Raw genomic sequence first — 143,253 nt, forward strand, 5'->3', positions numbered from 1 at the left:
GACTTATCCATAAAAAAGTTATGTCTCAGAAGCTAGAAAATTCAATGTAAAATAAGAATTGTTAAAATCAATTTGAAGTAGTCTTAATGGAAATATTAAAACACAGAGCAAAAGGTTCTGAATGCGTGTTCAAAAAGACAAGGAAAGCAGCAAGACCTCTGTACTGTTAAGCTGGGATAACGATTAAAAACAACAGACGGATGATGATTTTGGCCACGATGGTAAAGGCAGTACATCTTGCTACATTACTGCAGTGTCTGTCTCCATTTTTAAACAAGAAAAATTAACCACAGTGAATCTACTTAGACTTTCATGCAGCTTTTGATGTGATGTTATGTGGAAAAGTATGAACTAAGCTGGAGATGATGGAATTGGCAGAGGAAACATGAGGTGAACAAGAAACTGAATAAACGTTAGATACTCATTCATTATACTGAAAAGGAATAGTATCAGGTTAAAAGTAAGTCACTAATGGTGACTTCCTGAAAGATCAGTCTTGGGGCTGATTGTACTTAGTGTTTTTATCAGTACCCTTGACATTGCTCTGATGACAACATGAAGTGAGGAGACATCACGCAGGGGGAACAACATGACCAGAACATGAGCAACAGGCATGAAAAGCGGACTAGTGAAAACAATAAAACACTATAGAATTCTCACTTTATAGTCAGTTATTCAGAAACCATTGAGGAAAAATTGAAGAAAAACAGCTGATCACAAAATGGTAAGAAACCACTTTTGCGACGAAAAGGCAAACATGATCCTGGGATGTACCAGTGAAGTTCCAGGAGAGATAATGAAGCCAGTGAATTCTGCAAAGCATCAGTAAGGCGTCACCTGGAGTATTTAGTACAAGTCACATTCAGGGTGAAGTCAGACTTGAATCCATACGCGGAAAGTCTAAAAGAGTGGTAAGAGAAAGGAAAAGAATGTCTTATGACAGGAAACTTTTAAAGGCACGTCCTATTTAGTCAGGCAAAACAAAGGCTGATGAGAACCTTCCCTTGTCTACAAATCCATCAAGCAAAAACTATGAAAAGAACTGCCTAAGCTCAAATATTTGCCAGAAAAATAAGTGAGTAAAAAACCTATCACCGCTGCATTTAGGCTGCGAATTACAAGGTTTCTAATCATTAGAGTACTAAGTGTTATAATAGCTTTTCATTAGAAATACTGATGGCAAGAAACCTAGTTACTTTTAGGAAGATACTTGCTCAGTTTAAGAAAGAGATTATATGATGAGGGTGCCCATTGGACTACATAGGTAAAGAGGTTTTTTCCAGACCTCTCTTAGAAGTTCTGTTCTTGCAGTGATCCTGGTGGCTCCACTTCCTCAGATGCACCGCAACGGGAGTATTCACGGGTCCAGCACAGGCCTATGTCTCTTCCAGGATGCGGAGGGCCAGAGACAGACATGAAATGTTTGAGAAGTTTACGGTGGAGACCTTTGAGGGCTGACAGGCAGCTAGGAAGTTATGGGTTAAGCATTGCTGTATGAGAGGAACGGCACTTAATTCCAAATGGGATAGAGCCATACAGCTTAGTTAGTGTAAACAAATGGTTATGATTCCTGTCAAGAACAATTTTTCATCTCCATAAAGCCCAGTTTAATAATATGGCACAGGCACCACTGAAAACAGGAATATTAGCTTTCCAACAATTTCCCAAAATTGAAATAGAATCTGTTTTGGCAAAAACAGTACAGTTGTCTACCAAGAAAAACATTTTAGGTAGTTATATAAGCAATAAAAATAAATGTTTTATAAAATTCACCCAGAAGGACTTATAAGTATTAAAAAAACAATAATAATTAACCAGATTTCATGAAGTATGAAACAGCCAAAAATAACAACCAGTACAGCTGAAGATGATGAAGTCATTTCTTCTACTGCACTGCAAAGCCTGACCACCTGTAGAGATTAAAAAAATATATCCAAAGAATTAATTTTCCTAATATGGACACAGTGCAAAATTCTGTCTCTTAACATGACTTCATTTTGCCAAAGTAATGGAATTTTATACAAACTTAATATGTTTTACAAGTACTTGTTTCTCTGGCACAGAAGCAAATCATCGGGAAGATGGATGAAATGAAGGAGTATCTACTGGGTTTCGTTTTGCAGGAAAAAAAATGGTATTGTCTCCAGCTAGGCTCCTGCTCACTACTGCCCCCTGTAGCAGCCTATCTTGCTCCACTGCTGATGGAGGTAATTTAGGGAGAGCATTGTTAACCTCTGTCAGAACCCACCATTCTGACACAAAAGTGATAACCCTACTCTGCATCAGCCACGGGATTTCCAGTAAAGGAACCTTCTCACAGGCTAAGATCTTGTTTAGACCGTATGCAGACACAGTGTTGAAAGACGGAATAACTCCTATCAGAACAGGTTCAGGAAAGAGCATGATAAAGACAGAAATTTGGAGGCAACAATGGTTAATTTTGTTGGCGAAATGAAGGCTGAGATGAGTTATGACAACACTTCATATGGGGGAATAAATTAAAAGAAAATATAACTTTTTAAACTAAAAGGTAACATGCTAGACAGTGGACCAAGGAAAGTAAACTTTCCCTTGTTTTAAGATAAAGCTTGATGGTTTCATTTCTGTGATCCTTGAGTTAAAATCTCCTCTTTGGATCTCCGATTATCAATCTCTAGATATCTGATTACATTGACTTACCCCAAAAGTTTGGACATAAAGGACACTTGCTTACTACTGGCTGATCAAAATTCTTTGCATGTATTTCTGGTATATTAATTATGATTCTCTGTCATTTCTGTTGGCTACTTGAAAAGGTATTGGCTTTGAGGCTGAAGAGTAGCACGTTGATTTTACTTGAAAATGTTGAAGGTAGGCCATGGCTAAAGGCAGCTGTAAGGCACGATGCAAAAATACTGAATTTCCAGCTAAGTTTTCCAGATACCTGGCTGGTGAGCTGGTGTCCAGCACTTGGGTCAGGTAACACCAGTCACCACATCTGCAGTGAGAACAGTTTTCCCCTGCTCTAACAGTCACAGAGGTTCAGCATTTGCTCATCTTCTTTTGTCTCCAGCACGCAGGCATAGTCCTTTCTCTTAGAATTTACCCAAATTTCTTGTTACTGAAAGGACTAAGTATATTGATGACATCTTTTTCTCCTCGCGTGTGTATGTGGAATAGATGTTCTATGAACTTTTATGACAAAGTATCTACTTCACAGTTCTTTGCAATGGAAGGTAAAGGGTGAAACCCCCCCTTCTGAAGCAGGATCTCCCTCTCTGTGCTTTCCTATATTCCTATGCAAAGCTGGCCTATGGTGGATACAGAAATAAACAGACTAAACCTAGCCTCAAAATGAGTTAGCTGCATTTATGAACTATGAGCTGCTCAAAAATAAAGCTGTTCTTCTGTAGGAACAGAAGATACCCTCTGTTTTACAGAGGCCATTTACAGTTGCAAGTGAAAAATGGAAATTGGTTATCTGGTCTAGTGAAGGGTGTCCCTGGTCATGGCAGGGGGGTGCAATTAAATGATCTTTGAGATCCCTTCCAACCTAAACTATCCTGTGCTTCTATGATCCTATGATCTTTCCCTAATTCCAGAGTCAAAAATGAAGGCTAGCAAACAAGACACACTTCAACCGTTAAATGTACTTAAGGCAAGAAAGATTAATTCACTGGATTAGTCATGGGGTTTTTTTTCTCCTTTTCCCAAAACTGACGATTTTTGAAATGATTATAATGTTTTTAAGATCCTGGTCTGTTTATTATCATCACCCTTTTCCTTCACGGATGCAGACATTTATCTCATTCTCAGAATTTCAGTGTTCAGTGCATTAATAATTGAACACAGATATTTCATGGGAATTAGAGCTCATACCCCTCTCTCTCCTGCTTTTGATCAGAATTTGTTTCCTCATTTCTGTTTTGTTCTGCACAGATTATTAGTCTGGTCTTCCCTCTGTAATTTTCCAATTCTCAGTTTTGCAGAGCCTCATTTTTATTTGCATTTGAGAGTTCACAGGGCTGGACCTACAGATGCTATGAAGTATTGCCTGACAGAATGACAGAAACATATTCCTCAATAAATAGAGAAAAAAGAGCTTCAAGTCCTTCCCCTGTGCACTTTGCTGTAGAATTGCCACATGACAACTTCCTCAGCCCCTCTTTTGTCTGGCTTCCTGCTAACTAGCCGTGCAAAGGTGGTACTTCTCATGATGGAAAAATAATTAATTTGGGAAGCTAGCACAAAAATAATTAGCAAGAGTAGCAGGCCCCTTTCACATCAATTCTCAAGGATGGCCACGTCACCTACTGTGGGGATCGCTATGCTCACCTCAGCCGACCTTTCCTGAGTAGCTTAGATTTGTAACGTCGATCAGTTAAATCAGCATGATGAAACCTGACGCTGGAATTTCACTGAAAACGTCAGTTTTCACTGGAAGTTAACGCTGCAACTTCACCGACACCAACGACGCCGCCGCGCGCCCAGCAGCGGTTACACTCGCGCTAGGGGCGGGGCCAAGCCAGCGCCCTCCCATTGGCGGTGTCGGTGTCGCGCGTGCCCCAGCGCGCCCCCGCCTCCCCCCCCCTCGTGGCGCCAGCGCGCCGCGCAGAGCCCTTGGCCCCGCCCCTTCCCCTGCCGCGTCGGCCAGGACGGATGGGCGTGTCCGCGCATGCGCATCGGGGGGAGGGGATGGCGGCGCCCACGCTCCCTACGCCGCGGTACGACCACGTGGGGCCGCACGGGCCGTTCCGGGATGTGTACGAGCCGGCCGAGGACACCTTCCTGCTGCTGGATGCTCTGGAGCAGGACGCGGCCCGCCTGAGGGAGGCTCGGTAGGTGGGGAAGGGCCCGGCAGCGGCCCTCGGGAACGGACCAATTGGGGGGGAGGGGGCGGGGTCAGCACGTGCCGGCAGGGGCGGGGGGGCGGTGCTAACGGCTGCCCGCGCGGGGAGGGGGGAAGGAGGCGGGAGCTGCCCCGTCCCTCGGGCCCGGGGCTTCTGAACGCGGCGGAGGGCGCGTCGAGCCCCGCGGCCCCTCGTCGCTGGGGTGTGAGGCCCCCAGCTGCTAGCTGGGTCTCGGGCTCTGACGGGCGGGGGGAGGCGGTGCTCTCCCCTCCAGCTGCCCCCCGGGCCGGTCGGTCGGTCGGCTGGGGGGAGCGCGGCAGTGCAGGGCCCGCTGCTCCCCTCGGGGTGGCTTCGGCCCCCGCTAGTTGGCTGCGGGGTGGCAGGTTGGAGGGAGCTGTGCAAGGAGCAGCTGTGCAGGGGCTGATAGTGACGTTGTTGGCAGCAGCAGGCGTTTCAGTGTGGTAAAATGCCCGTGTCTCTGCCCTGAGTGAGCTACAGGAGTTGCACAGCTGCTTGGGTCACTGCCCAGTGGCAGTGGCTGTCATCTCCGCAGCTGTTGACATAGTTGTAAACGCTATAGAAATCGCCCAAGGAGTTAACCTTACGCGTGATTATTCTGAAATTGCCTGCCGGTGCTGTTTGTCCAGAGCTAGCTGAAACTCTGAGGCATCCTGCTTTTGTTGTGTGGCTTCATGGTCATCTTCCAGTTCAATCTTGCTGCAATAAATGGATAATAAATGCTGTAGAAATGTGGCCTGTACTGTTGATGCTGTGTAGTTAATGGAAAACTACTTGTGTGTTAGGCACAGGGGAAACATACGTGTTTCCCAAAACGGCTCGTGATAACCAGGAATTGTCTGTATGGGCACGAGTGGACCTGGCAGCTGTTATGAAACAGGTGACCTGATGTGGGCTTTGAGGGCTGTGTGATCATCCAGTATTTCGGCCTGTTTGGGAGAAGGGCACTTTGGCAGCAGGTTTATAGCACGTGTCTTGACTAATTCTGCATCTGCGGCAGGTGCTCTTATATGTTACAAATAAAAGTCATCCAGAGTTTTCTCTCTTAATTTAGAGTTGAGATCTGCCTTGAAATAGGATCTGGATCTGGTGTGGTTTCAACGTTTCTAGCTTCTTCCGTTATCGGATCCAGTGCACTGTACATGTAAGTATAATAGCACTTACTTCAACTGTTGCACACTATAATTAAGACTACTTAGCCCTCACATACATACTTTTCATTTCCACATTTAAAAAAAATTCTTTTCACAAAGAAACAGTAGCTCAATTCTATAGATATGGAAATCAAAGAGACCCTAAACTATTTACTTCAGCTTCTGAAAAAATTCAGTAGTCATGCGACTAAATTACATTTTCCCCACTTCTTAGACAAATTACTAAGCTTACACTTATGTTTGCTGGGTTGAATCCTAAATCGTAGCCACTGACTAGCCTTACTGAGGTCCGATGACATAACATTAGTTACCTGGTTGTTGGCAGTAACTGAATTTTATTAACGACTTCTATGCATACATATTTATGCAGATGTAGCACTGGAAAGGAAAACCTATACTTGCCAGTGCAGTGTGGAGTAGTTTAGCTGCTGAGACATTGTGTGTATTTTGCTGGCTATTTTTTGCTATTGACTTGCAAAGTAAAGGATGCTGGAAAGGATATTTTGGTTCAGAGTACAGAAATGAGCATGTGGTCCATAGGTTTAAACTTCCAGATACAGTACCCAGTAACTTACACTTTGTAATATTTTGCTTTTATTTTTTATATTTATGTAATATTTTAGTTGTACAGATATCAATCCTATGGCAGCTTACTGTACACTGGAGACAGCTCTGCTTAACAATGTTCACCTTCAGCCAGTCATTACTGACTTGGTAAGACAGATGTTTCAATAATATTTTCTTTATAGTTTTTGTAATTTTTTAATACTTACTAGAGGTACTGAAAAGTAACCATCAAGTCTAGAACAAACATTCTCTTAATCAGGATGGATAAAAAAACCCAACAAAATGCCAAAGTGTTTCTGAAAGAAGGGAAAATCAAACTACTCAAGCTCTAAAATTCAGATTTAAGCTTTAAAATTTAATTGAATGAATTTAAAAAATAAATTATATAGATATAGTTTGGAAAATGCTGCACAAGGAACTCTGCAGCTATGCAGTTCTTGGTTCTCAACTCTGATTTAATTAGGAACCGTGTGTGTTGTTACTTTTTGTTTCTTACAAAATCTGATATGGAGAAAAGCTTAAGTTTCTCATCTCTTTAGCAAGATACTTGTTTAAAATACCCTTAGTATATATGTTTATAAAAGATGATGAAGATAGGCAACAGTAAATGTGATCTAAAATAGATTAATTGCTGCTTACGCTTGAGAACCGAACTGTGTTAGTCACAGATTGGTCATTTTGGGTAACAAATGTTAACCGATGATAAATTCAAAATTCTTTTATATCTAACTTAAATTCTGAACTGACAAAGAATAAAGTACTACTATTTTGTCTACATATGTGTCTCTTGCTCCTCTACATCCCATAGATAACATAGTTTTAACACTATTGAAATTGTTCTTGATGCTTCTTTTGCATAGAAAGTATAGTGTTCTGAGTCAGGCTGAAATGCTCAGAATATCCAGCACTATGTAACTGTATTTTTACAAAATGTTTGCATTCTTTATGTTTCCAAAAAAATACCCCAAAAGAATCATCAACTTCATCTATAGGTGAAAGGACTGTCTCCAAGATTAAATGGGCAGGTTGATCTGCTGCTATTTAATCCACCGTACGTGGTAACACCTTCTGAAGAGGTAGGAAAAATTTGAAATACAGAATAAAAATGGTATTTCTGCTGTCAGAGGAGAGGTAGCAAATCAAATAAGCTCTGGTATGAAAACTGCAGGGGTTTTTTTTGAAATAGTAAAGGATGTTATAGGACTAGCACTGTTTTAGTGAAAATTATTTACTAGAGTTGCTTCTAAAGACTACATGGGAATAAGGATGGGTAGCTGCTGTTTTTCAATACCTAATTTCTCCATCAAGTATAAACCACGTAAGACTTCTGTTAGTCATGCTAAGGTATTCTTATAGAAGACTTTCAATGGAAAATGCTTTTGTTCCCTGCAAAATAAATATGCTCTGCTTCTGCAGACTCCGACTCTCAGAATTGGACCCAGGAACACTTAAAGGGTTTACTGGCCACCTTCTATTTGGCAAACAAGCTCATAAAACATTACAAGAAAATACATACAAAGCATGTGATAAAATGTAGCTCTTTTAATCACGTTTAAGAATAGAACTTGAAACAAAAGTAGTATGTTCATTGTTTTGAAGGAATTTTTCTGCATAAATTAATCTGCTGAATCAAAGTTGTCCAATTTCTAATGGCAGACACCTAAAGGTAGACATTATGGTGATTGTTTCTCTTAGAAGTACCACTGACACTTCTATCATTCTGTGTTAAGACAATCTTTGCTTTCATTCTTCCTAGGTGGAAAGCCACGGAATAGAGGCATCCTGGGCTGGTGGCAAAAAGGGCAGAGAAGTCATGGATAGAGTTTTTCCATTAGTACCAGACCTACTTTCACCAGGAGGATTATTCTACTTGGTCACAATTAAAGAAAATAATCCAGGTGATCACTTTCCTTGGACCCTTAAATGTGCCAAACCAGATTTAACACTATATTAATCAAAATGTTGATGATCACAGCAGTGTTCTGTGGGTTTTTAGACTTCAGTAAACAAGAAGAGTAGTACATAACATCAGTTGAATCTAATGTGTGGTGATAGCAACTAATTGAAGATTGACAGCATATATTGAAATTCATATAGGTGTTCTAGGTCATTTGTAGAAATGGTAGACAGCTAGAGTGTATCTGCATGCTTCATACAAACCATGGCATCTCTGTGGGCTCTTGTGCTTCTCAAGTTTGTGGGGGTGTCTCATCTACAGAGGGACTTTTACATAACCTGATGCCTCTTGGAATCCTTTGTCTGAATTCGTGCCTTGTGTTATCCATTATATGGTGAGCTAGACCAAAAATTTACCAAAACTAGGCTAGTTTGGAAAATGGCAATATGTAGGCCCTGAGCCCAGCAGCTCTGCAAGACTTCATACCCAAGCCTAAACTGTGACTCTAAATCTTCTGAACTCAGTAACGAAGCCAGGCCAACGCTTTCTCGTGAAAGAGAATGGCATTGTAAACGTAAAAGGCAAAAGCTTTTCATTGGAAATGCGAGGTCTTTCATTTTGGCATATGTAGAGCAAAGATTCAGACTTGCTTCTTCCGATCTAATGCTTAATGGCTATACATGATCACGTAATTTTAAGAAGAAAGATTATTCTTTCACACCTGATTGATCAGGCAGCTTTTGGGAGAAGGTGCTACAAATTTCAGTTTCTCCTACAAATAATTGAATTGTTCATTGCTACTAATAATACCAAAATACGGAACTGCAGTTAGTAAATTGTAAACTTTGTTCTTGGTGGAAGACTACTTTGCATTAAAATTATTGTACAAAAGAGGACACAGTTTATAATCTTGGCTTTACAGCTTATGTTTGGTAGATACTTGAGCACCGCCTCTTACAGCTGATTTCTAGATAAACTCGGTTGTAACACTGCACTTTCAATTACAGATGAAATTCTGGAAACAATGAAGAAACATGGCTTAGAAGGCACACAAGTACTTTCCAGACAAGCAGGACAAGAAATGCTTACTGTCCTCAAATTTAGGAAGTCTTGATAACTGCTCTTAACCTTCCAGATACGAAGCACGCAGAAAGTTGAAAACAGAGAACTGAAGTTGTCAAATCAGTTTTTGAGCCAAGATTTTCACCCTCTTAAGGTGTATCCTCACTTCTGGATTACTGCAGTGAAACTGATCAAGACTCTGTATTTATTCTGGATGTTAACTGGCTGTTATCTCATCGGAGGTACAATTGTCCTCTGGCTACCCGCAGGACAGTGGTGGGGAACTGTGAAATACCCTGCCTTGGTGCATTTGCACTTAAACACTGAAGACTTTTTTCTCTATAAATAGGTGTTTGTATATTTGTCATTGTAGCTTATTAAAATAATGTACTCGATATAATTCTTCCTGTTTTAATAGCTAGTCTATACCTATGCTGGGTTTAAATGAATATTTGGAATCAGTGTTACTCTTTTTGAGGTAGTATCCAGCGCTGTTACAGGTCTAAGGCACAATTACTGAGTTTATTTCTGTAGTAAGGAAACAGTGTACTTCTGAACAGAAAGATGCAGTAAGCGTATCTCAAGAGCTGGGGCAAGGGCAAAATATTGTGTTTGTGCTCCCTTGTGTGCCATTTTACAAGGAAGGTACTACTATGGAGGTGTAGATTAGATGAAGAGTTCTCATCCATGAAAGGTATTAAGGGCAGGGAAAAAAGCATATGAGATGCTATTAAAAACACGAGGTAGCTGAAAACAATAACTGTAAGTAGAGAAGTGGAACAAAAGTCCTCTCTCAAAATCATTATCCAAAACAGGAAGCTATTTCCTGACCACCAGACCCTGAAGAAGAGCTCTTCTCTGCAGCCTCCTCCCTGTCCCAGCGCCCACAGAAGGTTCTCGTACAGCATTGCTCCAGCAGCACAAGGAGACGCGTGCCGTGCGGCGGGCATAGGCTGGAGAGGAAGATGTTTCGCTCATGTGCAGCACAAAGGTAGAGACTGCTGAGGTATGCAGCACCACTAGCGCTGTCTGGGAGAATGAAACTGACCTTTAAGGGTTTGTGTCCATAGAAACTGTAAGTGATGTTAGGATAAACCATTAGCTAGCTCTTTCATGGGAACTAAGGTTCAAAGGGGTTTTGGTAAGATGCTGAGGCACTGAAAAGATTATTCCATTTAAGACTTTAGAACTAAGCTTATGACTCTACTTACCCAGCTTGTACAGATGCTAAAAGTTCTTCCATGTTTTGAACTGACTGCCCAAAAAACTTCTCTAGGAGGTTTTGGACAGGCAGAATTAACACGTAAGACAGGTAGGTACTCTTAACATTTGCAGAAACGTGACTGCAAACCTAGCTAGACCATTTGAGGTGTTCTACCACAATGGAATGTGAGAAGCTGCTTTGACTGATATAGGTAAAGTCAGCTTGCACTGGCCTGGCATAAAAGTTGTTCCTTACACCATCCTGAAGAAAACAGAAGGACTGGATAGCAGGAAGTGCGCAGCGGTGATTGTTTTACATCCTGAGAGCCGCCATTCCCCAGCTTAGATGACCACTGGAGAGCCACACTGCCAGTCAATTCAACAATTCACACACAGCTAATGCATCCCCTTCAGTAACTTTTCTGTCAATTTGGTTTTACACAGATAAACATGGATGTGAACAGAAACACACAGTAGGAGGGTTTAGAGGGAAGACTCATGCTAGTGATGTTGCTCAACATTTATGCTATGTACAAGAAATTCTAGTACTTGAAACTACTGAGCCTAAAAAAATGTGTTTCATTGACCAAAGTGAGGCTAGACTCCGGACTTTGTTGATTCTTACCTTCTGAATAACTTGTCTAAGTAGCGTCAAAGTTGAGAGACTGAGAGGAAACTCTGTGGCCATACATGAAATAACGTGTTTCCACAGTTTTCCGTTGAAGAATTTAAGCAAAGCTTTGTTCTTGCAGCTTACCAGCTAGTCAGTTCTGAGAAGTCATATTTCAATTCAACTACTTCCTACTTCTAGAACTTTTGGACTTGATGGTGACCCTTTGCTAAGCCACACTTTTTTTGTTCTGTTTTCCCTTACAAAACTGTAAGGAGAGGAGGTTTTATGCTTAGCAATTTGGCTTTTAGGTAGAGTTGTAGGTTTTGAGTTTATAATTACAGCCGTAGGGCTGTTTGAGTGAACCACAATGCTGTCATACTCTAGGAGTTTTGTGTTGTTAACCACTTTCGCTAACAAAGTTAGGTTGCTGAACAAGAATCACAACATCAAAAGATGATTTTAAGATGTTGTCAAAACACAGAATTAAACTACAAGTTTAACAAAAGGAAGTTTCAGTTAATCTGTCTAGCTTTTAGTTACAACTGAAGAATTAGTTTTCAAAGAGGTAATCAAAGATAAAAAAGGGCAGTCATCTGACACAATAGATCACAATGCTCAACAGTGTATGCAGTTTTAAATTATAAAGCACAGAAGAATGACAATTAGAAGATCAGAATGGAAAGTGTAATAAAACATGACGTGCTTTCAACAAAAATTGATTGCACTGGACTATCTAGTGGCTGGATATTTGACAAGGAACTATATGCGTCCACTTTAATAAATCATGAGTCGACTGTCCTGGCCCCACTGTACTGCTGTCTGCTGCAGCTTTACTGGAAGCACTTGTTGAAATGCAGTCCAAGTAACAACACAAGTGAGTTCTGCAAGAACAGAGTCCTATTACACTGCCACTGTGATGGTGAAGACTGGGAACTAGTGACAGGCCACGTAACTTTTTTGTTTGGTTGGTTTTGGTTTTTGAGATTTTGAAACTTGAAACACAGTGGCCTGCATGTACATTTAGCATTTGCTAGGGCACACCTGTTCCCTTCTACACCAAAGAACACAACATTATTCCTGAAGAGTTTTGAGAGGCACGCTCCTGTGTTCAGTGCACATGAGGACAAGCTGCATGGCAGATAACAGACTTTCTATGCAGTGTCAAACCAAGCAATAAGAAAGGAACAATTCTGCTCCCCTCGAGCTCTAGGAACAGCTCTGTCAGCAGGTACCTGTGTCAAAAGACGCACTGCTTTGTTCTAGCAGACCCAAGATAAAAGCTGTCCTCAAGGCTCTTCCTAGTAGACAATTTGCAAGTTAGTGTCTGCCTGAAGAGTTTAAGATGGCTCTTTTCAAGCAATACCCAGTTAACCACAACTGGCCTTCAAATCAGTTACTGATTTTGCAAACAAGTCATTTAGAATAACCAGTTTTGTCTGAAACAAAGTGATATGACAGAGACAATCCTGGAGTTTTAGTATCAGTAATTAGGAATATAATACAGCTTGCTCCTTAACCTGTGTTTGCAGTTAGACCTTGTCAATACCAGTTTTACATCCCTTCCATTCTCTCTTTCTCAAAAAAATGTCAAGAAACGTCTCCTCTGGAAGCGCAGTGTTCCCTGTTAAAGATACAGACTTAGGTTATCAACAGCTAAAAATCATTTCCAGAGCTGTCACCTCAAAAGGGACCAGCTTTAGGAAAACATACAGAATCTAAAAAAAGAGCTGTTCAGTTACAACCACTTGAGTGTCCTATAAACTGGGCATCATGATTCTGTGGATTTCTGAAAAGTTTATCACACAGAGGAATAGACAGCAATCCAGAGACTACACAGATTGAGAAAATTCATTTATTCTCCCCCTTTTCCTCACTTTTCAAAGAAATCCACCACAAATACCATCCAAGTTAGAATATATTAGTATGCTACTGCTTTTTTAAAAAAGCATGACAAAATGTATAGTTGAAGACAATATTAATTGACAGATCTGTCATGTTCACTTAGGATCCTTATGATTATGGGACAGTGATAGTTAATTTGCCGGCTAATGAAGGTATTAACTGAAATAATGAAAACAAGAACTGATCAGTGCGTATGCCTTCTCTTTAAAAGCCAGTTGTCAATAAATAGGTAGTGTTCTTCATTGTCATGTGGGAATGACTCTACTCTCTACTTACTTGGGCTTCCGAGTTTTCATGATTTTAGGGTGCTGGATGGCTGAGATTTTTTTGGGAAAACAAGACTGTTAAAGGTGAGAGCTTAGTTTACAAACATGTTAATTTAGAGCATGCTATGTTTCAATTTTATGCTTTAACAGGTTGTCACCCCAGTTGCATGCCTTAATGTCTAACATTCTTTTTTCCCCATAAGAGGAACTATTAATGAACACACTATAATCAAAAATCAAGTCTTTATACCACCTATATTAAATCACCTGTTACATTAAAAGGCATGATCTGGGTTAAGTACATAACACCATGTTAGAACATACCTAAAATAAGAGGTTTTAATCAACTATGCTGTTGCTTAAATACCACTTTTCCGACGTAACTCTGCATTGGATTTTTTTAACATATCTCGGTATCTTAAAAATATAGAAATTAAAATAAATTATTCTTATATATTTCTTTATATCAAAGAAGATTCTTCAAACTTACAAAAAACAGTCCAGAGGTAAATACGTGTCATATCCCACTAGTCAAGAATTTAAAGTAACTGACATTATTTCCAAGTAGTTAGCTTCTTTGAACATACAGTTTATTGCCGCCTCTTCATTCATTACTTAGCTCACAGAAAGAGGAAAGACCATTTTATTTCAGAAAAATGTCTCTCGACAGAGTGGACAGGTGGATTTGTTGCTGGATGTGAACCATTTGTACTGAAAAAGAAATACAGCTGTTTAATACACGAATGCAAGCAGAACATCAGGAACACTGTTTTATCACCAATAACAGCCATTATTTGCCAATGAATATAACTATCAAAAACATTAACTAGACTTCACAAAACCCAACAAGAAGCAGTAAAAAAAAAGCTTCCACTTGTATATGTATGCATGTATTTATATAGGTACATATTTGTATATGTATATACACATACTACACACACGCGCAATACTAAAGTTTTATTCTAAAAAAACCTGACATCAAGGAATTTTCACCCAGTCTCATTTTAGAATCAAAAGCATTTTTAAAGCAGCACTAACTCCTCCGTTGTATGGCCAACACAGATGACAACCTGTTCCAGTATATTCTGTAACCATACAACCAGTGCCTGGGATGACCTGGATATAGTTAAATGTTCATTATCCCGACCAGCACGGTTTACTAAACAGCATGCTGCATAAATTAAATGGAACCTCTTCTCCTCCCGTATCTGAGCTGATACCAACATGATGCCGTTGCTAGACCCTAGATGTAATGGCTTATGTCTTAGTGAACACAGAAAGTACAGTTCTTATCTGTGAAGTGTAGCAACCCCTCTCTCATTACATGCCCTTACAGCTTAGTATAAAATCCATACAAATAATTTATGAGTTCACTTAATCCCAAAGACATAACGGTATTACAACAGAAGTTCCTGGTTCAAACTAGAAATGGGTATTTTGCCCATTTAAAAAGATTTAGTCTAGGTACTTACCAAGCAAGCTGAATGAAACTTTTTCCTGCATGTTCTGCAAGTTCTTTTGGGAAGAGAATAGTTGGAACCATGAATGACCGAGAAACAGATCATGCAATCTTCAACACCCTCAAAACATTTATCCACATTATTTTTCCACAAAGACAAGCCTTCCATAATACTTCCATTCTAGCAGAGGGAAAAGTGCTGTTAATAATGTAGAATTCTTTCAGAACATTCTTACTGTTATTCATAAGCATGTGAAGGAAACAAACCCTGAAGACTTTATAATCTGAAATTATATGCAATATATGCAGTGAATAATTTATAAAGCCAAGACATGAAATACAGATTACAGTCTAATCTACAGCAATGCAAGCATTCATCACAATGAAAAGAATGCACTTAGGAGCACTTATAAGGAGATGTTAAAATTTTCAATCACTGCCTTGTTTTGTTCTAACCACAGATGATGCAACTTCAGCAACCACCAATCTTTTAGAGAATTCACGTACTGGGTTTTTGGTTTTGTTTTCTTTTTCAAATTGTAGTTGAGATAGCATTGCCACATGGGGTGAACACTGGCCCACATCTTAAGAGATCTAAATTCTGAACTTTGGCTATGAATTTAACAGAACTTATTAAGCAGATAATTTTACCTCTCTGTTTCAGCATCTGGAGAAAAGCAGATGGCAAGAATGACCAATTTTATGAAGTCCTTTGAGATCTACTGATGAAATCTATTATACAGAGCTAAATAACACTGCATTACTAGGAATACAACTTAGCGTTGTGATAAGTGGTGCAGAGTCTAGTTGGAGGCCTGTAGCTAGTGGTGTGCCCCAGGGGTCAGTGCTGGGTCCAGTCTTGTTCAACATACTCATCAATGACCTGGATGAAGGGACAGAGTGTACCCTCAGCAAGTTTGCTGACGATACAGAACTGGGAGGAGTGGCCGATGCACCAGAAGGCTGTGCTGTCATTCAGCGAGACCTGGGCAGGCTAGAGAGTTGTGTGGAGAGGAACCTAATGAAATTCAACAAGGGCAAGTGTAGGGTCCTGCACCGAGGGATGAATAACCCCAAGCACCAGTACAGGTTAGGGGTTCACCTGCTGGGAAGCAGCTCTGCAGAGAAGCACCTGAGAGTCCTGGTGGACAACAAGCTCTCCACGAGCCAGCAGTGTGCCCTTGTAGCCAAGGCGGCCAGTGGTATCCTGGGGGGCATTCAGAAGAGTGTGGCCAGCAGGTTGAGGAAGGTGACCCTCCTCCTCTGCTCTGCCCTGGTGAGACCACACCTGGAGTCCTGTGTCCAGTTCTGGGCTCCCCAGTTCAAGAAAGACAGGGAACTACTGGAGACAGTCCAGTGGAGGACTACAAGGATGATGAGGGGACCAGAGCATTTCTCTTACGAGGAAAGGCTGAGAGCGCTGGGTCTCTTTGCCTGCAGAAGGGAAGACTGAGAAGGGATCTCATCAATGCTCACAAATATCTAAAGGGCCAACGTCAAGAGGATGGGGCCAGACTCTTTTCAGTAGTGCCCAGCGGCAGGACAAGGGGCAACGGGCACAAACTGGAACACAGCAAGTTCCACCTGAGTACGAGGAAAAACTTCTTTACTCTGAGGGTGACCGAGCAGTGGGACAGGCTGCCCAGAGAGGTTGTGGAGTCTCCTCTGGAGATATTCAAAACCCACCTGGACGCAATCCTGTGCAACCTGCTCTAGGTGATCCTGCTCTAGTGGGGAGTTGGACTAGATGATCTCCAGAGGTCCCTTCCAACCCCTACCATTCTGTGATTCTGTAATACTTTTCTATTATGAGGAGTTTTCAAAACTATGGGCTTTCTCTAAACTCACCTGATGTGTAAGGTATGTGCTTAACTGTAGCATCCAATTGCGCCATTGCTGTACAGCCACACCAACTCTCTTTCCACTCTCAACTGTTATGGATCCCAGTGGGTAATTTGATGGAAGCTGTATTATTAGTTCAATAAATATATCATCAACTGAATAGGTAGCAATGACTTCCCGTGCCGCAGACCGAGCTTTTACCTATGAAAAAAATGCACATACTAAAAAACTCCACAGAGAGATATGCACCATCTTTAGTCTTTTTATATATATATATAAAAATACTTCACTATGTGTGCATAATTAAATAATTATGCATAATGTGCATAATAAAATAATTAAATAATTTTCCTAAACCAGGAAAACACTTTTCTCAAAGAAAATAAAAATCCATACATATCTTGGCAAACCAAAAAGAAATTACCAGCCATTTTTCAATCTACTGATTAATTACATTTTTTAATAAACCAGAAAGAAGTATATTGATAGCAGTATCTTCCACTTACCTCCTCCACGTCTCCAACATCATAAACCCCATTCTTTTCTATTTCTTTTTCCAAACAGAATACTAATAAACATCAATTTAATATATCGATACCAAGCTAATTATGTTTTCATCAGGCATTTAGAACAACAAAAATGCAATCATATAAAACACTGTAATACAATCTGGTTCTGAGAAGTAACATTTCTTAAAAAACTAAAGTAAATTAAAAAAAAGGGCAGCAAGTCTTACTAACCGTCATGCCATTAAATAACTGTGTGCTAGTCTGAACAGAAGATATTTCCTGTGAAGAAAGCACGCTGCTGACATATTTGCTTGTAAATTTATCTACAACATTGAAGACACGTTTCTCACAGCTGTTCCACCAAAGCCTGACCATGGCCGGCAAGTCTTTCAGCGTTATACGGTACACAGAGCAGGCCAAGTGTGGAATCTGGGATGACAGGACTCCTGTCCCTGGGAGGGAAAGAAAGGATGTTGAAATGCTCTAACACATTAGTCACCAATGTTGGTTCCTCCACACCACATAAAAAAATTTTGATACCAACATAACTGTGATAATTGGAATTTCATGTACATGCTCCTATATTTGCTACTACAAGTGCTTGCTTGACTCTGCCTTCCTCCATCAATCTGGTTTCATTTGTTCTTAGACTAACACTTCACAACTGGAAATACATCTTCTAATTTAGAGATGAAGTCTAGGTGGATTACTAGAAATCAACAATAATTTTATATTCTAGAAGTTACAAACTGCTCACTTTGAAGTGAACAAACAGTAAGATACTTGGAGCATGTTTGAAGTTTGCAGTGTTCTACAGAAATGCATAAAGAAATAAAGGAAATCTTCCTCTTGGGATGTTATGTTAGTAATTCTTTCTGTCACCCAGATAAATTGTTCTGCAGCATACAGTGATGTTCAAGCAAAAAATTAAGAAATGGAAACTCAGTCTCTTTGCTTATGTATATACAGGTACCTAAAATAACAATTTCAATGAAATAACTTTAAAAACTAATTGTCTTTTTCATGTTTCTCAGCTAAAAAAACCCCCAATGTATCTGGTTTGTAATGGTTGCTTAACTGGGTCTTCTGAAGAGCATGATGAAAACAACATGCAATTTAATGTCTCAAACATTTAAAAAAATATATATGAAAAAATATTTTATTTGGTTTTATTTATCTATTAAAATAGAAGAAAAAAATTAGGAATTCCATTTACCATTAAAAAATATCTAGAAGCAGCGGAGAAGTCCCAGAATAGATCACACATTTTTAGTATCTTGGACCTTTGCATACATTCAGGATTGAGATAGGACAGAAATAATGCATTGCAACTAAGTGAATAATCTAAGCATTTCCTGGTTTGTTTGGGGTTTTTTCCCCCCTTAATTTTTCTAATAAACATTTCAAGTTTGGTTAAGCTTCAAATAAGGAGTGTTAGCCAAAGGTTTTTAGACATATGTATGTATTTGTATGTGTGTATCTATTTTATAGATAAGATTTTCTAAATATGTACTTTTAAGCAGAAAAGCATATTTAAACTTCAACAATATCAAAACTCTCTCAAATGCACAAATACAATTTTTACTAACCTTTCACATCTAAATGAAGCTCTTCAGTAAAGAAGGTTTTTGTGTCCTTATTTGGAACTTCTGAAGTTGGCCCAGAAAAGACAGGGTTTTCAGGCATAAGCCGGAACAAGTGATAAAGCAGTTTATTCAAGCTTTTAGTTCTTCTAAGGTATTGTGAGTAAAGAACTCGTAGCTGATAGCGTTAAAAAAAAAAAAACAAACCACAAACACAAAATACAGATGAGATTTAACAAATATAGCTTACTCTGTAAATAATACAGATATGTTCCTGTAGGGAGCAAAAGCAAGACTGTGATTCAGAACAAGTGTTTATAAGAGTGATTTAGTTCTCTGCACTATTTTGAATGATTAGAACATCATAAAATGTAGCAAGCTTGTTTGAAAATGCAAGAAAGAATCATCTATTAATGAATCTTAATTCTTTATTACTCTAATATTACCACCCTTAACTACTGCAGTGCAGAAATCTAAGTCAATGGATACTTTCAGAATTCCACTAATTCCACAAAAACAAGAGGTAGGAAGATATATAATTAAAGGAATAAAAAAGGCTGGATGAAACTTCAAGATTCAAACCAAGTAAGTATGTTAAGAAATGTAGTTAAAAGGAGAAGACTCTGAACATATACCTGAGAAGAAGCTGCTTTGAAGAAAGCCAATGTTAACTTCCAAGTGAGAAGATATCCTAGAACAAGGCAGAACTCATCGCTTAGGGGCTGAATAACTGCAAATTCTCCAACCGGAATGCATTCCAGAATGTTTTCTAGCAAGAACTCTTGAGTGGCCAGGACAGACATAAGTGCCGCTGGAGGTGATCTATGGAAAAATGTTATCTGGCATAGTAAACTCAAACCTTGAGCAGAGCATTAACTGAATTTATATTCACAGCTTCCCTAGAAAAGTCATGTTAGTAAAGCCATGTATGTAGAACATAAAAGGGGCCTTTTATCACAGGAAAATTTACTTTCAGATTCACACATTAGGGCTAGATTTTAAGATTTTTTTTTCTGTCCTGAAAGGTACAGAATGCTGATCACTTAGTCTGAAAGTGGTCTATGGCTGAGCTGATTTAACCTACATCAAGGACAGCTGGTTTGCTTGCTTTCTTTGTCAAGTCACACCAACAAAGGAGCAACTGAACAATGGATCTCTTAATCATTGAATGTGTTTGGTTTGGATTAAAAGCCTTTTGCAGCTCCATAGTAAGGAAAGGTATCCATCATTGGGCTGAGGTAAAAAAAAAATATTTTTTTTTTAAAAATCTGCTACCGTATTTCCTCTTCAAACTGTTGACGTTATCAGATTCAAGCTGTATAAAACACCCAGGTCAATTTTGGAGGTTCAAGAAACTGAAGTTACCTGTGCAGCTGGACACATTCTGAATACAGCAGTCCAGTAAAAATCTTTCAAGATTTTACAATATAAAGCATATATGTTGCACTTCCTCTAGTAACTGTACCTAGAAAACAACTGCAAATATTGTTTCCAGTTTTAGCGCAAAGGCAGATTTAACCAATTATATTGAATATTTTCAATATTTATGACCCTATTGTCATAGCCATGTCATTTTTTTTCTTTTAACATCTCCTGACAGACAACTACTTTGCTGCAAATCTCAACTCTTAAAATGCTTTTTAAAAATGTGGAAAACAATTGTAAAAAACCACAAGGAAAAAAATACCCACAATGCCGATTCCTCCTCTTCGTCACCATAAGATTTGAGATCTTCATCATCAAATTTAGGCAATTCAGGCATTAATCTATAGAAATATGGAAAGGAAGTCACACTGAATTTTTACTATTTTAATATATGTGATGTTCTTTGCTTATCAACAACAATATTAATAATAAGCCATAACATAATGGCAGTTATTCCTTAAAAACAACACAGAATCTTTAAGAGACATGTCACCACTGCAGAGATGGTTCCTGAATGACAGCCAACAAGCATGGAGCCTTGCTCAGTTTTTTTCCAGACCCAAATCATGCTGAAATAAACTTCTCTATCAGAATAAAGCTATCGCAGCTTTATGCCTCAGTATAAGTGAAAGATAATAGTAGCTTCTTATGCTTAAGTCAGCTGCCTCGCAATCTGCGTTTTGAGCAGTCAAATGCACATACTATTTTTCAGATTCTGTATTCTCTCTTTTGCTGTTAGTGATATCCAAAAAGTTCACGAGAATACTACACATTTTTATTCACTTTCTTAACTTCTTATCTAAATTAGTGAAAATAAAAAGGTCATACTATTTACTGATACTGTCAGACCCGTATCAAACCCGGAATATTTCAGTTAATAGTTTAGGATTCTACAAGTGTTAAAATAGGGGCTAAAAATAAATAGCTTTATAGTTATGATACTGATATCTATGTAACTATGGTACAGAAAATAAAATTGTATCTTCATGTACTGCAGTAAAATTTATCAGTATATATTTAGTCTACTTTTACAATTAAATTTAGCGTTTATAGATTTACATAACGTCCTCCAATACAGAACACAAATTGCCCAGTTAATGATTTTCTCCCATAGCGGAACATGACTTTGCTAAACCTACATCTATAAACGCATCTCCTACAGCACATTAAAAAAAAAAAAAGCTGGGGGGGAGCAGGAGGTGAGGGAAGCAAGAAATTTGTTGATTCTTACTTATACAACATATGGTAGACAGAAATCTGTACAGGTCTAGCCCGGAAAAGCAACAATGGAGATAACGTATTTAGGAGAGTCTGGAGTTTATCTGGAAGATTTGTTTTCTGTCCTGCAACAAACTTTGCTGGCAATTTATGGTTTAACAACTGGTCCTTCGAGATGTAAGTTAGAGCTTCACCCAAAGACGTTAACACAGAGTTCTGAAAAGAGCCTTCAGATGCATTTTTGGTTTCTCCTATTTAAAATAGAGAAAGACAAGCTGTGATACAGAATGTATGGATGCTAACATAAACAAGCATTCCTAGAAACAACCCAGACTGTGCTTATCAGAATCTTAAGAATCACAATGTTAAGTGCAATTACTTTACTAATTAGCATGTAAGTGTTCAAAAAAGTTATTTTTTATAAACTCCGTTGACATAACATTCCTATAAATTTAAAAATCCGGCCCGTCAAGTTCTATTTCCAACTAGCCTAACAGGTACCACTATAACTCTCCTTGCCATATACGTGCCTGTGACTTTCGCCAACAAAGGTAACAGCAAATTGTGAATTCCCTCAGAAAAGAATTCTTTCCATTCACTGATCAAGTTCACAGGAAGGTTTTCAGTAGTTTCAGGAGCTGCAGCTTCAAAGTAAGCGCTAAGTGCAGATGCCAAGTCACAACTGACACAAGCAAAAATCTGCACAAGCGGGACATGATAAAGGGAATGGTTTTCACTTGTTGTCTAGGAGAAAGGAAAAAAAGAGGAAGATTTCTTAACCATAAATTTGCTTTAGAATATCTGTTTCACATTCCCTGTCTATACCAGAATTTGTAATTTCAAACACTCAATTGCAAAACTTAGTCAGACTTACTGAAATTAATTTCCAAGCCACATTTAGAATCCTGGATTGCTTCCCTTATACGACCTGCTTTATAATGACAGAAAGAAACTACCACCAAGTGGATTCAAACAGAAATGTACGCAGCTGTAGCTTATCTGTAGCACTTGTGCAGCCAAGTGAGCCAAAACTGATATGTGAAGTGCTCTCACTTTTCTCTCCCAAACATAAAAGCTGTACCAATATCATACTTGTATTTCCAACTTGCAATAGGAAATTGACAATACACTATTGTAAACTGGAAATTACTGAAGTGGCTATCAGAGTATGTCCTCTCCCCCAACACAACTCCTTTTTATTTTTATTCTGACTAGTTTCCCCCAAAAAAGAGTATCACTAAACATTAAAAATATTCCCAGGCACTTAATCTACGTAACAAGTTTTTCATACAAGTTTGTTGTTTGGTTGGGTTTTTTTAAATAAATTAAAAAAAATAGTTTTGAGGCACATACAGCATAGGTAAGAAGATTAATCCTCAGATTAAGAAAGGGCATGTGGAAGATTCTGGCCTGCCCTTCCAGGTGTTCACTCAGACCTGTTTTCTAACAGTGTTAGAATATAATTTTGATGTTTTACATGATCAGTTAGATGTTGAAATGCAAATACTGCTATTCATTCAGTTAATTTTTATATGTCATGTTAGACTTTGGTCTTAAAGGGTTACTTTTTTTTCAACAGAGACTTACAGCAGACATATTTCAAAATTATTCTCCAATTACCAATGCCATTACTAAACATCATATTACTTCAAGAGTGAGGTAATTTCATCTCTATATAGAAAAACAAACAGAAGATGTAGTATTGCTTGTGCTGTTAAGCCACACGACCTCTGTCAAAGTTCAATGACAAAAGGATTTTGTGCAAATTTTTTTAACATTGTGTCAAATATTTGCTAAGCTGAGATGACCATGTCCCTGCCATATGCAGGGAATAATCTAAAAAGGTAAGTACATCAAAAGTGAAGATGCAACATTAGCACTCATGTGGTAGGTAAAATTTACTTTCATGGTTCTGTATTTTGATGGAGATGCTTTTTAAAAGAAGTTATCTTTGAAATGCTGAGTACCCAGCTATTAATATTAATCATTATTCTAAAGTACTAGAAAGTTAACACATACATGAGATAAAATAAGCTAAAACTGTTAAGACCACTGTGTTCTAAAATCTAAGAAAGAATTGTTAGGAACAATCTGATTTCCATTCCTCTTGGCAATCCTCATGCATCTTTGTTCAAATTTAATTTCTATGCGGCATAGCTTCTACAACGTTTTACTGTATCATCCAGATACCCAACTTTCCACTTCATAAACAGATAGGTGAACTTTTAACATAAAGCTTTCAAAGATTTAGGATTAAATGTCAATCAGACAGCCCAATAAGTTTATAAAAATTTAGTTATTTCCCAAACTACTGTTTTAGCTCCCCCTCCCCTGCATCAGTCCGGTAGGTTCAGAGGGCATCAGGAGGATCCTCTTAAAAGCTGCAATGCAATTGTTGGTAAGAGTCTCTTTCATATTACCTCTAACCAAGCCAGCATGGAGCACATGATAAAGTCCCATTCATTATCGGCCAAAGGAGCTGTGGAATACTTCAGCAACAAGGGAAGGTAACGGATCATCTCTATGTTGAAACCGAGCAACTGAGCACTTGTTTCTTTCAGATTGCTGTAATAAAAATACAACTAAAGCTTACATATCTTCATGTTGTAGACACGAGTATTTATATTCTTGCCTTCACTCCTCTTAGGACAAATTAGTCTTGCACCAGGCTCTGCCCAATGTGCTTTTGACGCTCTGTCTTTCAAAGTTAGAATGCTACATTAACTGCCAAGTCTAAATAAGTCAGTCAACAGGTACAAAACAGACTATCAGAGTTACTTGCTCATTTGCATGTTATAGATTCCTGAAGTTGTACAATTTACATATTCACTCAAGTAATAGATAAACTATGAAATTTAGCAATTTTAACTGAATCAATGCAAGAAAAATAATCATTTAAGTTACAAATTTTAAAAATAAAATATAAGCCCTCAAGTGTCCAAATAGTGTAAATTATTTCGAGACTTTGTTGCCTGGATTCTTCTTACTATACTCAAGATAAATGAATCTCAGTAAATTTTCAGTCCTTGCTGGAAGCTCTCCAAGTTACATTTTCAGGTCCAGAATTTTAAAACACAGACACCTAAGTTTGGAAAACTTGGAATCCAAGTTTTCTTTCTGCTACCTAAATAAGCAATCAGAATTTGGAACTGAGTATCCAGCAATACCTACAAAAGTTGGTCAGTTCTGAATGTTTTTGAAAACAGTTGACATCTAGGTGCATTAAAAATAACTCCTAGTTTCCCAGCCTCCAACTGCTCGGGTAATTTTCTTCAGTATGAGTTATAATATACCTGCCTTTAAGTATCTAAAACCGAGGGATGCAGTTCTACAAAAGCTTAAAAACATAATATTAGAGCAGTAGATTGTGGTTATAACTTACAAATTGATTTTGTTGATACTGTTTGAGTTAATAACAACTCTGTATTTTTAAACTCTTGTTCTCTTGTCTTAGAAATTAAAAAAAAAAAGGTCAAATTATCTCAAAGTTGCACCCACCAGCTAAAGAGAAAGCTGTCCTCATTATCGTTTTTCCAAGATATTATGATTTTTAGTATTCCAGGTAGTAGATGATCACAATCAATACTTCTGTCATTCAAGCAGGAGTTCAAAATGGAAAGACACCCAAATGCTCCTATAACATAAGAAAAATATCATACTCAATAGGTCTTAATTATCAAGACAAAACAAACATTAGAATTTGTGTCAATTGACTGGATCATTTTATTTGAACTTAACATTAATATCATAAGACAGTTTGGATAATACCTAAGCTTTCTTCTTTGAACACTTAATTCAGAGATGCCATTGTTAAATCAAAAATACTATATCCAACCCAAACACAAAAAACCCTCCAAAAACAAAACAAAAAAAACCCCTCAAACCAACAAAAACTCCTATAAGACTAATTGTTGGTTTATACAATTACCAAAAAGGAAAAATACCTGCTTAGATTTACATCTATTCGTTCTACTAAAAATGTAGTATGCTAAGCAATAATTTGGACAGATAATTCAGTAAATGTAACTGCGAGTTGTGAATTCCAATATTATTATAAGAGTGTTAACTTTTACTTTCAGAGTGAAGTACTACTGTTGCATTAGTACTGTCTTCCATTTTTAAGGAAAAGCGCACGTATCTAGATTTCTTGGAGAACATTTCTTACAAGCACAATGACAAAGAGCTGAGTTAAAGTACCATATATGCATAGCAAAAACAAACAAAAAACCTACTTCACTTAAGCAGCAGTGCCATGATTTACAAGAACTTTATCAGTACCTTCCTGATCTGAAACAAAAATTAAACCATGAATGGTAAGCCTACAATCTATGTCACACTTAATGGGAAAATTTGGGTATATATTGTCTGCTCTGGAATTCCTGGGAAAATGAGAAGCAGCAGAAAGGAAAATGCAGATCAGCGTTACAAACAAGAGCACTCCACAGCAGGGGAGGAGTGAGGATTCTTTTTCCCATTTTCTGTTTAAAGTTTTAGACACATTTGGTTGGTTCACCAGTTCACTCTGAAAGCCAGGAAGGCTCAAGCAAGTCCAAAAACTAAGAGTTAGGGAAGCTACCACAGTAAAAAGATTCAAGATTCCTCGCAAGTGCTGCATGACACTAACACTGACAATTTTCACACTTTGAGGGCACCAGTTTGAAGAACTCATCTGAAAACCGGAGGACAATGCCAAGGGACAGATGTCCACAGTTTAAAGTCACCAAATATAGTTTTTTCTATTTAAGTAAACACAGTCCTGTTAAAAAACACAAAAATCAACTCTGAAGTTTTTATATAGCTGATTAATAAAAGTATGTGCAAGAAAGCACAAAAGTAGTACTCAGAAAAAAGTTCTTTCTTTTAAACGACACCTAATTCAAACACGTAGAAAGACTGTGTGAGCATTTCCAAAGAATTTTCTTGTAAAGCAACAAGTTTGTGAAAATAAAAAGGTTTTCTAGAGGATATTCAAAGCAATATAATAATGCATCTCAATCACCTCTAAGTAATTTTTCAAAAGCTGCTGAAAGCGTACGTACAGCAGTTCTGACTCAGCACACTCTGTCCCAGCCACTGGAAGAACTACTCAAAAATTATACATAAACTGTGAAAGAGTTCTTGCTAAAGCATCTAAAGACAATCGTGACACTACTGGTTGACAACAGTAATATTTTTGCATCCTCTGTATAGCCTAAATGATTAATTTAAAACTTTGGTACTTACAAATGTGTTTAAATCAGACAGACCAAACAAGAAGTATGGCAATATCAAAATTCTGTTAACAATACCAGCCTAAATCCTTTAGTTCTAATTTTGTACCAGGCAGTATAGCTTCCGCTTCCTTAACAAGGCAGAAAACTACTACGCCAAACAGTCTAGAAGAAATACGCCAACTAGGAAGACATTTCTTTTGAGGAAAAACAATACTATTATAGTCAACAAGTTTTATCTAAAAGCAAACATTATTATAAAATAACATTCTTAAATTCTAACGAAGTGGGCTGAGGTAAGAATATACTCACCATCAGTGCTGGAAAGCTCTTTCTGTGTGCATGTCATAAGCTTGGCCACACAGTGGAAGACAAGTTCTTTCTTTTCTTCCTCAATTAAAAAAGGTGATAGACACTGAAGTGTATGCAATCTGCCCTCTGTTAATGGTAGAAACCTATTCATACAGGCAAAACATCAAGAATGAAACAACCCCAAAATTTTAACTAGTAAACAAAATGTCAATTGGTTCACAATGATCTCATATCCTATGATGTAGCTAATCCCCCACACTAAACTGAGTCTCACTTTCACATACCATACATATATATTACCAAATTTTCAGTCTTCATTCATCAGAATCAGTATCATTTAACATTATCAACAACATTTGCAACAAACTAAAAGTTTATAGGCAGCAGCATTAAGATACCCTTCTGTTGTCTTAAAAAGTTGTTTCTTCTCACAGGACACAGGGTTTTCCACACAAATTACTTTAGCCATGGTTAAGGACCAGAGTCTTCCATGTTCCTCTGATCTTCAAAGAAGAAGAAAGACCCTGGTTAATATGTACGGATGCACAGTTCACAACAAAAGCATTTGGATGAAGTTTGAATCAATATACGTAAGGAAATATGGTGGCACTTAACACTCTATATAATGCAAAATATGAAGACAGAGTGAAGAGTTGTTTTACTTGTTCTTACCTGTCAAATATTGTTTCCTGAAGACTAGCTGTATTACTAAGGGTACTGAACTTTTCGTATGTGATGTGCATTTCTTCTAACATACGAAGATATTCCAGAAGCAGATAAGGAGGATTCTCCAATTCTTCAATCCATTGTAATGAATACAACAGTTCTGCAACTAATTAAACAACAAAAGTTGTTGTTTACAAACAACTGTTGACCATATTCAGTGCATAACCAAGAAGTTTCAAGTCAAGATTTTGTTGGGTTCTGTTGTTTTTTAAAAATGTTTTTCATGCATTAAAAAGATTATATTTACATGCAATCTCAGGTGCTTCAGAGCATGAACTGGATATTTGCCATTGCATCATAAAATGTAAGAGAAGAAAAAGCTACAGTAATCTATCCTAGATGTTCAGGAACATTTAAAGCAAATCAAGCATGACAAGAACCCTAACTCCTCTCTATTCTCTCTTTTCTTTTTTTTTTTTTTTAATATGTATATTTCTTGCAGACAAGACAATCAAGATCTAAACCCAGAAAAACAAACAAACAAACAAATTTGATGCTAATAGTTAGCATGTGGTTTCTTCATTAGCTTACAAAGATCTACGGTGAACAATTACACTTCTCATCACAGTGAGACTTTTGGAGATAGAATTATTAATTTGTTAATGCTGGCTCTAATTTGAGCATTCTATAAACAAAATAAACAAGATTCCATCTGGTGGAATTAAGAAAAATTGCTGCCTCAAAATATCTTTACATTATGGCTAAACACCGAAGACATTTATTTGATGGCATGGACATCGTTCCTATTACCCACTCGTGCCAATGCACCACATGTTTTGGCAATGAACAACTTTGACTGTAAATTCAAACTTCTCCAAATTCAAAGTTCTGCTCAGATAGCACGTATATAATCACAAAAGGTCCTAGAAATATAAACACTATACTTGTGCTTACTTTTAAAGGAGAATTGAACTAAAAAACCCCCCAAAAAAACAACCCAAAAGGTAAAAGGATGATTTCTCATACCTATGTGCCAAACTTTAACTATTCATTTCTAATTATCAATTCAAGTTAATTTACAAGTACTATAAAATTAAATTCTTTTAAGTTTCACCATTGTAACTTACTGATATTGTCAATTTTTTTTCTTTCAGCATCATCATTTCCATGGACTATATCATTTTCCAATACAAGTAGCACCATTTTACTTAATAAGGCTGAAGTACACAGATGGCCCGGGAGTTTAGTTGTGCCACACAGCTTAACACATAATCCCAAGGGTTCACAATTCATACTAAGCCTTCCTTCCAAAAGAGGTTTATGCATCCACTGTAAAATATGCACAAAAACAGTATGAAAAATAATGGACATTTTAATGATGCATAGAAGAGCTATGATTGTTTAAGCTTGAAGAGTCAGAATTACTAAAAAATACCCAAGAAAGATACAAATTAACACCAAAAGCACAATGGTGTGAGGATGAACCACTACAGCATATTAAAAAAAACAACAATGTAAATGGACAGCAGTAACTTGAAACTGCACTGCTGTCTCAGAAATAAAAATGTATCTTTAGAACTCTATGCATTTTAAATGAAATACAGGAAGTTTATGTCCTTCCCCATTCTCCATTCTATATATGTCAGCATTTTGTTGATAGGCAGTATATCATGTTCCTCTGCACATATTGGTGTCTTTGACAAAATGAATCTTATAGAAGAATTAACTTAAAGATAAGAACACCTTCATGATGTATATTCCGTTCAGACAAAATTCCTGAATTGTAAAGTAAGTTGGTGGTGTTCTGCGCAGAAAAAGGTAATTTCATGGGTCTTTATTTTCTCCAATAGTACTGGATGGGGCCATAAATACGTATTTTGTCCTCTGTCATGGACAGAGGCTGAAAACAACCTTTGTACAGACATATGTGTATTCGTAACTGCAGTGTCACATCAAAATAAGGAATGCTTATCACCCTAAAGGGCAGAGACTTGAGGTAAGATTGACTACCATGTGCAAGTCCATTATCATTTCCATACCTCAGTGGATAGAGACTCGTGCAATTTCGCCCACTCAGCTTTGTTTGGCGTGACATGCTCAACATAAGTTCCCACAAGACATCCAGACTGTCCATCAGCTTCCATAAGCTTAGACAACAAATCACTAACTGCAGAGATCAAAATCTGAAGGCTGAGAAAAGGAGAAAACACTGCAAACAAGCCTGGCACTATCCAGTAAAAGCAAGACGCTTTATTTTACACTGATACAATGCTATACACATGCTATACCAATGACGTTTTAAGTTACGCTCTACTCACAGTTCTCACCACTGACAGGCTGAAAAACCTCTCAGTAATACAGATGCCAAATAAATAAAGAATAGTATATCACTGATCTTAGTTTGTTTTGGAGAACAACATATTACGAAATGGACATATACATCACAATTACCTTTTAACATCCAAAGAGGAAGACTGAATTTGATTCTTGACCCACAGTGCAGATTTATGCAAAAAAGTACTCTGTTTCTGCTTACTCCGAAGTTGACGCACAAGTGAATTTACACCAGACATCCAAGTGTGTTTTAATTTACATACAAGTAAATCTATTGTAGGGGGAAAAAAAAAAAAAAAACAACAACAACAAAATCCAGACAAGCAAAACCACCACAAACAGGTAAACTCAAATTACAACCTACAGCATACAGCAACAATCACATATTAAAGGTCCTAGAGCAGGAAAAGAATTCTCTTTTCTATGTGGTTACATGCAATAACTATCAAGGGCAAAAACAGAGTTTTGTTATTGTAGAGCAACTTTTAATTAACTCTGACACAGAGGTAATATTTATTTGAGGGTAGGAGTGATGTTCCTGTTGTCTACATATGTCCATATGGTCTTCAAAACCACTGATCTTTTTAAAATAGTGAAATACTGAACATTCACAACATCAATAGTCATTTGAAAAGCAGCAGTGGTTTTCCAGCTAGTGTTGTCCTACTTCACTTCTATGACAACACTGCAACTCTTTGTCCTTCGTATCTATGTCAGTAAATGCATATACCCATTTATCACTCTCTAATTCTGCATTCAAAGAATATAAATCAGGATCTCAGTCTGCAAACGAGACACTGGTGGGGAGAGGAACGGGTCACAATTTCTCAGAGCAACTTGACCAATAAATGGTTTCAGAATAATACGTGTATCTTTAATGAAGACATTTTTTCATACAATGCCCACACTGCAGAATGAATTAAAAAAAAAAAACGCTCATTCTTTGTACTTCATAAACCTTAAACAACTGATGTAACACTCCAGGAAGTGTGGAATATCACAGCCCCAAAGATAGCTGAAGCACAGGGATACTGACATTAAAAAAGTTTAAAAACCTTGTAAAGACATACAGGACTTGATGTTTAGTAGTAACTACTGGCACTGTAAATTAAAAGCATGAATTTTCACGGCAGTTACAGCTGCTAGTGCTCAACATTTGTGAACTCAATATTCTATTATATACTTTAATCTGTTTAATGAAAGAGAAGACTTTAGATGTAATCATAAACTACAAACAGGTTTGGTTGAAGTTCTTTTTCCAAATTACCTGTTAAGTGCGTAGCACCCTGCCTTTGAGCACACAGTTGGAATATGGTAAGCAGCAAGTCTTCCGAGGATGGCATCAGTAAACACTCTTTAACTGAGCTGAAAAAGCTTGAGGCTACATCGCAAATGAAAGATACTGATGGTTCAGTATTTCCAGCTTCAGAAAGATCCTTAGCTTTAGACAGAGCTGCTTGAAGTTTATCAATAATCCTCTCAACAAAAGTTTCACCAATCAAAGATTCTGTTGGGGAGAGGACAAAGACAGCATGCTTTGATTACTTGATAAACATGATCATTCAAAGATGTCATATTAGTATGTACTGATTTGTTTTTTATTTACTAATTTTGAATGCAAAATAAAGTGCAATGTAGTTTCAGTCTAATGTCTAAATGCTTTCTTTTCATTCTAAACACTCTTATTCCACAGTCACCTAGGATCACCTAGCCAAAGTTTCACTTTGCCAAACATCCTTTCTCTAAAACAGCTTAGACAAAAGTACATAAAACAGAGCAAGTGCAGAGTGATCCCTTCCACTGTTATGCCTTCCTAGCTTCTGGCAATCAACTGTGCTGGACCATTACATATAATTAACCCAATCAGACCGATCTTCCATGAATATGCTTAGTCCCTTTCTCACTGGATTTAAGTAGGGTAATACCATTTATTCTCAAACTCCACAGCATCCAGTGGCAGTAAGTTCCATTATTTAATTATGAACTGTATGAAGAAGTATACTTTTCTCTTTCCTCAAGCCTTCTATCTAAACATCTGTAAGCAACCTCCGGCTCTTCCGTTTAAAGAAACAACGAACAATTTCTTCCTATTTTTTTCCACACAAATTATGATATTATGGCTCTTTACCACAACCCCATCCCAAATCACTGTCATTGCAAGCTGAAAAATTCTAGTCTGTTTTATTGCCTCTACAAGCAGAAGTCACTGCATTTGCCTAACCATCCCCGCGATCCTTCTTTGGGCAAATTCTAATTCTATCACACATTTTTTCAAAAGCATATAGGTGAACAAGAATATGGTAGTGACCAAAACTAGAGGCAGTATTCAAGATATTGACACACCGTTATAATAATTTTCACTTGTCCTCTGTTCCTTTGACAGCAGCTCCTAATAACCTGTATCCCTTTTTCATTGCTGAGCACCAACCTGCCACTTACAGGGAGCCATTACAATGACTGAAGATCTCTTTTCTAACAGCTCAGAGCCTATCAGTTACAATTGTGTTCTGCTCCTGTATACTTTTGATATTTATTGGTTTGAATTTTGTTTGTAATTTTATCAGTTAATCATTCAGTACCACAAGACACTGCTATGGCTCTGTGAAGTTGCAGTCTTGATTACTCTGAATAATTTATCAGAAACAATTATCATCCTTTCAGTACTGAAAAGAGTAAAACCAAACGACCTTAACCTTTGAAACTTGAAAGCATCACAAATGTGCCCAGCATTCAGATAAACTGAAGTATGTTACCTCAGGGATTAAAGCAAATGCCGAGCTTAACAAAACATAAATGACAAGGTTACATGGAAAACATCAAGAACATTGAACTCCGCTGGAAGTCTGGATCACAGATACCACACACTACAAGGAAGAACTGAAATAGGATGTTATTAATAAAAAATAGAATACATATACAGCAAAAGTACACACACATAGTTTTTAAAATACATGAATCTAACTGAAAACGGCTCAAAGCAATTCATAGGTCTTGTAACAAGGCGTTACCAATGCACACATGGGTTCATTATCATTGATTTTTTATATTCCAGTTTTGAAGGTAAATTTCAGATGGTATGGTTAAAAAATTAATAATATTTTACAGAACACCAGCTAATAAATCAAACTTAACTTTTCCTCAAGTTTGCCAGACTCGCAAATCTGATTCTGTTCTTTAAACACTGACTTTTGTTTAGTAACGCAGACCAAAAAAATTTGCAATTTCGCTGCTGCAAGTTAGTGTTTACAAAATTAAACTGGACACCATTAAATGCCTGGGGTAAAAAAACCAAACAAACAAAAGAAAAAAACAAAAACACCTCACCAAACAACAACAACAAATCTCGAAAAAAAACCAGAAGAAAGCCTAGATGTTACAAATTAAGTATTCTGGAAGATCTCAAATTCCTTTCAACCTTCTACAAAGCATAAGAGCAGTATTCACACTTCACAAACTCCAAGGAATAAATATGCTTACCATTTTTAATGTGTTGCGACAACACCAAGCTCAGGAGAGTCCACCTTTCTGAAGAGGATGATTCTGCTGAGGCTGCTATAGGTTTTAAACCCAGGTGACACAGATCATCTGCCAGCATTACAAGTCTTTCTCCAAGTGTATCTCCTTTCAGCCAGTCAGAGACTAAGGAAAGTTTTGTTGTGCTCGAGCATGCCTGAATCAGAAGAAAATAATTCTCATAACCTTTTGAGGGTATTAACTTTTATTACTAACTAAGCATAAGATTGGTATGTCAAACCTGCACACACCAAGTGGAAATCATATCATCTGTCATAAATAGTAAGTCTCTAGGCGTTTACATCTCAACAATCCCCCCAACTTTCTTTTTGGTCAGAGACAGCAACTTATGGCTAGGTCAGTCCTCTAGAGTGAAACAAGTCACCTTCTGAAAGCTCTTCTTTTTCCTTTTCTCCAACTATAGAGCCCAGGGAATGCCTACACTGGAGTTAGAAAGATAACTTTTGGATGACCGGGTTGGCTGAAATAAAATCTATTTACAGCATCTGAACTTCTCTAAAAAGAAATGGAAGGTCACAAATCAGGAAAATATTATTTTGGTGATAAGCCATTACAAGTTACAAAATCATAAAAACTGAGGATTCCTAAAATACACAGTATCTGTGAGGAAAGATATTGTGGTCAACGCACTGGATTGTAAATCAAGTGCTATGAGTTCTTGTCCAAAAATTTGTAATACACTTCATATTTCATCCCAGGCAATCACTTAAATGTCAGTCTCTCAAAATCCTGTGTGAAAAAAATGGTATACTATCTTTTTCTTGTAAGCATAATGTAAGGGTGATGATATAAACAATCATTTAAATTATTGGTCTAATACCCAACTCCACTCTCTCTAGGTTAGAAGGGATGACCAGAAATAAATCAGGAATCCCCCTGGCTCACAGAGCAAACTAATCAAAAATAGAAGGGACAAAGATGCTTTTGTTTTAGTATCATCATTTCATTTCTAAGACTGTCCTCATATTTAAATGCAGTTAAAACAAACACCATTCTGAAACTATTGCTAAAAGATTTTCAAACTACGGAAATTATCACTACTTAAAGAAATAATAATAATAAAAACAGTCATTCAAACCATGTAACTCTCAAAGCTAACACCAGGGCAATATTCACAACTGCAAAATAAGAACAAAAAAAATCTTAAGAGGTACCTTTTGAATTATCTGGAGAAAAATAACCCATTTCAGATCCATCTGAAAAGAAAAACAAAATTCCACAATATTTAACAAATTCTTTTCTGAATAGGAAGCATTTAATACCATTTTAACTGCTTCTTCTACAACTTTATTTTCTGCAGGGATAAGCAGAAGTTGCGAAGTTTCTGTAACAAAGTTATTGATCGTATTATTTTTGGCATCCAAGTCTTTCTCTACCACACAGATCAATAAGGGACTGCGTTTATAAGAAAGGCCCACCGATGACTAGTATAAAAGCACATTGTATAAAGAAGCAAGAACAGAGAAATTTTTTTTTTTAATGATTTATACCATATAGAAAGGGACATAATGTCATAACCTTTCACACCAATACTGTCATGTCAACCTTTTCTAAATCTCCCTTCCTTATGCTGAACTTATCCAAGTTCATGTAGAATATGTTCCATTCCACAGCCCTAAAATAAAATGATTAACCAACCACAGCCCACAAAAAGAGCAGTCACTTTTATAAAAACTAATAACAAAACGTACAAGAGTCATACCTTCGTTAAATCATCAAGAATGATTTTCCTTTCATCATTACTGTTGCAACAATTAAGCACGCTGTACAAAATATCAACCAGAAAATGGGTGTCTTTCCTCCAGTCTTCTTTCAGCCAAGTTATTAAATTCATGTACAGAAATTGTACAGAGGGACTTTCATGATGTGCTTTAATTTCGTTTTGGGATTCAGCTTGAGCAGAGCTTGCATCATTTCCCTGCTCTAAAAGTACTCGAAAAACTCTGTTTGAAGAAAAAGAGTTGAGCAGGGCAGAGAGAAATTTCAAATGCTGTTCCGACTTCTGTTCATTGACATACACAATACTCAGTTCAGCAAGGTTGCAGACTAAATTCTCTAAAGGTTCTTTCCTTAGAAGTGATCTATGCTGCGAGTCAGCCTGTATTTCAGAGTCACTATTTCTCACTTCTGTGAACTTTCCATTCTCTGTGTTTCTTTCAGATTCATCCTCATCTGTAAATCTGATTTTTAGAGATTTTACGGTTTTTGGGTTTGTAGCAGTCTTTGGATTCTGAAGAATTTCTAGCATACCAGATATGGCAAACAATGATTTCTCATCAGCATCCAATGTATCAACATGAAGTACACACATTTTTAAAAGATGGTCCCAAAAATTTGACAACAGTTTCTGGAAAACTTCCTGTGTGCCATCATCATTGGAGAGTTCTGCTTTAGCTTCCCAGGAGCTCAGCATTTCTGCTATTTGGTAAAATAACGGTCCATTTTGTAACCTGGACTCCTGAAGTACAGCATCGGTAAGAGGAATTAGCTAGAAAGACCAAAAAAAAATTATTAAAGAACAGTGATCCAACTAGATGATCATTTTATTCTTTATAATATCAGGAAATTCTATAATTTTGAAAAATATTCCGGAAACAATTCTGAAAACATCATAATTACTCCTGCTTGAACACTTAATAAAAATGTACAGGGTGAGATGCTTTTTTTTTTTCTTTTAATATTATTTAAACTGCACAGTAAAAGGGATGACTTTATAGGAAGGAAAAAATTGACTAAATTCAGTAAGATTGGTTTTTCCATAAAATCTAGTGACCCTTTAAACAGAGAAGTAAATCCTCACAGAAATTTATGTTTTTCTTTAACTTTACACATAACAATATTAAGTATTTCTAATAAATACCTGGTCGTATATAAGCATCTGATGAATTTGTCTTCGGTCATCATCTTCGTCTATTTTCTGTAGTATGGCAAAGCGCAGACATTCCATAAATGCAGTTATAATTGCGGAACTTTCTGAAGGGCTGGCTATTGCTCGCTCACTTGACAACCTATTGAAAGGCAACACCAGAGGGAGGGCACACTCAGTCATCTATGCTTCTGAGAAACCCAGTATGGATGTAACGAGTCTAAGTGTGGTTATGTTGTTCTTATCCAGACAACACCAACATGAGAATATAGAATTGTAGAATCGTTGATAGGAGTCAGATCAAAACAAATTCAGAGTCAAAACAATAAATCCAGGCACTTAATATAACTTATATTAAAATACTTTTTTCGTCTAGTTTTAGCATTCATTTAAAAAATATCTATATAAATAAAGGAAACACATCCAGTCAAGCATACTGACTACTGTTTCAATTGTTTGTCAAAACTCATTTGGAATTTTCTACACCACAGAGGTTTAGAAGGTGTTGCTTTCTGTCATTACAGTAGAAAGAAGAAAAAAAAATAACCCTAAAAAAAAGCGCCACCATAGCCAGTTTGAATCTGAACAACTGTGATTTGTTTGCTTTTCCCTGAAAATTAGACCATAGAAATTACCATACAAATATTGCAACCATTTTACTACTTATAATAAAATTCTATTCACTTTTCAATATCAACCCATATATAACTCTCTTCCCCAAGAGCTCTGCTAATGGTTGTGCCAACATCAATTGAGAATCGATTTTTGTTTAAGTAAGTCACATTTTAGTCTCATCAAATAATTTACGTATGCTTTTGAGTACATAATACACACGCATCTATTTAGATTTGATAGAAAGTTGGTTTTGATGTATTTTAAAGGCAAAAGATGATAGCAGTTTCAAACCTTTAAAAATCAGTATCATGAGAATTAAAGTTTCAGCATACAGGAAGTTTCACAACCACAATGCTCATCCCCAACAAGCTCTGTAATAATTACACACTGGTGAGAAGAACCTGCTATCTTCAAAGTCACGCTTAACTTTAAATTCATTTCTCACTTTAAAACTTATCACAGAATAAACATGAAGATTTGACAAGGAAAGATAAGAATGCTTTAGGCAAGGAAGACATAAGAAAAACAAAAAAGAAGGTTGAAGGTTTAAGAAGACAGGGACAGCTGCAAAGGACTGAATCTAGTTTTGGATAGTTAAAATGGTTTAAAAATACGATTTTTCAAATATCATTTTCTCACATAAACAATCAATGCATATTTAAATACTCTCAAGCCAAGTGAGATGTTACTTATCTTTAAATGCTTAAAGACGATTAATCATCCTGTTTCCAAATGTAAAAGAGATTTATTTCAAATAAATACATAAAGAAATAAATTTGTGATTCATACCCTTTAATTATAGAGCTGAAAAAAGTTCTGAAATATTCCAGCTTTGGTTCTGCAATACCAGGAGGTACCTTGCTAATGAACGGCAAGAGATTTGGGTATATAACAGTAGCTAGTCCTCGTCCACCCTCTCGAAGCACTGTCCATAGCTTTGGCAGAACTCCCTTTTTGGCATTTACATGACTCCAACAGTCCTGCAGAAAGAAATGCACTTACTGTGAATTAAATGAGAATATGTTGCCTTGGAAGAACTCCCAAGATAAGACATTTAATTTACTTCCCTATATTGTAGCTGAAGCAAGTTATTGTAAAATCTAAATTCACTTGCCAGTATTTTTAAAAATCACTTTCTCCCTCTTTTGGCTTGTGAATTTATGAAGTTAACGTGATAAAACTGTGTCTGTATTGTTTAAAATCAATGGACCTACTTTATTAGCAAACTGCAATTAAAGGCTTCTCTTTAATAATGCTTTAAGGATGCTTCATAAAAATCATTATTGTAACTGGTCCTGTATTTAGTTCTGCGTTCTTATTAGCAAGAATAAACAACAATTTCAAAATCCTAACTTTAGAAGGATCACTAACTGCAAAACTCCCCTCAAAAATCTTCTGATGGTTCCAAAATGCCTCGGCAATTTCCCTACACAACCCAAAGATTTTTCTCATCTGATCTGATTTATCATAGTTCCAGATACCTGTATTTATAGCAAACTGAACAAAGATTTTTTTTTTCCCTATAAATTGTTATAGTTTATACCAGCAGTTACAAAAGAGATCTGCAACATCAAAGCCTCAAAACATCCCAGTCTATGGACACACCACTTGTTCCACAAATAAACTCATCAAAGCTGGTAATTCACTTAAAATTTAAAATAAACAAAAAAAAAAGTTATAGAACCAAGCATTAAATTAGAAGGGGAAACAAACAAACCAAAAATGCACTGCAGGTCATTTTTCTAACTGTCTTTAACCAAGAAAAAGGCTTGAAGTATTATTTTACTTATTAGTAACTATTTTTAATCAAAAGAATTCAGGTTAATTTAATTAAACTTATAAAACAATCCTGATTTTCAGACATGCTGGGCACAATGTCATGTTACACTGAAATCCTAAGGAGGAGGAAGTGGCACGTAGCATTGATAAGTTCATGGTATTAATCACATAGAAAACCCAGTCAAGCTGTTCTTCCTACTTCTACACAGAGAACAATGGCACTTGATAGAAAGTTAAATTCAGGTAAAATATCAGCCGCTTAGGCTTCCCACATTACCTCAATAGTGGTGATAGTATAAAGCACAGCTTCCCAAAGAGCAGGACACACCACTGCATCGCTGTCGTCAATGCTGAGAAGAACAGCAGGACAAATTCTTGCTGCTTCAGCTTTCACCAGCTCAGGCAAGTGCTGGCAAAAAGCAGAAGCCAGCTCAAAGAAAGCTAAGCGAACCTAACATAAGCCACAGAAAAAACAAAATTTTAGTCACATGACAACACTTTGTCACTACACATAGTTTATAACATTCCTTTTAAAGTCACAGTAACTTACAACACATGATCCCTGTATTTTATCACATCAGCAAAGGTTTAAACACTATTAAAACTAAAGAAAAATAAAGACATTCTTTGATAAGCCTGTTTAATATTTTAAAGTAATTTTTTCAGTGATAAAATGCTTATGAAAAATTTTATTTTAATATACTTCTCGAAAAGCAGGTTTTCCCAAAAGCATCTTAAAACTTTTTAAGAAACTACTGCTAGAATCAATTCATCATTCTATGCACTATTGGTCTTAGCAGACCAAAGACCAATAAAATGGTTTAAAAAATGTAAATCCAAAAGCACCGAGAACATATGCAGTAAGCTGACACAGTTTGTATCTTGTACATGAATTTGAAATGATGGCAGATTGCCAATAAGTAGATGATGGTGACATGGAAATAACAAATTAGCCTACTGGGCAAATTTTAGAGCAATGTTGTCTATTTAAAGCCTAGAAATCTGAAGGCTGTTTCAAACATAATTCAGCAAAGTATATTCTTGCAGAATAGAAGTAATTAACACTTGCTTAGGTTCAGTATATCATCTTTACCAAAAAAACAACTAAAATAAAGAAGAAATAAAAACTCACCTGTGGTATGCTGTGTTTGCTGTATTTCCAAAATTTGTTTTGGGACAGAAGCGACATTAACTTTTCCTCCAGTGACTGCATCTCTTTCTTTGGCAACATGCTAAGCAATTTTTTTAAAGCTAACAATGAACAGGTCAGAATCCGGAAAAATTTGGCTTCCCTTTCTTCCTCTGGTACAGTTCTCAGAAAGCAAAACAAAACAAAATTGAAGTGAACCAGAAATAAATCAATAGGCTTCTCAAGCTCTTCTAAACTGTCTCAATTAAACTGTCTTCAGCTTTTCTGTGTTCTTCTTTTGATTTCAGATGCCAGCAATATAAACATGTAAACTTTCCATAGGTTCTAATGCTACCAAATTACATTATAAAGTATTAGAAAAAAGAGAGAGTTTCAAGTCATCTGATCTTCCAGCTAATCATAAATGCTACTTCTAACAGAGCTGAAACAAAAATTAGACAACTGATAACATTTTCAAAAATATTTATACTTTAGTCCTGAAGAAAGCCAACAAGTTCTGGACTCAAATTCTGTCAAAATTCTGTCTCTTGAAACAAAACTAAATCCACTACCTCCAGGTACAGAGAACCCAGTACAGACCAAAACTTAACCATATACATTAAAGCAGGCTAACATACTGGGGGTCACTGAGTGTATTAGGTGTTTCTTTCAGAAGGTGATCTTGAAGTACCTAGAGAAAAAAAAAATACATGTATATGCATGAGAATTTAACATTTATATGTGAATAATATAGTCTATATATTCAGAAACAGCTCTACAGTAAAACTTCACAACCTTTGAGTCAAGTCTCTTCAACACATTTTAGACATGCTAGTGAACATGGATGTAATTTAATTGACTCCTGCTGTGGTACTGTTTAAATCAAGACTTCATAATACTTTGTAAGTCCTACACCAACATGCTTCTGGCAGAAAGAAGCTAAACTGTGACAAAACAAAACGGTTAAGTTTGCATGATAGGCCAGCAATGCCAACTTTCATCTTTTTTAATTCAGTCAATTCAGTTTTACATATGACTGGCAGAAGAGCATTAACCTGGGTCAGAACTAAACTTGCAGAGGCTCTCTGAAATGCTGCTCAGCATTCTTCAGTCCTCCACTACTGCAGTTAAACTACTCTGGTATCATTATTCTATCTGTCAGCAACATTACATGGAAATGCATACAAGAAAATTCACTTCATATTCATTCCTCTGGTTCCAGTCATTCTAACTGCAAGTCAAAAAAATAGAGGATGTATCTTTGTTTCAGTGTTCTCTTCACATTAGCAACAGCAAAGTTTCAGGTGAGAAAGAAATTTAAGCATGAAGAATAGATGGGGGCAGGATGAGTTTTAAACCTGTAATAGAAGTTGACATATACTCAACACAAAGACTTAAAGAAATAAAAAACTACAAACTCACATTAAGAATTTCATCTTTACAGAATGCTAAGGCTTCAGGCTGTTTGCTTGAAGGAAAAGCTTTTTCAAAAGCTACTTTTGCAGCAGAAGCAGCAGGGGAGTAAGTGTCACACTGAGCAATCAGCCAGTATCCCATGATACTTTTTAAGTAAGGAGCCAAATGTTTCTTCACTTTAAGAATCAGTTGCTCAAAAGATTGTTGAGTTGCTTCTCGAACACGGCGATCATGATCCTGTTAAAGAAAAGGATTTATTGGTTTTAGAAATGTATTTTTGATCCAGGTACTTCAAAGCAGAAGTGATGATAAAAAAGCTGTCTCTCTGTTCAGCCATTTTAGCAATGAATTGGGCTATAGAGATTTGAAAATATGCAACAAAACAACAACAAAGTCTTGCTATCCCTAGATAAGGCGAGAGTCTTAGCTTAGCAGCATCATATTCCCAATGTGTTGTACATTCAAAATTGTAACCTTTCCCTGATATCCCGAACTACAGTTTCTATTTACCTTTTACACAAACATTTAACAGAAAGACAAGAGGCAAGAGAAACAGGAAGTCCTAAAGACACTTTTTAGATTAAAATGACCATAGGTCTACACAAACTGTGCATCATTATCCATTGTTTGTGTATGAATTTACAGCATCATGACTTTCTATGCTCTTGACTGCTGAAAAGAATACTAGGAATTGCTCTAATGGATCAGAATAGTGATTCATTTTGTCCAATATCACATTTCCAACAGTAGCCAGTCCAGGTAGTTTGGACATGTATTCAATATATCAGAAAATTATGGATTAGCTGGCTATGTATGGTCTTTTCATGTTTGGGGGTTCTTTTGTTCGGCTTTTGTAGTGGTTTGGGGTTTTTTTTGGGGGGGGGGGGGGGGAGGAAGATTTTTTTTTTTTAATATTGTCTAGTCACAAATTAGTCTTAGATCAGAAAGATTTATAATTTTGTTAACTGAAGAGTACATTCTCTTTATTCATTCTGGAATCTACATAAAAGAATTTTTCACGAGGAGTATCTTTTTTAACATAAAGGTCTAACAAACAGCTATCTCCATCCAGCAAGTACAGCCCTGGCATCAACAGTTCAAGATTCCACCTACTGCCAATACTGAAACATCTCCACAATAAAGAACACTACTTTTCTTCAGCTTCATGTTTTTCCTAGAAAAAGTCAGCAATTCCAACAAAGTTAGATATATCAATAAAGACTGCCTTAGAGGTTTTCACAGGAAGTATCCAGAGAAGTTTTTAATTTAGATACTTTAATACTTACTAGTGAGATTTTACAATAAATTCTTGGCCAGTAAGGAAGAACACCTTTAACAACTTCCGCTTCTCTTTCCTTGCACATTGTCCCAAACTCTTGCATAGCCTAAAATCAAGATATCAAGAGCATGATTTAAGAAGTCAGATAGATATGTTCTGTAATTTACCAGCTTCTACCAGAGACTGCAACTCTTTTTCAAAAATCAATTATTTTCTTGCAATTGAGCATCTATAGAGTCAATTTCATGAATGCTCCATCAGCACTGCGTGATGGACCTTTTTCTAAATCCTCCAAGATACCTTCTGGATTGCAATTCTAGCAAATTTACCAATATGAACATAGTACTACCTTGATACATTCCTCTCTCATCCTTAAGAACAATGTGTTGTTTTCCAATAAAAAAATGTAATGAGGGACAGAAGATACACCTACTTTTAATTTTGTTGTGATATCCCTTTTAGAAAGTTTTCGCAACACCATTCGAAAATCAGCATCCACAAGGCTGTCTATTTCCTCTGCTCCTTGAACTGCAGGAACATATCCTAGATCACTCTCAGATGTTCCAAAGCCAATAAACCCAGGCACTGTTCCACGTTCTTTGGCGAGGAGCTCTGCAGCTCGGCCACTGCTAGAAGGCTGACAAAAAACAGGGACAGAAATCAGTCACCTATTTCAGTCATTTTTATTTTATTTTGCACGCATCACGTATTTGAAATAATGTTCCTATTCACATTGCATGATTAACCTTCTATTTAAAACAAAGTTTCACCAAAAAAAGGCCACCTATGCTCTAAACATAGAAATTTGACCTAGAAAATTATTCTTCTCTTTGGAATCAGCGTTCCCTTCTCTCATAATCCATGAATACTTACAGAAATTGTTATTGGTTTTATACACATACAAAAAATTATAACAGAAAAGTCCTTCTGTAAGTGAACAATTTATTAAGAAACCATTTACCCTCCTTCACTACTTCTGCTTTTACTAGTTCTTCTCATGTTATTGCATATAGACCAATACAGCTCCCAAGGAATACTCTTGATGCCATTAGGAGAACACACATGAATCAAAAGATGCTACTAGCAACAAAGTAAAGGGCCAAGGATTTTGAAGAATGGAGCAAAAGAGTACATATGTAACACAATATAATACTATCCCTTTAATATTACAGTGAGTGTTTTGGAGTTCAGCATCTCTTCTAGTTTGTCCCAGTTAAGTCAACACCTTGCTCACCATTTCAGTGGCCCCACATTTATTTCAAGCACACTCTTTTGAAAAAAAACGTTCCAAAACTGACTAATGCTTTAAGGTTGTCTGTAATACCTTACAGTCAAAATACCTTTTACCTCCTAATGACAGTTGCAGTTTTGTGTTTGTTATTTGGGGTTTTTTTAAGTAATGACAATTCGCTGAAGTTCGTAGTTCATTGTACTTTTCTGATTTTCTTGAGGTATGTAAGCCACATTTTACCTGGCTACGATAGCTGCAGATTAAGTGATTTTTTCTGCATGTGAAACCTCAACTATATGGACATGCTTTTTTGTGTTCCCTAGTCTTCTCTCAATACACAAGACAGAGAAGATTTTAGGAGTTACATAACCTGAACACAACGCTTCACCTACAATTCTCCCATCCTGAGCGAGTGCCACATATGACGGATGTCACACCACTTCAGGCCCGGTGGCAAGATGAAGACACCATGACAGGTGTAGTCTAAGACTCTCCACAGAAAAATACACTAACTGTATCCACCAGTACCTTGCTGAACTTACACCCATAGTGATTTTGCAGTTACACTCTCCTGTCCTTGCCCCTCTCTGGAAAACACGTACAAACACCACAGGAAGTTGCAGTCGCTCTCCCCTAAAGCATGGGCACAGGCCAAGAATCACCCCTGAAGACCAGTGTATTAGTTTTGTGTGGCAAGGTTCTGGTAGCAGGGGGGATACAGGGGTGGCTTCTGTGAGAAGCTGCCAGAAGCTTCCCCCATGTCTGACAGAGCCAATGCCAGCTGGTTCCAAGACAGACCCGCCAATGGCCAAGGCCAAGCCCATCAGCAACAGCTGCAGCACCTCTGGAATAACATAGTTAAGAAGGGAAAATAAAAAACAAAAACCAACCAACCAAACAAAACCCACCAAAACACCAAGAGCAACTGCAGTCAGAGACAGGAGTGAGAAGATGTGAGAGGAACAGCTCTGCAGACACCAAGGTCAGTGCAGAAGGAAGGGGAGGAGGTGCTCCAGGCACGGGAACAGATTCCCCTGCAGCCCCTGGAGAAGACCCTGGCGAGGCAGGCTGTCCCCCTGCAGCCCATGGAGGATGATGGTGGAGCAGATATCCACCTGCAGCCCGTGGAGGTGAAGTGTTTTTAAAACTTGGGGGGGGAAGTGGTTTTAAGACTTCGTCTTATTTCTCATTACTCTGATTTGTTGGCAATAAATTAATTTTTCCAAGTCGAGTCTATTCTGCCCATGACGGTAATTGGTGAGTGATCTCTCCGTGCCCTTATCTCGACCCACGAGCCTTTCGTTATATTTTCTCTCCCCTGCCCAGCTGAGGAGGGCAGTGACAGAGCGGCTTTGGGGGGCACCCGGCCTCCAGTCAGGGTCAACCCACCACACGCGGCAGCCCCAGCCCCAGCCCTGCAACCGGGCCCGAAGGCGGCACCGCCTCCCATGGGGGGACGGGCTTCAGTGCCCTACAGCCCCCTTCCCAAGGCACCGAGAAGGGAAGGGCGGCCTTAACCCGCCCGCCGGTGCCGGAAGCCCCCGCCCCCAGGCCCAGGCCCGGGTCTGGGCCCCACCGCGCAGGCAGCCTGCCAGAGCTACCGGCGGAAGCCCCGCGGGACCCGAGGCCCACAGGCTCGGCAGTCTCCCGCCCCGCGGGACGCGCTCACCCGCAGGTTGCCCTTGGTTCGCTGCTTGTTCTTGCCCCCCATGGCGGCAGCGGCGGCGCTGGGCACCGGCCGGGAGAGAGGAGTCGCGCGGGCGGGGCGGAGGAGCGCGGCACTTCCGGGGGGCGGGGCCAGGCGCGCGGCGCCCACTTCAACCCACGGAGGTCGGTGGGGTCCTCCGGTGTTGCCCGGCCTGCTGGTAGTGCCGGGACCCGGGGCGCCGCGGAGAACCGGCCCCTCTTCCTCGGAAGGCGTCGGTGAAAGATGACCCGGTGCTGACAGGAAAATCGTCAACAGTTTCACTAATCGCCAGCGCGTTGTTATGAAATAGAACGTTGAGGTAATCCGGTTAAAATAGCCTTAAAACTTGGTACCCGTCAACAGATCTTAAAAGTGCGGAGACCTCCAACGTATCGCGGGTCCTTCATTAAGCTGCGGTACTCTTGTGCGCTTACAAGGAGTTGCTAGGATTGGGCACAGTTTCAAACAGAGGCAAATCGGCACTTGGCAGGTGAAACCGCTGCGAAGGATCACTGCAAAAGGTGTCCGAGTACCCGCCCGCGGCCTGACTGTTAGGAATTGTACCGGATCTGTGCAGAAATAATTAAATATTAACATCAGGAGCAACCAATGTCTGCTTTTTATGACATGTATGCGATTTAGATACATAATCCGTACGCAAAGAAACAAACTAGCATTCATTGATACAACTCTGTTGAAAATAGGCCCAAAAGCGTACGCAGTGTTAATGAACTTTAAATTAGTGGACTGCAAACGGGTGACCTCAGCAGAGTAAGGATGGCTTTACTGGAGCTGCAAGGAGCTCAATCCTTGGTAAACAACTGCTTTTACGTGAGTAAACAGACTAGTCTCCTCGGCTACAGATGTGGTGGAACCACCACAGCATCTCTCTCACCTGCACACGCGCTTTTACCCACAGAAAATTTGCATGTCTTAGAGTAGGCATCCTACCTCATCCTCTTTGCATCAAAAAGACTTTTGTGAACTTGCTTGCTTGTTTTTTTTTAAAAAAACAACATATTAATCTCACGGCTTAATATACTTTCAGGTAGAAAGCAGAAGAAAAGATTGTTACAAAAAAGTCTTCCTGTAGTGTGTGTAAACAGTAACAAATATTGTAAACATTACGTTTCCTCTCCTGAGATATCCACAGTTCATTTTCGTCTCTTCTCATTCATATATTCATTCACCGTAATTCCATCTATTCATTCATCTGTCATTCTGTAACTGCCCAGTAGGTTATCAAATATATTTTCTTTCATTGTAATCAGGTACGTACCCTAAATGTCCTTAAAACCAGAAAATGTAATAAAACATTCATTTAGCCATTTTCATTATTCAGGATTTCACTGGATGTTTGTTTTCATTGAAAACTGGATTCATCATATAAGCCAGGAATTATGAATTCCCTCTCTGATCATCTGTTGCAGAACAGCTAAGGAATCTGTTACGAGGATTAACTTACAAATTGAGACGCTTGGGCCTGTGGTGACCCCTTCAATGCCCTTCAACCCCAAAGTACATTTGAAAAATGTCAGCACATCCTTTTTCTTCTAAAAAACGATACAGCTGCCCCAAATCCATATGATTTCCTCTAGCACCATGTGCATCAAAACATTTTTCTTCCAAAGTGGAGAACTTTCTTTGTTTCTCAATCTCAGCATGTCCTCCACCTTCCAAAGAAACATCTTCTCTGTGCCGAATGAGAATTCTTTTCCATGTTAATCTTCTTACTCTGAAAGCAATTGGAGAAATATGAATCTATCTATAAAATAAAGACTGTTTTAGAAAATACTATGAAATAGCTCTTATCACAGAAGTCAATAAATTCCATTTGTACGTACATCTTGATAGAGATAATGGTTCCCTAGCTGGCCACAGAAATACTACTCACATGCAAACACTCCTATAAGAAGGAGGTTGTTTCTTTATATCTCCTCAGGATTCAAAAACCTTAATGTTATGCCTCACAAAATAATAGATGAAGATGTGGTTTCAATTTCAGTGCTCACTTCTGCCTTGCCTGTGCTAAGAATTCTCATACTCTCTTAGCTGTTATAATCAAATGACAACGTTCATTTAGTCTGCGCCACCCACAAGTATAAATGACGGGAGCAGAATAAAACATGAATGTAAAGCGATATAACAGCATACATATCTGTATTGCAGTCTACTATAAAAGTGAAATACAGAGGAAGATAAAATAGAAATAAATGTGCACTGTGTGGTACCAGTAGCTTTGATTGCTGCAACCAACTATCCAGTGCATATTCAGAGTTGTAAATACATGATGATAAACCCAAACACTTTGTAGACCTTTACAGGTTGAAAGGTGGTTGGATTTCCCACCTTCTGGCCATGTATACAACATGAAAAATGTGATATTCTAACTAGTAATGGCATTTAAGTACAAATGAAAACTAACCTTGACCAGAACTCTTCACAGCTACTTTGTAGACCTTCTACACAAACAACACCGGGTTTCCCTGGCATGCAAAACCCTGACAGAGCGAGCTCCTTGGCCCAGTCAATAATATTCTTTCTTTTTTGCTTGTTGTAAATGTGATGGCTATAGATCCACAATCGAGTGAACGTAATGACTTCTGACTGCATGGCACTAGATGTTGTCACTGAGGAAGATGAAAGCTCTTTGTCAACATAAGCAGCTGCATGGTCTTTAACCCATTCCCTTGCACTCAACATGCAGGGCTCTCCACTGCAGTTTTGCATCAAATACGTTTTTAGATCAGAGTTCAGGTGAATCTGCTGAGAGCGGCTTAACAATGATGACCTAAAGAAAAATATAAATGCAGTTGTAATACACTTACAATTTAGCATGTTTTTCAAACAGTTTTACTTTAAGCTGCCAAAAAAATCAGGCCATATTTAGATGGTATGCACTTGCTATTAATACTAGCATATTAGCTATGAAAAGGTCTTAATTAGTATTTAATTGGTGTGCTAAATCTTGAGTTCGCATACAGTACTACCAATCTGTAAACAAAAATCAAGGAAAACGTACTTGAAAATAAGTATGGTGGCTGAACTAATTTCCTGTAACATGCAAGGCTACTTCTTTAAACAGAAAAGTTCCAATAAAAAATAATAGAAGCCTGGGAGTAACAGCCTTTTGACAAGGGAAGATTAAGATCATCGACTAACTTTTCACTCCTTTACTGAGTGTTAAGCCTTGTCAAAATAGACAACAGTCTCTCTTCTTGAGCATCAGACATATGAACAGTATCTACATGTAACCTCTCTGTACAGAAGATGGCACTCCTCGACGCTTTTCTCATTTTTCTCACCTGCTGAGGACACCTGAGAAATCATAACCTCATAGATTTGTTTTTCAACATTGTTGTCCATCTGGCTTAATTTGACAGTAAATTATCAGAAAAGGACTGCTTTTTCCTATTATAATTGTATTTATGTAGTACAACATAGCTTCTAGATGTTTTTATTGGCTGTACTTTTAATGCCATACCTCACAGTAATTTCTGGTAGAACAGTTGGATATTTAAATGGTAAAGCACAGGCCATAGAGAATTCCACCTAAAAACAAATGAGCAAATGTTCAGTTCGAGTAAGCCCTAAAATCTCACAAAATAAAAATTTAAAAAAAAAAAAGAAGAAAGGTCTTTATGGTACCATAGAGGCATTAGAGATCTCTGGCTTTACGTTCAGTATAAACTGAACTTTTGAAGATGGCATCTCTGCAGACTCATTTTCAACATAGTGTTTCAGTTCTGCTACAGCCAGCTGGTCAGTCACAGTGAACTCTTCCTCATAAGGAAACATGCTAGAGAGTAAATCTAATTCTGAAATTTGTATCTCGGCTTCTTCTCGGTTAGTCATGTCTGTTGTTTCCTAAGCAAATAAGAAATTAGGGAAGAAAAACATGGTTTGAACATGGGACAAAGTTGATTACCCCCCACATAAAGCATGTTAATCCCGATAACCACGCCCATCAAAACGAGCTCATATACGTCGGGCAGTGAGGAGCATGAAGGTACTCTGTGACAGTCCAGGAGGTTTCCATTGCCCTAAGATGGGACAGGGTGTGGCGGCGAGTCACCAAATAACTGTCTCTCTCACAGAGCCGCGCTGCCGCAGAGGGGGCCGTTACCGCGCCTGCGGGGCCTCCACTCCCCCGCCGAGAAGGCCCGGCCTCGCGCGCCCCGCCCCGCCCCGCCCCGCCCCGCCCCGCCCCGCCGGCAGGCAGCTCCCCGCACCGCGCGCCCCGCACGGCAGGCGCCAGGTGCCCGCGCATGCGCTGACACGTCCCCATCCCCGCTCCCCTCAGCGCCCCCCACCCGCCGTGTACCTCACCGCCCCACAATGCAACGCGCCGGAAGCGCGCATGGCAGCCGGTGACTGTCGTCCGACCGTCGCCCAACAGCCCGGGGATGAGGTGAAGTTGCCGTGGTGCCCCGAGACGGAGCCATGCGCCGCCGAGCTGTTCGCCCTGCGGCACCGGCAGGTGAGGGACGGAAAGCCCCCGGTCCCGCCATCACGCTCCCACCACCGCGGCCACCCTCCGTCCCCCGCCCCGGCACTCACTCCTCCGACGCTCCGCAGCCTCCGCTCCGGTCGAGGCACTCGGCTTTTCCTATTGGCTGCGGCGCCTGTCAGTGAAGGCGCTGGAGGCGTACGCGGGCCAATCGGAAGCAGGCGGGGCGGTGCAGCACGGAGGGTTGCGCGGCGGCGGGGCGAGTGTGCGCGGAGGGGTTGGGGAGCACGTGGGCGGCGCGGCGTGGCCCGGCCCGGCCCGGCCCGCGGGACGCGGTGAGTGGGGCGGCCCGGGGGGGCGGCTGGGGGACGAGCCGAACGCCCAGCCGGTCTGTGCCGAGTCCCGGGCAGCACCTGCTCCCCGCCGCGGAGGATCGTCGCTGCTACCCTCGGGACAGGGAGTGTCGGTTCCCCGCTGGCGGCAGGTGTCCGGCGGAGCCTCCGGGGCCCGGCCTGCTGCCTAGGGCAGGCCCCCGCCGCGCCCCGGTGGTTTCCCACGCGTGCCTCTGTGGGCGTTTTTCCCGGGTCTCCGCGCGACGCCGGTGCGCTTTTGCTCGCTCTTATTAAAAAATAAAAATAAAACGAAGCGGGTTTGTATGGCTTTAGCTGTTGGGCTCCTGCAGCGCTTTTCCTCGCGTGGGCTGTTCCGTGGAAAAGGCCGGTGAAGGGCGTGTCGGACGAGTCTGTCCGGGCACAGCGTGGGTTAAATTAGCAGCCGCATGTGTTCATGCGGCCCTGCCTTCCTGGCAGGGGTAAAGTAAATTGGGAAAGGATTTTAACGGTTTAGGGTTCTTCATGTAAGTTCGAATGTAGCTTTTTTTTTAGCGAAAAATGCGCTGTAGAAGGAGTTCGTTGTATGAAGTGACGTTTCTTTTTTCTGATCAAACTGAATGCTGAGTTGCAAAAGGCGATAGACAATTCTACCCTTGATGAAGTGGCTGCCTGCCTGTCATTGAACAGCTGGGTAATCTGTCCCAAAAGCATGCTTTGGGAAGATTTTTCATACAAAAAGTCCTCTGTGGGTATCACGCCTAAACTCTTCCCAGCTTAGTTAGCCCCACGCAGGCAGCTCCTCTCTGCGTGCTGCCGAGTACGAGCTAAGAAATGGTTTAGGAAGGACGGCTGTTACAAGTGGGGTCTAGTGCCGCGCTAACGCCTGTACGTGAAGGGTGGAGAGCGGGGCTAGGCCGGCCTGCAAAGACTGCGTGAGACTGCAGAGACTTGATTTTGAACCTTTTTAGCTTATATGCTTTCATTGTAGAGCAGTATGTCGATTTTTAAGTTTACCTGATCTCTTTGAATGACCTTTTGTGAGAGAAGGCACAGGGGCCTTGCAGGGGCTATGGACTACAAGTTAAAAATGTCCTACCATGCGTGCAGTAGCCAGCTTGACTTAGGACTCTGTAGTGGTAGCTCACCCCTTGTCTAGAAGGGTTTACAGGCGCCCCAAATAGCAGACCTCATCTGAATTATTTGCTTGCTGTGATGAGAATGCGATGATAAATCTCACCCGGTTAAGAAATTGAAAAATTGGAACTCTCATTGTCTGTGCATTTTCAAATATGTTATTTGCGTGTATCAGATTTCATCAAAGATACAAGGAGTTTGCAGTAAAGAAAATTAAAAGATTGTAACTGCAAAAAAACTTCAAGGTTTAATTGGGACAAACCCAATTCATTTTTCCTAAAAATCCCTGTGTTATTAGTTAGTTAAAGGACAAGTCCTAAAGGTGTATAGGATTTTTGATACTTAGGTTTCCCATCTTGTTCTTCTGTGCAATGCTTTTGATTTAAGGTTTTAAATCATTTGGGGTTTATAATTCACCCTGTGATCTTGCTTCCGCAACAGTTACAATTTTTTCATGTTAGAGTATAATTACTTTATTTTCTTTTGAAAATGTCAAATTAAAACAAGTTAATTCACCTCAAGGGACGTCTTGGCCATACAAATAATTTATTGTTTAGCAATGAACAAGTGAAGCAAAAACCTACTTTCTAATTTACTATTTTCTTTGCTAGGTAACTCTTCCATGTAAGAGAAATTACAGACTACAAAGATGGGAAAGAAACGCATCAAAGGCAAAACTGCACAATCTGATGGGTCTCCAGATACACTGGGTATGTTTCCTCAGAGAAGTCTGTGGTCCTAACGTTTGTTTTAACCTCAAAGAGGGCTTGAAAACTTATTAATATTAGAAGGCCTTTATGCTAGTCACTGGCTTTGAAGTCTCATTTACGAAGTGTGGGTTTGTATAATTGAAATGGAAGTCTACCAAGAAACCTTTGAGTTGCTACTTTTCTAAGTATGCTAGAGAATGATAATCCTGTCTTGAAAACTAGGATTATTTTCTGGTTTTCAGGAAACTCGGACAAACAATTCTTTACTGATACACAGATCATATTGAATCATATCAAATTCCTCAGAATATGAAGTGTTTGTAGAGTCTGCTGCTACGCTTGTCAAGATAGCATTTTCCTAATGGAACGTGGTGTTGCAGAAGATTCTCACTTCAGCAAAAAGGATTGTGATTAAAATATTTCTGTGAAACCATTTGTCTTTACACTAGCAACTAAGCACTGGCCCTCGACACCTTGGCTCTCTAGTCATAGTGCTTTTTGGTTAAAACTTCTTTCTTTTTCTCGCCTTCTGCTCCTTTAGAGAAAATGCCAAATTGTTAAAGTTATCCTTCTAGCTGTACTGGATCTCACTCCTGTGTTGAAATTGTATTTGTTATCTTGCTTACCCTGGTTATTATAGCTCTTGTTTTTGTTTGTACTGGATAGCATTCTCTCTACCACCTTGTCTACCAAGTCACAGATTGTGTTTTGTCCATCTTTTTTGTTGATCCCAACTGGGAAAATGAGTTGTCATGGTACTTTAGCTAAGAGAGAGTGAGCACTTACAGTTTTAGCCAAGAGGCTCAGTGTGATGGCCTGTTTATTTTAAATTCAAGTTTACCCTGCTTTTGTTTTTCCCCCCCTCTCTGGAGTCAAGATCAATGTTTGCTATGACAGTTCCTCATTTTTCTCCAGGAAAAAAAAAAATCAGTTATGGTGGAATTGCTGATAGCATCTTACTTCTTTGGCTAAAAATCAGCTAGCTTACCCCGACAAAGTCCTGAAAAGCCACAAATGTAAACTAAGACAGATCATTGTGAGTAATTCTACTGTATAGTAGCAGCCAGTGTACAAAAGGCTTGTTTAAAAAAGACAATTTTGAAGTTGTAGATGAAACTTGCCTTTTTTTAAAAAGGCTTAAAGAATGCATCTAAATATCTGCATTTGGCGCTTACTGGCTCTGGTAAAATGCTATAATCCTGGACAGAAACAGAAATGTAGGTATAAAACTTTTCACCAGTTTCAGCTTATGCCAAGAAACATTTGCTATCTTGAGGCTGTAATCTTGCATATGGTCCTCAGCAAAGATAGATTCAGAGCTGTTATGCTGTCTGAGCAATAAAAATACCCCTGTAGCAAAGGGCTTAAGACAGTTGATTTACATAAACAGCTATGTAATTCTTCTCAAAAATGGTTTCACAAAAATGCGGGGTTTTTTAAACATGTTAAGTACATACAGCATTTTTGCTTTAGCATGGGTTTGGTTGTGCTTTTTGACTTTTGACGTAACTATTTGTACTGTCAGATATTGACCCTGTATTTGCACATGTAGACATTTGTAACTGCAAATAGTGAAGAATTGTAGGCTGATGATACTAAGTGTCTTAGAAACCTATGTGTAGAGGAAAAAAAATACATACATTCCTCATTTTTTTTGTTTGAAAGAACTTGAATCAGTTTGCATATGTATTGTCTGTCAATCACAGTTCCTCTGTATGTGACTTAAGCTTACAGGCAGCTTGTCTTTCCTCAAGTGACAGTGTAACCAACAACCTTAAAAATTAAATAAAAAGTAGATAAGATAATTAAAGTCCTGATAGTAGCTCTTAGCAGCAGATGCCTGCTCTCAGTGTAACCATTCTTAGCAGAGTTTGGTTAAACAGATGGAGTTCACACCAGGCCCAGAAGATGCAGCTGCAAGCAGGGTGTAGTATTGTAGTGTGAAGTGATGACGATAGAGGTAGGATGACTCTGCTGTTCTTTTTTTACCGTAGTCTGCTGCATAATTTCAGTGATGCAGCTCAGCTGGAAGCGTAACCTCCATAATCTCCACTTTTATAGGCCAGCCAGGTGCTGCCTTGGTGACTGGGAACCGTGGCAGTGGGCTGTGGCTGCTCCCTGGGAGGTGAGGGCATCATAACGCCACAGTAGTAGAAGCCCACAGCCTGGCACAGTAGGTAGGTTTTGTCAACTCCTCTGACTAGATGTAGATTTGAGTGATACTTTTTTATTCTACTTTTATTTTTTTAGTAATGCAGTAGGATGCAGCAACAATATCCTTGGATTGTGAATGGGGGTGACAGAGGGTTTCTTTCTGATACACCTGCTAAATCATCAATGTTTCTTTGGCACCAGAAAGGCTATCCTAGCTTCTGGATTGCTGCCTGTGTCTTTGAAGCTTAGAGACATTTGCATTTGTTGTGATACCGACATCCTTCTCATGCTTTTTATTTTGTAGAACCTGTGTGCAAGCATATTCGTAAAGGATTGGAACAAGGTCATCTGAAAAAGGCACTGCTGAACGTGGAGTGGCATGTTTGTCAGGACTGCAAGGCAGACAATAAGACACAGGAGAAGTCTGAGGAGGAGACTGATGAAAGCCCTTCAATATGGTTATGTCTAAAATGTGGCCACAGGGTATCTCTTGTTTTATTGTTAATTTGTCTTACTATCTTTCAGTGCCTCATAATATAGCGGAACAAGGGAGCTTCAAATTAAACTCTTACATTCTGACTTTTTTTTATTTTAAAGGTGGTGCTACATAAATGGTTTGATGTACTTTGGTGTGATAAAAAATGTCTGCTCTGAATTGCAAATGAAGCACTTAAAAGCTTGGCACAAAAGCATTTAGCAGACTTAAGGCTAAAACACCATCTTGAGGACTTACTTTCCTAGAAGGTCCAAATTTTGCTAAGAAAATAAAAATTTCTGTTAATGCTCCTAATTTTTGATTTTTACAATAACATCTTATCCTAACATTAGTTTATTAAACTTAGAACTCTGCATGCTGAGGAGGTTTTTGGTTTTACTCTGTTTTGTTCTTCAAACTGTTCAAACTGGAATTTGTAAATTAGATGTTCAGTCCCCAAGTAACTTTATAGTTATTCTGCACCCAGTAAGTTACTTCTCTCTCTGCAGAAATAAGTATCTTGAAATAGAGACCCATCTGTTCATCCTAATTAGTTTAACGTAATCAGTTTTCGTTTTAATACTTTGTTTATACTCTGCCTTTATGTATGTTTCATTGATAGTCAACTGGATTTTGTGACACTTCTGGTTATCAACATTATAGGGCTGTGGCAGAAATTCTCCAGAACAGCATGCTTTAAAGCATTATACAACGCCGAGATCAGATCCCCATTGTTTGGTTCTCAGTTTGGACAACTGGAGTGTGTGGTGAGTTTGTCAGGCAACAGTTATAAGACAGCTAGAGGGCAACAGAGGCTGGGATATAATTTGTGTTCTCTTTTCTAGGACTTCTCTCTAGAAATTCATAAGGCATTTCCAGAAACAAAATCCACAGCAATCTTTGCTGAGATTTGCTGAATAAATATTACTTGTAAAATTTATAATTAGAAAATTTCAATAACTGAAGTTAAATTGACCAACTACTAAATGCTGTTGACTTCATATTTTACTGCTTGTGTGTATCAGAATACCAGCATATAGAAACTTACATTGTTATGTAGTTCTAAATCTTAACTTTCAGCCTTGGGAGAAGCCACTTCTGATGCACAGTTAGTGACAAACTTAATTACTTTTATTTTCCCGATAAATATGACTTCTTAATACCATATGTATAGTTAAGAAGCACAGCTGTAGAGTTACAAGATGCTATTGGATCTATCAATACAAATTCCATCTCCTTGGCACTATTTTCTTCTCTTAAAAATAATTCTCCTGAAAGAAACATTCTTAAAAGGAATAGTATGGTACTATGTAAGGGGGAATTTTAATTTTCCAAACTGTGCCATACAGAAATACTGTGCCTTACATAAAGAGTTTTCATTTTGCTTTGTAACCTTTTTTAAACTTATTTGTCATTATGTTAATTTTATATAACATTATCTCTTTACTTGATCATATTTAGAACTCTTAAATGTAATGATCAGTATTTTTATTGAACTGTAGAATGGAAATGGACATTAATAACATTAGTAATGAACTAGTGAACTTATTTTTGTGAATTTAAATAAGCTTTTAAATTATGATTTTAAAAGGATTTATTTTCTCTGTTCTAAAAATTACATAGCTTTTAAATCAAAGTACTTGCAAATGAGAGGAATTTGTCTAAGCAAGAGATTTTGCTTTTTTTCTAATTTTTTGCTTGTACAAACTTGCACAAGAAATTTTTCAGAGATTTATATATTTGGTATAAATTATTTTTATAAATCAAACCTATAGTCAAGAACTGTATTTCATACTTGGCTTAATACATAAAAGCAAAAGCCTTTTTGATCAGAATTTATTAATACTATGAACGTATGAATAAATCTCTGTAGTGCGCATGCATATGTGGTTGAAATTGGACTTGAATAGTACCTGTAAATGGTTAAAAGAAAAGGTTTTGAACATGGAGAGAAAGAGGAGAGTTCTAATGATTCATTAAGTTCCGCTCTTCTGGGGTTACAGCAATTGCTATTGTACGTATTTTCAGTACTGGTATGACTTTCCAGTTCGATCTACTTAATGTTTTTTCCCCCACTGGTCAAACAGCCATCATTGAAAAAACTTGATTCCTTCAAGGCTTCCTATAAAAATTTTTGGTGGATGAAAGGTTATGATGTTAAAAATTGCCCATGGAAGTAACTATCATTTATTATTCCAGGAGTGAGAATGCCCATATTTATAATTAACCAGACAGACAATAAATACTCAGGGATCCAAAGGTTGAGCCAGTTTTTTTTCAATGAGACATGAAGAAATGTGAAAATTGCAGCTGATTCCAGAGATGCTAGAGATTTAGGGAAGCACTTTGCTGCACTTTGCTTTTAATATCAGAAAATAGAGTCTGACTTACGGTAATCCTGAAATCTGCTAAATGCATTTGTGCCTAAGAACTGTAATTGGTATGTCTCAAAGTGCAGAAGTATTTGCATTCTCTTCAGTACCTTTTGTCACCTCCTCAAAGAGTTGATTGGGCAGAACTACAAAGTCCGTACATACGACTCTCCTGAATTTTACTCTTACTTGAGCCTTTGTCACTGCAGCTTCCCTCACAATTTTGTTTAAAGCAAATTAGTGGCTGACAATGCACTTCTTTGCTCATAAAGAGACAAATAGGTTTATATCAGCAACAGAAGAGCAAATAAAAGCGTGCAGGAGGAAACAATTTGTTTCTTGTCCAATTTAAATATAATGAAGTACTGGCTTGGCTAGAATTCTCAGATTATCTTTCCATGCCATAACATTTGTTAAGTCATTTCCTTCAGGGCTTGATATCTTAGTTTCTCGATTTTTGGCAAAATTTTCCCTGCGTTTATTTTTCTTGCAGACTAGGTTTCTAAGCACGTCTTTTAAGGGTCTAATTTATATTTGTAAATTGCAACCTCCAGTCACTGAAGTAATTTAGTAGTGATAATTTTTCAACTTTTTATTGATCAGAAATAGATTGAATTCTTCTCTTAGACTTCTAAATTGTAAAAGAAATCTCATAATTATTTAACTTTGTGTAATGAATTGCATCAAACAAGCACATAGTTTAGGATTTTTAAACAATAGAAAAAAGTAGGATTAATTGTTTTTCTTTTGGGGGGGGGGGTACGGAGACAGGTGCTACATATGCGATGATGAAGTCCCATATAATACTTCAACCCGATTGGGTCAGACTGTGGATTATGTTAGGAAACAAGTTTGTACTGACTCATCACGTACAAGTAAGTAACTATAGTATACATACAGTAAATCAGCAAGTCCCTTAAACATAGGAGGCAGTACTGAAAATCAAGAATGTACATTAAATTAGATGTAACTTTTGAAGCACCTTATGGTAAATTAGAAAGCTAATTTCTTTTTTTTTTTTTTTTTGTCAGTATTCTGATAGCATAAGTAACATCGTTGCCCATGGACCTAAAATGACCAGGGTTTTGCTCAGTGTCCCCTAAACTTTTCAAACCAGAAATATAGGAATAGAAAGGGAAAAATGCCATTTTACTCTGACTTCTTATTTTAAATGTTGTTCTGTGAGCACTTACAAGTGCTCTGTTTATTCATCAGTATTGCTCAGTCTGTCTTGAGATCTGAAGGAAAATTGTCATCACTTAAGGATAAATTGATTTTATTTTTTTTTTAAAGTATTTTATGTAGGTATTTGTGAACGTATCAGCTGGAATGACCAAGTCTCCATCTGGTGCAGCACATTTCTTAATGGAAGGAGTACAAAAGAGTTGTACTCTTTTGTCTGCTGGGCCTGTACCTTTAGTATAGGTAGCTGCAGTGCATTCAGAACTCTAAAATAGCATTTTCAGCCTGAAGTCTATCTGCAAATGTGATTATTTAAAAGGAAACAAACCCAGCAAAAACCCCCAATTTCCACAATGGCAAAACTGGTTTTGTGCAAGGCATTTCCACTAGAAAACTTGGAGGAATTTGCCTATCAAAATAAATGCTATAACTCCTGGCTATCAAAAAATTCCAACACCATCCTACCCTTGGGTGAAATCATACCCCCCTTGGGAAATAAATCGCAGCCATCCAGCAGTGCCAGCTGGCTGTCCTTTGAGTATTTGTTCAGGAAGCAGCTGAGGCTTTCCCACAAGGACCAGAATCTTTGAGTGGTTTTGGTCAGTCTTTCCTGGATATGTGGTTTCTCTACATCTAATATTTGAACTTCATATTGGTTGCTAGAATTTTCTTCTTGGGTTTGAAATGGAAAACGGATGAATACCTCCATGCCATTGTTACCTGTTTCAGGTGTTCCGTCTGTTTCTTGTCCATCTGCAAATATTGCATTGTCTCATTTCCTTGCTTTCTCTGAGCTGACATTATTTTAAAGTTTATCTTGGCTCACAGCTCTATTTATCTGAAACCTTATCAATAGTAGACTGCCAAGCTGGCAGAACCAGTGTGGGTGTTATTCTGAAAATTACCTGGAATTCCCTTATGGTTTTATTAAACAGGTCATTTAGATTTTGAGCTATACACCAAAGTAATTTTGGGAAAAATAATCTTTAACATGTCTTGAAGAATGTAAGCCTTCCAGTTTCATCTGTTTATGTTCATTTCATGAACATGAGAATGCTTTGACAGTGGGAGGCCCGTGCATTTCATTTCAGACAATAGTGCCATGTCAAAAGGGATGTTGTCTCAGATCCCATCTTGTTGGATGCTGTATAAAGCCCTAACATAAGTGATTTTACAACAGGAATGAAATTTCAGATGACACATGCAGAGTTTCAGAGATTGTTGGCATGAATGGCTTGTGGGCCAAGCGGCGTGTTTAAAATGCATGCTGATCTGAAATGGCATTTTGGGGGTTTCTTGATTATTTTTTGTTTGTTGGTTTGTTTCTGTTTTAACTATTGTTACCTAGACAGTTTAAGAACTTAAACCAGTAGTGTTACATTTATACAATTACAGAATTAATTATCCGATGTTTTAAACATTATAGATTGCTGCTGCCTATAATAACTTTTTCCTAGCCTATTCCCTGTTACTGGGTTAATATGTGGTATGGGTTTTTTTATTATTTCAGTAGAAAGAAAACAAGAGAACAAAGAATTGGAAAATAAAAAAGTAGAAAAAGACAGCAAAAATGAGCAAGAAAAAGAAGTCTCACTTAAAGAAGAGAGTTCTCATTCAAGTACTAACTCGGAAGTGACTGTGAAAGGACTTAGTAACTTGGGGAATACGTGTTTCTTTAATGCAGTGATGCAGGTACGGTACTTATTGTTACTCTTAAAAACTTTTGAATAGCAAAAAAACCCCAACAACCCACAACAGCCCCACCCCCAGTATGGTACCATGACACAATTGGAATGTGATTTTTATCTGCCAAGAATGATGGGTTCATTCTAAAAATAGTGTGTTGGCCCAGAGGAATACGAAGAAATGGAGCTGCAGGTTCAGACTTGCTCTAAGGGAAGATATAACAAACTGCCCTGTCTTTGAGGGACAGCATCTTTCACTGATATAGATTAAGCATGCCAACTTCCTAGTTTGGTGGAAAAAAAAAAAGTAAGAGTCTGGCTCATCACCCTTGCTGACCTCTTAGAATATAAGAGATTAATACCCAAAGACCGTGGGTGTTTACTGAAACAAAAATGTCTTTCTCAGCAACAGGAAATCAAATAAATATTAACAAGAGTATATTGCATTGTCATCTTGTGTGTCTTGCTCAGCTAAGAAGTGTTTGGATAGAATCAAATTACTCTTTCATGTATATTATAACTTGCCATGTAATCTTGTGTTCTTTGGCTCTTGATTCTGAAGCTTTACTCAAACAAAACTCCCACTGTACTTGCAGGTTTTAGTAAACTGTATTGTTTGTTTGTTTATTTAAATCATGTTTTAAACCAAGCAGATAGGCACGCTACATTCTGATTTTAGAAACAGACAGTAAATAGACTGTGAAAAGATCATTCTGTAGAAGGATAGTGTATTTAGGGTTTCTGCAATATAAACTAATATATAAAGAGGACGCTTGGAAGTCTTAGCTGTATGGAATGTACCTTTAAGTGTACAACACTGTTAGAATTTGCAGGGTGGTAGTTACCGCTCTAGTTCCGTGTTTGGGAAACATGAATTGCTGCTAATCTGGTTGATATAAATTTCACGACCAGTGGAACTCCTTTGCCCTTCCTCTTGTTTTCCAGTTACCAATCTTTCTCTTTCTTTTATGTTCTACAGAATTTATCACAAACTCCAGTACTGAGGGAGCTGCTTAAAGAAGCTAAAATGCCTGGCACAACAGTTAAAATTGAGTCACCTGAGTTATCCATGGTATATATGCTTTGACCTCCATAGTGTTTCTCCCCACCCTTCCAATCAGTTAAAGAAATAAGCAATACTCATCTCTGAATTTTAAAGCTGTTTCAGCTAAATACTAACAAGATTAAGATGTAAAATCAGTGGGAACTTCGCCATTGACTTTCATAAAGGTGCTTCTGAAGTCAGTGGAGGTCTTCCATTCAAAGTGAAAGAGCAGTGATTCAATACTCTATAAGTATTAATTGTCATCAAAGGAGTATTTAGGTTGTTACTAAGTTATTTAAAGGACGAAAATGTGTAACTTTTGCTATAGTGTCATTTGTTTAAATGCAAAATAGGAAACTAGAGGATGTTTGCAGCGCTACCTTAAATAATGCACCTATTATTACAGTTAGGGATTTGGATGAGAAAGAAGGGTTGTGCCTTTTAAGAAATTGTACTTTTTTCCTAATAAAAGCAAGAAATCCAGAGTTGGAACTAAGCAATAAATAATTAATGATTCTTAGCCCAGGTTTTTTTGGTATAATCTCATGACAAAACATGTGTTGATTGTTTTTGTCAGGTTAACTTATTGCCATTTTTTAATTTCATATATTCTATTTTATAATAATTTTTTCAAGAACTCAAGTGTTTAGATAAGGAAAAACTTACTCCAGAAGGATCTGTTACCAAATTAAGGCAAAACAACTTTGTTGCTTTTGTTTAAAACAGGAACCTCAGCTGATAAAACTAGATCAGCCAGGTCCTTTGACATTAGCCCTGTATCAGTTCCTGACAGAAATGCAAGAGACAAAAAAAGGGGTAGTCACTCCTAAGGAACTTTTTGCTCAGGTTTGTAAAAAGTGAGTATCTGTACAATTGTATGTCATAGTGAGTATGGAAAAAGTTTGTTAGTTGTTTAAAAATAAGGTCAATTTTCACCCTTTTTTTTCTTGAGCTCACATCACAGCATATGAAATTTGCGTAACAGTTAAGTTTTGAAAGAAGAGGATAAAGAGCAAAATATAAATGAAGTAAAATGAAAGATACTCAGTGACTTACTCTGATTAGCTACCTTCATATTCTTAGAAAATACCATGTATAGACACTTTTTGCCTTTATATACATTCATGCTTGAAATTTTGTCCTTTTGTGTCTAGTATGAATTGTTTTTACTTTGTCTATCTCTAAGTTCAGTTATACTTTACAATTATTGTTTCATTCAACAGAGCAATACGATTTAAAGGTTATCAGCAGCAAGACAGTCATGAATTGCTTCGTTACTTACTTGATGGAATGAGAGCAGAAGAAATCCAAGTGAGTGCTACTTTCATAGTTGTGCATGCTTCTCTTTATAGCCCAGGCCAACGTTTTCTCCTCTGCTGACAGGAGAAAGAACGTTCTTTCTGAGATAAGTCAACCTCTGCGGAGTGGTTTGTGCTGCCCGTAGCACGCACTTGGAGCAGATTAGTGACAGAACCATAGAACCAGGCAGGCTCTAACCAGTGGGGTTGTGAAGGAGCAACCATGGGTATTACTATTTTTATTTAACAAAACTATTCAAAGAAAGAAGTTTGTTTGTGGACTTTATCTTTTACGTATGTTGCACACATTGTTTAGGTTTCCGAGGTAAGGATGTTTTTCTGCCTTTTTGGAAAGCAGTGTACTGGTTATTCTCTATTCTTTTCTAATAAAATCAAGTAGAAAGGTTCACTTTTGCTTGCTCTAAAGGTCTTTGATTAATGCAGTATTTCTAATATAAATGTTTATTGTCCTTCAGAAATAGATTGACTTGTCCAAAACTTCTACAGAAAAAGTGGGTTTGGAGTATTTGTAGTCACCCTAAAGAATGTTCTTTTGTCTTAATTTCTGAAAGTTCACTTGTGGAAATTCCATGGGTTGTTTTTTGGTTTGATTTGGGTTTTTTCCAGTTTTCATTTGTGAAAGTATTTAATCCTTAGACTGATTTTCTTACATACTAATTGCAACATTGCGGTTGTAAGCTTGTTTCTCAGTTGGTTGGGTTTTTTTTTAATATCCACAGAAACTATTTTGTGTCTCTACAGGCATTTGTGTTGTTTGTATTGATTTTCTTAGTTGGTAAAGATTAAACTTTTTCCTCCATCTGAAACATTTTGTAAAACTAGTTAACTGGAATTAGTTTAGGAAAGTTTACAGCGTGGGTTTTTCTTTCTTTTTTTTGTTTTTTTAAATTTCAGCAAATAACTGTTGGAATACTGAAGGCGCTGACTGACTCTAACGAACAAAATGAAGAAGAACTTAAAAAGAAAATTAAAGGTAAAATACATGTTACTGATGTTGTGATAACTTAAAATCTTCTGTTTCATTGAAGTACGCAAAGTAACACTAATAGTATCAACTAAAAGATACATGTTTAATTGTACAACTTCCTACCGTCTCTTGAATATGTGTGTATCTAGAATTTAAGGCTCAATAGCGTTAGTCAATTTATTTAAATGTCTTACTGAACTTGGTGGCATTTCCTTCTTAACAGTGTAAGAGAGTTGATTCTGTAGACATCGTACATTAAAATGTATTTGGGTAGTGTTTAATCATTCAAATATTCTGTAAGAACTTTAAAATATTAGCACATTGATGTAATGATTTATTCAATCCTAATAGTCCATTGTTGCTTAACAGATGAATAGGAAAAAACCCGAACTAGTGAGCAGAAGAATTTTTAAACTTTGACATGACTTAGTTCAGAAGATGAAGAGCAAGTTTAAATTCAGACTATGTGCTACACTGAAAATATAACTTGATGAAATTGGTTTTGTCTGTAGGGCACCTATACAGACAAAAGTTTGTGCTTGTTTTTTTTTTAGGTTCAGTCAGTTGTTTGAGTTAGGTCCGGAGAGAAAACAGGAACTTTTACTGGGATGCAGTACTTGTGAGAAAATAGGGAAATGTGTTTGACTGGCAAAAGTGGTAAAAGTGTTGGTTCAGTCAAACTGTCTTCTGCAAATGTGTGTTTGCCCCCATTCCTTTCATACGTGAAAGAATCTTAATTTCAGAATCTTACTGTAATTCTTGAGGAAACTAGAACAGGCCAACACATTCCATCATACATCTTGCATACTGTATTCTCTTTTATTTGGTATGCCGTAACTAAATTGGTTGCCAGCGTATTATATGTAGTATTAACTTTACTATATACTTTGTCAATTCTCAGAATATGAAAAGAAAAAGGGAATACAAAGTTTTGTAGATCGAATCTTTGGTGGAGAATTAACCAGTACAATCATGTGTGAGGAATGCAGAACCGTAAGTAAACTGCCTGCTTTGAATAGCCTAGAGTATAATTTTATGTAATCTGCAGGAGAACCCCAGAGTAACTATCTATAGAAATAAATGAAATTGGAGAGGTTTGATTCAGTTAATACACTTCCAAGAGTTGACTAGCTGCATGCTTTTCAAAGAGGGGCACAGTTTGGCTGGAATATTTCTTCCCTTATGTTACAAAGCTAATCTTTCAGTCCCTTTCAAAAAGACTTCCAGAAAAAGAGGTCAGCAACAGCAAGCTACCTCTGCCAGAAGAATTCATTTCCAGATTCCTGGTAAACACCTTCAGTTGTACAAACTGCAGAGTGGATGAATTGTTCTGCTACCAGCAGTATGCCGCAAGGGGCCCTTTCCTTTTTTCATCAGATGATTAGGTCTCCCCCTTTCCCACATGGGAATGACCCTGGGATTGTCAGAAGAACAGTTAAACAACGGCACTGTTGGGATAACGCATCCTGAGAATGAAGTAATTAAGGGTATTAGTGAGTGGGCCAGACGAATGTCATGACAGATTGCATATATCAATGTCATAGGCCCTAAGTTGGGTTCTCACATTCTAGGTCACTAGAGCACTGAAATTTGTGAAAGTATTTCTTGCTTATTTCTGTGGTAATAGGACTGCTAGATTTTGGTCGTGGGTAGCTGTTTGTGAAGGTAGATTAGCTGTGTTTTACGTTTGTATGGACAAGTGACAGCATGCATCGAATACAAACAAGGCTACGTACAAATAAGCTTATTGACAGCAAGCCAGCCACTTCCAAACAAAATTTAATTGGACTCTTAAATATTCATTTAAAGGTATCCTTGGTCCATGAGTCTTTCCTTGATTTGTCGCTTCCCGTGCTAGATGATCAGGTAGGAAATTGTACGTGCTTGCTTTTTGGCTTAGTTTTTGTTTGCTTATATGAAAGCACCTTTATTATACAATCACTGGGGAATTAATTTATGCATCTTTCTAAATGTCTCCTTTGAAAGTTAAAGTTACAAATTTGCTTGGAAAGATAGAGAATAAGATTTTCACGAGAGTCATTCCTGTAAGTTGTGGCTCGTGAATTGTCTCTGGAAAATCACTGATAGTCTGTTGGTGATCTTGCTGCTTTGTCAGTTAATGTTTCTAATGTAGAGATTGGTTTAAAGAATAATCTAGTATGTTCCAATATTGTGTCACTATTGTAGAAGACTGACTTACAAAGAACAATGTTTCCCAATTCCTCTTCGCTGTTGTAAAACTGAATTAAATTGCATGACAGCAGTGGGTGCCTAGTGGTTGCTTAATGCTTTATTTTATGTTTTTTTTATTTTTTTTAACCCATTTTTCTCTACTGAGTGCAAAATACTTCTCATGAATATTCAGGTTATTGAATAACGTTAAGAAACATTGGTTGGATAATATGTGAATACTTATTTGATCGACATTGATTTATTTGATCGATCTCTAGATGCTCAAAATACTTTATTTGCTTTGTGTTTTGTATGATAATCTGTATATGTAATAGTTCAGATATGTTATGTAGCACTGCTCACACAAAGGCTAATGAGTAAATATTGAAATGAAACTCTCTTAGCCAAAGGGATAATATGTCTTATGTAATGAACAAATTTCATTGTAGCAGAAGCAAACAAATTCTGTGGCAGGCAGTTCAACTGAAAATGTCTCTGCTTGTGTAAAATCTAAATCTCTTTAAGTGCACTGAAGAGTAACATCTGTTAGAGCCAAAGGTAATGTTGCCCCTTTACAGGTTCAGAATTTGGCTCTTGATAGCCTTATTTTTTCACAGTGTTTCATTCTGCAAGTCACTGTTTCACATGGACTCCCTCTGGAGAGAGCGAGCTCTTGTAAACATTACAGTGGCATCAATGAATTTTATGTTATAGTCACTAAAATGTTGTATCTTGAGCTGAAAGTTCAGATAACATCTCATCCCTACAGTTTTCTTTGGAATACTATTCTGTTATTCAGGACAGTAACATCTCTACTTCTGTGGTTGTTTTGTGGCTTTTTGTTTCTTTGTAGAAAGTAAAAACTACAAATGAGAGAAACGTTAAAAAAAACAAAGAAAAGGAATCTGAAGATGAAGAGGATAAAAACAATGACTGTTATCTTAAGCAGAGAGACGAGCCCCCTGGTACAAGTAAGCACCTTCAGAAAAAGGCTAAGAAGCAGGCAAAAAAACAAGCCAAGGTTGGTTTGATAAGTATTTCACTTTTATTAAGTGCTTGCAACTTCTGATAAAACAAATTCTTTTTGCTTCCTCGTTTAAATGGAGGAGAAGGAGACAGCTTAGAATTTCTCCTCACTCAAATGAGTAACTGAAAAGACCAATTGTATCTTTGTACATCTTTGCTATTAAGAAGTCAGTCTGTTAAGAGTTGCTATGCTAGGAATAAGCTAATATCCAGAGGCATGTGGAATTTATGTTGCCTGTCTGAAGTAGCATTAATTTGTATCAGACAGCTGTTCTCCAGTCATTGCTTACAAGAATATTCACAAAACTTTAGAATACAGATAGAAGAAAGGACTGGGAAGATAATAAAGGGGGAATCGTTAGTTGTATCTTGAGGATACTGTGAAACAAGGAGCAGTGGGATCTGTATCTGAGTTGGGATAAACTGAGTATTGGTTGAATTGATCACCTCTCATCATTAAATCATAGATTATTCTCCAGCCCTTTGCAGCTATGGCATGCTACAAAAATTTTAATAAAGAAATGGTAAGAAATGCTAAATATCACTCATACTTGCTCTGTTTTTTGTATTGTTTTATATTATGTATTCCAATTTGCAGAGCCAGCGCCGCCAGCAAAAACTTCAAGGAAAGGTGCTTCACTTGACAAATATCTGTGCAACTGGACAGTCAGAAAAAGATGTCGAGTATAACCAAGAATCAGAGACAGAAATTAACTCTGAAAGTCCTGATATGAAGCAAGAAGAGGAATTATCAAATGATTGCAAAGATCACTGCTTAGCTCAAAAAGACTTGAGTGTACAGGGAAATAGTACAGAAGTTCAGAGCATGCATGAAAATATAGGAGAGCGGGAACAAGAATGTGTAGAAAATGAATGTCTCATGGATCTCCCTATGGAAGGCTTAGATTCTCCTACAAAGTTTGTCAATGGCCTTGACAACTTATCTTTGAAAGATGAGGATGATGAAAATGAAGATGAAGAAGAGCTTGCTATCAACTTTTCAAAACTACATGTGGGTGCCAATGCTGAATCTGATACGGGTACCTTAGGTGACCTTCAAACTGTTCCCATCAAGACGTGTGAAGTATCGACTGAGGATCCAGAAACAGCATTTTGTACTCTTGCAAACAGGGAAGATCTGAACCCAGAAGAAGGTTCAATCCATCACTGTTTGTATCAATTTACCCATAATGAAAAACTTACCGAGACCAATAAACTACTCTGTGATGTATGTACACAAAGACATAATGGACCAAAGAAGGACATAAAAAGTATGACAAATTACCTTTTAAAATAAAACTTTAAGTATGTGCCCTTGGGTGGGTAAGGGGGAGAATGTTCCTAAAGTGGTATTTGTATGACTTTAACCTGGATCAGTTGAACTAGTGTTGAGTGTGTAGGTTGTGAGAATCTTTCTCACAGGTTAATGCAAGTAAGGTCTTAATTGAGTGGAACAGTAGGCTCGCAAGCTTGGGTACAGAATGCTGCAGGGCTGAAAAAGAAGAGTGGGCAAAGAGGAGTGGCTTTGGGTTTAGGGGGAGAGAAAGGGCAGTTCAGTCTAAAAATTCATTATGTGGAGGAATGTAGGGAGTAGCTGTTTAGCAGGAGACTTTTCTGTTCTTTCCTCAAATAGGAAAATTTTGCTGTAACAGTCATAGGGAAATAGTGGTGGTGGTTGCTCAAAAGGCCAATAAAAGCCACATGCAATTTCTGATTATGAGAGTTGTAGAGAATAAGAATTCATCCTGCTTGTGCTGACACTGCTCAGACATGGTCTGAGTGGTTACTCTTGTGACATGAGGTCTGCATGATGGCAGCTGTCGTGCAGTTCATCATGTTAAAGGGGAATGTCTAGCTTCTCTGTTGTTGTAGTAGATGACATTATAACAGTCTAAATATTGAAAATAAATTCTTGCTGTAACACTTGTTTAGATGTTAATCATTGTTTTTTCTTTTCTGCAGGTGAAAAGAACTATGTTTATACTAATGCCAAAAAGCAGATGCTAATCTCTCTTGCTCCTCCAATTTTAACTCTTCACTTAAAGAGGTTTCAACAGGTAAGTAGCAGGCTGATACTGCAAAAATGTGTATGTATGTAGTATCGATTTATATATGCACATAATAGCTTAACTTAGAACTAATGTTAGCATATTTTCATTTCCTATAAGCCTGTTTTGGTTTTTGTTTGCACTTTTTTTTTTCCCCCCCCAAGGTTTGGAGGCATTGGCGTGCAGGGTTGGTTCTTGTGGTCTTTGAGGAGTTGGGGTGTGTTTTCCTGAAAGAATATTCCATTAGTTATCTGGAAAACACTGTTTTGTGAGCTTATTTGCAATATATTCCTTTGCTATTGGTTACTGTATTAAGCAGTATCTTGGCATTAATTGTTTCTGCTACTACAGCAGGTCATGGACTCTTAAATTTCAGTACAGATTGAATAAGATCCCGTATTAAATGAATGTAACAAATAGGTCAGTAGAATTGGAAAAGAGAGGATTCCAAGCCTTACTGAGAGAAGGGAAGGAAAAAAAAAAAAAGGAGGAATGGAAAGCCATGTAACTTAAGTGTTATTTATAGACACCAAAGTAAAGCAGCTTACCTTTTTTCCAAGTCGTAAGAAAATTTTTAATTTAGGGCTTTAGCTTTTCAAGAAAGAAAGTGGAAAAGAATGGGGATGGGAAACCCAAATCTTGTCTTTCTTAAATTTAAAGCTGTTCAGTATTTTGGTCAAAATACTTGAAAAATAAGGGAGGTGACTTTAAGTAGATGAAAAGCAATTCCACAGAGAAAATGAAAATGTGAAGCCTAGTCCAAGTGACTGTAACATGAGTAGGGAAATATTATCTGTCGTCTTCTCCTTTTGTTTATCCAGTTTGATACTGGAAGATTATTTGAATAAGGTGGCAGTAGAAGTTACATCAGTTTTAACGATATAAAATTAGATCCTCAGGCATACTACAGTATCTGAGAAGCAAGAGATGTCCTCATAGTTACATGCATACATAGAGCTGATTCTTTTTGTATTTTGCTACCATTAAGTTACCATATGAGTCAGTGGAAGAGCCGTCTTAACTTGTGCTCCAGTACAGCACATGGGGGCAAGGACATAATGTTGGAAAACCTTGGGCATTGGAGGAAAAAAAAACCAAAACCCAATGTTGCTTTTTTTCCCCAATTTTGTGCAATGTAAAACTGATTTTGTATTGTTGAAACTTTAACCTGAAACATTTGGTAACTAAGCATGGTTTTAATATGCTACATCTTAACATTATGGGGTTTTCCTCTACTTTGTGTTTAAGGCTGGATTTAATCTACGGAAGGTTAACAGGCATATCAAATTTCCAGAAGTGATAGACTTGGCTCCTTTCTGTACAGCTAAATGTAAAGTAAGTCAGAAAACAATCAGATTCTCCTTTCCTGTGTTCTAATGTGCTTTCACAGTTAAGCTGCTTAGCAGAATCTCTGTAGAGTGCTCGTCAAACTTCAGTTATTTTGTGTGCTAATACAGGATAACTTACAGGTGCAACTTGTACTTGAGTCAGTGTATTTCCACTGATCATAGTTGTAGTGCTTGTGAGAATCTGTAATGACCAGCTTCCCTTTCATCAGCAAACAAATCACAGAAAGCAAAGAGTTTACATTCTAGCCTTGTTTAAAACCCAGTAGCTGAGTGACATACCTAAACATTTGCTTTTGTAGAACGTGGCTGAAGGGAATACAAAAGTACTGTACTCTCTCTACGGTGTTGTTGAACATAGTGGAACAATGAGGTCTGGGCACTACACTGCTTATGCTAAAATGAGAAGTATGAACAACCGTCTCTCTGATCTTGTCCTTCGAGGACAATCTCCTCAAGGTGACTAATTAGAAATATTTTTGAAAGTTATTTCTTACTGCAGAACAGTAACAGGCTTGATTGATTGCTTCAATTCTTTGTAATAACTTTTACTGCTAAATTCTTCCTTTCACAGCTTTAGAAACTGAACCAGTAAAAGGACAGTGGTTCCACATCAGCGATACCCATGTACAAGCTGTGTCTGCAGCAAAAGTGCTGAGCTCGCAAGCCTATCTCCTCTTCTATGAGCGACTGCTGTAGTGCCTCTGAGAAGCCTTCCTGTGTGTGCAGCCATCTTCAGGTGGTCTGAAAGAAGGCGGAGACCTGCAAATCATGTTGTTAACATGTTGGAGCTACTGTATACAACTGCAGGAATATACTTTATGCTTCTTAGGCACACTGACAAGTGGTTAACTTATACTTTTTCCAGTGTTTTCACTACTTTTAAATAAAAGTATTTTCAAAATTACAGCTTTGAACCTTTTTTGAGTAATCTGTGTGTTGGCACAGATAAGTGACTACTACTTTTAGTTTCTGGCAAGTGCTATACATCTTAGTCAGCAACTCTTTCACTTTAAAGGGGCCAGCTATAGTTTTGAACTATAGTTATCATCTCGTCTATCATCTGTTCCATGTGTATTTTAGAACTGGCTTCCAAGCATAAGAAGCTGTTTCTTCCTACACATCTTAGAGCTGAGACAAATTCAGCATCAGCTCCTTTTCCACTGTTGGTTTATGTCCAATAGAGGAGCCCTCAGTTTGCAAACTCTAGGAATTCTTCCACATGGGAACCTTACTCTGGTGTTTTGGCAAGGTTGAGAGCTCAGGTCTCTCTCCCTTTCCCTTCAGGCACCTCAGCTTAGCCTTTCAGCACTGCAGGGGCAAGAAAACTGGTCCCGCAGTGACTGGTAACTTTAAAGTCCTCCACAGGCTTCACATGGGATTTCACATAAATAACATCTTGGCTCCTCCATGCTAGAGCAGCAGCTGCTTACATTCAATGCATTTTTCACAACAACCTTACAAAGAAAATGGGCAGTCTTACCTATTCCTGTTACCCTTTATGGTCAGCAGCGGTAGCACTTGCGCAGCTGACAGTATCAGTATGCCAGTCCTTCTGAAAACTTGCTGAGTTTATTTTTCAGCCACACCAGCAACCAACTATAAAGCAGTGGTGTAGCTGTTGTATGGCAGCCTTATTTAGGCATAAGATAGTTCCAGACTTGATTTAGCCTTCCACTCCCTTCTGGCTGTGAAATGGAGTAGCACTGGCAAGAGTAATAAAAGGATTAATTATTGAAGTAGCTTGGATTTCAAGTGCAGTTCTCCTTTCCAGCTACTCTGAGACACACAAGCCATTTACTTTCCAAGAAGAATCTTAACAGGGGGCTTCAGCTGAAAAATTCCAGTGCTCTGCATCATGCAAGCTCTTGCTGCTCAGTGTTTATTTTTAAGGCCAGCAGAAGGAAAGGCAGTTCACCACTGTCAGGCTGCCATTTTGAGTGTGGAGATTCTTAAACAGTAGGAATGAAGTAGATGTATATAACAAAATCGAAGGTGGACATGAACCACAGACCTGCTGCCATAATTATTTCAATGCTCATTTGACTTTTTACACTCAAATGTTGGGTAAGGAGCACTGCAGGGCACAGCCAAGATGGCAGCACCTTGAGGAAAGCCTGTGTAAGAAAGGGCAAAGTACTGCCCAGGAGTGAGGGGAAAAGCCTGAGAAACAGCCCTGCCAGTGTCCAGGTGAGGGGAGGAGGAGCTCCAGGCAGCCCCTGGAGAGACCACGCTGAGGCAGGTTGTCTCCCTGTGGCTCACGGAGAGGACAATGCTAGGCTTCCACGCTGCGGCCATGGAGGCCCCCAGGGAGAGCAGATGGGAATTTCCTGGAAGGAACCTGCAGCCCACAGAGAGGAGCCCTGCAGCATGTGGAAGGCAAAGGTAGGGTAGGGAATGAGCCTGGAAGGAACGGGAGGGGAAAAGGAGAGTGTTTCAGTTTTTGTTCTTGTTTCTCACCCTCCAACTCTTATTTTTAATTGGCAATAAATTAATTTTCCACATATTGAATGTGTTTTGCCTGTGACAGTAACTGGTAAGTGATCTCCCCCAACCCATGAGCTATTTCAACTTGTGTTCTGCCCCTATTCTGGTGGGGAAGGGGCACCACGGCCAGCTCACCACCCCCACACATGCCTGCATCTTTGCATTGGGAAATACCAAGTCCAAACAAAATGACAGTTAATGTTTTAACACTGAGTACATTTATTGAAGTGTTTCGAGTTCTGCACTCTACTGGACACTGTTCATAACTTAAAGGCAACACAGCAAAACATTGTGACAGGCTCCAATTGGAATATTAAAAAACTCGCATCATCATGTCATTTAAGAAATACAGTTAAATTGTTCAATCATTTTGGTCTTCATCCCAGTCTTTCTTTCCTGATGGAGGTTTAGGGCCACCAGCTGGTTTTGCCATAATGATCTTGAAGATAGAAGGGAAGTAGAAAAAGGTAAGGTTAGAATCAGGCCCTTCCCCCACCTCTTACTTATAGCCATATGATGCCAACTATCAACATTCACTAAATTCATGCAGTTTCCCCACTCTGAAGATAAGCCAGTGAATATTATTATCCATCTGAGATATTCACAAATTAGTTATTTTTTTCCTTGAAAATGGCAGAAGCTGAGCCCTGATATACAAAAAAGGGCTTTTACCTCATTTTTGCATGCAAATTAAGACTTCAGTTAGTCTACAGAAAGTGAATGCTTAAACAGGCTAACAAGTGACTGGTTTACAGGATGCACGCTACAGGAAGCAGAAGAATTATCAGAGCTATTGCTCTGAATTAACAAGTCTAAATATCCCATCTTAAAAATAAAGTCCACTAGTGCTACCACATTAAAGGCTCATTTTCTGCACTTGCTACGGTGACAAGTAAGGTAAAACTACAACTGTACTTGTCGTCCCTTCAATGAAAATTTGGTTTTAGGAGTAAAATTCATTTGCAAAGGCACAAATACAAAATGTAGCAGTCAGCACACACAAGACAGCAGTGTTACGTGTCCTCGAGAAAGACTTCATCTGCTGTGTGCTTGTCAAGATACTCATGCATGCACTCACACACAGGTACCTCTCTGCTAGAGACACAGAGCTTACTGCATACTATTTTTCAGGCTCATCTTTCCAGTCATCCTTATCCCAATGTCCTTGTTGCTTAGGGGCTTTTGGACCGCCTGCTGTTTTTGCCATAATAATCTACAGAAATTTTACACGCAAATATATTTTTGGAACAGTTCCACAAAATACATAAAGTTAAGATTTTTGTCATTAACACCTCCATTTTTCCCAAAAGCTGGATTTTCATGTAAAAACAATATATGACAGAAGGCTTCTTGTGTTAAATCTGTTTCTGGATAGGAGTAGCAACTGTCAAATCTTTAAAAAAAGAAATATTAACAGTGCTCCTATGGAAGCGGCAACACTGCAACATCCCAGCTCTGCAAGTTGAACAAACTGCTTCCCGGCTTTCAGAAAGAAACAAACCATGTTTTCAAGTATCCTATGAAGTAGCCTTGCATTCCCAAAAGATTCACGTATTTTGCATTAAGTGTTCAGCGCCCCGAGTTAAAGGTTTCAGTTCAGCGCCCAAGTAACTTGTAAGCTTACCTGATCTACCCTTAGGACAGTTACTGCTGCGTTTGTAGCGAGCTTGATACCCCAGGACTTTCCAAGGTACGTGTCTAACACACCAGCTTCCAACATATCCTTCACAGCAGCGGCTTCGGCCTGTCAGGGGATAAAACATGATTCAAACTGTCTCAGGCTCCTACCTAGCAAGTTAGTGGGTTTTCAAGGTTACAGGTTCAGAACGAATTAACACTCTTCTGATCTCACCTTCTCTCTTCAGAAAACCATTCCTAATCCATTAACAGGAAGACTTAAGTAATTACTTTGTAATTCACCATCACATTAGTCCGGTATTTCACTTTACCTCCTACGTAAGGCCACTATACTACACTGAATATAACTGCTTGCTGATGAAAAAAAAAAACACACCACACTTCAATTCTAAGTTATTCTTCTAGACTGTGCAACACAGAGCTTCAATGATTTAAATTAATCTATAAATACTTCATATTGATAGAAGTACATTTAAATATAACCCTGTATCGCAGAGCGCCAAGTAACATGAGAGACTATTTACCTCAATATCAAATCCAACATTTTTGTTCCCTTCCTGATGCACAGCATAAAGTTTGGAGATGACCTCATTAGCCTTTACTCCAGAGTTTTCTGCCAGTGCTCGAGGAATGGCTTCAAATGCCTCAGCAAACTTCTTGATGGCATACTGGTCGAGCCCAGGACATGTCTGAAGTGAATTTGAAAACCACATCAGCATTTCAAAAACCATAAAACAGGGAAGTATTTTCCCCCCCATTTTTTTATTGATTTATATGCATTAAAACACACATATATTTTGGTACAAAATACTATGTACATATTTTTATAAGTCACATACATATTTAAGTACATGTATGTGTGCATACGTATATAAAAATAAAGACTCCAAAAGCTTATTTGCCATACCTCTCCGTAAGATGTGATCTGCTTGGCTAATTCAATCTCTGTTGCACCACCTCCAGGAACAAGACGTTTATCCTGTAAACAGACCATCCCAAAATGAAGAGTTTTGCTTAAAGCGTTATATTAATTTTTACTTTTTAGAATTTATATACTCTATCAAGAAGAACACAATAGAACTTCATCTCACACAGACTTACTAAAAATCCACTTCAGAGCAAACATGCATTATAATAGAAATTTACCAGAATTTACTCATTCAATCCAAATGTCTTTGAAGAAAAATAGCTTATTTTGTAAAAAGAAAAACAATAATGCAGTGGGGTTTGTGTCTGAAGTTTTTGGTGGGTTGTTTGTTTTTTTAAGAAGTAATTTCAACTCTTTGCTTACTAATAATAATAATAGAACTCCTACATTTTCTTATCTTTTCCATTAACTTGTTGGGAAATATCATGCAGGAAACCAATCTACTGTACGCTAAGTTTAATATGTCAACAGGTTTCACAAGGTGTTGGGTGGCAGTGTTTTGTTTGCTGCTTTTTTTTTTTTTTTTTTTTAAGTATTTTGTATATCATTTGGCAAACCAGCATCCACTTAACTCCCAGTCTTTTAAACAGAAGAGTAATCATCATAAATCAGAAGTCAGGACAACTCCTGGAGACAATCATAAACACACAGTCTATGGCTGTTTCTGTACTCTAAAATCAACATGCATGACACAGTGTCAAACAAAAGTTTAACATTCTTTGCATGCCATCATCCAAGGAAATACAAAATTCCTTTTGCACTAAAAAAAAAATAAAAAAATTCAAGTCCACAAAAGCTGCTCAGAAAAAACTCTGAAGAACTGAGTTCTTCCATCTACAAAGCCTATCTGTAGTATGTGGAAGAAGTGTGTCTTGTCACCAATGAACTAGAAGTTTAGTTTACAACCAGTCACTTTGTCCTGATCCCCAGTGACAAACAAAGCTATCTAGCTTTTCTTCTGTGCCTGGTTTCCAAGAAACACTACAAAACGTTCAGGGAAACGGTCAAAGAGCTAACTACCGTTAGAAAGTGGTAAAACCAATCCATCTTCAAGAACCCACCTCATTACTGGAAAACTGAGCGTAGTACATGCTGAGCACCATCTTTTATGTACACGGTATTCACAAGGATGTCGGCAGCAATCTTTTTTTACACAGCTAACTCGTCAATACTGTACAACCTTCTCTACACCTCAAGAAGGCTCCTAAGCTGATAATGTAAGTATCTGGTATAGCCTTTGTAGCAAACAAGCACAAAGCAAGCATAAGTCTTGCCTGAAACTGATCCAACAGCTCAGTTTTATTGAGTGTTCTGGTTACTTACCCTCGTGAGTACTTTGAAAGTATTTACACCATCATCCACTGCTCTCTCTATGTCATCCATCAGATTATCTGTAGAGCCACGAATGAGTATAGTAGAAATGGCAGCATCCTCCTTTTCTGTTTAGACAGACATGCACATTTCTGAATTAAATTTGTGTTTTCCACCTAACATCGTACTTCTAGAACAGTAGCATTAGGAGCTCCACAGAACATACATACCATGCTTAAACACAACTACTTGCGTATCCCCAACCTCTGATAAATAGACACTATCGCAGTGACCCATTTCTTCTAGAGTAGGAGGAGTCTGGAAAGAAAAAACAAAGAGTTAAGAGGTGAACCTACCTATCAGTTCTCTCCCTTCTGCTCCTCATTTGAAAAGTCCTTACCAGTCTGGGTAGGGCTGTTGCACCAACAGTTTTGCACAATCTTCTCAGATCCCACTTTGAGTTCAACCTTTAAAAACAAATTTCCAAAACAAATGTTAACACATACAAGTAAGCATTCTTTTAACTTGGCAGCATTTTGTAAACTAATGACATATATCAAAATATCAAGTTATAAAAATAAATATCAAGTTCTAAGATACACTCATCTATCTTTTCAAGTTATAACAATCTATTTTCAGGGATGCCATCCAAAGACTATTTTCCAAGAATTTAAAAACAAGTAAATAGTTCAAATACATGGAAAATATCAAACTTCATCTTCTAATGCATAAGACTTGAATTGCTCTTTAAAACATCTCTATAATAATCATTCAAGAGATTGCAGTGTCATGCTCCATTTCCAGAAGTTCAAGTTTTTTGGACACCACTGATAGAGTTACGGCTCTCAACAAAGGACCACTTATTTGTGTGAGAACTGAGAGCTGCTGCTAGTAATTTGACTTCATGTTGTGCAGAATATCTTTCAAAGACATATGAACATGCTTTATTTATAGATAAGAAGATTTATATCTAAGGCCCACAAAAATGACAGAACCGTATTAAGAATTAGTTCTTCCATCCATCAATACATTAGTGATGCATGGAGACGTATCTCATCATTCCTAAAGCATCACATGAGGACTGTGACCAGGAGGAATCATTATAGTCTTATATGCCTTTGAGGCCACATCCCTCTTTACCAGATCCAGAAATTTTTATATTTTTGATTCCAGATATGCTATAAAGGCACTTAAACCAGAATAACAGTACCATATACACAAGTTACTCTCCAATTAGTTGGAGGTGAAACACTATCAAGAAATACAAGCTATGAAACAAACAAATTGCAGCTCAGGTTTTCATCTACTAGAGAACCAGTCTGCAGTATTTTGTTTCTAATTTGTTTGAGAGGCAAGAGACAATATGGCAAGTACATTTCATAAACCTGGTAAATAAATTAAATGTTTTTATGCTGTTCTAGCACTTACCTGACTAACATAAGATTGTATTTGTTGGCATAATGAAGTGCCATGTCTGCCACTTTGCCACCTGTTACTACTACATTTGCACCACTATCAGCAATAGCTTTGACTTGCAAATCCATTAGATTTTCTTCTCCCTTACTGAAATTCATCAGTTCTTCAGCATTCTTTATAAGTACGGTGCCCTAGTAAAACACATACGCTGTTATCAATTCAGCATTAACCACATGCCTAAAAGTTTTTGACAAAGGATTTTGTCTCCCAACCTATCCATATAACTCAAGTCATCCTATTTTACAATACTGCCACCCTTCCCAGGCAAAGGGGTAAAACAAGTCAAAAAAAGGGCAATTCTAGCACTTCTAGACAGCCTTGAAGTTCAGACATTCCATCGCATAGTTTGGCTCAAATAACCAACAAAAGCAACAACTCCCCAATCCCAAAAACCCTGTAAAGCAAAATTAGGTTCAGACTTTTTTAAACTAGTGAACTCAATATTATCAAAAATATCTCAATCACCAAGTGTCAAGAATATTTATAGTTAAGTCTAAAAATAACAGCACATAAGCATAAATAGGTATATAACTTATTTTGAGCTTTTACATACCTTAGTTTCAGTTATCATACCATCAAAAGGGCAGGAATACACAGCTATTTTTGCGTCTTTGACAGAAGTGACATCTCCTTCAGTTTCTTTTTTAAAAACCATGCCATGAAGTACTGAGGAAGCAGAGATACCAGCACCCTGAAAGGAAAGAAATGGAATGAGGCAAAGTCATATTATTGATCATTTATTGTCAGAAAGCTGCACTACCCTCTATGAAAAGCAGTCCTCACATTCATTTGAATGTAGCAACTCAAGTTTTCATTGCAGCATAAAGAAGTAAAACTTTAGTTGATTTAGCAACATCAAACATTCTCTTACAGGCTCCCATTTTAAGATTCATTGGTGACATTCTTTTTCTGTGCTCAACTTGTTTTGTATTTACTAGCAAGGAAAAAAACACAAGGGGAAATTCATACTAGATATAAACTTGTTTCAATGCTACAGATCATACTGAGGCCTAACAAAAAGAACACAAGATTAGACTACTGCATTTCTACCAGCCTGCATCTTAGCCTGATCTTGTGACTGCTTTTACAACAAAGATGCAATCAACATCCCTGTGTATAATTAAGTTAATGTATCTGATTTAGTGTAAACTTTCAATATTAATGATTTTTGTTTCTGAAAGCTGCTGCTGAGCACTAAACAAGGAATGTGAAGACCAATTTCCAAAACTTATTATGCATGCCACAACACAACAGAGATTAAAATAGAAAAGGCTCTTTTCAAAGTTCAAAGATCTGAATAGTAACTTTAATTAAACTGTCTACTTTAATAATACAGTAAAGCTAACTACTTCCAACTTACCACAATTTTGCACACTCTGATATTATCAACATTGAAATGGCCAGAATCAGGAAGAATAGAAACTGTTAGGCAGAGGGGAAAAAAAGGGAAAAAAAATGAATTTGTGTTGCTTAATGAATAAAGTAGAACAATGACACCATAAATAAATAATACCTGGAGTTTTTCTGAAGTACTAAAATTCAATGGTTTGAGATGCTTGCCTAAATTTAAGGCAATTATAATGTGCTAATAACTTGCATCAAGAGAAACAGAAATTCTGTTTTTACAATGTAGTAATCAGAAAACAACATCTATTCGGAGTGCTCAGTTAATTAAGTCTGAACATCCATTCACACATGTACTCACAAAAGTGAAGTCTGACCCAGAACATTTTGAGAAAACACTTAAACATGATTTTTTCTCCTGGAAATCTAAAGGGAGAAAACAACACAACTACAGTCTCACTTCCATTGTTCTGTGGCAATACACCTGAAGTGTAATACATCTTCGTAATGATAAAAAAAGAGGAAGGAAGATGGATTTCTACTGTAAAGAGACTAAAAAGCTATTTTTATAAACATGTAATAGGAAACATAGACCTTTTCTGAGCCACAATGGCAATGAAGAGTTCAACACAAGAAAGATTATACTCATTTCAGAGGTCAAAGCATTCCATCCAATTCAACCTGACAGACTAACCGTACCTTTTATATTGCATGAAGACACTGGTAATGATCATAAGCAAACCTACTCAAGTTTTTTAGAAGCACACACACATCTGTTCTTGAACACTTACCACAGGCCTGAGCAATAAGCTTTGCCAAAAAATGTTCATTGCCATATTGTTTGCTCATCACTGAAGTGTGCAACAAAGATGCCACTTCTTCAACATCTCGAAGGTTCTTTGCAGAACAGCACACCAAGTCTGGAAGAATTTCTAGGGCTTTCTTACAAGCTTTTTCATATCCTTCAATGACCTGTGCAGAAAATTATAAATATTCACTACACTACTTCACTATGCATTCATACTGTTTGTGCCTCCTGTTCAAAGAGCCATAAAACATTAACAAATGCAAAAGCTTACAAGGGAAGTAAGCAATCATAAACAGCGAAATATACACTGTTGTTGTTCATTCATCTCTATCTAAAAAATTAGTTCAGAAGGAAGCAGATATTCACAATATTATGACCCAAGAATACTGACCAACAGCAATCTGAATTCAAGCTATGTGAATTGTAATAACAATATCACTTGCCTCTGAGACTGATAACCCCATCCTCAAAAGGTCTTCTGCTAACTCCAGAAGAACTCCAGCAAAAACAAGGACAAAGTTTGTTCCATCTCCAACTTCTTGCTCTTGCATGTGGGAAGCCATCACAAGCATTTTTGCAGCAGGATGCTGGACCTTTAAAAGAAGTTACACATCGTAGTTTAAAAGAAGTAAGCAAAAGTACAAACATATACAGAAAAAAAAATCAGGTAACTAAACATTCCCCCCACAACATGAATTAGACATCCTTGATATTGGTTCTGGGCCTTTTTTTATTTATTTTTTTTTTAACAAGATGCAGTGGCTTCACAATCAAGCTCTGCAAGAGAAGCAGCCTGAAGTTTGGATCTTCAAGCTGAATTCGTATGTGTAACATGCAAAGTAGACATCTAAATTACACTTCAATTCTAGTGTTTTTCTGCTTAAAGATTGCAGTGCTTTTCCTTTCTTTCAAAGAAATGCAATAAAAATGCTGTACTCTTGAATATTATTAGAGTAGCTCTCATTTTATCCCAGAAAGTAACATGCAAGATTCATTAGATTAAGTAACTAGCCTGCAGATTATTTTTAAAAAACGGAACTGAGACTTCCACAGTTATTCTACTTATACCAAATACTAACACAAGGCATTAAGTAAGGAAATAATTAATACTTACACTATTTTTATCAGTTAAGTATAGAATTCAGTAAAATATTATTTGTGTTGCGATACACATAGGAATTTGATAGTAAGAGGAAAAAGTTAGGACAGGTCAGTCTTCTCACACTTTACTGTATTCACGGGAAAATGCTGCTATATCTTCAGTTTCTTAAATCCAATTAACATATTCTAAGCAGAGAGAAGAACATGGCAACCACCAACACTGGGAGAATAATACAACAGCTATTACATTCAGAGTTTTCCAAACACTCTATTGTCTAGACATATCCTCTTCTAAATCTATGCTGACGGGGGGAACAAAGTAGACAACTATTAAGTATCTCCTGCAACTACTTAATGCTGCTTTACAAAAGAGTTCTAATTTTCACTGTGAAAAACGTAGATGATTTACAAAATGACATCCACAAATCATGTGGCAGGGTGACATGTATTTCCTTATTAACACTCAGAACCAGAGCAGCCCATGAACAGAAACGCTACTTCATGACTGACATCTTCTGAAGCAAGAAAACTTACCTCCAGCTCTCTCAAGATAGTAGCAGCATCATTTGTAACAAAAAGCTTCTCCAGATGATTGATAACCATTTTGTTCATTCCTAACGGGGCAAGAGAAAATAAAATCATTCATTAGGCAAACACCGTTTTGTACGCAAATACTGCTTCATAACTTTCAGGTATATCTTACACATTCAAACATTAGCCCTATCTATAATTTAAAAACTTAAAAGATTTTTGCGAAATAACACTTGGCATGTGTTACATTAAGGAGAAATCAGTAATTTCTGAATAAGCAGTTTTATCTTCAAAATCTTAATGCATCATTTAATTAATCAATACTGGAGAACACCTTTTGTTTTGGTATACCTGACCGGACACAGTATGGTTATGTTCATTATGACTATCTACCGAGTTACTGTCTTTCCTTTAATTTTTTAGGTCTTCCATATAGCAGTGAGATAGCAAAGATGACACAGTAACTGGCAGTAAAACCTAGCAAAGGCAGGTACATTGTGCCTAACTCAAGAGCTAACTAAACAAAGTCTGATCTCTGTATCAAGAGTTCTAGAGCAAGTCCAATGTGTTTCCTCAAGGAACAAACAGTTGCTTCTCTGTCAAGGTAGGCTTAGTCTTCAAACATAACATTTTGCTTAGAAACACTAGAATAATTTTAGGATTTATTTACCATTTGGTCCGTAAGCTGTACGGGTGGTTTGAGCAAGTTCTTTGCATGCCTGGATGTTCCTATAGACAGCTTCTTCTAGTCCTGAATAATGCTAAAAAGAAAAATGTTCTGCTCAGAATTAGGCTAAGAAGAAGAAAGGGATGAACAAGTAATTTCTCATCAAAGCAGCAATAATCTACTGAGTCCATGAAAGTTTTTGATTAATTTAGATTTGGTATTTCACTTAAAGTTTAAACAGAAACTAAACCTTATCCAAAGTCAGTAATAAAAGAACTACTTTGTACTCCTTGACTAGGCAGCTCAGCAGGCACAATAAGCTTCTGCACAGATAATCTGAACAGTGACTCAATTTTCTATACAGTTTGCATCTCAAGTCTTCCAAAAAAAGTTAGTGGCATGCCACAGGGAAATAGAAAATAAGCAATACCGATTGGAGAGGAGCGAGGTTTTTTTTAAGGATATGGTTTTGTACATGCTGCTTTACTGACAACTCTCTATTCCACAAAAGTCATTTAATTCAGTTCTACATTCAAACACATACAATTTGAAAATTCAGAAGCAGAATGATTCATAAAATCTTTGCGTTTGAGAAGCCAATCAGCCTGGCTTCAGTTTGGAAACCTTAAGAAAAGGAAGGGTCCCCAGAAAGGGCCTGAAGAATGAACAGGGCAAAACCTACAGTGTGGCCCATAAGAGAAGGGAGAAAGGTACTTTCTAATAATATTTACTCCCTAAATACAAAACGTTGCAGGATGCCAGCTGCCTCCTTGTTTTATAAAAGACAGCTCTTGCTATTGAATTCTGTATTAGAGAACCAGCATCTAAGCAAGTTTGTTTCCCTGCTCTCCCCCTGCCCTTGGCATATGCCATTCTTTATCTCCAAGGAAGATTCTGAAAATAAAAACAAAGAGCTTTCCGAGTTGCTAACTTTGCTTTCCTTTCTGTTAGGTAGCAGCAACCTGAAACTTTCTTATTTTATTTTCCCCTGAAATAAAAAAAAAAAAAAAAAAAATCACCTTGTTTTCAATCCACTTTCTCAAAGAAAGCTTCTGCTTTGTCAGGCACAGTCAACTACTATAAAATCTATCTTTGTCAACCTTAAATACAACGAAAATGGATTTATGGAAAAGGAATATACGGAAATATTCTGGCACTTTACTGGCAAAAGTACTTTTCTTACGGGCACCGTAACAGAAAAATACAGGAACGTACATAACAAGCGGGACACTGCTGAACAGCTAAATCTATAGCTGCCGGTGTAATTTTGCGCCCAGCTCGGCGGAGAGCGGCGCCGCCCGGGGTGCCGCCCGCCCGCCGCCCCGCCATGCCATGCCATGCCATGCCATGGGAACCCACGGAGCGCCCCCGAGGCGGCGAGAAGCGGAGGCAGCGCGGGAAGGGAAGGGAAGGGAAGGGAAGGGAAGGGAAGGGAAGGGGGCGCCGGCCCCGGCCCCGGCAGAGCTTTCTCGAAGGCCGCGTGCGCCAGGCACCGCCCTCCTCCCTCCGCCGCCCCATGCTCGCGCGCCGAGCGGCGGCGCGGGGCAGATCCCCACCCCCGCCCCGCAATGGCCGCTGAGGGGACCAAACCCGGGGGGGGAGAGGAAGCGCGAAGCCCCCACAGAACCCCGCCCCGCGAGACGCGTGGAGCCGCCGGGCCCCGCCGGCCTTCCCGAGCCTTCCCCGCGCCGCCACGCTGAGAGTCCAGTCTCCACCCCCGCCCCCCATCCTCCTGAGAGAACAGCGCCTGCCCGGCGCCGCTCTCACCTTCGCCCCCTCCTTGAGCATCTGGGCAAAGCCCGGGGCCTTGGGGACATGCAGCGCCATCTCCGCTCTGCTCCGCTCCTGCCAGACACAGCGGCACGCCGGGAACGACGGGAGAGACGGGACGCGCAGGCGCGATGGCGCAAGCGGGCCGCCCGCAGGCAGGAGGAGTTGCGCCCAGGGAAGGTCGATGGCGGGGCGGGGCGCAGGGGGCCGTTAGGCGGCCTGAGGCGCTGTGGTGGCCGGGGTGTGTTTTCCGCTTCTCCTCAGAATTGGCGGCAGGTGGCGCTCAGGCTTCGGCCTTCAGCTCCGGCGGAGCCCCTTGCTCCTCGGTCGGAAGAGTTTCCTGAAAGCCGGGTCCCTCAAAACACCCGCTCGCCTGACAGCTTTGTCTCCTCGCAGTCCCGGCTGAGCCCGCCAGAAGCCTGCCTAGCCGGCAGCCCAATAAAGGCCTCTGAATTTCTAAAAGAGAATGAAGATTGGTAGAGTGGGTAGTGTTTAGAGGCTGCTAACTTGAGGGATGACTGGCTCGTCCTGTGCATTTTGCTTTAGGCAAAATAAAACCAACCAAAATTGACGGTTTGTCTCACTTTTACAGTATTTATGTAACATTTATGTCATTTATTTAAAAGGAAAAGAGCCTAGTTTATCTTTTCCTGAAATAGGGAAGATAGTGTTGCTTGATGTATTGTACTTGATGTATTGTAGTACCTCTTTTTGTCAGGGGTGTGAAGCATTGTCCAGGGAGTAAAGTGATGTGCAGTATTGTGGCAGTGGCTGATGTTGGCTCCTTCAGAGTCTGTCTTTCACTGTCAAGTTCAGCATACTGTCTCCCAGACATTTCTCTGCATTTAGTGATACATGTCCCAGAAACAGTTAAGAGCCTTCATTGCCACCGATGGCAAAAAGTGGTCATAAAACTTCGTGGAGTCCAGTCAAGTATTTGACTTACTGCATACCTGACTTGTTCAAATGGAATCGAAATGTACTGATAGGAAGACTAAGTACAGTCAAGTCCTCATTATCCAGGGTAATCCCAAGTAATATGCATGCTACAGGACATGCTGAAGAGTATTTTGGAGGCTCACCTTGACATCTTTACAAGTAGCTGAGGTCCAGCCAGGAGACAGTGCAGCTGCTTCTATATGGAGCTGCTTTAGGTTTGGTAAGTTTTATTAAGTTTGCATCAGTGACACACAAAATCACACACTATTTCTAGACAAGAACTTCAAGGCCTTAGAAATTACACTGCTGCATTTAGGCCACACAGTACCTGAGCCTATAACCCAATGGAGACTGAGTTGTTCCACCTCTGCAGCACAGACAGACTGCCTGCAAGGTTAATTAAATCACTTGATATGTGTTGCTTAAGCAACCTCGAGAGGACACACATGGGTTAGTTTTACTGTCCTGTAATTCTTAAAATTCAATCAGTTATAACCTGTAACATATCATGGCAGTGTAAAAAAGAGTGGTGATAGAAAGCAAAACTACATAAAGCATCCCATGAATGAAGTTCAAAAAATTTATATGCAGTTTTGCTAGAAGTACTTAGAGGCAGGTGCCACTTGAAGCAGAAGAGGGAACCTATTCAGCCCTGACTATCGTGACCAAGGAGTGTGGGCACTTCCAAAAGGAAGCACTGGGGTTTGTCATAGGAGGCATAAGCTCATTTATCCCTCTCTTCTCTCTTCCAATGTATCTGCACCACAGTGTACCTAGGAGAGGAGGAAATGTCCATCCTGTTTTACTGCCAAGATACCAGAAACTGTATTTTATAACACAACCTCTGTCATCTGTTAGCCACGGAGATCAGAGGAGGTACTTACTCCTAAGTCAATGCAGAAGACTTTTCATGGTCATGAACATGAAGTCACAGGCATTATATCAATAGTTGAATGCAATCTAGTCAGAGACGTTCATTTTAGGGTAGAGAGGAAAGATGGTTCAAGTGGTTAGACTGCTGATCAGTAACTGCAGGATGCATTTTGGTTCTGCAGGCAAGTCTCTAGTGATTCATCAACACTTAAAAGTTCTGTCATTTTTTAACCATATATTTTGTATTTTCAATGCCATCATCTAGGTATGGGGCTACCTGATTGTTGCAGGATTTAATATGAGTACATGTTTTTCCAGACAGGAAATAGAATGATTAAATGATAAAATGGCTTCCTGGAAATCTTGCGGTTTTCAGCCAGGAAGTCCATGGCTGTTTTCCTGTAGGATCCTATCACTTGCCTAGGTGGATTGCTAGGGCATAAATTATGATGCCCCAAACAGTATTGTTTTGTATTAAAAATGTTTCTCAGCTCATCAGTATACATTGGTATTATTCTCCTTCCTTGATTCTCCTTCCTTGATTTTCACGAAGACACGTTACAGGGGAATTAAGGCAATAGTATATAGGATCCTAAAGAAATGGGATTTTACTATTAAAAACGCTTCTCAAGTTTACATTCATTATAACTGTTCCGTAACAAGAAAGGCTGAATACTTATCTTTTCATAACTTCTGAACTCTATTGTCTGATTTTTCAGGGATGGCCTCTCCAAAGTACTCATTTCATCAGAACCTTAGCAAATATTAGCTGAGAAATTAAATCAAGGGTTGCCTGGCAATGTGGTGTGTTAACCTTGTGAGCACTCATCCTACTAAGAAGGTGACATTCCCTTTCTGAGTCTTCAATAATTAAAATGCTGTTATTTGATTAGTTTCTCAGGTGATTAAATACAGGAAACATAGCTTGCATAATGTTGGAACTACAGCAAAAAGCAAAGTCAGCTCACGCAGGCCAACAGTAACCATCGCAGCACTGCATAGCACTGCTTCTTAGGTCAACTCTGCTTGAGTAAAACAAGCAACTTGGGGGTGAAAGACTCAACACTTATTCAGCACTTCAGCTGTCCACTCCAGTTTAGGCTTCTTCCTAAGTGTTGCTTTTGCCTGGAGAAGTAAATTCACCCATGTTTGCTTCTACTCATAATATTGCAGCCATAAAGTCAGTGTTGCTCAATGATTCCACATTCCAGGTCCCGTATTTTAAGCAAGGACAGTGACCACAAAGGCAGTCCCATCTCTGGCTGCTTGTTTCACCTCCGCATTCTCCTTCCCCTTCTCTCAAATCCTCTCTTGCCAAAAGTTTGCACACCTATGCAATGAACCAGATTAGGGAACTGATCTGCATTAAGACTAACTCAAAAGAACCCTGGGCAGTTTTCAGCTTTCCTGCTCTCTACAAGGCTGTGCAAAGCCTTGGGCTGGCACAAGGAGACAGGGCAGCAGTTTCTTTGCAGCAGTGCTGCCTTATGCTATCTTCAAATATTTCTGGAAATGCCCTGATGGTACAGTGCCTTTACTGAAGCTTATGCTAGCTATGTTTTTTAAAGCCAGAATACAACTGAAGCTAAAATATATGTTTGTGATTATGAATATATACATATATATTAATCTGTATTAAACTATCACTAAACCCTCTCTTGCTGTTATAATCAGGAGTTATTTGGGACTTGCTGTCTAATCACGACTTTGATTTGGCCTTGATCTTTTTTTAGCTACTCATCTACACCATTTATATTCTGCACAGACATTGCCATGCTAAAAGACCATCCAAAGGTCAGAGGGTTGGCTATTGGCAGTTGGCTGCCCTTTCACCAGCCAAAATCTATTACTGTACACATGGAAATCCCCAGCTTATCTGTAGGAACATGTTTGTCAAATTCTAGGATGGTAAAATTTTAACAAGATCTTGGGAAGTTGATAAGAAGGACAGAATGTTAATTTCTATTTGCTTATTCAGCAGTGGGAACCTGGGCTATTGGAAAACGGGAGGAAAAGTATCTGCTGAAATCCTGAGCATAACATCTGACTGTGTTTGTCCAACAACACTGACATCTGGCCAATGAAAAAATGTGAGTGGCATGTTGCGGGAAGCCTGAGGACCCTACCTAGTTTGCAGAGAATCATGCTTATACCTGAAACAGAGAATTGTGAACCATATAGTGTTAAACATTCAGGGTTAACATAATTCTCTTAGTAACAGCAGCAGCAGTTACCTCAGCTTTTCCCAGATTGTGCTTATCTCACTTGTGACATAATGAGAAGGAGCACTCTAATCAGCTAGAGTACTTCTAATCTACTAAGTACTTCTTAGGTCATTGGTCCACAGCTCCTGGGTTAAATGCTACCCTCATCCTGGGCTTATCATCTCGCTTGCTGGTGCAGAGGATTGCGAGCTAGACAGGAAAGAAAGATTTCCTTACCATTTGTGTATTCTTACCTCAGTGTATGTGCTTTCTGTTATAGCTAATTCAGTTGGCTTGAGTCACTGGAAAGCACTTCTGGGGATTTTAGAGGAGTATTGCCTTTGCTTGGGATCAGTAGATTAAATGATTTGAAAATGTTGACATGTTAAAATACTGATGACAGTCCCCAGCTGAGTTACGGATCCAGTATGTTTGATTCTACCTGCACAAGGGGTAAGAATACAGAGGTTCCTTTAAACAAACAAGATTGGAAAGGATGATAGTATCAGAAAGAAATCAATGCTGTTTGTATTGATTTTATATTGCAGGTACAATCAAGGTATAAAATCATGCTGTGACACAGGTACAGTGCACACCAAAACACAATCCAAGAGCATCTGCTTCATGAGAGAAAGCAAAATTATTGAGGTCTTTCTGGTTTTGATGTCATAAGAGAGAAAGCATAATTGGGCAAAAATTCATGTCTTCAAGACAGTCAGTTTTGTTTTGCACAAAGAGGTCAAATCCAGGGTCAGATAAGGGCTAAAGAAACATCTCTCTTCAGTTTTCAAAGTGGTCATACGGAAATTTTTTTCCAGTGGAGTACACAGGAGCCTGGAAATACCTGGAAACACAAGACAACTGCTATTGAAAGTTTGGCTATTCTTGTTGGAGTGGGAAGAATTTATCAGTACCTATGGGATGTGGAAACTTGGAGAACATCAAACTGAGGAGTGAGGGAAATAGTAATTTTAGACTGCAATTAGAAAAGATAGGAAATAGTGGAAGAGGGTGGCAGGCTTGGCATTGGATAGCTGAAGACTTCTGCAAAAATAGCACCCAAATGAAGTCATGAAGAGTGAAATAAATAACAACTGCCTACAGACTCCTGGAAACAAGCTACTACCACACCCGATTTGCATTTCTTTCAGCCCTGCAGACACTTAGCAGTAAAAAACATAGGTAAAAGGTAGGATTCTGAGATCAGGACCACAATTTAAGTTGGTTGGCACCTGGACCACTGAAATCTGTCATCTTCATCTTCATTGTGTCATGCCTTGACTTGGATGCCCAATCTGGAATTTTCTCGGGATGGTCTAAAACACCACTAGATCTTCAGGACAAAGACAGAGGTTTTCCCAACTTTTAATACTTTGTTTCTCTACCCAAATAATTTTAAAGACCTTGTCCAAGTAACTACGAATTTTGTTTCTAATATTGTCCCTCATATTGTTCTTATTTGGGGATTAATTTTAGGGTTCTTCATAATTTGTCATCTGAATATACCTGTTGAGAAATCCATTAATTCTCCAGAACTCAGGTCAGTGGGAGTCTCCTGGCCTACCTGTCTCTGAGTTGGGCCCAGGGTTTGCAGAGCACTTCCCTTGCTGCCAGCATAGAGCGTGACCCACCAGCATGACCTGGGGAACTTCCGTGTGTCCCATTATTTCTCTGCTCTGTCAGCACCATATATCTGCCAGCCGCTAGGAAATTGGCCTGAATCCGTGCTTAGTTGTGAATCAAAAGAATTCCGAAGACACCTTTTCAGCCCTCATTTCTGCACTGCATAACCTTCCTAGCTGTAACTAAGAACCATAGCTCACACTGTAATGCATAGTCTTTCCTACATGACTCTTGAAGTGTTTAAAGAAATATTAATGAAAATACTGCGCACTTCTGCAAAGCAGGAGATACTATACTACCTTGTACAAATAAGGGAACTATGCCATAGTGTAGTAAGGGCCAGAGGCCACATAACGGATTCATGCCAAAAGTTGGGACTATCATACAGGACTTGTTCCCAGTATTGGATACTAAATCCCAAAAGTGTGATCTCATGTCTGAACAGTAGACACATCGCCTACTGCCTAGAAAACCTGTTAAGTTGAAGACCATACCATTGCTATTTACGTTCCACAGTAGAGAAAAATAAAGTAACATATACATATCTATGAATAAAATAATTATGGGCAGTTGCCAAAGTACCTTTTAAGCAGTGCAACACAGTTTACATATAAAGACTAGGCAGAGAACATTTTCTAATAAACACCTTCAAAACAGGTAATTGTGAATGTACTGGTGGTGTAATGTGTACAACAAAAGAAAAGTTAATGTTCTGGAGGATTAATAAGAAAATCACCCTAATGTGCATCTAATCAGCAGGAAGTAATGTTTGTACTATGCTATGACGATATGTAAAGCTACTGAAATACTGCATTACTTTGTCCAGTCAGATTTGCGTGTATTTGCTAAGTATTTGATCTCTGGACACTTTGTACACTACACAACGAATGGGTGAAATGAGAATGAGAGAACTAGGCTGAGGGAAAGCAAAAGGATGTTACCAGACGTCAAAGTTCCAAGGTGAAGGTGGCAACCCCACATCCCTGACTCAGCAGTAGTAGTTTTCCTTGTTGGCTATCAGCCAGATTTAATTCTGAACCCTGTATTGGGGTTAAGATTCATGAAACAGTAATTGAGTGGTAAAGAAATCTCTGCCTTTTTTGCTTTTGAAGGATAATCATCCCAACTGTTTTGTATCATCAGTATTGCTTATCTTACCAACTCTGCAGGCTAGGTGTTTATTGCTTAGCAAAGAATAGATTTCATCTGTGATGCATTTAGGCTTCTTCATTTCTATTATTTTAATTTTTTTAACATAGTACAGTGAAGTGAATGTCTAAATGTTTGTTGTGCATCTTTATGGTCCAGGTTCTGAGTTCTATTGACAAAAATAATGGGCATCAGTAAGCTCTGTGTGAGATTCACGACAGACTCTCTGCTAATCATTCTCTTGCACGAAAATGTCCCAAAACATATACTACAGCATCACATCAGTTATTCTGATCCACTAACAGATGTCCTTGTTGTCAGCCAGCTGGCAAAGAGACAGCAGAAGACATTAAACCAGTGCTTGAAGTAGGACAATATGTGGCAGCACGCTATATCACCACTCTCTTACTTTGAACATCAGCATGTTTAGGAGGGAGTCGTCTATGTTCCCAACACTTTCAGAAACTCTGAGAGAGCAATTGTCCTGTTTGATCACTTACAGAGGCTTTGGAGAGGTTGGCCCAGAAGACACCACCTTTGCAGAAAGGAGTGGTGGAAGGCAGAGTGTACAGGACTCCAAACCCTATGGCTATGTTTTGAACTTAATTTGCTTTATTAATAAAAGAAGACATTTGACAATTAGACTTGCTTTGTGCATGACCTCAGAAAAATACTGTGGAGTAGGGTTCAGAAAGATATCTTTGGGAAACACAGGAAACCCAAAGCAGTCATTCAGCAGTGTGTGATTCCAATTACAATGCTTTTGAAAACACAAGTGTAACTCCCTTTGCTCTCATCAGCAGTTTGATGCCAGCTTTTCAAGCCTTCAGACGCCTTGAAATTTGAACTCTCACACCTAGTGGGGTACTTCATTGTGCCTCCATGCCTCCAATCCTCTATGATACAGTCTAACGACCAATTTGTCTTCAATCTTGAATTTCTGTTACCACTGGCACGTACAGGAGAACTACAAAAGAAAATACTCTCTTCTGATGAGACTTATAAATGGTTATGAATTTGAGAGGTAATAATTGATTTTACATAGTAGAATCACAGTCCAAGCTGAAACAGTGAAAAACAGAGTGTATGTTTTTAAGCACACCATGTGCAGTATTTTTACTGTAAAAAAAAAAAAGAAATTTGTATGATTTTACCCACTGATGATGTAGCTTAAGTTACTAGCATGGTGTAGCTTATCCTGTTAATCTATGGCCAGACTTAGTACTTACAATAAACTATCCCAGGTCTGTCAACAAGGTGAAAATAAGGGAACTCTTAGAACAAGTGGGATGACAGGTTTTTTCCTGTCATCTGATATGTGGTTCCAAAAGTTTCCAAGTGCTCCAGGAGCCCTCCTGCAGACTTCTCAGCAGTTCCAAAGTAAAGGTTGTTTTCAGTTATGCATCTATCTCTAGCTGCCTGTGTTAAAGGATACTAGATATGTGCTTTCAATGTTTCCTCCTGAAATCTTGGAGAAAAGAATGAATCCTCTGCATAACATCTTACAGTCGCATAGGAACCTACTGCTTCAACTTTTTGTGTCTATTTCTTGGGTATAGGAGGCTTAAGTGAAGTTATGGTGAAATCTGTGACTGGTAGTGTGAGGAAAAATAGCAAAAACCTGGTAATATTTGGATATTCAGAACTTTAAAAAAGGGGGGGGGGTGTTTCATCAGGAAGTGAAATTAGACAATATTTCTTAATTTTCACTAGTTTGTAATCATTATGGCAAATTATGGCTTGTAAAAAAGAGAGAACAAATATTTGAAATAGCCTTCTTTTTAATTTTTGCATTTTTTAAATTCAAAAGCAGTTTATCATGTCTATATGTCATGTATTTGGTAACTTTTGAAAGCAATGCTTTAAAATTGAAATCTCATTAACCTGTAAGCTTTGGTAATACAACCTACCAGTTCTAATAAACAGCACTGTATTACTGGATTTAACATTTCAAGAATCATGGGCTTTATTAATACCTAGTTTTATTCATTTTACACCACCGTCATTTTATTTATGGCTATAAAACTGTAGGAACTAAGTGAATGGAATGGGAATAATTTTCATTTTAGGTATTTCAATAGTAATTTTCTAATTTTGCACCATCTTTGAAGACTTGTAATACTTGAGTGGCAGACAAACTGATGGTCTAAACTGTAACCTGGAATGTACAATTTTCCCCCCAAAAATGTATGTGCTACCCCACATATCTTACAGCTTTTCTTATGATGCCATTGAAGGCTACATGAGATTGCAATCCTGTGTTTCATAATGTTTCATCTGACATGGACAGTTACCAGACATTAAGATCTAACTGCTCATCTAAAGTAAAGTCATTCAAGGTATGATGGAGATTTACACATAGATAGAAATGTTGTATTTTGCAAGATTAGAATCTTAAACATTTTTATCAAGAGCCTGTAATTCAGATAATTTAAAGATCAGTATTCCCTGCTACCTCCCTATGAAGGTGGCATTCCTGTCACTTTCACATGAGAATCAGGATTTAGAGAGCTCAAGCAGGAGCTACTGCAGCCTGCGTATAGTTCGTGGTGTTAAAACAATGAGCTGGTATTGCCAACAGAGCTTAAAAAAAAAAAAATAAAGATTCAGTACAGGTTTGGAGATTTCCTTTTTTTTTTGTTGGATTATTGTGGCTAACCACATGAAGAAAATCATAAAATCGAAACCAGGATGTCATTAGGGACTTGCATGAACATGTTATGGAGAATCAAGGTTGTTTTTTGACAAAAAATGCTGTAGCAAAGGCAATTTCTTAAAGTGATTAAGCAATTTTGTATTAATATGCCATACTGCTGAACAGTCAGTATTAATATAGTCAATAGGTTTCAAATGGTACAACATTACGCTGTCCTGATCCAGTTCTTGTATTGTCTTCAAAGGCTCTTTGACATGAGTTGGATGAATTTCTTGAATATGTCCTCTAAGGGGCAGCATGGAAGAGCAGGTCTCTCTGTACACGGCTGCTTCTATTCATGATATGGAGTAGGTTTAAGTGACTAACAAATTCATGGTTTATTCTCTGTTGTCTGGAAGTAGGGTTTTTCAAAGGTAACCAATAAGTTTGGGAGTCATTACTGCCAATCTGTGAAAAATCCTGTAGCATACATGTTTCAGTTTAAGTGATAAACCCATTGGAATTCTCCCCTGTGGAATACTCAAAATCATACAAAAAAGTTGGGTATTTTGTTAACTTTTTTTTTTTTTTTTGGTGAGAAACTGACAGCAGAGCCTACTTGCATTTCTGTCTTGTGAGAAATATCAATATTATGTCGTTTCTAGAAGCAATATGTCATCTTGACTAATGCTAATTAGGTAATGTCAAGTCTTTCCTGTCAGTATCGCACTCAAACAGTATTGTGTGGGTGACTTGATATGGGAATATTCTGGAGTACTAATATCACTGGCTTAGTCCTGTACATTAGATCACAAGAATATCTGCTTCTTCCTTATTAAAGTCCTGTGATAAGAGGAACGGTGTAACATTAATAATGAAAAAATGGTAGTGCTTGGTCCTTCACTTGCAGTCAGCCTCAGGGGCATGGGTAATCATTTAGGAAGAACAAAGTTCAAGTGCTCTTTTCCCCCTCTGAAAAAAAGTAGTTTCCTGTTCTTACCCTACTTTGTCTTGTCAGTGTCCCAATAGAAAATTAGTAGAGTCTTGTTTTCTGGGCAGGAGCTGTCCCTGGGTAAGATGGCCTTCGAAATTGTCTTGTATAATTTATCTGACAGAGCAAAGTCTTTTTTTTTTTTTTTTCCCCCCTAGTGTGCCTTTATGAAAAGATAATATCTTTGGGTTTATAAAAATACCATGTCTTTCATCGGAACAAGAAATTTTGGCTGAATTTGGGTTCATGGGGAAAGTGGCATGAGCATCCATCATTAAAGACCATATCAGAGATGCACAAGGATTCCAAACAACTGTAAATAGGGAGGCAGGTCATAATTCTGACAGTGTTTGACTTTTTGTAACCATAATGATTTATTGTTTAATGTAGTTCATTCTACAGAGCATGATAAATTCATGTACACACATCCTGTCATTCTGTGATAATCATGTGCCTGATACATCTACTGCACTGCTGAACTGTCTGCTCTGCTCTTGCTCATTATAGTATCGTATGTTTTCTCTTCAGGGAGGGAAGATAAATATCTAGAGGAGGTGTGAGGACTTCCTGGAATATTATAAGCTGCATTTACTAATGGTTTGGTTTTTTTGGTTTTTTTTTTTTTTTTTTTTGCTAATAAGTATTCTAGCATTTATTGTTTCTGAACTTCTACTCTATGTTTGCAGCTGGCACTGTTAACTAAGGAAGTTTTGGTGCTGAATCAGCAGTGATGTTTCAAAGATGGGCAGAATACCAGCTGCTGCTGGGGATTTTGCCTCATTCTTCTGGATGCTGATTTCTTCCTTAGAGCAGCAAAGCTTCATGAAAGAGTGTGTTGACTTAAAAGTCTTCTGCGTGTATCCATGAGAGCATGATGACCTCAGCCATCATCAAGTGAGGCTGTAATGTCTGGTAGTATCCTCCTCAGGTAAGTTCTTAAGGTAAGCTAAGCATTCCCTTTAGGAACAGCAAGTCCAGTTGAAATGGAGTCATTACTCCGCTTTTACACAGATATGAGAGAATTATCTTTCTATCCTAGGACAGTTGGATGCAGTTTAGTGGCACAACTGCTAAGCAAAATTGATGCATTTGTGTTTAACTGCTTGTGAGAAAGTGCTGGCATTTCCAGTTAGCCAGTCCTAGTCAATGCTAGCTTTGAACATTCAGCTGCTGGTCTCCCAGTGAATTGCTGCACACTGTCTATCCATATCCTCCTTCATCATTCCCTGTTGAGATAACCCACCATCATTCTTCCTGTAATTAATTTCTAAAGGTTATTTCCATCTCTATGCTGATGTGAGTGAAGAGTATAAGTTTGCACCTGTTGATTTCTGACAATAGTGAGGCTTTTCAAGTAATATTTCTAACTTCAGCTTTTCCATGCAAAAGATATGCAAGGATATTTGGCAGCATCATATCTCAAAGGCTTCAGTTTTATTCCTGTCAGTGGAATTAGCTTCCCATTTCTGTCTAGAATTTGCTGTGGAAGCGATAGAGTTTTTCACCAGTCAGGTTTTCAAATTATTCAAGATGCAGTTATTTCCAGATGGTCTTAAGGCAGGTGTAAAAATTGTTGATTCAACTCCTGTAATTCCACATTACCTTGACTAAGCCATTTTTTAAATTTCTCTGCAGCAATCTCCTTCATTAGATCTGTTGATCCTATATAAGTGAATTGAGCTGTTCCATATCAATTTGCCATTAATTATAAAGTTTCTCGTGCTGTTTTTTAAGTCAGTGCTCAATGTATGTTTCATGCTGGTTTTAATGACTTAATTTCATCTGATAGGGTTCAGCCATTTATGAGTGCAGAGCTTGGGGGAAAGAGCCTTATTTTACCTGTGTTAAAATACTACCTAGGCAAGGGGACTGGAGGTAGTATCTAAGAACTGTAATGAAGTGCTCTGTTGGCTGTTCCAGTTGTCAGGACTTGGGATGTTAGGTTGTGAGTGAAGTGCAACAAGACTAAACAATGTATACTTGATCTATAGCTTTCCTTTGTCTGAAAGACGAGAAAGAAGTATTCTTCTATGGTTCTGGAGTTCTGGCTGGGAATATTGTGAGTTGATTACATAATATTGGATGTTCTGATCTCACCTAGGATAACTGCTGCTGTAGAAAAAACACTTCTCTACCTAGTTCCATGCAAACTTGAAATGGTTATCCTTATGGACTGCAAGAAGAGACCAGGTCAACAAAAAAATTCTATTTTTATGGCTGCTGTGAGGGCACTTATTCAATCACCATAGCAGACAAATGGAATGTACCATCTAGCTTTTAATATTTGGCAAATTCTGAGCCATGCAATCCAAGTGGTATTGGAAAATCCATAGGTAATGTGGAGTTAAGGACATGACTCACCAGTGTTTATACTTTCAAAATCAATTCTCTGTAGTATGGAGCAGCTTCACCCTGATCAGCCCCAATGTGAGTAAAGGGGACCAAATGCCTTCCACAGTGGGATTTTTAATAAATTTTGCTGCAGAAGTAAGTTAATCAGGAATTTTCAAAAATGAGATTCTGTTTGGACTCAGAGGAATCTATAAAATGAAGATTTTGCTCTGTGTGTGGTTTTAGGCAAAGCTCTTTTTTTTTTTTTTTTTTTTTTAATTTCTCCTTGGAACATCTTCTATATGCTAGAATATTTAAAGTGTATTTTTAAATAGTGACTGGCAATCTGTGAAACACCATTTTAGCATGAATGAGGTCATATGCTACTAAATTACTACTTATACCAGGAAACTGAGATGAATTGAAAGTAGCACAGCTAAAAAAAGGGAAGACAACAGGTGTTTTATTAGATAGCAGATAGTGGCTTTTTTATATCTGTAGAATAACTGATACTTCATCGTAAAAATTGTTAGAAATTTGCATGTTTCTACTACTGAATATCAGTAAGTCCCAGTGTTCCTAATTTAGAATGTTTCTTTAAGGTGGTTTTGATTAATAAACCATGATATCCTCTAGCATATCACCAGTTTCATAACTGAAAGAATTTTGCTTGGGTACCAAGCATCTGATGACTAAGAGTATGCTGGAAACAAAATAGGGCAGGCTGTTACACAAAAAAAACCTGGAGTTATCAGCATTCTGCAATTTTCACAGAGATAACTGTGAGGTGTATGTGCAGCTGTTATAAAGAAGTATTTTTTGTATTACAATAAATGGGAGCGTAATTTTCTTAGATGCCCAGATTTTAGTCACCTACTTAGTGAATAAGAGAAGTGGGATTTATCTCTACCCAAAATTCACAACGCCTTTGTCTATTAATTTGAGCAAGTCACAGAAGTGAAGCACCCTGAACTTCGATTTCCCTATCTTTTAAAATTGAGATCTTCCCTAGTTTATTGTTGTAAAGTAATTTATATAACCTTTTAAAATGTGCTATTTAAATCCATATTGTTGGGGGTTTTAGCACCATAGCCTCAATAATAAATAGATGACTAAAAGGTTGCAGTCAAATCATTCATCCAGATGCTTCAAATTTAATGTTCTATATACAGAATGCTATTAATATTCTCACATTTTGAAAATACGCTACCTTCCATAAAGTAGTAGTTTCAGGTGACTAATCATTGCATCAAGCATGGAACCAATATTTAAATGCAAATCAGAGGCCTTGTGGTTTGTGCTGTTTTGGTATCTTAGCACATGATTCATAACTTTTGGGAGCTGTGCACCCCTTAGAAGAGGAGTGTGCATATTAAGTGAAATACAGGTGATTCCACCTTCTTTTGTAAAGTGTGTATAATAAAACAGATTTAACTAGAAACACTGACATCTAAAAAACATGTATACAATGGATACAAAACATAAAATGATTATGAACTCAATTTGTAAATGCACATAGTAATTAAACTGAGTACAACTGAAGTATCAGTTTGGAAATGTGGAGTGTCAGAGTCATCTGGAAAAACTACCCCTGGGCTATTCAGCCATCATTTCTGTCCAAGACCCTTGGCTAGTGAAGATTTTGCATGTCAAAATTTTATGTAGAGAGCCTTTCCCAGGCTTTACTGCAACGGCGTGTACTGAAGGCACTCATGCCATCTAAACACCATCTGTCCATATATAGCAGAAGAGACTCTTCCGATTTGGGGGAAACCCTAGCTCCATGGAAACTGAAGCAGAATATGTTTAGTGACTTCACTGGAGCCAGGATTTTCTTTATCTTCAAACAATTACTTTCACAGTAACTAGACCTGGAGCCGGAGATCAGTATCAACTGCTGATAGTATTGAGCTGTAGAATGTTATTTGCAATAATGGTTGTGATCAGAGACAAATCTCTCTCCCTCCCCTTCCAAAAGAGACATTGAGGGGAGCAACCCTCAGTCTTTTCAAAGACACATCAAGAGAAGAGAGAATGGTCAGTGTAGTCAGAGGCGCAGTCCTGCTTTTCACTAACTCTTTGGGCTGGAGCCCATAGTCTGCTCTGAAATCACACTGCAGTTAAAGAGGCAGCCTCACCAGATACCTAACTAATGGTGTAGCTGTCTGATACCCTCCTGGGTCATTGCTGGGGGAAAGGCAGTGTGGGTAGAATATCTTTGCAGTTTAGTCATTTCGAAGTACGAAAAAGGTCTTTTGAGGCCACAAGGGCAACTGCTGGCTTCCTGAGATTTGCACTGATTATATCAATCCTGGGCTAGGGCCAGAAGGTGAGAGGGTGAGGAAGGATGAAAATTTGACTTCAGACCTTCACGTCTCTATTTGTCCTGCAGCCTCTCCATATCTCAGCTGAGCCAAGAGAATCTAACAATGTGCCTGTACAGGAGATCTGCATTAGAGAAACCCTTTCTATTCGCAATTTAAAAATACAAAATATACCTTCAAAATGCATTTTGAAACATAAAAGGAGAACCCCCTTTTCAAGCACAGAACTATAAAGATATCCTGTGTAATCATTCTGTAAGTTTTCTCCATTTTTTCTATTGTTTTAATGACTGTGATGTAGGCAGCACATGTGTGACACAGCTACAGAAAATAAGTTTAAGCTGAAGAAATTCTTACCTCTTGTGATACTTAGATTTATCTATGAATTGCTTGCCTGTCGTTTCAAAACTGACATACGCTATCTGAAATCACACTAGGAAATACTCTGAGTTCAGTCAAACCTCTGATTTAGTCAGCTTCAGCTATCAATCACTGCCATCACCAGCTCATCTATAAATACATCTGCTTTCACAGTGTACACATTCTGAAATTTGCCCATTGCCTCCTCAGAAGTGCAGGGCTATCATCTGCTATTAGACAAGCCTGGCTTGACCAAAGCCAACATGAACCTAGCCTAACACACCAAGCCCATCCCTCGTTGTTAGCTTTGATAGTCGCTGCTATCATTTGATAGTTCACTTGTAGCCAGTCCAAGTTGGCAGTGTCAGCCCAAGCTGATTGGAGCCGCAGACATTTTTGCTGACTGGAGTCATGCTATCTTTGCCAGTTTGCTGGAATAGACACAGACACTGATTGGGTCATGCTGAAAACATTCCTGTCCTATGAAGCAAGTCTGTTTGTATTTTAGGTTTGCCAGGACTAATGAATTAAAAATCTTGGGCTCGCCACAGTTTGCCGCTTAATAATGCCTGTGACAGAAGGATTTTTTCCTCCCTGAAGCATGACAGCATCATAATCCCTCGTCACTGGCAAGGAGAGAAAGGCAAAGCGAAATTGTGGAGAAAAGCGGAAAAGGGTGATCTTTTGGGACAGCAAAGCCTATGGGAAGTGCAGGTAGCAGCATGTTGCCCTGACAGCTGTCTCAGCTTCTCAGACCTTGTCAGTTTGTTGCTATGCAGCAGGTGCAGCCTTTTCTTTTATTGAAGCTTTACTCCATAAAGGCAACGACAAGCCAAGGCAGTGGCTGGCCCTGGATTATACAAGTGCAGACACTCCGCTAAGTGAGGTAAGGCAACAGGTGTGAAAACTGAACTAAATTGATAGAGCTGTAACAGCACTTAATCTGAGTTCTGCTGCAGATTTTTTATGGAGAAACAGCAGGCAGTTCTATAGGCAATTGTCATCAAGAAGGGAGCTGCTCATTAAATCGCATTGAATTCCAGATTGCCCACTCACCCTCATCTCTGTCTACAGAGATACTGTTCATGCATGGAGAAAGCAGGTGGGGAATTGGGGGCAGTCGGTCCGCGTGTTTCCTGTATCACCTCGTTTGCACACAGGCTGCTTCCATCCCTTTCTGTTCCCTTTGATTGCTTCTTGTGATGAAGAGCTTGAGGATTCACACAAAAAGGACTGAAGGAATAAATGCAATATAAAAAAAGATGGATAGCAGGGTGATTGCTACATATAAAGATGAGATTTCTTTTTGTGGATTGGAATAAAATGAAAACACTCTTTTGTGTTATGAGAGAATTCACCACTGCTTATTGAAGGGGTATTGATTTTTGCCCTCACGTAGCAGGTGGTTAAAAGAAGTAATTTAAAGACATCGCAGAGCACCGAGTATGTGACTGGGATAAGACAACAGATTTATTCCTAGCAATATCATTATGGCAACTTTAAAACCTCCAGCAGAATGCATCATTTTAATTTCTTAGGCTATGATATGAAACGTTAACTATACTCTTACATGGAACACCATTTGAGATAGTAAGCAGATGTCAGGGGAATGGGGGAATGTGTACCACCAACACAGAATGATGATGAACAGCCTTGTTTCAAGGATGTGCTTATCATTTAAAATATCTTTTTTTTTTTTTTTTTTTGCTTTACTTTGTATTGGGAGGTATGGAAGAGAAATATGTTAAAGAATTTTGGATTAGTAGTTCCATTGTTTTTTAAAAACAAAGCGATGTCTTAGATGTTTCTTAGAAAGTGAGGGTCTGGGGCAAAAAAAGAGATCAATACTGCTCAGAAGGTAAAAGTTATTTAGTTTAATGCCACGCACTTCAAAATGGAACATTTCAGTTGACTCCAGGGATCTTTTCCTGAGTCCAAAACCATACACTGTGGCAATTTATTTGACTTTTCTTTGTCTCTGCCCAATAAATATCAGTTCAATTTTTGTGTGTCTTGATTATTAGTAATGGGGAATAAAGAACGATCCCTGATACCCTTCATGTATTAGCAGAAAGAGACACTTTCAGCTCCAAGTAAGAGTTATTCAAAGTAATGATTTTAGAATATTTGTTGTTATTTTAAGAAAAGATTATGCACTTCAAATAACAATTTATTGTGTAGCATTGTTACAGAGTAACTGTATCACTCTGCTAGCTAAATATTAAGACAGAAAAAGCAAATAGAAATGCTGAAATTAATGGGCCAAATGCAAATTTCATATTCTTCCACTGATTGCAAGGCAGTGATGCCAGGGAAGAGTTTCACTCGTGCATCACCAAGGAGGATTATAATCCTGAAATATTGTTCTGTTCTATTGACTTTCTGATACTGCCAAATAATTCAGTGTAAATTAGAATGAGTTGTTGGGATCTCCATGTAATACAATAGCTACTTTACTGAAAAACAGCAAGACTATTGGCTTAGGAAACTGGCTTTTGTTTTCACTAGCTAAATGCCATGTTGTCTACTGACATGTGGTACAACTTTTAGTAAATTCATTGTATTTTCTGGAAGAATTTGGTTTCTAATTGACTGAGGAGTTTTTATTGTAATTTAAAAGCTACTGTCATCATTGTCTGCATAGTTGGTATGGTTACAATGCACTCTGGATAGCATAGTCTTCAGTCCTAAAATAATTTCTTTATGGGCAGATCTTTTGCATTCATGAAGTCCCGCTGACTTCATGTTCTCCACACATGGAGCTAATCAGAAGATTAATATCTGTGAATTTTAGCAGCTTTGTGCTAGGTATACAAGGAGATTAAGTTTGCGTTCAGCTATTTAATAGAGCTTACCAAATCTGTTCATTCAAAGGGTTAAATATACATAGTAGAACTCTGAATACAACTTCTGAGTGTTCAGAGTTGTTTTAATTATACTATTACAGATCAGTAGTAGCTAATTATTGTGTTGCTCAGCAATTCTGTAGTGCCCTGCTTGAAATGAATTAGCAGTTTTCTTAATGGACAGGGTTTCATCTCAGTAAAACCACTTTTTGGAGTTGGTGGTCTCAGAAGAAAGACCGAGGACTGAGTAAGGTCCTGATCCCGGAGTCAAACCTATGCAGACAGACCCCTACACCTGCACAGAGTTCCACTGAAGAATCACCACCAAGGTTTGGAGACCCAGTAACTTTCTGACCATTAAGTGCGTGGCTAGCAGGCACAGTTTGACTGGGGGAGTATGGGTGGAAGGTAGGAGGATGGGTGCCTCCTCATTGACACCATGTGGAGTGGTGTGCACGTTTCCAATCACATGGCAGGATGGGGGTCATGTTACTCTCAACTCCCCACCCCTTCTTCCTTCTTCACCTTCAGAACCAGGCAGCATTGCCACGAGTCAAGGCTTGCTGAAGGGGCAATGGCGGGGAGCAAGCAGGTGAGGAGAGGGGAAGCTTCCTTTGCCATTGTTCTTTCTAATCTGTAAATAGCAAAAGAAAGGCAGTCTCTGCACTGAATTTCACTTGAATCCTTTTTAAATGGAAAAGTGAAATGGCGCTCCCTTGACTTTGATTCTAAACGTTGCTTAGCTAGAATGAGAGAGGTAGCTGTGAATGCATGAAAAGCATTAAAACTCATTTGTTGAATGGTGTCACATGCTCTGTAACAAATATATTCTTTGTATTATTGCAGCTGGAACAAACAAGTAAAAGCATTGACTCAAGTGCCCACATGATCACCACCGCCAGGGTACCTGCTGATAAGCCAGTACGCATCGCCTTCAGCCTGAATGACTCCCCAGGTACAGCCTAATTTATGGAGTAAACCGCAGTGAAATAATTGCTTTTAAAGTTTACATGTGCTTACCAGCGTTAACAATATCAAATGAAGTCCAGTGTTATGGGTGGATTTTTTTCCTGAGTGATAGCATGTGATCGGTTTTCCTGTCTGATAACTTTTAATGTTTCCATTAATGATTTCATTAGACTAAAACCACTAGACTGAGTTTAGATCTTAGCTTTCTTTCAGTGGTTTGTGGAATATACCTAGGATTGTAATTAACTATGAAATTTACTTGGATATGCAGTATGTCTGATTTTAAGGAATTTTAAAACAAGAAAAGTAAAAGGACATTTTGTACTGAGGATGAGGCTAGAGCAGGAAGAGACTTTCCCTTCAGCGGGAAGGTTGGAAAGTGCGGCACATGCCCAGTTTGGTGAAAGGTTTCAGGAAACGGATGCCCCACATGGCATGTTCCCTGAGAAAGCAGCAGAAATTTCATTGACATTTATCCTGTCAGCTAGTGCTGATTGAGCATTAATTTCCCCAAACATACCCTATACATACATGGACCCTTTGACCCTTTGGAGCAGATGAATGTTATTAATTTACACCTTAAATATTATTAAGGTCTAGAGAGCTGTTGCCAAACAGTAAAAGTCAGAATGAAATAAAGTGAATCGGAAGCTGGGAAGCATCCCAAAAAACGTTGGCTGTGCCGTTGCTAAAGGTGAGTGCCTGGAGTCAGGGTTGAGATGTGTTTATGGCATGAAATATAAGGATCTCTGATAATGAGAACAAACCCACTGCTGATGAGTGCTTTATGGGATGGTATGCATTGTAGGGTTATGTCTGAAGGTGATTCCTGAGCTTTGTGTGAATAAAGCCTCAGCTTGAATACAATTTTCTCATTTAAAAAATATTTTAGAATATGCATTATCTTTCCTAGTTAATTGTTGTAATATTAGTTTGCAGCTACAAGCCTGAAATAGAATCTCATCCCCTATGCAAGGGAATTTAAAAACAAACATCTTCATATATTATCGCACATAACTTTCAGCTCATAAAGATGAGTGACACAGAAGGATGGGGACAAGGAATATAAAGCAGCAAATGTGGCTATCTATGTGCCCTTTTTTCATAAATTAATCTGGTAATTACATTTTTATTACAGAAATTGATAATCATTCTCATCTCTCAAGTTATAGTAACATCGTGTATTTCTTATAGAAATTATGGCAAAGATAGGTCTTGAAGAGATGCAAAAGAAAGGGGAATGCTTTTGTAAGTTATGGAAAAAGAATGCTTGTGTGAGACTGAAAACAAGTCAGGGAAAGCTGAGACCATGAGAAAATCAAAGAGGGTAGAGTGGTTTGTGACAAGAGACGGCAGTAGGAAATGACAAGGTTGTGAATAGTTTGGAAGAAGAGGACATGAAAGGCAGGAAGCCTAGCTTCCTTAACATTGCATCATATTTTATTTTTCACTTTTCTCTCCTGATAATAATTCCAGCCTCTCTCTTAACATTTAGAGAGAGAAACTCAATTACAGAAAGGTAATCTGCTACATTTCATTAAACTTTTTCATAATTTTGAGTCCTTTATTGTATATATACAAGTGTTCCTGCAGTATGCAATCCAGAATCTCTGTGAGCACTGATAAAATTAAATAGCAACCAGTAAAGTGAGTGCCACGTTCTCTTCTGCATCACATCCCCTGGGGTGCTAAACCAGCATACTGTTTTACCATGTCACAAGAATTCTGCTCTAGCTCTTAGTGGTAAGCCTGAACATGGTTGTTATATTTGATGCATTTAAAGAAGGCAAAGGAAATAAACTTTTGGGTTTGAAAATTTCCAGCAAATCATAGTTGAATCAAGGGAGCACAAGTAAGTATTTAACTTTTTTTTTTTTTTTTTTAAGATAAGCTGCAAAAACGTTTAACAGATAGACCTTAGGTATTCCACACTTCTTTTTTTTTCCTTTTTTTTTGGTATTTCTTTAATCTTTTTTTTCTCTGTGACCAGGATATTTGTTTTCAGTTCAAACAGGAGTTACCTGCTGTAAGTGTGACAGTAAAGCATCAGGTGGAGGCTTGTGTACTGCTAGGGAATATATACAAAAAGTCCTTCACCAGGGCTAAATGCTGAGGGAATCTGCTGGACTTAAGCTTTTCCTTAAATTTTACCTCACTTGAAAGGCAGAGTGACAGGTTTCACCAAGTAAGGCTGCATTCTCCTTCCGGGGGCTGTACAACTGCTTACTAGGAGGAACTGGCAACACAACTAGATATAAAAAGGGGAAATGGAATGTTTCTTCTGGGTGGTGATTATCTCACTGGCTAGGATTGTAACCAAGCAGTGGGTGTGAGGACCAGCAAAAGGAGAAACTGCTCTTAACTAATGAGAAGAGATAACTTTGTGTTAACTGACCTGCAAGAGCAGAGCTGGCTTATCCTGAGAGTATAAGAAATAATTTAATTGCTTTATATTATTTGTCAGTCAACACCCGATGACTAAAATCTTGGCCAGCTTTAGGCAGTATTTTTAATGTGAAAGTAGGCTAACCAGTTCCTTAAAAGTCTCAGGAGCAGCCCAGTAGTGGGTGCTATATAAGATGACAGTTTTATTGTGTATCTCTTATTCCTGTATATATAGATATCTATGTTTGGCTCTTTTACTCAAGTTCACTAAGCTGGTATCAAACATAGGTTTCCCAGGGTGTGTCTACACACCATATTGCACCAGTTTGACTTAAGGTACCATTTTGAATTAATGAATTTGAAACATATTATTTCAGCCGATTATCTTATATCACTCAGAAACTAATGGAAGTTAAACTGAATATGGTGTTCCAAAATTTAAATAAGTGTTCCCAACTAGAAAGTTTGTTGTAGTTTATCAACATCAATGTAATTAAACCAATGAAATTCAATATATCCTAATTTATATCACTAACTCCTATTTACTGAACATATTAAGATAGAATGATTATAACAGGAACTTTATTAAATTTAGACAAGTGGATTTGTTTTGTCTAATAGTTCTAAGGGAAGGTTTGTAGGTAAACACATCTTCACCTTCCCTCCTAGAATAAAAGCTGGAATCTAGCTGAAAAGTTCTGCTGGTGACATGTGGTGATAAATGACTGGTTTTGAAATTATTAGTACTTTCTTTTGTTTCAAATGAGTCTACCTGTGATAGCACTCTCCAGAAAAATCACTGATAACAAAAGGAAAACATACATCTTCTAATGAAACTGATAGACAGTGAAACAGTGTAATATTTTCACAAGCATAGCAAATGACTTATTTTACTCTTCTTTATGCCTTTGATATCCTAGTGACCATAAAGAATGTTTTGCTTTTATAGTTGATCATGCAAGACTGTTTTGCAATGGTTGCTTCTTCAATAGCAACCTTCAAATCCGTACTCCATCCTGATTTTGGTTGTAACAGCAACAGAGGCTTTCCAGCAGACTATGTATTGGTTGAAAACCAGTGGGGATTGCTAAAATCTATGGCTAGAATTTATAAAGCTGGTTTCCTGAAACTAACCCAACCTACAAGTAAGTAGCTTGATCTTTGGGAAATTAGACAGGAACTTAGGTGAGATACCCTCAAAGGGACAGTGGCTGTGCATTCATCAGAGGCTGCTTTAGGGTTAGGTGAAGATATACGGAGTAGGAGGGGTTTGCTCTTATCTCTTCTGTTATGGACTGTTTCTATTTTTGGGAGGTCCACAACTCTTATTATTGAGCAAGCCTTCACAGCCTATTCCTGGGTCAGGCAGTGACCATTCCCCAGTATTTTATGAGTGAGGTAACTGCGAGGTTGTGTAAGGTCATGTCAGGCAGGGCTGTGAATAGAAGCCCGGGAGCTTCACCAGCAGTGCCAAGTCGCAGTCACTTAGCCACACAGCCTTCCAGGACAAATTCAATGAGTCTATGCTTGTCTGTCAGTAACCAGGGCTGGAGCTGCTGGATCTCACCGCTCTCCGAGGGCCAAGACTGGACCCCGATATGCAGTTTGCCAATGTTGTCCCACTGTGAGTTGTAGTGCTTGCAGTTGAGTTTGAGCACTTTTCCCGTGTAAGGGCTGATCCACTTACAGGATAACAGCCTACTTATGTTACCAATTTAATTCTTTAATTTAGGAGGAAGAGATCTGAATACACTTGCCCACGCATGTAGGAGAAAAAAATAGTACCTGATTGTATAATTAAAGACTGGATCATAACTCAGTTACTCAAGGAAGCAGAGCTGTGATTGGCATTTCCTAAATTTCAAGTGCTTGATTTAGCAACCTTAATGTGCTTTCAACACATTTAAATTTTTATGTTCTATTTCTGTCTATCTTTGTGAAGATTCTAGAGAAACTGTAATTTGTGAGTTTATACTGCAAGGAAATCAGATGTGGTTCTTAAAGTATTTATTCATTAACCATTGCCCGTAGCCCACAGATCAGCTACATGGAGCAGCCATATAGGAAGAGACTGGAGTGTTACCAGACATTGTGTCAGTCAAACAGCGACGTGTGAGTGCTTTTGCTCATTCATCTACATGATGAAGGTCTGGGCTATTGGAATCTCCAGAAGGCCAGACTGTGATTAAAGAAGTGAAGCTTTCCAGAAAGCATGATTCATTCCCAAATCTGCAACATTAACATTTATCAGGGGACTGAATGCATCAAGACATCACTGATAAGTAGTAAGCCTTTTGTTTGAAGACAATCAGTCTCAATACAGTTCAGCCTTCTAAATCAGATGGCTTGTGTGGATCTCAGCACCAGACATTAGAAGCATATCTCACATTTGTATTAATAGGTGCTATCACCAGAGAAGCAAGAGCTTACCTGGACAGCAGAGGTTGAGCAGCTTAGCCTTGCTGTCCTCACACAAAGCTGCCCGTCACACCATTTCATCATAAAGGTGCGTTGGCTGGGCGGCATTCTTAGGGAGCTGCTTCTTTTGTTATGTTGTTAGTTTTGCTGTAGGAATGGTCAGAGGGCTGGCTCTGACATAGAAGGGTACTTTGTCTCAGCCCAACTGATGGCAAGCAAATAGAGGAAGTGATTTCCCCGGAGACCCTCCCTCACATGCCCTCTGGTATAATGAGAGTTTTCAGCAACAAGCAAAGCAAATGTATGAACCTGATAAAACAAACATGAGAGTCAAACTATTTCATACACATGAACCAAGTCTTTGAGAAAAAAACAAAGCACATCAACTGTATGTGCAGAGAGTTCATCTTGTAATCAGGGTACAGGTCTTGACCTTTTCCTTTTAAATATAGACATTCAAAATTAGTTTCGAGATCTATGGGAAATCAGGAAGTGCTACTCATTTAGAAATTGAGCAACAGATACTTTAACTTAAGTGGCTGTGATGAAGTCCCTGATCTGACTCTTTCACATCACAGGTTAGTGCTGTTGAGTTTGCTCGGATGGCCATAACATTCACATGTATGTTTTTCCTCCCTTCTTTTTTTCCATTTGACCAGAATCTTGACTCATTTTCAGGTACAGCAAGTTGACTTTGACTTCAAAAAGTCTCTGTTCTTTTTAATTTTTTTTTTTAAACAACATATGTTTTCAACAATCAGCTTGAATTATAAATCCTTTTTCTTCACGAGTGACAGGGAAGGGAGCAATAAAATACTGACCATAGATGCTCTTTGTATCTGGTGAAGAATCAGCCTAGTTATTTTCAGGGTTTTGTGGTACAGAAAAGCCACTAACTTTACTGTAAAGAGGCTTTCTGATTATATCAATGATTCCTTATAACAAACTAGGCATTCATTAAATATTGATAATAAATTGAGAAAAGGAGAAAAAGAGATATTTCTAAATTCTATTGTCTAGTTAAGGAGATGTGGAATAGGAAAGAGCAAATACAGACAGATAAGGAAATAGTTATGAGAATGTTTTGATCTTCAGAAGATTTTCTTTGATGTTGCAGACATTTTTAATGTTTCTGATTTTCAAAGTCAGATTTTTAAGGCTAGAAGCCAATGTGACTTTGTCTGATCATCTGCATACCATGCAGTATTCAAGCATGTAAGGACAATAGTGATTCTTTTAGAAGAAAATACAAGAGTTTATATCTTTCCCCTTGACTTTCTGAAAACATCCTCAAAAAAGTTTTAGGAGGCAAGTGACTGCTGTCATTTGCTTTCCCCTTGTGTGAAATATACACGTTTCATTTTTACCAAGTGATTTTTGGTGTTATTGTTGTGGTTGTTACTTTGACAACAGTGAAATACAGACTGACCTGATGCAGGAAGTTATTTCACTGGAAGCTATGGGGAAAGTTTTTTGTTCTTTTTTGTGGAAAGGAAAACAAGATTGCAAGATTTCTCTGAGGATTTCCGTTAATTTTTTAAACTAAATACTGCAGCTGAAAATTTCAGAGGAGCCTAAGAAAAGTAGGAACTCTGAAAAGTTTCAAACCACTAAGTCCCCAACTTTTCTTGATGATATTCAGCACATCAGATGATGATTTAAACAAGTTTTAAACTAGCATAACTAAAAAAAACCCTAGCAGCTGTTCAATAGATGCTAGGGCAGGCCCATTATAAAATGTACTATGGTATGCCATAATGGTTAGGATACCAATATGTTCTATTTTTAGTACCATTGACTCAGTCACTTGAGTTCAAAAAATAAGCAGGGAACATCTGTTTATTGAAAGGATTTCCTCTATAGTAATTTCTCTCTCTATTCCATCCTTTTGAAAGTATTTCCAAACTTTTTTTTACTGGTTCTTTTCTGAAGATAATCCAATATATTTTCTAATATTCTGACACTGCATTAATTTTGTTTTCTTATTAAGATCCAGTGCAGTGAAAAAGTAATTATTGGCTGATGTTTCTTTAAAAGTCTTGGGGTTGCTTTTGTTTTGTTTTTCTTAAGTTAAAAATGTTTGAGGTCCCTCCTTAAAGCTACCCTGCTGAAGATTGTACTGCTGGAATTGTCAAAACAAATAGCAGCTTAACTGCAGTCCACGACTCTGGTCCGGTATCTCTGTCAGAATATTTAACAGCTATTCAGCCAAATATTTGTAGAGCAGCTGTACCCCTAGTCGGACTGAGTCCTATTTCGTCCTTCCTTTTAGCCTTGCCATATGATTCATCTTTCTTCTTTTAGAATATTAGTCTATTTTTAAATATTGTACAAGAAAGCAACAGCAAATTAAAGGTAAACACTTGCATATCAGCATGATATACAATTCTATACAATTAAAGTATTTTCCAGAATGGACATGTTTGAGACATGGTGTGAAACATGAAGTTGGGGGCGGGCGGGTATGACCTTTTGATAATACTAGCAAGACCTCTACCCCATGAAAATACGGAACTTCACTTTGTTTCCTGAGGAAGTTCAAAAGCTTTTGCTTTTGCTCTCTGTATCACTATATTTTATTTTTTTTCTTCTCTCGGCATCCCTTCCTAGAGGTGCCCAGCTCTAGCTAGGTTAGTTAAAGATAGGCTCTGACCTATGTTAGCCAGTATGTTTATTCTTCATAGGATAAGGTGACTTATTTTACTTTTCCCCCCAATTTACTTTGCAGTATGACCACTGAGGGCAGGATAAAGAGCTAACAAATATTTGACAAATAATTTAAATCCTAGTGTGTACTCTTCAAGAATATTCAGAATCCTGCTTTGATACATGGTCCTCTTAATCCTGTTGGGGTGTAGTGGTAGTGTACAAGTCTGCCAGCATAGGACAGGTTGTAGGATCTGACCTATGTTAGCAATTTTCTCCTATGAGAGCCATCCCTGTTTAATTTTGACACATTACAAATAAATGACTCTAGCTAATAGTAACCTTTTCTTCACCTCCCGTAACCTGTAGTAAGATGCATAAACAGTCATCACAATCCAATGCAAAACTGATAGTGTGAAAGTCACTGAGAGAGAAATATTGCAGTGGCTAACTGTGACGCTACTAAGTATGATTCATATTTCTGATCTCAGTCCAGCTACTAGTGGGCAGGTGTCCACATCACAACACTGACGTAACTGGCACAGTCTGTCCCACCTTTGCTAGAAGCCTGTACTAAAAATAAAGAAATAAATAAAAACACAGTTTGGCTTGTTGTCATGAATGAACTAACTCTAGCCCGTGAGGATTATAATCTACAGGTTCAAGACATTTCTTTGCAGTATGGAGAAATTTTGTGGTACCTTCCCCATTCTAAGCACGTCTGTGTAGGTAAGTCTTCTAGTTCCAGGGCTGCCAGGCTAGTTTGTGTCTTCTTGTGGTTGCCTTTGGGTGGTGGGAGAAAAGTCTCTATTATTGTTGATTTAGCCCTGGTAAATCATTGTATTGTGATGGGGAAGGTATCCTTCCCTTCATTCAAGTAATAAACTCTTTGGTAGTAAGGATACTACCTGTTCTTGGAAGGCTCTTTACTTTGCAGTGTGCTGGAGAGCTCAGGACAAAAGATTGTTTGGATTTATTGTTTTTATTAAATTATCACATGTTCTACTGCGCTAATTGGCTTTGTTTTGTTTCTTAATCACTGCAATACAAAATAGACTTTCTGTCTTTCCAGCACCCAAATATTTTCTTATTGCCAACCCACTATTATTTTCAAGGAGTCTATTAAGGTATCTCAAGTGTAGAAAGATAAGTAGATGCAGAGGTGTTTGCAGGATCCTGATATTGTGAATATATGCAATGTAGAACTACATTAATCAGATCATTTGAAATGCCATTTTTGGTAGACATTGACTTTTAACATCATGTTTACCTTTTAGATGATGCTTCCTCTGAAAACTTCCCTTTGGCATTTCCAGAACTAGATCAGCAGCTGCAGGTAAACTTTTTTTTTTTTACTACAGTTCTACTTCACATTCACTATATTTGTTACGCTAAAAAAACCAAACTCTGGTTGCTACACTAAGGTGAAAATTTTCAGTGGTGCTTTTCTAACCTATTAACATTTAATAAGTGTGTATATTTCCATAGAAGAAAACATTGTCTTTTCAAGATCTGCAGAAAAATTGATTTGACATTTTTAATCCAATTGTAGGGAAATGACTATTTTAAAAATCTCACCTGCTTTAAAATTTTTTTTTACAATTTCTGTGCAAAACACAGCACGTACTGCTGCACTGCAATGAAGAGAGTTCTTGTGGTTTTGATGGGAGAAGGAATGAGCCAGGTATTATATTCTCATGTCTATGGGCTGTGCTAAGACCAGTATATTCAGCTTTCTCTGACGCATTCCAAGAGAATGCAAAGGTATATTTTGTAGCGCCATCTTATCTCTAATCTTGGGTAACTAAAGCCAGTCATCAGGATTGATGAGAGCCTCCTCAAAGTTACTCTAGTTCATGCTGCATAGCCAGCAACTCTAACAGTTGCCCTAGCAGGTGTCTGCAGACAGCATGGGATAAAAGTGGTGAATCTTTTTGTGACCGGTGCGATTTGTCAGCGTAGCACAATGGACCCTTGATATACCGGACAATCAGACAGCAGTTGATGGCAACTCCATGGTTCACCAGGCGCAGAGCCAGTTCTGTATCCAGGGATTATTTCTCTTTCCTCTGTGGCGGTTCTGGAGTGTTTGTTGGCTTTTGTAAACTACTTCAGATCATCTGTTTCCCAGGAGCATTTAGACTTCCTCTGATATTTCAATATGAAGGCAGTTGTTTCCTGAGTGTAAATTGAGAAAGGCATTAGCAGACCGTGTTGTCCAATGATGTCATCCTTCCTGCCCCATCAACTAGTGAGACAACACTGAAGGACTGCTGACTTAAAGGACTGACTTTTCTCTCCTACTGCTCTCATCAAAAGGATGACTGAGGAAGGAATGGAGGATGGCAGAGACTCTTGCTGTATCCCTCTGATGCTGAAAACAGGGGCAGGTTCCTTAGGCAAAACTAGGAAAGATTAAAGGAACGGATAGCAACCTAAGATTTGGGCAGAAAGGAACAGGGTAGTATGTTGGCCTCTTTATTGCACTGATCTTCCAGTGCAGCAAAGACGATTGATATTTTTTTCCCGCAGAAGTCAATTTGAGAAAAACAATATTGTTTTGTGAGTGAAGCACTGAATTGAAAGTAAAGAACATGCATTCTGTTTCCAACTCTGTCAGTGACACATTGTGTGATCCTGGAGGAGTTGCTTAATCCCTCTGCTCATGTCTGAAATTAGGTTAAGAATTTTTACCTTTTTTGTTAAAGAGCATTGAGATCAGTAAGTGAAGACTGCTTTAAAAGAGCAAAGTATGATTATCATTACTGCTGTTGGTACATAAAAACAAAATTACTGGTGTTAGATGTACTTTACAGGCCAAGTGATGATTTTTTTATTAGGACTTTTATGACCCATTTCTGGAACGTATAATGTCCTCTAAATTTGTAATTTCATGATAGACTAAAATTGCTTCTCTGGAAGCATTCAAGTCTGCTGGATAAATAATAGCCCTTCAGTAAAAATTTTTTAACTACACAGTAGAGCAATTCCACTAAGAACACCTTCTTGGTCTGTTAAGTACCTGACATTTTTTTCAAGAGAGCTTTCCTGTACTCTCATGATCTCAGTATGATAACAAATTCAAAGAAACAATCAAAGGCTTTGATTTGGATAATGTTCTTTTTATTATCCATCAGAAACTTTTTTTTTGTAATATTGAGATAGTTGAAAGGATAACTTATGAGGACTATCTGGCTGACTCAACCGCTTAAAAGTATAAAGTTAGTGGTAGTGCTTCATCCTTTAGCTTTTCAAGCTTATGTGCATATTTATATTTAGATGCCTTTAAGTTCAACCAGGGGCGGTTAAGTCAACACAGGGTTCTGGGCTGATGCAGAGGTAATAGTGCATTTAGCTTTAGCAATGAAAACTTGAATTTCCTTGCTTTTGTCAATCTGGATCACAGCTTTAAGTTATAACTAGTTAATTACATTATGTTTACACAGCTTTAAAATTTCAAACAAGCAATAACTGTAACAAAGTTATAATTTACCTAGTTACATTTTCTTATTAATTACTTTTAAAATTTGCTATAATCCAGACTGCTAAGGGTGTGTCAGCCCTGTAGAGCATGTGGTTGCAAATTATGTTGACGTAACCATACCAGCTTTGAAACGGATAGTTCCTGCATTACAGAAGCAAACTACAACAGGCCTTCACCAGGACCCACAGAAGTACTGAATGGTGGTGTCCCTTGTCATTCCATCCATGCTTTTCTTTATCCCAAATTTAGCTAGTATAAAGTAGCACATATGAAGTGTCATGTAAGCGAACCCTTTAATCAACTAGGGCATAGCAGCCTGAAATGCCTGAATTTGTAAGAATGCTGGTACACATTTTCATAATAAAAATATCACATCTAGAGCCACAAGATTTTCATCACCATGCTGTAAATACAGTCAAAAGCATTTGTGTTTTATTTAAAGAAGCAAACTATAAATGCAGGGTAGGTGGCTATATAATAATAGGCACTTAAAAAAAAAAGTAATAACTTTCCAAGTTTCAAACATACAAAGGAAATTTTTGAAACCTGTTTTAAAAACAAAACAAACAAACAAAAAGACAAAATTAGCTGATCTTCAGGTTGGATTTTGAAAGCAGCTTGAAAGCTATGTAAGTTCACCAAGTGACTTGGAAAATCAGAGCCTTAGAATTTTATGCATGCAGGCAGCAGACCACAGCCTGAGTACCAAGCAATTTGCACCTCTCTTTTAGGCTTCAGGCCCTTGCCCTTCTATGTTAGGCCCTGGCAGACAGCTTGGCTGTTTGAGCAGAATTACCTACTGTTCCCACTTTTCCTACCACGATCCTACCATACCTACTCCCCAGGCACTGGTATCCAATGGCAGGGCAAAGTTCAGTGCAGCCTCCCCCTGACAGGGTAATACACCCTGCTGTCCAAGCACCGGTGCCAAATTTACAGAGATAGAGGTAGGATTGGCTGGAGAAAAGGTATTTCTAAGAGACTAACTGCAAATACCTAATTCTCTATAAGGACTCTTACTACAGGAAAATCCTAGTTGAAAGTTACAGTTATTCTTCTTTCTGAAGAATAAAAATGATAAGTCTAGTGTTCTAATCTACTAGTTAGGGTCAGACCATAAATGTTATCTTTTCCAACTACCTTTTTGAACATTACATTTTTCTACTACTCTGAGAGGAAGAAATTCCAAGAAGCAATTTATAAGAAAATAATATCAATTCTCTAACTCAAAATTTTTGCTTTTGTGTGTTTTTGGGGTTTTTTTACTTAAAAAGAAAATTAATGTATGGTCAACCAGACACAAAAGCCCTACATATGAGAACTGCGCAGTTTAAGCTTTGTACAGGAAAAGCCTGGTCTCTATTGTAGCTTTATTATTAAAAAAAAACTACGGAGGAGTTCCTGATATGCTACCAGTGAAACAAAGCTCATATAAATAAACTTACTGCTTTCAATTCCTTTTGTTTGCAGTATTGGAAATTATTCTCTTCTCACTGACGAGCAACACTTTGAATGAGGATAAAGCACTTGCCTATTTGGGCTTGAGTGTCATTTCCCCCCTGCCCTTGTGTGAGCAATGTGGTGGGTAGTGCAGCAAGGGTTGGCTTGCTGCATTTGTCAGTTTGTTATTGGGAAATGTTAACCTTTGCCTTGCGTAAAAGTTGGACTGGGCCTTGGAAGGCACTTCCTTGATTAGCTGCGTAGTGGGTGGTGGCCCCTCTGACAGACACTCTACTACGGGTTATCTGCTATATTTAGACACCTACATCAGCATCTAAGGCCTTGTTGTTTAGGTCACTGAATATAGAGGAAGGTATCTAGTGTTAAATCCTCACATTACTATGCCCTGTGTGCTATCTGTCCCGTTTCAGCATTTCCTGTGACTTGCTCAGTTCATCTTCCTCTTCTCCATCAAAGTCTTTATTCCAGCTGGGAGTTTGATCTTGAAGAGGGAAGAACACACATCTTCATACAGATGCACCGGGCGTTCTGTAATTCTTTATCATCTCTTCTCATGAAATTGTGAGCTTGAGAGAGGCTTTTGTGTCATATTCTGTATTATGAATCTGTTGAGATCAATGGAGTTAGATGACCATAAAATTGCTGCAACAGAGAAGAGGCTCCAACCATTTATAATATCAGTTCGTTAAGTCAAGGAGTAGTTTTTCATGCTTTAGTGGGAAATGGCTATACAAAAGAAACAACAAAAATATTATGAAAGGGACAGTTTGTTGTGTGTGATGCAAACGTTCAGCAGAAACCTTGTTTACTCTGGAACTTTAATAATGGAACTGTTGCTTCTACTGACTGCCAAGACTCGTTAGACACATAACAAATTATATTAGAATGTTTCAAAGTATATTGTATTTTTAAAGGCTATGCTGTATTTTTTAGTACGCTGTATTTTTTAATATGTATTAAATTCCAAGAGAATTCCTAGAGTACTGTGATACTCTATAATTAGATTTGATTGCCTATGAACTTGATAAGTCTCCTGTAATACTGCTGTGGTAATTATGATCTTATACTTGATTATCTAAGACATGGATGTTTACAAAGAGCATCATACTAAGGTTAGAAAAGAATGGAAAATCTCTCAGAGAAGGAGAGCAAAACTCTCAGTTGCTCCCATCCAGTCTGCTTGAATTGTTTGGAGAAAAGAGATCTGCTTACTTTCCTAGTAAAACTAGACTAGGCTAGATATATCCTAGACTAGATATCTGAAACTGGTTGAAGAGTTCCAGTTGCACAACAGAAAGTAGCTGCAATGTGCTGCTATCACTTTTGCTTGGAATAATGTAGTTTCTTCCATCACAGAAGAGTACACAAGGCCATATAATGATCATGGGCCACGTGCACAATATTGGCACTGAACTTTCTGGTTTTCCAGAATAGTTTAGCTGAAAATTACCAAATTTACAAAAAGTGAGACACCACTCTTTAATTAGATCAGCACTAAAGACTGCCTTCTAGATGAGTCCACGTGCTCAGCTGGCAAAACTGCACGATACGGTCTTTTCTTTAAACTTCAACCTTTTCAGGAGAAAGTTTTGATTTCTTTTCAGAGCAAAGATTTTAGTTAGAACAGCTCCTTTAAGCTGTCTTAAAAAACAGGCAGAATCTTTCAGGCTCTTTCTATTTCTTCATGAACTGCCTTTGCATATCATCTTCCAACATCTGTCATATCTGTATTCCAAACAGAAGTCTAAATAAACAGTGCATATGTCTTGTAAATATGTACATACATATGTGCAGCTACAGGATAGCATATACAGGATCTTTTAGTGTCTGCTTGCTGGATTGTGTAGAAAGTTTGTCAATGTCACAGTGAGTTATTCAACAAAATACAAGGAAAAATCAGACCTTGTTGAAAATCAGCCATAGTAGGATAGACCACTAGTATGACTGAAAGCTGTAGCTTTTGTACTGGCTTTGTGAACAAAATCAGAGATGCTATGTGTGTGTATTTTGCCAGCACAGGAAAATGAGAGTGGATGACACTGAAGCCTGAAATAAGGAGGATTAAAAGTAGCAACTGTTGCCATTAATTATAACTTTCTTTGGCAGGAGTGGTTTTTGCTTATATAGCAGGTATGCTTTTATATATATTAATTTATGGACAGGCAAGATACTTCATGAAGTAACAAGCTTGGGCTGTCTTAAGGAGAAATTAAAATATGGCTGTTGGCTTCTGAGTGAAAAAATATATACTGCAAATTGAATTTTATTAAGGCATGTTGTAATTAGTCACCTGGGTAAACTACCAAACTCTTACCAAAAAATAGTATACAGACTTCATGGATGAAAAGTGCTTTCTACTGAGAGTTCCAGTTCTTTTTCGCTGTCATGGGAATGCCACCAGGGAAGCATCTGCAACACTTCCTATGGCCTGGCCACAGGCATTCAAAAAAGTCATTCTAGGTGGAATGGAGAGCAGAGAAGGACAGCTTGGATAAGCTAGGGAAAATGGAAATTTCATCTAGGATAAATGCATGATGGAATGCAGCTTTACTGAGACATAGGTCTTGGAAAGTTTATGAGAGCCCTCTATATGTCCATCTCAGGGGTAAAACAGGTAGGACAAAGAACCACCATTTGAATGAAAGATAGTGCTGGCACAATAAAAGACTATACAAACCTGTCTTCAGAGAAACCAAACTGGCAACGACAAAAATGTTTCTAATCCTTGGTGAGGCTCTGGGCCAGTCTTACAACTGAGGCAGGGGACTTTCTAAGATGGAACTGGGCAAGCCTGTGACTTGCAGGATTCGCTTCTGGTAACAGGGGACTGGACTCACTGATTTTGCATTCCCATTTAGATGAGTATGGGCTAGTCTGGTAACTGTTACTATTCTGTTATTGTATTCTTTTCTGTGGAAATATGTTAATACTATAAATGTCTGCTGGCTGGTTGGAGTTACCCCTTTGGAACAAGAAAGTTTTGCCTCTGTTTCTGCATTTGTTTTTCAGGAGTTTGCCCTGCCGTCTTCTGAAAACACTTCTCTTGATGGGAGCAGGTGTATCATTAATTCTTTGCACTCTTGTTTATGTCAAAAAGTAGGCTGTTAGACATGGCTAAAATAATTTCTTTGTCCTTTTGTGTTGGCTTGCATTTTCTGGTGGACAGCAAAGAACTGACCAGACTCATAGCTCTCCATTTTTTCTTCTGATTGCAGTAGAGGTGTTTGTTAAATAATGAATGCATAACTCTGTTTCATGTCCTACAGGCCAGAAATTACTCATGGACACTGTAGGTACTATCTCAAAAAACCTTTCTTAGAAATTTCAAAATTACAAAAGAGCAAACCAAATTGTCCAGTCATCTAGTCATATGAAAGCATAACTAAATTTACATTTTGAGATAAAAATGCACTCAAAATTTTTTAAAAAATTGCTTAATAGCATCAGACAAGATTGAAAAGAATTGTATGAACAGAATATTAGTAAACTGATTGTATCTTTTGTTGTCAGTTTATTTTGAGTCATAAAATATCAATGTAAGAAAAAATGACACTGAAGAAGAAACAATGATAGGAAGGGGTTTGAAAGTCAGCAACTGGTTCTAAGTGGGAATTAGATACTAAGTCTCAGCATGACTAGATAATTTTTAGCTCTCTATATATATCTTTTGAGTGGGAAGCTGGAATATAGAAAGTGAATGCTGCTTTAATTTTTAAACTGGTTTAACCAGCTAGATTGGTGGAAACTAAGTTGGAAGCAAAAGCAAGGGTTTTTTTCTTTTGAAGTATCACTGTTTGGGGACTTTCCCCCTGGGTACTGTTCAAAATTGTTTTATTGTGACGCATTTGTTATTTGCTGATCTCTGGTAGATACCAGAGATGCTACTTTGGCTCACCCTTGCATTCTTGGATTAGAGCACTGAGACTTCTATATTCTGTCTTGTTAAATTTATGCTTATTATTTGGGTGGCTGTGTGAATGGTGCTATTGCTCATCCACATAGAAATGCAATTAAAAGCCCTTTCCTAGGGACCAGATTCATCAAGTAATGAACTGCCCTTTCCCTGGGGTCTCAAATTCTCTGAGCTCAGAGAGAGTAATACAATGTGCTGTGAAGCAATTCTGCCACAACATTTTTACATTTTGAACATGGAAAATGAGTGTCTGTTTTAAAACTGCAGTGAGGAACCACGTACCATCTACGACTACTTGCAAGGTCCATAGATTAGTTACATCTCTGCATTGGGGTACATCTGAAGCCAACTTACCCTGCCTCCTGGATAAAAATATTTTTAATCTTTGTCTCTGAATATGTTTAGTAAAGTTTAAATTTCCAGTTTAGCTAAAACAAATGTTTACAAGATCATAAATAGGAAAAGTCTGAAGACTTGTGCTTTTCTTTTTCCTAACAATGTAACTGAAAGAATATTATACTACAGAGAAGAGTCAAAGTAGGACAACAAGAAATAAAAAGTAATCTACTTATATTGTGAACTGCATTGGATGTTCTTTAACTGGCCAGTAAAGGAACTATTTTAAGTGCTTCCTTTTGCTTCAAACAGGTGGCTCAAGCATGCTATTTGGAGTTCATTTATAGTCAATTGATTCATAGCTAATAACTTAAAAATACTACACTTCCTGAAAGTATTATAGCCAAAATGTAACAGTCAAGTCTGAAGCCTGAATTCAGTTGCATTCTTTATAAGGAACAAAAAGCACTGACATTTAACCAAACTGTATTTTCAAGATCTTAGTTGAAATTCATATGAGGAGTCGCAGGACAGAGTGGTTTTATTTGCCATATTTATTTCCTCCAGCATGCATTGAAAAAAAAAATTAAAATCTTACTGCAATAATGTTGGTATTTAGGTTAGGAGGTGCAGTGCTTTTGCCTTCACTGTGTCTTTTTTATCCGATTTTTTTTAAATTGCTGTCATCCTTCTACTCTCAATCATCTCACCTGCACATCTCATATTAATTACTTTGCAAATATAGATGATTTAACTCTTAGAACATTTCTGCTAACTAAGTGCATTCCCTTCTTCTACAGGCAATAGAGATGCAGAGAAACTGAGTATGATCTTGAGCAAACTACTTTCAGCTTGAGGCATTGCTGGGATAGAACCCATCATGAAATCTTGGCTGCACTGGAGTCAGCAGTAAAACTCCAGTTGAGTCCAGCAGAATCAGCCCCAGTGTCCCAGTTCACTGTCCTGTCCTATTTAGCGATAAGCTGGAAGAAGCATTGCATCTATGAAAAACCAGACTGTTTAGTCAATAGCTTTTTGTGCCTTCTCATCTTGCAGAATTGGAGAATGAGAGCTTGTTTGCACTCAGATTACCCTTCTGCTCAGTGATGCAGTTTCTGCAGTGAAAACATGCTCATGTATTTTATGGGTCTGACCAATGCATCAGCTTTAGCGTGCTTATATCACTGTAGCTGAAAAAGAGGGAGGGAAGGGAGAAGTCTTTCTTTGAACAATCTTTAGAGATACTTTGCAAAGTTGACACAGAAAGTTCCGAAAATCCTTACAAGGTTTGAAAGTTGATGCATATTCTTATGCAGGGAAGTGTTTTTTTTCCTTCCGTGAAAGGCCATCACTAGGAATATTTGGCCGTATCCTGCAGTTAGGGTGAAAAAAAGTATTCTCACAGAAATTAAGATAAATACTGTATCTTTCAAAATACATAGGTTTTCCTAATATTTCATTCAAAAGCAGCATATATTTTTTTCTTCTTTTCTTAAAGCCGCTGCCTCCTTGTTCTGACTCTAAGGAATCTATGCAGGTGTACAAACAGCACTGCAAAATAGCAGAAGAATACCATGAAGTCAAGAAAGAAATTGCTCTGCTGGAAGAAAGAAAGTGAGTAACTTTCCCAAAGTCTTTACTGCTGTATAGCCTCTTTGTAAAATCCTGTTTTAAACATGAGACTTCCACATGATATTTTCTGACCTTATACCTCTGCCTGATGGTCACAGTACAGCACAACAGTTAGGCCATTGGTCCATAGGATCAACTGGGACCACTAGGCAGAGCTGTCATAGCTCTGTGCCCTGAGCTATGCAGATGTCCCTTAAAACCTTCATTGACAGCCTCCAGGTCACATAACAATCTAGTTCAGCTGCTGCAATTCCCCTTTTCAGTTTTAAGGATTTTTTTTTCCAATTTAACTTTCCACGTTTTAATGAAGAGCATGGATCCTCAGTTTGGTTTAGAGTACTTGACAATATTAGTAAACATTTTTCTGTGAGGTGCGTTGTCTCGTATGCATTGACATTTTAGGTGTTCATATCCAAAGTGTATAAGCTGGAGACTTTTTTTCTTGTCTATGACCTATACTGAATCCCGTCATCTTTGCATGACTATTAGATGGCAAAGTGCACTCTGTGACTCTTGGTCCCTTTCCACCAGAAACCTGAAAAAGAAATTCAGAGAGAGGGAAGAGGGTGAGTAGTGAAAGTTTTTAACAGACAATCAACCCCAAGGAATAACAGTTACTGCTAAGTAAACTTTCTCTTCAAAATGCTGTTTTATTTTTACATTCACACTGAAGGTGACTTCAAGCAGTGTTGCCTTCCTCAGGGAGAGTTACAGGGTCGAAAGAGCTCTGTTGCAGAGTGGGCTTTGAGTAGAAGGTGGACCACTGTGTCTGCTTCATAGCAGTCTTTGCACAGCTGACTATGCAGTTCAGCCAAGTTTGCATCCATGGGAGTCTTCAGCTGCAGAAGCAAGCTGATGGGAGGGGAACTGGTGAAATTCTGTAGTCTGACCAATAAGATAGCCAAAGATCTCCTTGAATCCAGACTATGCAGGGTAAGAAAGTGAGACTTGTCTTTGTCAGAGTTGACAGCTACAGGTTACTTTTTGCCTGCAGTCCTGGAACTAGTTGAGGTTTCCCTTTCCACTGTAGGACCTGCATGGCACTCGGTTGCTGACAGATTGTCACAAAAGTTAGAAAAGAAGAAAAACATAATCAGAAGAGATTAACACTAGATTGTCCCAGTGTTTGCGTTTGATACATCATTAATTAAACTTGGCCAATCAAAAGCAATTTGTGTTTTTAAAAAGATGTAGAGAAGATAATTAAATGAAATAATTTTGCAATGATTTGTCAAATTTGATTGTCTAATATAAGCTACTTACATGTGTATTTAGCAACCAAGTGAATTCAGTGAAAACCATGTGTTTGTCTTCTCTGAAAGTCCAAACTGAATACAAAATATTAAATGCTTGTTTAAGTGCTTAACTTTAGACATATAAACTCAAAAAGTAGCCTTAGATCACTTGGTTTTTATAGTCTAATAATATAAATGCATTAGTATTACTGACACATCCCTGAATCAGGTGTGCATATTTATGAAGTAAGCTCAGAGCCCTTGAAAACTAGACTCACGTACATATTTGTGCATTTACTAGAATGAAAAAAAAAATGCTGTAATGCTGTTTGAATGCATTTTCATTTATCTATGGAGTCTGTGGTACTAGCTGAATTAGAAATATCTTGCTTCTTGGGAATGGCAGATACATGCACAAAATTGTTTACCTGAGCCCAAAACTATCCTACTCAACCTCTGAGCCCAGAAGTCAGCCTCTCAGCAGTGCTTATCCTGGATGAATTAAGGGGCTTCAGGCTGGCATTTTCCTTCATTCCACCAGTGGATGTCAACAGTGGAACAATGTGAGGAAGCTTCCACCACTATCTTTGCTGAACCTGTTCCGTGGATGGAAGATTTCGTGCCCCAGTAAACACATGTTAAAACAAAAGTGGCTGAATAAGGCAGCAAATAGAATTATATTATTGTGATTCTTATGTGCCTGCTAATGACATATTTGTGGCCTAGATATTCACATGCTATGTAGCTGTGAAATGCCTAAACATGACAAATATCAGTGCAGCACCTTTCACCACCTTCCAAACCTCTTAATCTGAAGAAGTGGTCCTACAAGCACTACAATTGAAGATCCTTAATTTCCTACACGTTGGTGTACTGTGTTTACTTAATTTTAAAGTTTAAAAAGCTGCACGTGCCAACTGAAGCTTTTTTCCTCCAGATGGGAACTATTTATAACCCCTCCCTCCAGGTAGATTCTCCATTTTGTAGTATTTTGGAGGAGATCTCATGATACTGCCTTTCCCCTCTGGGGCGTCTTTCCTTTCTGTAGCAGTCTGTTTTTATAAAACCTTCCAGAAACTAACTGGGACCTGAAATTGGAAGGTGGATTAAAAAGTTATTAGGACACATACACCTTTATACACATGTAAGCATACACAACCTGAACACATTAACCTTAATTGGTATATAAAACTAGATAGAAAAGGAGTATAAGCGTGGAGGTGAAGGAGTAAGCAAGAAGTAAAAGAGAGTTTTGGTCTAGTGATTGTTGGTTTATATCTAAAACCATTCTCAACAGTTACAGTTTGAAAGTTAAAGGAAGCATATGGGGTAGCATATGCTGAATGAAGAGGAGAAGAGTGGATTACAGTGGCTGGGGTGGCATGTGTATTGAACATTCCATTCACAGAAGGGAAGGATGCTTTGACTTTTCTAAAATGTCTGATGAGATGCACAGCTTTTAGCCTCAAAAGCAGTTATAACCAATTTGAAAAGACGGAGTTGTTTGCAGCTTTCTGAAATTTGCCCCTGTTGCAGGTGTCTTTACCATCTTCTACATTTAAATTTGAATATATGGAGATACAGATTCAGAATTCCCTAATACACCTGCTATCTATTGTCTATTATTTCTTTTAGATACTATTCTGGTAAAATGGACAAAAATAGAGTTTCGTCCCTTGTAATGGGAACAAACAATTTGTGCAGTGTTCTTCAGAGTACATTTTTACCAAAGGCAACCGAAAGTGCTGTTGGATGGACGTGCCCCTGTCAGTGCCCAGACTCAACTGTGGAATTAAAATGTCAAGTCCCACCTGGCAGTGCCTGCACCTGTGGTACCTACTGGTAGTACGCTGTGCACACAGAACACTCAAGACAATGCTTGTCAGGAAAAGAGCAGAAAATAGATTGAGCAAATTTTTTTGATTTGTTGGCTAGGAGGAAGAAATAATGTTAAGCTAACCTGACATAAATGTCCGTACAGGTATTGGAGCTTTTTAGTAAAACAAAAAATGGAGTAGTAATCATTCTACTTTAAACAATTTTTGTTCCAACCTTCAAAGTTCAATGTAACCTTTTATATATGAAATAATACATGCAGGTGTATTTCTAAAGGAGGCATCTTTAAGAAATGGAAAGTTGAATAACATTGGTTTAAAATATTAAAAAACATTTACTCTTTTGCAACTTTTCAAAGGCTTTTAATTCTGCTTAGCTTGACTTGTCTCTCACTGTAGTGTGAGGATCAAGTATGGCTGAAGTATAGGAAGGCAGTGGTGTGAAATGACAAGGGTTGCTTTTCATCAGGGCGGGAACAAAGCTTATTTGCCCCTTTCTCTTGTATGCAATGTAGATGGCAAGAGAATGTGCTAGGCTAGGAGTGGGAGAGAAGACAACTGTTTTACAGGAAAATGGGAAATGAGAGAGAAAGGGAGGTTGCAGGTTCAAAAAAGGAAAAATGAAAGGACAAAGCAAATAGGAAAGGGAAAAGAAGCTACTCAGGAAAAAGACAAACAAAAGGAAGCAAGAAATTGAAAGAATTTAAAAGAACATTGGGTAGAGTATTTGCTAATATAAATCATCATAGCTTTGTTTGCTGTCTTCACTCAAACTCTTCCCATTTATGCTGGCAATATGTAGTACAAGGGACAAAATCACTCTGGAATGGGAGACATGATCGAAAAGAAAGAAAAGGGTGTGGAAGCAAGAACACACCACATTTAGGTCACAGAATGTAATTTAATTTATGTTCCAGAAACACACGTGTATTTCCATAACAGATGTTTTTGGGTATCTAAGTTTGGGTGAAAGGGATGGGATGGCTGGTTATTTTGAGAACTTGTTATATTGCTATTACTAGATAATGACCCTGGATTATGTAGTTAAATATTAGAGTTGCCATGGTTGCTAGCTATATCTTATATTCTTAGCACTGGCTGGTTTTCTCTTTTTCCTCCCCCAGACAATTCTAATATAACTCTCCAGAAAATGTCATTTGACCACCACTTGGTTTAGGATCACTCCTTTTCTTTGAAATGGTTATGGTTTCTTTTCCTTGTTTTACACATATTACTGTAGACATGCAGTGGAGATGTCTGCTTAATTTTGTGGGATCCTTCCATATGCTTTAGCATGCTCTCATGACTATAGGACTGTTTCTAAGGTCTCAAGGCCAGATGATTTCTCCAGGTACACTATTTCTGGAGTGTCCTTCCCAACACTGTTGAGACAAGTAGTCTTCAGACTTTCAGGTACTGCAGAAAAAGACCAGTGTAAACCATAAAGTCAACCTTTTATCTTAATAACTTTCCCATTCTAGACCTGATTTTTCATCATGCCACATGTATCCAAAATACATGTTTCTTGCCAAGTAATGGAAATTAGAGCTTTTTTAATACAAAGAAAAGCCTCAACTTCCCCTATTGCATTGACCTTTCATGGACCTTTCGAGTGCTGGCATCCAAGAAATATTTTCATTTACATTAAAACAGGCTGTCTCATTATTTTAAAAATTAATTAGTAGACTTTGGACACACAAGGGTAGTCTTCTCAAACAGGAACTACCGTACAGAGTCTCATAATTCTTCCTGATGTGAAAGCCATGTCAAATATGGGAAGAGTAGATGACCTTATGGCCACCAGCACACCCAGACACGTTAGCTGGGAAGAAATGTGAAGTACCACAGATGCATGATCCCAAATATGTTGTTCTCAATGGGGGAAAGACAAGTCTGCCTCTTTGCATTGTGGAAGCTGTTTTCCTTGAGTCCAGTCCATCTCCAAATATATTTATCTCCAGATAGATTTATTTGCTTCATCTGTCATTTTTTGGTATTTATTCATTGTGAATATTACTCTAAAGGAACTCTGTTCTCTGCATGGTCAGTCATTAAGGCGAGGACAAGAGAAATAATTTCCCCAAGACCATGCTGGGGTTTTTTCCTGCTGTGTTATGGCTTGTGGTTTGTTGATTTATGATGCAAATCACGCTTGTCTCCCCTTTCCACCCCAACCCCTCCCCAAAAAAGTACACTTAAAGTACACAGATTGTCTCAAAGCTTCAAGTACCTCAGCACCATTTTAGAAAATACCTTATCAATGCTGTTAATATTTAAACTCAGGGTAACCATTAACAGAAAACACAGATTACACAGTGCCAGATGTATTTATTAAGCATCCATAACAAAGGCTAGATGTTGCAAGAGCTTAGTATGGTGTTCTTTAACCTCTGGAAGCTAAGTTCAAATCGTGGATTAGATCAGAAGCAAATGTTAGTTACTGTCCTCATCCTTTTGTGAGCTTCGTAAACCACACCATTCATAACATTTAGCAATTCCCTGGTAGTCTAATTTTAGAACTCTAGCAGGCTGGCAGTATTTGGCTGAAACACCACCCTACCCTGTAAACAGGTGTTGATCCTGATGGGAAGGGAATAAGTAGGTTCTGCTGACTCAGAAGTGGGCAATGTTACTACCTCAGCACAAGGAAACTGCTTTCTGCAAGGGAGGTTGTAGAATGTGGACTACAGCAATGAGTACATTTGGATCTTAATGCATTTATATTTTGTTTAATAGCAAAGTTAAATCCCAGGGAAACAGAAGAGTTATCTGTGCTGCTTGAGTATTACTGGAGAGCAGCACGAAAGCCATGCCCGCACGTAGCCTCATCTTATCGAATCAGGGCTGACATTCATTAGTAGAGCTGTCTGAGTTTGCACACTGTCCATCTGTGCCACTACTGGCTCGAGTCCAAATAGAGTAGTTTTTGTACCTGTCTGTTACACATACTAGAGGTCTCCATGGAAAAGGTTTACCTGCTTTTAAGATGCCAATTACTTATTAGTGTGTTCACTCCATCTCCCTTTAAGAACCTTGTAAGTATAAGAAAAATAAGGAAGAATGATTCTGAATTAATTTGAGACACCTTTGAGTCAACAGTCTATAATCTGGAAGAGCTTAATTTAATCCTTCAGCCCAGCATTGCACCAGTAGAATAATCGCAAAGAAATACTGCTGAAGCTGTTTTTTGGTCCCAAGAGACAAAAGTCTTCTAGAGGAATCCCTAAGAGACTGAAGTGATTAAAGCTGCTGGACTTGTAAAATCTCATTTTCCCTAAATGCATTTCTTATTCTCTAAAGCATACACGCAATTACTCCTTTGTGGCCTATAGTCCCATTAAGAGGAGCTGGAATATCAAACTGTCTAGCAAGAGCAGTTCATCTTGGCCAGTTTGAAAGTTGGTTGATCTAGTGTGGCCCATGCAAAGAGATATCAATCTGTTAATTGCTTGCCGCTTTTAAAATTTTTACAACTATATTGTGCCAAATAGAATAACAGAATTCTGCTGAACAAAAATACGCTCTTGATATTTTCTCTTGAAGACCTGATTGAATATACCTTTCACCTCGTGAAAGAGAAGAGGCTTTACTGCGCCATACCTGCTAGGCATTACCTCCGTGGTATAAAACAAAGCTAACATATTTAGCTACAGAGGGGTTTCTATGTACTGCAACTTTGGGGTGATTTAAAGTTGCTGTACCTGCTAACTGCTATTGCTAGTAACTCTTCCCTTTTTTTTTTTTTTTTTTTTAATGGGAAACACAGCTGGGAGAAACGAGTGTGCCAGGGGTCTCTCCTGACTCCCTGAACTGCAGTAGCTGTGACAGTAAACAGCTAAACCATGGGCAAACTGTGCTGTCACTGAAAGCTGTAGTAAAGACAGATGAAGATCAAACTGATCCTAAAAGGCGGCCAGATAGAAGTGTTTTTCAAAACCCAGGTGCTTACAGTTTTGCTGCCCTAAGTGGTAGTTTTGCAGCTACAAGTAATGTTAGTGATCAGCAAATACTGAAATGTTATCATTTCATGAATACTCTGATCTGTGGCAATAGAATTACTGATCTGTAGGAATTTCCTGTCTGAAAGCACTGATCTAGCTTGACAAGGGGGCTCCTTTAAAGACTGCAGCAAAAACTATCCACTTGGAAGGCAGTACATCTTCCCACTGATGATCTACAAGCATTGTTTTGACATGACTGAGAAATAAAGTTACAGGGCTATGACCAGTTAAAGATTAACTAATCTCTGAGATAAAATGATCAAAAGAACTAAGAACCTTTTAGAAGAGACTTCCTGTAGCAGGGGTGAATAAATGATTTGACTGAAAGGGGAAAAAAAGCAGAGGCCAGGCTAGCCTGCTGGGTAACTAAGTGGAAAGCAATTAGATACCCTGTGAGTTACTCATGCCTTTAGTGTGTTTTGTTTTAAAACCTCTTTTATCTTAACTTGTGTTGAGGTAATTTCAGTTGATACTATACAGGAGACTCCAGCTCCTGGCCAGCTCTGGGAATACAGGGCACTGTGTGACTGTATCTGGAAAGAAGCAACAGCTTGAATCCTCCTGTGTCTGCTCTTAAAAAGACCAGGAGGGGTCAGGTTTGCAGCTCTGTCACTCTTCCTCAGCAGCAGGGCTAAGGTCTGAGCATAAACACATTATAGATACAATATATGTAGTTCAGCTTCATGTGCCTAGTATTTACTAGAATCATTTTTCTTTGTAGCAGAGAAAAGGAAACCAGCCATACTTCACAGAATTTACTGATAAAGCTAACCAACTGAAGGAAAAAAAACCCCTCCCTCTCTTTCAAATATGTTTACTATTGAGAGAAAAATAAATTGTTATTCTTCAGGCAAAATATTAGCATGCTGTCTCCAGGAACTTGATTTTCCCCCGCGAACTGCATGTTCAGCTCTTACTGAAGTTAGAGATAACTGAAGATCCTCAGCATTCTGCAGGTTTGGTGGCTGAACAGCAAACCTATCAGAGATTTTGGCAGCCTCATCTTTTAAAGGGAAAAGGAGGACTCTAACAAATTAATTTTCCAGGTCTTTGTTTCACAAGAGCTCAAGTAATATCATGCTAACAACCTATAGTCTGGCTTTAATCTAACACACAATGACAAATTTTTGCATACTGCCATTTTTAATCTCTGGGTTTTTTTCATAATCGTCAGAAAGGAGCTGATTGCCAGGCTGGAACAAGTGGAAAAAGAAAGCATGGATGCTGCTCAGCTGGCTAAGGAGTATGCAGAACTGACAGAGGAGAACCGAACGCTGAAGCTGGCCCAGACGCAGTGTATAGAGCAACTGGAAAAGCTCAGAATACAGTACCAAAAAAGACAGGGATCCTCATAACTCTCAACTAGCTTATGTGAGGAAGTTAATACAGGATTGGGCCTGTGCTGGAAAGAGATTTTAAAATAAAGGTCTGTTTAATATGTTATAATACTTTACTACAGATTCAGAGTATGTAGAAGTCTATATTTGATTTAATGCTTGCCAGCCAGTAGCTTAATATAATGGATATTTCATCCATTATATAATGGATATTTTATTTCAAGTAACATAATTGAAGTTAATCTGTCCCCATTATATGTTGTAGTAGATCAGGTTTCTTTTCTAAACATATTTCTTCCAATTTAAGAAGATACGGACACACTAGAAAATGATATAAATAGTCTCTGTGTTGGGAATTTGGACCATACTAAGGCATACAGCAGGGACAATGTTAATATATGGAATACATGTATGTTAATTTTAGTTTGGTGAAGATTTTTTAAATTATTTTCCTCATGCCTGAAGTGTTTGGAAGTTATCTTAAAATGAATCTCCTCACAGATTAAAAACTATACTTTATTATCCCACGTCAACTTTACATTGATGTATCAAATCTGGGGAATAGCACATTAGAAATTGCAGTAACATAATTATTTTTTGTCAAATTAGCATATTGACAGTAATATTTTGCAAGTTAAGAAATTAAAAGGAAACAGATGAGATCAAACTTTCCTTCCTCAAGCGTAAAGACAGCTTGAGACTTCTTTTATTGTACTTTTTGGCATGCAAGAAATGAAAAATTAAGATATGAATACTACTATCATAGTTTAAACTGGGAATATGTCAGTAAAAGTACTGTGAGGATATTTTGTTCTTATTTTCCAGTCTGTTTTGAAACATATGTGGCTGTAAGTTGGGACAGGAGTTCCATGATACACAAGTAACCTGGAAGTAAAATGTTAGTTTTACTTGCTCTATTTATCCCTGTATTTTCCTAGACCAACTGAAAATTCTTTGTTATACTTCCATTTCTATTCATACAGTATTTTTTTCATTAAAAGCGGATATAGAAAAGCCATTTTATGTTCTGAATGTTCTTAAATCACCCTGTATTTTTAGCTCAGCTTGACAGATGCAGCTTGTTACATCTTCATGAGGCTGGAATTCAACTTGATGTGTCATTAGTACTAAAATGTGCCTTAGTAATTGAAAACTATGAACTTAAGACTTCTGCCAGAACTTCAGCTTTGATTATCGCTAATCTATTATAAAACTGGGATTTTATGTTGAACAGAGCAATTCCTGGGGAAATCTTTTGGCACCAAAATGTTCCCCAGCAATTCCAGCAGCAAAGGGGACAGAAAAAATACAAGCTGTCCTTTATATCTCTGTGCTAACGACCTACAGTATTCCCTGCAGCACAGGCACGAGAACAGGCTCTGCATTACTGCAAGCACCCAACGCGTCAGTAGGAGCGTATGAGGCGGCAGCAGGAGAGGACAGCCTCGTCTCCACTGCTTCCTACCTTACCCTGGCCAGTGCAGAGGCACGAGGGGAAATCACTGCTCTGAGCCATGTGCTCTTGTCCTGGGATGCTCCACGGGCAGAACGACGCTGTATTTATTCCTCTTTCCTTGTTATCTGAGGGTCCAGTTTTCACTGTATCTTGTGAAAGTTGAAGAAAAAAAAAACAACATAATAAAAACCACTTGGGATGTCAAGCCTGCGAACGCTGGAGAAGCCTCATCTGAGTTTTGCACTGAGGGGAAACACCCTGTACAGACTTCAGGGCTTTGCTTTGAGCAGAGGACACTGCAGAATCTACACTGGGGTGTAGTATTTTTGTCTGTATTTATGTGTTTTGAACAAGAGGATTCTTATTTTCAAAATTAATTTGTCATTTTAGTCAGAGATTTTTCCATCTAGCTTTGAAAATGTCAGCCAGTCTGGTGATATCTGTGAATTCATTGAAAACTGCACAAAGTACATAAAATTATTTCATTAACAGACTGGCTTTGGATGCAGATGGATCAGACAGCAGAACTTTATTTACAGATAACTTTGTTCACCTTGAAATTTTCTATTTAAGTGCAGCCATTATGTTTTAGATGTCAGAATAATATCAGATCACACTCTTTGAGAAAAACCTGAGGGAGAACCGAAGTCATGTAAAGAAAGGAAGGTGAGCATCATTTGCTTAAAAACACAGCAATTTGAGAGCAGCCAGGCAGTGTGACTTTACTAACCTATAGACACTGACCAGTATGGAAGACTTCAGGAAACATTTTTACAGGTGTACGGATACCAAATTTGTGGTGTGGTCCAGCTACCAGCCTGGCTAAATGTGGAACATAATATTAAAACATCCCAAACTAATTGAAGTCAGAGATCTGTATTTAATCTGGACCGTGGCTATCTGCAATCAACTTTTCCTCCTATTTTTAGTTACGGTGAAAGTAAAAAAATAAGTGGTTTGTATCAATATATTTGCCTGCCAACATGGATGCTCATGTGCCTGAGAATAGTGACTCAGAGAAGTTGCATCACAGTCCAAATGAGTAAAACTGAAATAAAAGTACCAAGGAAGAAAAAAGTATCTATCTCATGAAAACAAAATTTTAAAGAAAAAATAGCAGGGAAATGGGATTCAAAGACAGGAGGGCAGATTTTCAAAAAATATTCACAGGCAAGTGAAATTAAAATGCAGAAAAGTCAACATAACCCAGAAAACCATTCAAATGTTGCAAAGAGTAAAAATGACCAGAACAGCCTCCTGAGAGGTAACTGCTGTATCTATCATTCACCTCTTGATTTTTTAATAATGATAAACATTTTCATATTCAATAAATCTCCAATTTTGACATGCCGAATTTTTCTCTAGATATTAATTACTTTGAACTGTGTTGCTCTGCTGACTCAATAGCTGAAATTAAGTTTTTAAAGAAAATATTTGTTTGTCATATTTATGCTGTGCTTTCCAAAGAGATAATATGATTTGCGCCCTTCTCTTGTTTAAGGAGAGACCTTAAATTGTTTTGCTAGCTAGGTCCACTAAGTGTAGCCCTGTAAAAAAGCTTTTTATACAATTCTTTCAAGGATGTTTTTACATCATATTTCACCCAAGAACTTAGAAGCCAATATTTCAGCTTTCAAGTTCAGCTGCCAGTGAAACGTTCAATTCTGTAACTCCTGGCTCCAGCCTGCGATGGCTGCAGCGCGTTCAGCAAAACAGCAGCACGCTCTGAGGCTCCTACTCGCACTTCACCAGTGGTCAGAAAGCAAGGAAAGGCGTGTGGAAGGCTCGGATGGCAACAGAAGCTGCTAAATGTATACAGCTACGTACAGACGGTCTGTTACACAGATCGGGTGTATTTCTTGCTACTACCCAGGTTATTCAGGTTAGCAGAAGTAAGCATGCCACTACGATGACAAATGCGTTTGCTTTAGACCACTTAAGAAAACAGTGAAGTACATGGGTTTAAAAAAACAAGACCTGTGCTTTCCATTTCCTATTATTACTAACTAACTTCCTTCCATCGTAACAAATGCTGAACAAGCTCAATTTAAGCATTCCAGTTAGCAAGGATATGACTCACGCAGTCTTGAAACAGCCAGAGGCCAAGGCGCCTTTACACTTGAAAAGTCTGGAAGGACCTGCAGGTCTTTTTTTCCTAATGTCTCCCTTTCCAGGATTATCTTTATTCTGGGTGGTTTTGTGAATTAATGATCTTTGGAAGTGTGTCACTTCCCCCCAGAGACTTTATTGCCACCTTGGCCTTTGTGAGCGTTACGCGTCGTTCGCGGGTACGACACGGAGGTGTTCTCAGCCTTCCTTCAGCCTGCGTGGCTGGGGAGCTCTGGCACGTGTCCCTTTGCTGCTCGAACTCCAGTCACAGACCACCTTGCAGAAACGAGCTGGTCACAGTCTTACTCGTGGAGTCAGCTGGTGGTTTTCCCTACGTAAAATTTTTCGCTCGTTCAACACACAAGACGGAAGTGTCTAGAGGAGCGGGGGAGACGGGTGTCTGGGGGAGCGTTGCCTCTCTTCTCATGGACAGTGTGAAATGTGCAGTGAGCGAAGAAGAGGGTGGCAGGGAAAGGAAGTTTGGTTGAGGCAGTGACGTAGCAGGAGGAGTGCTGGCCCTGGCCAGCAGGAGTATGAGAGTTGACAAAGCCTGGGTGCTGGCAAGACTTTTCTCTCCCATGGACCTACTTCAGCAGACATACCTGCACACCCACAGCCCTGAGGTCTCCTCCCTCCTGTTAGAGCGTCCTGGCATGTATATACATGGATAACGTGGTGATGAACATCCTTGGAAACCCCATGATGGAACTATTAACTGTCTTCACGACAGGCCTGGAAGGTGTGCAGCAGTGAAGGACCAGGGCTATTACTGAACGAGTACTGAAAAGCTGGCCTCATTGCCCGTCCTTCTGGGCTTCTCTGGGGCAAGACCAGACGCTGTGAGTGCAATGCCGGGTGGGACAGGCAGCCTCAATCTTACCCTTTCCTCCACCGAGTCCCTGGGTTTTGCAGTGTTCAACTTGGAGTTATTGAGGTGGTCCTTCAGACGGACACCAAAACTGTGCAGCTGACATTTTAAATTCAAGGAAGTTGCCTATTTTATAAGAATGAAAAAAAATCTACTTTGCCTGGGACTGTCCCAGTCACCTCTAGGTTCTGCAGTGCTCCTGACAAGGAATGTCATGTGTTACTCATACCCGTATGAATGAAAGATGACAATCATTCACAAATTACTGCTAACCTTGACCCAGGCTTTCTAAACTGCACAGACCGGTGGTTTGAACTGTAGAAAGCACAAGATTTAGCGTATGAGTCACTCAGGTTTTCTACACGCCAATCATCAGTTCCCCCTTCTAAACCTCAGTTCCTTTAATCCCCCCCTGCCTCGCCCACAACCCATGCATCTGTACCCCCTACTTGAGCAAGCAGCATCACTCTAGAGCTCAGATCCAGTTGACTGGTGATCTCATGACATGGTCCGATGATCTCCATGTGCTTGAGATGGTTTCCAACCATTACAATCGTATGACGTTTTGTGATTTGGTGCTGGTATGCGGCAGCAGGTGCTGACTGTGAGACATGCTTGCTTTCTTTGAACTGTTTAGGAAAATATGAGAGCAGGTGATCTGTGGATTTAGTTATTTGTCCAAATTTTATATTCAATTTTAATACAGAAATTAGGGAAATGAAATGAGGATGTGTGTGCTGATGTAACAAATGTGCGGCCAGATGCCAGACTGTGCCTTGGGTGCTCAGAATGAGTAAAGTGATATGAGAACTGTGACGGAAAGGAAGTAGTTACAGTGAGGAAGAGGAACTGGTGAGTGAGCTGTGTGCCTTAACTGCTTGCTTTCTTGCTTTTTATGGCTTGCACCAGGGAGATGTATCGGCTGTTGTCCTTAGCTCAACATCGAGAAGCTTTTGCGTGGATGTTTCCCAGGGCTTTTCCAAGCCTAGTCTACACAAACATTTTATACTGGAATATTTCATTAAGGTTATGTTTTTGTCTAATATGTCTGGTATCAATGGAGCTATACGGCGATAAAGATGCTTGCAGCATTGCAGATGATTCATCTATAGAAAGAGGAATAACCAGTATCAGTATATGACTCTATTTTGCTAATGATAGAATCACAGAATATCTTGAGTTGGAAGGGACCCATGAAGATCATCGAGCCCAATACCATGCCAACTGCTATACTTGCATTAAAGCTAAATAAATTTCAGCCTTGATAAATAGCCTAGATATAGAAAAAATTACACTGAAGCTAGAGCACTTTAGTACTGAAATAAATGCATCCCCACTAACGGGCTTTTGCTGCTTTCATTGCACAAGTACAGTTTGGTGCTTTTATTAACTAGATCCCCAGTTACTCACATGAAGGGACAGCAATGTGATGTTCTGTGATCGAAAAACTTCCACCAACATCTTGTGACTTTCCTACAAGCGTATGACACATCTCAGCACACAGCCCAGACTGCCCCATGCCCACAGACTTTCTCCACAGCCATTTCATCGCAGAGCTCTCCCCAGATCGTTCCTGTGACTCTTGCCTGTCACATTCCTCTGCTGTGCATGGATAGCTGAAATAAGTCAACTGCTCTGAATTTTTAAGAGCAGTCAAAGCAAATGCATCATTTAAAAGCATTACCTGCTAAACACCTTGACTGTCTTGTGGTCAGACCCTTTTGTATTCATGTTCTGCAAGTACGTGAGTATATAGGTGTACTGATTAAATGTCAGTAAAAAAAAATACGAGGCAAATGTTAATATTCATGGAAGACAGATGCACATTCAAATATACTCATATAAATACCGTCTAAATGTTAGAGCTCACCGCCTGGCTGTGTGTCTAATCAGGAAAAAAAGCCCACTACTCACATCGGAATTAGTGATTTTTGAAAGAATTTCAAAAGAGGAGTATTCTTTCAAGGAAAAAAAAACAACCAGGTAACAGTTCCCAGCTAATATAAATTACATCTAGCTGTGTACTAACTGCTAAAAATGCACTTAAATCTATTTATAACCTTTTAAATAGCTCTCATTATTTTACATCTATGTAAGATACCCTTAAGTTTGACTGTATGAGCTCCCTCTGGTGGGTAATGTGACATCTACCACTAGCATTACCAAGCAGACAGAGGTACCTCAGTAAATGTTTTGGGTATACAGTTATGTTTATCCAAGTGGACTTTTGTTTATTTAAGTGTTATAGCTACTAATTCTTTATATTATCTAGGTATAAGACAGTATACTAATTTCTCACCATCTGATCACATCTGAAACTACCAAAATAGTGATATCCAATATTTTTCAGATTCTAGAGATACTTGCACAAAGGTGTAGTTTGCAACACATTGGACAACAGCTAACATGAGCATCCAAGTTAAATGAGTTCTGGCATCCTAGAGAAGCTGAAAGAGTTCATAATACTTACAAATTACATCATAATATCTTTATTTGTCCGAAGTACTTCTGTTGAGTTCAGGTGGATTTATGTGCCTGGAAATCCGGGCCTATACGGCTTGACTTTTTCAAAATCCTAGACAGTACTATCTGATTGCAGACACTTTATGTAAAAACCTATTTATTTAATGGTACAAAACCTAAGAATCAAATATACTTTAAATAACACAGTACAGAACAGCTGACTAATGTATCTCTTTTTTTGCTGGCAAATTTTAGTATCTCTTAAATCTCATGCAGCCTGGTATTCATGAGTTACATTTTCATAAAGGAAAACACAAGTGTTATCTTCCTATTTTTCTCTTTGTATTTAGGTTAAGAAATCTGAACACGGGAAGTGTTAGACTTCGGAAGAGTGTCCTAATGCACAGGCAATGGTCCAGCCACAGTTTGAGTTTCAATGACCCGAAGTGGTTGTGCTGGAATATTGGGATTGTTTTACCGGCAATGAATTTGGCGGCTCTTGCACACCCCACAGTTTATTTGAACAACCACGGTTTTGGAAAATTTGGGTTCCTAGAACATTTTGGAAGGAAAAAGAGCAGTAAAAGCATGCTCATAAGTTTGCTTTTCTACTTTAGCTGTTTCAGAATTCCCTTTTAATTAATAAAAAAGAGCTTTATGTTTTGTCACCTGGCTGAAACCTGACAAGAGACAAAATTCTAGTTACACTCTATTTAAAGGTGAGGCATGAAGACGAAAGAAAACACAAGCGGGATTTTACCAAAGGCAGCGGGCAACAATTTTACTAGCAGGTTTTGATAGCCGTGTATCTCCCGAGTATGACTGTACGTGCAGTGTTTTCAGATGTTTATGCTATTCTCCTAATCCTGTAATTTCTATCCAAGAGACTTTTCTCAGTTTGACTGTCAGAGTAGTCTGATGTAAATCTACCACTGTATTACTGTCCAAAAGGGCATCGTCACTGAATTTTTACCATGAGAAAGCAGCATTTAAAAGTGCTTAACATGGCTTCCGAAATGAAGGTGTCCACATCTAAGTGAGAAGGGCTGCCTGGTAGGTAATCAGCAACGCCAAGAAGGCACCGCAAGGTAAACTGTATTTAGGCCCCGGTTCAACACAGCACTTACCGTGGGGCACTGTGGCCACATCAAACAAATCTCTTGAACGCATACCTAACTTTAAGCCACAAGTAGTTCCCACTGATTTGCCAGGAGAACTATTCACAGTGGTAAAGTTTTATTCATGGGCTGAAGTGTTTTGCTGGATTGAGGCCAGAGAGACCAGCACCTCAGCTCAAAACTTGACTGTTAAAAGTTCATTGGAATTTAATTCGGAGCTTGGTGTTTTTAAACACCACGCTACAACGTCGGGGCCTTTCCGTTGAGCTGTCAATGAGCTAAACGGGTCCTCGCAGCATCTAACAGTGAGGAGGACCTTCATGCTGTGAGGTGCGTACAAAACTCGGGCATCTTTCTCCAGTGCCTGGAGCTGGGTCTAGGTCCAGTGGCAGCTGCCAAACAAGCCAGACACTGGCATAAAATGTCAAAAGTGATGAAGAAAAAATTCTCTTTTGTCATTCCTTGTAAGTATATTTGTTCCCACATGCACCGTAGCATGTTCCCACTGTAGCCGTGCCAACCCTTATGAAGTGGCTCTGTAGGGTCATTATATGGAACTATATGTTTGAAAAAAAAAAAGCAAGCAAACACAGAAGAAATGTCAAATATTTACAAAGCACTATAAAACACATCTAGAAATGGCTCTTAGCTGGAAGACTAACAGCATAATACCATCAAAGAATTCTAGAAATATTCCTCTTGCTTTTCTTTTCTTTAGAAAAATTTAGCAGAAATACTGGTCTAGGATGAACATGCCATGGGTGTCTCCCTCAGATAGGTCCCATTCCTCCTTTCCTCTCCTTTCACACACCCCTCCCTGTTCTTCCAGTAAGAGGAGATCTCAAAGATGAGATAGAGAAATAAAATGTTTCTCAGAGTCGTGGTTGTGGCACCCTTTTCTCAGAGAAACTCTCTTCTGCTTTTGATGTAGGAACTGGGCAGAGGAGGAGTGCTTGGGTTAAAGGTGGGCTCTCTGCCCTCCACGTGAATGCCTGCTCAAATTTGGATGGGTAATAAGCATATGAAATTTTCAGTTTGCATGTGGTAAGTAGAGACGTAGAGCTAAAATATTTCCTAGCTGAACTTACTCCACAACCCAAGAGCATCGATTGAGTTGTGACTATTGAGCATACAGATTGCTCTTCCCCACAAATGCATACTTCAGACAGGCGTATATGACCACAGACAATTTTGCTCATGATTTCATCCCGCAATTTGATTCTCCCATGCTGTCAATACCCTTCCTTTGGTCATTGTAAATTGTGAAGGAGGAAAATGTCATGTTCAAATATAAAATGATCAAACACCTGGACCCAGGAAGGAAGAAGACTCTGCTTTTAAATTTGGCTAGAACCCATTGCTACTTTTCTGATTTGTGTTACCATCACTAATAACTACTAATCAAAACCAAAGCTTTTCCTTCTTTTTCTCTCTCCCTTCCCTTCCCTTTTTTCCTTTTCTCTTTCCTTTTTTCCTTTTCTTTTTCCTTTTTTCCTCTTCTTTTTCTCCTTTTCCTCTTCTCCTTTTCCTTTTTCCTTTTCCTTTTTTTGCTTTTCCCTTTCTTTTCTCCTTTCTTTTTTTCTTTTCTTCTTTTTTATCTAGTCAGGAGTATTAAAGCACATGCTTACAAAAGATAAGGAACTTAGAGTGCCTTTGTAAGATAGATAGGCGGTGAGCTCAGACCTATCATGATATGTACAGCTGAACAAACAAAATTACTATTTCAGTATGATCTTAAGCATTTGGAGCTTTTTGTCTGATGATGCACTTTCCTATTTAAAGAGTAGGAATTACTTAATATCTGTCTGAAGCAAGCAGAGGATTTATGAAACACATCATCTTCAGCTAGCCTCAGCTTTACTGGAGCCTTATTGAGGACTTTTATTTAAAAATAAAGAAAATCTTCCAGCCCCATTTAATTATTTATTAAATACATTTCAAAATACCCTTTTAGTTACAAGAGTCAATGCCAGCTAAAGGATGATGAGGTTAGAAGAGGAGGAGTAGTCTGCAGTGGGCTTAGATTGCTCACTTAAGTTATCAAAACTAAGTAGTGTTTGGGTAAGCAGCATGCAGGAGTCTTTCAGGGCTTCATTCTCAGGAACTGGGAAATACGGCTTTCTGAATATCTTATTTTCAAAATAAATCAAAATTGACACATCACAGCAAGCCAGACTTCACCTTTGAAAATCTAGACTGTATGAAGATCTCCTCTGACATCTGACAAGGACTTGGACAACACAGAAAGTGCCCCGGTTCAAAAAAGAAGCGAGCAATTCAGATTGCCCGTTATCTGGGGCCGATGCTATTCTGGGAAGTGAGTCAATAGCAGGGAGCAGGCATTTGTTCAGACTGTAAGTGCCTCCTATAGATGTCTTTTACTTTTCCACTGATTGTGTAGGGAACTTAAGGTCCAGACACCCACCCGCTGGGTCTCCATGGGCCTCTTCCTTACTGCATCTTGCGCCTTTTATACGATGAAAGAGCCCTTCATTCACTTAAAACTTGGCTCTCTGCACTTAATATTACCCTTCTGGGAATGCTGTTAAGATGCTGAATGAGACTCCTGGTACACTGAGTCATACTACATGGACATAAAAAGTACCTAAAAATGGGATTCTGAGTAGCACCAGCACCAAATTTTTCTGTCTTCATTTGAAAAGCCCCACATAGCAACCAAATGCGTATCAACAACCTATTCTGCCAGCCACACAGAGGTGGGTATGGCGTGGGTACAACCTAAGCACACGTGAGAGGGAACCTGAAATCCTCATGGTGTGTCTGCGCAGCTACAGTCATTGCTGTCTTGAATTTAGGGGTGTGATGTGTAGCCCCACTGCGTGCCACAGAGTACGGCAGGTTTGCGTGACTTCCCTTCCTCATGGAGCCACCTCAGACTTTTGCAGGAGAAGGTGGAGCAAAAGGGTCTGCTCCACACCTTGCCCATCTGATTCTGCCTGTTGCTCTTCATGTAACTGGTAGAAGGCAGAGAGGTCTTCAGAGGACGGAAAACATGGCCATTTGTCACCGGGGCTCCAGAGGCACCATCGGGTGTCAAAGAAGAAGCCAAAAAGACTTCAAACCTCCAGAGCAAATGCTCCCACAGCTCCATAGAGGCTCTGGAGCACTCGACAGTAAGAGGAGATACAATGGAAAATTAGGTGAAAAATACAATGGAAATATTCCTGTGAAAAAACAGTTCTAAAAATATTACTGTGGTGCTGCAATGAAGATGTATGAGATCTCATTGGACAAATCGACAGTTGTCTGTACTGTATGGACAACTATATTCAAGAAGAACTTGAGCTTTTTCAGGGTTCAGCCTGAAGCTTCTTCAAAGTGGAACAAGATCATTTAGTATTTATGTAATCTGTGAAAGAAAACCATAACAAAAACCCCCCAAAGAAATGCTGTCTCTGTACTGCTTCTGGTCTGAAGCCCAATAAATGGAAATCTGGAGACAGACAGCTGACTGTGGTAGGACACTGCTTTTTTAATATGCTGAAAGAAGAAATTACTTGGCGATTTGAGCTAAGAAATACAGGAAATACATCCTACAAACAAGCGTGCTCATCTGCACTCTTTGACCTTCAGAGGGTTTTGATGATGTCTCAGCTCAACAGTAGACTTTTTGTTTTATCTTAGCAGAGTAATAAAGATCTGGGAAGAAGATCGATATACACCGCAAACCTTGTGACAGTGTACACGGGTCTTTTGGGGCTTCCTTGGAAAACTGTTTTGTACTGTTTCCTTCATGTCCAGAGGACAGGGAGAGGAAAACACGCCGTGATTTCTTACCACCCTCTTCCCCGGAGTCGTTCTGTAGGACCTAAAAACCCAGGACACATCTGCTGACTCACCTCCACTGCTGCAGGAACTCGCGGGGACCCCAAGCAAGAGCACCCCCGCTGGGGAGGGGAGAGGGATGCACCCCCCTGGGCTCCCCAGCATCCTTTGCCATGCCCCCATCTGCAGCCCATTATGTCCATTCACTCTGAACAGCTGACAAGCTGCTCTGAGTTGCTATTTTTTTCAGTTGCTATTCCAGGTGATTCCTTCCTGGATCTTGTTACTAATTTTCTTTAAAGCTGGGCTACGCACTCTGTGAAGTCAGCTCCAATTTCATCCTTCCTTCTGCCTAATTATTTCTGGAAATTCCATGTGCAGTTTATTCATGCATTGTTGGTATAAACCAGCAGTCCATTTTGATAAAGCTGAAATGTTTAATTTTACTGCTGTTTATAAACAGTCTCAGGACTGAACTTTTTTATTATCTGTTCTTTCTGCTAGAACTTTTGTTCCTCATTTTCTTTTGTGAATCGAATAATTTCATTGTGGTTTTCATCACAACTGTTCCAACCTGCTGTCAGATGGCTGTTTCTATAGAAATTTTAATTTAATATCCACACCAAAACTTTATTTAAAAAATGGAATTTATTGGTAGCAACATACTCACTGTCTATATTAACTTTCAATTAACTTTCTTGATGGGCACTTTTCCCTGAAGAGTCTCTAGCAATAAACTACTTGTTTCATAATTATTCTGCTTTCTAATCTCTTACTGACCAGTTGATTTATTTTTCCTCAATGTTCTTTTCAGCCTCTTCTTTACTTCTTTTTTTCCTTTTCTTTCTTTCTTTCTTTCTTTTTTTTTTTTCCTCTCTTAACCAACAGGCACAACTTTTCTCCCCAGAATAAGCTTATTTCTCCCTCACCACCTGTAGGGTAGGGAGAGGAGTCTATCTCTAGTATGTCTGCTTTGGCACTGATAGTCTGGGGGCACCTTTCCTGCCTGGAACCCATTTTCCTAGAAATTTGTTTCCTGCCTTTATCTGATAATGCAAACATATTTTGTACTTTAACATTTCTATAAGCAAGATGACTTTAAATTCAACAGGCAACAATACAACTTTTCTCAGCACTTCTAGTTTGTTTTCCAGAGCAGTTTTTTGTTAACTACTTCATGCCTTCAGCAGTTACATTTTATGCTTTCACTGTAAGGATTTTCCAGGGCATTATCAACCTAAATACCTTTTTTTTTTTCCTCTGGGTGAAGCTTCATTTATCTATCTATCTATCTATCTATCTACCTCCCATAATACTTGCTCAGCTATGGTGGCCATCTAGCCAATGAATCAAGTACATCTTGGACCTGGAAGTTAGCTAGCATACTTGGCAGTATGTTGTATTTTGCTGTTTGAAACCTTGACAGCATCTGAAGAAGCTCAG

General features: G+C 38.5%; 6 protein-coding genes across 16 annotated transcripts; 3 read left to right on the forward strand and 3 right to left on the reverse strand.

The window, feature by feature from the left end:
• Positions 1-4,669: 4,669 nt before the first annotated feature.
• Positions 4,670-11,325, forward strand: HEMK2 (HemK methyltransferase 2, ETF1 glutamine and histone H4 lysine). 2 transcript variants are annotated; one of them, XM_075770282.1, is made up of 6 exons: positions 4,670-4,817; positions 5,902-5,991; positions 6,625-6,715; positions 7,561-7,644; positions 8,325-8,466; positions 9,473-11,325. In XM_075770282.1, exons 1-6 carry the CDS (start codon positions 4,675-4,677, stop codon positions 9,577-9,579), a joined length of 657 nt encoding a protein of 218 aa, XP_075626397.1. In that variant the 5' UTR covers positions 4,670-4,674; the 3' UTR covers positions 9,580-11,325. The 2 variants fall into 2 exon arrangements, with proteins under 2 accessions (XP_075626397.1, XP_075626404.1); XM_075770289.1 differs by lacking the exon at positions 7,561-7,644 and having other exon boundaries at positions 9,473-9,927.
• A 2,754-nt stretch (positions 11,326-14,079) lies between these two features.
• LTN1 (listerin E3 ubiquitin protein ligase 1) lies at positions 14,080-45,833 on the reverse strand. Its single transcript, XM_075770229.1, has 30 exons — positions 45,588-45,833; positions 43,121-43,324; positions 42,695-42,793; positions 41,415-41,645; positions 40,631-40,683; positions 39,996-40,176; positions 39,141-39,314; positions 37,874-38,064; positions 36,464-36,611; positions 35,306-36,091; positions 34,758-34,799; positions 33,547-33,739; positions 31,337-31,576; positions 30,187-30,340; positions 29,775-29,925; positions 28,863-29,064; positions 27,742-27,901; positions 27,468-27,572; positions 27,070-27,212; positions 25,046-25,181; positions 23,968-24,112; positions 22,078-22,291; positions 21,561-21,798; positions 20,596-20,670; positions 19,540-19,726; positions 18,911-19,082; positions 17,553-17,773; positions 16,819-17,013; positions 14,984-15,151; positions 14,080-14,222 (listed from the first exon to the last, which is right to left on the reverse strand). Exons 1-30 carry the CDS (start codon positions 45,627-45,629, stop codon positions 14,160-14,162), a joined length of 5,313 nt encoding a protein of 1,770 aa, XP_075626344.1. The 5' UTR covers positions 45,630-45,833; the 3' UTR covers positions 14,080-14,159.
• Positions 45,834-45,988: 155 nt separating this feature from the next.
• RWDD2B (RWD domain containing 2B) lies at positions 45,989-50,281 on the reverse strand. 4 transcript variants are annotated; one of them, XM_075770251.1, is made up of 5 exons: positions 50,166-50,281; positions 49,254-49,472; positions 49,090-49,157; positions 48,031-48,396; positions 45,989-47,340 (listed from the first exon to the last, which is right to left on the reverse strand). In XM_075770251.1, the coding sequence occupies exons 2-5, from the start codon at positions 49,458-49,460 to the stop codon at positions 47,103-47,105; spliced, it is 879 nt and encodes a 292-aa protein (XP_075626366.1). In that variant the 5' UTR covers positions 49,461-49,472; positions 50,166-50,281; the 3' UTR covers positions 45,989-47,102. The 4 variants fall into 4 exon arrangements, with proteins under 4 accessions (XP_075626366.1, XP_075626383.1, XP_075626375.1 ...); XM_075770268.1 differs by lacking the exon at positions 50,166-50,281 and adding an exon at positions 49,930-50,041; XM_075770260.1 differs by lacking the exon at positions 50,166-50,281 and adding an exon at positions 49,732-49,776.
• Positions 49,947-70,929, forward strand: USP16 (ubiquitin specific peptidase 16). Its single transcript, XM_075770240.1, has 18 exons — positions 49,947-50,085; positions 52,133-52,231; positions 54,690-54,868; positions 55,524-55,627; positions 58,004-58,107; positions 59,925-60,106; positions 61,079-61,171; positions 61,871-62,001; positions 62,368-62,455; positions 63,358-63,436; positions 64,332-64,423; positions 65,240-65,296; positions 66,456-66,623; positions 67,227-67,899; positions 68,591-68,685; positions 69,925-70,011; positions 70,325-70,481; positions 70,597-70,929. The coding sequence occupies exons 2-18, from the start codon at positions 52,171-52,173 to the stop codon at positions 70,719-70,721; spliced, it is 2,475 nt and encodes an 824-aa protein (XP_075626355.1). The 5' UTR covers positions 49,947-50,085; positions 52,133-52,170; the 3' UTR covers positions 70,722-70,929.
• Positions 70,930-72,708: 1,779 nt separating this feature from the next.
• CCT8 (chaperonin containing TCP1 subunit 8) lies at positions 72,709-84,237 on the reverse strand. Of its 3 annotated transcripts, none has more exons than XM_075770311.1 (16): positions 84,081-84,237; positions 82,317-82,407; positions 81,650-81,729; positions 80,458-80,607; positions 79,998-80,178; positions 79,223-79,284; positions 78,416-78,553; positions 77,815-77,993; positions 76,787-76,853; positions 76,617-76,704; positions 76,399-76,514; positions 75,055-75,126; positions 74,672-74,836; positions 74,134-74,253; positions 73,631-73,722; positions 72,709-72,948 (listed from the first exon to the last, which is right to left on the reverse strand). In XM_075770311.1, coding segments are annotated over exons 1-16 (1,662 nt in total). In that variant the 5' UTR covers positions 84,141-84,237; the 3' UTR covers positions 72,709-72,947. The 3 variants fall into 3 exon arrangements, with proteins under 3 accessions (XP_075626426.1, XP_075626415.1, XP_075626436.1); XM_075770300.1 differs by having other exon boundaries at positions 73,624-73,722; XM_075770321.1 differs by lacking the exon at positions 73,631-73,722.
• Positions 84,238-100,100: 15,863 nt separating this feature from the next.
• On the forward strand, positions 100,101-132,026 carry MAP3K7CL (MAP3K7 C-terminal like). Of its 5 annotated transcripts, XM_010311990.2 has the most exons (6): positions 100,101-100,398; positions 102,543-102,687; positions 103,205-103,313; positions 112,054-112,112; positions 121,469-121,584; positions 129,848-132,026. In XM_010311990.2, the coding sequence occupies exons 3-6, from the start codon at positions 103,244-103,246 to the stop codon at positions 130,026-130,028; spliced, it is 426 nt and encodes a 141-aa protein (XP_010310292.1). In that variant the 5' UTR covers positions 100,101-100,398; positions 102,543-102,687; positions 103,205-103,243; the 3' UTR covers positions 130,029-132,026. The 5 variants fall into 5 exon arrangements, with proteins under 5 accessions (XP_010310292.1, XP_075626495.1, XP_010310291.1 ...); XM_075770380.1 differs by lacking the exon at positions 102,543-102,687; XM_010311989.2 differs by lacking the exons at positions 100,101-100,398; positions 102,543-102,687 and adding an exon at positions 102,907-102,950.
• Positions 132,027-143,253: the final 11,227 nt, after the last annotated feature.

Source organism: Balearica regulorum, chromosome 1 (assembly GCF_011004875.1).
Source record: "Balearica regulorum gibbericeps isolate bBalReg1 chromosome 1, bBalReg1.pri, whole genome shotgun sequence".
Lineage (NCBI taxonomy): Eukaryota > Metazoa > Chordata > Aves > Gruiformes > Gruidae > Balearica > Balearica regulorum.

Bases quoted from the DNA above. Each gene is read 5' to 3' on its own strand.
- HEMK2 (XM_075770282.1), top strand. From the start codon at position 4,675: ATGGCGGCGCCCACGCTCCCTACGCCGCGGTACGACCACGTGGGGCCG. The intron at 6,716-7,560 runs GTAAGACAGATG...CTTCATCTATAG, and splicing joins AGCCAGTCATTACTGACTTG to GTGAAAGGACTGTCTCCAAG. The intron at 8,467-9,472 runs GTGATCACTTTC...TTTCAATTACAG, and splicing joins AATTAAAGAAAATAATCCAG to ATGAAATTCTGGAAACAATG.
- LTN1 (XM_075770229.1), bottom strand. From the start codon at position 45,629: ATGGGGGGCAAGAACAAGCAGCGAACCAAGGGCAACCTGCGG. The intron at 40,177-40,630 runs GTATGTTAGCCT...TTGCTTTCTGAG, and splicing joins AATACACTCAGTGACCCCCA to AACTGTACCAGAGGAAGAAA. The intron at 36,612-37,873 runs GTATGAATCACA...GCCTTTCAATAG, and splicing joins TTCAGCTCTATAATTAAAGG to GTTGTCAAGTGAGCGAGCAA.
- RWDD2B (XM_075770251.1), bottom strand. From the start codon at position 49,460: ATGACTAACCGAGAAGAAGCCGAGATACAAATTTCAGAATTAGATTTA. The intron at 48,397-49,089 runs GTATGGCATTAA...ATTTTTCTTTAG, and splicing joins CTACCAGAAATTACTGTGAG to GTCATCATTGTTAAGCCGCT. The intron at 47,341-48,030 runs GTTAGTTTTCAT...AATTGCTTTCAG, and splicing joins TGTGAAGAGTTCTGGTCAAG to AGTAAGAAGATTAACATGGA.
- USP16 (XM_075770240.1), top strand. From the start codon at position 52,171: ATGGGAAAGAAACGCATCAAAGGCAAAACTGCACAATCTGATGGGTCT. The intron at 60,107-61,078 runs GTACGGTACTTA...TATGTTCTACAG, and splicing joins TCTTTAATGCAGTGATGCAG to AATTTATCACAAACTCCAGT. The intron at 67,900-68,590 runs GTATGACAAATT...TCTTTTCTGCAG, and splicing joins ACCAAAGAAGGACATAAAAA to GTGAAAAGAACTATGTTTAT.
- CCT8 (XM_075770311.1), bottom strand. From the start codon at position 84,140: ATGGCGCTGCATGTCCCCAAGGCCCCGGGCTTTGCCCAGATGCTCAAG. The intron at 76,854-77,814 runs GTAAGTGCTAGA...TTGTTTTTAAAG, and splicing joins TACAATCTTATGTTAGTCAG to GTTGAACTCAAAGTGGGATC. The intron at 74,837-75,054 runs GTATGGCAAATA...AATTCACTTCAG, and splicing joins AGATCACATCTTACGGAGAG to ACATGTCCTGGGCTCGACCA.
- MAP3K7CL (XM_010311989.2), top strand. The intron at 112,113-121,468 runs GTAAACTTTTTT...CTTTTCTTAAAG, and splicing joins AACTAGATCAGCAGCTGCAG to CCGCTGCCTCCTTGTTCTGA. The intron at 121,585-129,847 runs GTGAGTAACTTT...CATAATCGTCAG, and splicing joins GCTCTGCTGGAAGAAAGAAA to AAAGGAGCTGATTGCCAGGC.